Here is a 144,179-nt window from a genome sequence, read left to right as displayed (position 1 = left end):
TAAGGTAACTAGGTTTACAGAAAGTCCTTAGAATCTTAAACCATGTTTGCACTATTGATTTTCCTTGGATCTGTCAATCCAACAAAAACATAAGACGTGTTAACTTTTGTGTAGAACTTTCCGCCTTCATCTGGAGACGTGACCTCCAAACACAGGGCTCTGAATATGCTCCAGCCTGCTGCAGCTAGTATGTTAGTTAGCTCTCACTGATTCAAAGAATGACACTGCCTGTTGCAAATGTAGAATGATGCTCTAAATTTTAGGAATTTACTCTTTTTTATGAGGAAGGGCTCTTTTTTTAAAAACTGCCTGGTTTGCTTTCTGTTGCTATGATTAAACATCAGCCAAAAAGCAATTTGAGAAAAGGATTTAGAGATTCCAATCTATCATTGAGGGAAGCCAGGGCAGGATCTATAAGTGAGAGCTGCTTATTTATTGGGCTTTCTGATACAACCCAGGACCACTTGACTGAGGGCTGGACCCTCCCACGTTAGTCAATCAAGAAAATTACCCACTGACCACTCTAATGAAGGCAATTCAAGTGAGGCACCACACTCCCTGGTGACTCTTAAAGTGTCAAAGTTGACAAAAAATAACTAGCATGTTCAGTCGGAAGGAAAATGTTATGTGCTGATCTGCTTGTCTAAACTAGTGTTTTCTGCTACATAGGGTGTATCCTATACAGAATATAAAGTCAGTTTCAAAAAAATGTACTTTAAAATTTGGACTTCTGTTCTCTGTGGTACTCTCGGAAGAAGTGTCCATACTTAGTGATTTTGCTTTTTGTTTTTAATATTTATTTATACAATATTCTGTCTGTAGGCCAGATGAGCCACCATGTGGTTGCAGGAATTGAACTCAGGACCTTTGGAAGAGCAGGCAGTGCTCTTAACCACTGAGCCATCTCTCCGGCTCCCATACTTAGTGATTCTGAGTACTAGAGTCAGGGTCTTCCAGGAACACACGTCTCTGGAAAGGTAACTTGGTAAATACGAAAGTGATACGTAGGGATAGAAGATCTTCATGGGCTTTTTATACTATGAGGAAGATTTTATTGTTTCATTGAAGACATTATTTGGTAGATGAGCTCGAATTAACAGCGGTCCCAAACTCACATTAACTAATGTAAATGCAAAAGTCGGCAGCAGATGGCGAGTGTGGGCATCGGAACTCTTCTGTTGGGGATTTGTTGTGTGGAGGGACCGGAAAAGGAGTGGGATTCTTGTCGCGATGTGGAGCGGTCGAAGGCTGAGCTCTTGTGGGGTTCGTTTTTTGGAAACGCTTGGCTCTGGGTGTCCCAGCGCAGTAGCCGAACCTCCTCGTGTGACTTCACGGTCGGGTGAGTGTCGCCGCGGTTTTTCCGCAACCTTCCATTGCCGCTGGCGGTCTGCGCAGGCGCGGCAGAGAGCGGCGGGCAGTCGCGGGCTCCGTGCTGGTTCAGCTTCCAAACAGTACCTTGCGGCCACCGTTTCACCCTGGTTGTCCTTCAGGACTAGGTGTTGCCCTCCCCGATGGTTCCTCCAGTTCAGAAGTCGAGAAAAAGCTGAGAACTAAGAATCTGGGCGGCGGGGAGCGTTTCCCGTGGGCCGCCGCCATGGAGCCTCAACCTTTGACCTCTGAGCTTCTGTCCCCGGGAACCCCCAGTCGTCTTGCTGGAGCCTGAGGTGGTGCTTGCTCTTCTTACCAGATCGAGAAAGACACACCTGCTGATCACGTAGCACTGTGTCACTTCTTTGTTGCTCAGTATCTTACCACCTCCGCCAAAGATTTCAAGGCATTTGTGCTCTGTTTTTCTCTAACAGCCCTGGCTCCGAAGACCAGGTTGGCCGGAGCTCATAGAGATCCACCTGCCTCTGCCTCCCTGGTGCTGGGATTAAAAGTGCCTGCCAACACCACCCGGCAGCCTCGTTTATGCTCTTTGTTAATAACAATTCACCTGTTGGAAATGGGATTGAAAAAAAAAAAACTTAGCTTTTGAACTCCCAAGTAGTAAAGAGAAAATTAGGTTAATCCTTTACATGAACATGACTACTGTATGGTAGAGTGGTATGGATGGGAACTTTCCATGAACATGACTACTGTATGGTAGAGTGGTACGGATGGGAATTTTAATATGACAGTAAAGGCAACAAAACCTACTTAAATCTACTTGTACTCACCTGAAAAAAATATTAGGATAGTTTTAAGAGAGCAAGATATAAACCAGTATTAGTCATAAACTTGGAAATATAGGAGGGAATACATATTCAACGTTAGCAAATTTAGGAATAGGTGATTTTGTATCATTTTATCATCTTTTATATGCTTTTATTTTCTTAGCCTTTATTTTTAAGGATTTTTATTTTATGCATATGGGAACTTTGCTAATATGTGCGTCTGTGCATCATGTGGGTATCTGGAGCCCTCAGAGGCCAGAAGAGGGCGTTGAATCCCCTGAGTCTGTTGTTCCTGATGGTTATGAGCTGTCCTATTGCTGATGGGTAAGGAAGCCAAGTCCCCCAGAAGAACAATCTGAACCATCTCTCCAGTCATATATATATATAATGCCTTTTATAATCAGAAATTTAAAAAGGAACCAAGAAAACCTACAAATTTTGTAGGAAGAGCATCTAATCTGTATTTGGGATTAGGGAAAGTCTTGAATGAGGTAGAGAGCAAATGAGGTTAGAGGGTATTAAGGGGGGGGGGGCTTCGTCCCAGCCCTCTAACACCCTTATATCCAAGAAGTCTGGGATGATTGGAAGCCCCAGGCCTGGCCCCTGTGTGTGAAAGTGTCCGTGAAGGACAGAAGAGGACAGCAGAGTCTCCACAACAGGTGTTACAGGTGCTTGTGAGCTAGGGAAGCTAGAAGCTGACTCTGGCATCCACGTGGTTGTTTATAACTGTAACTCCAGTCCCAGGAAAGTCAGTGTCCTCTTCTGACCTCCATGGGCACTGCAAACATCAGGTGCACACAATATTCATGTAAGCAAACACATAAAATTAAAACAAATTTTAACCAATCTGAGGTCAGCCTGGGCCCCAGAGCATCACCCCACAGATCAGCTGAGATACAGCTCAGAGATCCCCAGCTCAGAACCACGGCAGCACAAATAGCAAAACAACAATAAAACAATTTGAAGACCATAAATATGACAAGACAAAATTGGTATATATATATAAATGATCATCATATTAGATAAGATACTTTACCTCACCCATGATGAATTAAAACTACATTAATAAACCATTTTCACCAATTAACATTGCATGGGAGGTCAGTGAGAAACCAGGCATTAGACACTCACGCGCATATATTGTCTATAGGATTATAAATGGATAGATTGATTCAATATCTATGAATGGCAATTGCAAACTTGTAAACATGCTCACATTTTGACTTTTTTTGGTATTTCACATAAAGGAACATATAGAAAATTATTTAGTTCAATTTCATGGTTTGGTATTAGAAAAAAAGAAATAACCTAAATGCTCATTCATGTGGAGCTGCTTGAATAAATGATAATATGCCCATGCAGTGGATTACTGTCCAGCTCTTAATTTAAGCAAAAAATTTACAATATTATGAAACAGTCTCCAAAAAAACCCTGGTAGATAAAAAAGCAAGGTACAAGAGAATGTGCATGTTTTGTAAAATGACAGGAATTGATACATTAAAGTAATTGCATATGTATAAAAAGGTTTCTGGAAGCTTGCATGCAAATCTAGTGACACTGGCTGCCTACAAGGAGAGAAATTGGATGGTGACCGCAGAGTTGGAGAACTATCCCGTTACTGGACTTTGTGGCTGAAAAAGAAAACTATTGTAAGTCATTTAAAACCCACAAATTGCAAAAAAAAAGAAAAAGAAAACTATAGATATCTGTTGATAATATCTAGACTGCTTCCATTTCCTGCCTTATCATGAACAGTTCACTTATAAATGTGGATGTGAAAGTATTTTTTTTTTTTCTTTCTGTTTTTTGAAACAGGGTTTCTTTATGTAACAGCCCTGGCTGTCCTAGAACTTGCTGGGCTCAGTCACAGAGATCCATCTGCCTCTGCCTTCCTAGTGCTGCGATTAAAGGCGTGCGCCGCCACCATCCAGCTGGGATTAAAGGCGTGCGCCGCCACCATCCAGCTGGGATTAAAGGCGTGCGCCGCCACCATCCAGCTGGGATTAAAGGCGTGCGCCGCCACCATCCAGCTGGGATTAAAGGCGTGCGCCGCCACCATCCAGCTGGGATTAAAGGCGTGTGCCACCACCATCCAGCTTTTAGCACATTTTTTTCCTTTTGGTTACTTTGGTTAAAGATTTGTTGATCTCATTTATTTTACAAAGAACCAACTTTTTTCAGCGCTCAAGTTTAAACCTGGGCCTTGTTCTTTCCAGGCAAGAAATCTCCCACTGAACTACACCCTCAGCCCCATGAAAAGCCAGCTCTGGGCTTGATTCTGTGTTTTGTTCCCATAGTCTTCATTTCGCCGATTTCTGCTTCAACTTATTTATTTCTCCCTACTGCTTTTTTATCTTAATTGTTCGTGTTTTTCTAGGATTTGAGGATATATCACTAGGTTATTTGAAATCTTTCTGATATTCTCTATCTCTCTCAACACTGGCACCTATAGCTATAAACTTTCCTCTTAGAACTGCCTTAGTTGTGTCTCAGAGATCTGGAAAGTTGTGCCTTCCTTTTCATTTGAGTCTAGGAACTTTTAAATTTCCCCTCTGATTTCAATGACCCCTTGGTTATTTATGTTCCTATTAATTGGTGTGGTTTCTGTTGTTTTCTTGTATTGATTTTAAGTTTTGTTGTTCTGTGATCTGATAAGATATAAGACATTAAATCTATTCTTTTGTACTTGGTAAGGCTTGGTTTATGCCATAGGATGTGTTTTTTTTTTCAGAGAAGGTTCCATGAATTTGTATTTGGTTTCAGTTGGATGGAATGTTTTGTAGATATGTTAATTCCATTTAATGAATGTACAGTTTAACTCAGATTTCTTTGTTCTGCGTGCGTGCGTGCGTGTGTGTGCATGTGTGCATCCATGCATGAATTGGGGGTGCAGAGCAAGCATCATATTGATGTCAGCTGTCTTCCTCCATCACTCTCCACATTGTATGCTGAGACAGGGTCCCGTCTCCCCGCCCCACTGCCACCCCCGCTCCTTGAATTTGAGCTTGCTTATTCCATGGATCCTCTGTCTCCACCTTATTGGTGGTCCCCATATCCACGCAGGATTAATGTGAGTATTGAGGAACTGAACTCTGGTCCTCATTCTTGTGCGGCAAACCCTTTACTCACTGAGCCATCTCTCCCCTCTGTTGATTATCAGTTGGATGACCTATCTAGACATGAAAGCAGGATATTGAAATTACTTCGGACTTTTCTATCAGGACCTCTCTGACCTTTTGTCTGCACATTAGTATTTATTTTATGGAATTAGGAGCTCCAATGTTCGGTGCATATATTTTGTTGATGAATTGTTCCTTTTATTAATGTGTGCTGGCCTTCTTTTTCTCTTCTGGCTGATTTTTGTTTTATCTACTTTATCAGACAATAGAGTAACTACTGCAGCTAGTGATAAATTTCTGTTTGCTTGATAGGTAGATTTCCCTCCTTTAACTCTCAGTATGAGTATCTTTACTAGAGAGTCGTGTTTCTTGTAGAAACAGCCAGTTGCATCTAGTTTTTTAATCCAGTCAGCCAGCTTGTGCCTCTTTATTGGTGAGTTGAAGCCATTTACACTGAAGGTTATTGTTGAGAGAAGTTTAATAACTCCTGTAATTTTCTGGTTGCTTGCATATTTTTTCTCATTTTTCTTTTTTATTGTTTTTATTGCACTATACATTTTCCTCCGCTCCCCTCTCTTCCTCCCCTCTCCCCTTCTACTCTCTCCTGTGATCCCTACACTCCCAATTTACTCAGGAGATCTTGTCTTTTTCTACTTCTCATGTAGATTAGTTCCATGTATGTCTCTCTTAGGGTCCTCTGGGGTTGTGGATTGCAGGCTGGTTTTTCTTTTCTTTATGTCTGAAAGCCACTTATGAGTGAATGCATATTATATTTGTCTTTCTGGGTCTGGGTTACCTCACTCAATATTTTTTTTTCTGGATTCATCTATTTGCCTGAAAATTATCTAGTCTTCAACCCCATCAGAGACCCGAGAACAATATTATTTGAGTAAGCAGGAAGTGCAATCAAGCAACTTCGAAAATGTGCCGGAAATGACAGAGACTACTTGGGTAATCACCCAAAGTCTTATTTGTAACATTTGGGCAACCAACTTTGGCAGGCCTAGAGTGTCTGACAGACCATTTTCAGAGGCAGAAAAACTTGAAAAACCGTGTTTTGGTAAGGTTTGGAGGTCTTTTTGCTTGTATCCTGCTTGTACAGTTTGGATACCATGCATTTTGTCAGGGGTTGAGGCAGGGGCAGTTTTTTGTCCAAAGGCCAGTTTTGCCAAGAAAAAAAACAAGCTCCAAGTAGAGTGTCTTCGGTGCTCAGCATTCACTTGGGAATAGATTAGTGCTGCCAGCAGCCATCGTGTCTCACATCAACAGAATCCTAATTTATTTAAATACCAGATTCTACAGTTCTTTGAAGTGTTTCAAGATTAGCTATCTGTGCAGAATACAGTCTCTATGTATCTAAAGAACCTGATTAGTCTAACTATAAGTATGACAAACATGAATAACAATTGACCTATAATTCTTAATACCTATATAGCTTAAAGATTAAGGCTTCATATTAAAAAAAATTAAACAATCTTTAAACAAATGTGTAGCAAATGAGCAAAATGACTTCAAAATGTAAACAATATATAAGTATATTGATCAGAGGTGGAAATGTATAGTGCAGTATGATAATTATATCCTAAAATTGCATCAATATACAAAATATCATAAGCAGAGGTAGAAACATACAATAGATGTTAAATATTAAATATGGCTTGGCTAAGTATTAATATAAGTTTAGAGCATACAATATGACAAAATAACTCTGCCTAGGTGCACAACTATTGTAAACAGAAATAAGAGCCTATTCAATATAATAATATAATTTGAATTTACATTAATATACAAAAATCTATACCAATGTAAATTGTCTATAAATAATAACTCACAGGTAATCTCACTATTACTCACTATTATTAGTGTAAGTAAGCTTACACTAATCTACCTATTATCCCATCCCATCCATTCCCCACCTCTTTATTTTTTTCAAGAGAGATCTCTGTACTCGAAGCAGTTGCCCACTGAAAACCTGAATAGGTATCAATGGTGTGGTGTAAATATTTTAATTTTCTAAATTCTACAAAGTGGAACACATCCATCTGCTAGATTTCATTCCTTTGAGTACCCTTTGGGTTACTTCTTGCAGGTAGTGGGGTTTGGTTATATAAAGAGCAAGTAGGGATTCTCTTTATAATCTTTTTAGCTTGTTGCCATGTACTAGGAAACTCTTTCTTTAAACCTTTGACATGATGTTTTTTACGAAATTCTCAGACGTTCAGCACATTTCCAATCAATAATTGATCACTTTCTGCATTACCTTGTGCTAGAGGACCTGTCAGACTTGAAAGGGATCAGATGTTCGATATGTTATGTATATGGGACAGAGCCTATTCCTTATTATATTTATTGAACGTGAATAAATAATGAAGTCAATTCTGTATCATCTGGTATAAATGCAGTGGTTTCAATATGCAAAACAATTTTGTATATTGTAAATATTGATAAGTTCTTTAAAATCCCTTAGTACCATGAAAATAGCATATAATTCTGACTTTTTGGGTAGAATCTTAAGGACTTTGTTTCACTTTTCTTAAATCTTCTGATTTGTAACCTGCCTTTCCTAATTTATTTGCATCAGTATAGAATGTAGGGCTCCAGTTACTGGTGTGTCATGTACAATGTGAGGAAGGGTCCAATTAGCTCTTTATAAGGTGAACTCTATTGCTTTTGGCATAGTTGTTATTAATCTCTCTTTAAAAATTAATTCAAGCTCTTTGCCATTGTTTATTGTCTTCCCATAATTTTTTAATTTCATCATTAGTAAAAGATACTATAATTTTTTGCTGGGTCTATTCCTGCTAATTGACAAAATCTCAATTTTCCTTTTATACTTAATTCAGAGACTTTTTCCACGTAAGATTTTATTTTTTTTTTTTACTCGGTTTATGTGGTAAAAAGATCCATCCTAAGACAGTATCTTCCCTCTGCATTAAAATTCCTGTAGGGGAATATTTGGAGGGTATTATGACCATAATTTAGTTAAGATTCAGATCTGCATGATCCCCAAGTGCCTCCTGTAATTCTCTTCAGTCAAGGTCAATTCCTTCGCAGCTTCAGCTGTTAAATTCCTTGGGATTATGTAAGTCTTTGTCACCATTTAAGGTTTTGTTTAAATGAATTATTTGATCAGGTGTTATCCCAGAAGTGTGCCATAGATTTGAAATGTATCCTAGCAATCTTCAGAAGTTATTAAGAGTCTGCAATTGGTCTGTGCGCCAATTTTTTGGTATACAAAAGAGTTCCACAGTAGCTTGGAATGGAGTATAACAAAGGTTTATTTATTTGGGGATAAACTCACAGAAAGGGCAGCGATCCGCAGTCCTCTGTGTGCACTGGGAACTGGAACCAAATCCAGCAGCCAAGAGGGCTTTGCATGGTTTTCCATCTGGATTTATAGTACATAAGACCATGTCCAAAGTGGGCCGGTATCTTAAAGGCTATTTGGCTGAAGGAATTACCACAGCACATTAGAATGAAATAGTTGTTTTTACTGTATCCAGGGTAAATTTTTAAATAAAGCTGTTTTCTTGACTTTTTAGAGAAGTCATTGTGGAAAACAGTGATTGTTCTCTGTTATGTACAGAGCTTTGTTCTGAAGGAGCTTTATAACCTTTGCATGATTCTGGTCACAAGATGGTCCTGCCTAACCTGGAGTGACTTGCATTATTGGGTACTGCAAACCGTGCATAATAAATAAGGACTAAAGTTGCATGTGTGTGATGTTTTCCTTCACAAAAAATATAGATTAGATCATGACTTTGGTATGAGGAAATTCTTTTACCCAAAAAAGCAACTTTTGTGTAACAATAAATAGTTGGAGGTTCAGTCCTCGAAACTGTTCCTCCCTGCTGCCGCAGAGCCTGAATTACATCCTAGAGTGACCCACTTTCCTTGATTGTCCCTCGAACACAGAACGCCTTACACACATGTAAAACTGATTACAGTCCACTAATCTGTCACCAGTAGACACAGCACTAAAAGTGGAAAACTTCTGTAGAATGTGCTATGGATTATAAGTGTCAAAGCTGTAGATGAATAGGACTTATGAAGGAGATGGGGAAAGTGATATAAAATAGAAAAAGAACATGGTTAAATGGACTAAAGGAGAAAGGGAGTGTTGAATGTAAGGGATGTGAAAAGATCAAGAGAATAGGAAAATAAAGAAGAAACATTTTGAATGGTTAAAACATTCAAAATCAAAATTAGATAAATGTCAAGGGATAAAATAAAAATAAAAACATGCTGTTAAAAAAACAAAGCCTGGGCTGGAGAGATGGCTCAGTGGTTAAGAGCACTGACTGCTATTCCAGAGGTCCTGAGTTCAATTCCCAGCAACCACATGGTGGTTTACGGTCATCTATAATGAGACCTGGCGCCCCCTTCTGGCTTGTGGGCACACATGGAAGGAATGCTGTATACATAATAAATAAATAAATATTTTTTTTTTTAAAAAAAAAAAACAAAGCCTGGTGGGAAGATGGCTCAGTCAATAAAGCATTTGGTCCTCAGGTAGGAGAACCAGAGTATAGATCCTAGAACCCAAGGAAAAGCCGCTTGCAGCAACTTCTCTGTAACTCCTGCAGTGGTGGGGTGGACTGGCAGAGACAGTCAAATTGGCAGAGATGCGTGGCTTCCTGGAGCTCACTGGTTGGCAGCCTATCTGAATGAATGAGTTCAGTGAGAGAGTGTGTCCTAAAATATAAGAGTGGTGGAGAAAGACATCTGATGTCAACTTTTAGCCTCATGCACGAGCATGTTTACAAACAAACAATTTCATAGACACATACTGCATATACACACCACACACAGGTGCATAAGCACATTTTTTTAAAAAAAAGTAACAATTTCTTCTGAATTAGAACTTTCTTTGCAGGAAGAAAGGAGAGTAAAAGAATCTCACAAGTTGGGAAAGCTGAAAAGAACATGATTTGCAAAAGTCCCTCCCCAAGGCTATAGAAGCTATAAACAGTTGCTGAGAGGAGAGACTGGCCTACTCAACTGCTTGTGAGCCCTGCAGAGAGCCCAGGGGTTCCAGCTTCATGAGTTCTTACTCATGATGGGGTGGGATTTTTGGCAATATAGCTGCCTTCCAGTGGCTCTGGCTCCCGTATCAGCCCCTCACCCATAACCCTGTAACTAGTACTAATGAACGCATGATTTGCCAGTTGGACTTTGGTTTGTGGTTGTCTCTCTATTGTTGCTTTTGCATCAGCACAAAGCCTGCACTTTGCTGCTGTTTTATCCAGGACTGTGGCTCCACAGTCTTTGGCCTGCTTCCCTAGCTGTTTAGATCTGGGCTGGTGGGAATTCTGTTCCTGCAGGCACCGGCTCTATCACTAACACCAAATACAGCTTTTAATTAAATCTGTATTGTTCTATTTATCAATAAGACTCAGGAGTCAGAGGCTGGGGTGAAAACCCACTAGCTCAGAAAGACGGAGTAGCAACTAGTTGACCTTCTCTCTTTGCTAGTGTCTCAGAAAGAGCTGTCCTTCTGCTCTGCTAAACCAAAATAGAAAAAAACAAAAAAAAACATGCCACTCAAAGCCCCTTCCTACTACTTCCTGTCTGTCTCTATCATCTTCCAGACATCTTTGGACTCTTTATGGTTACTTTCTGTCAAATAGTTGCTAATTCAGCCTCCCGACCCAAGGTTGATTTTGTTTAATTAACACAAATGCATACTCGGGGTTCACACTTTGGTTGACTATCCCACAGCACCCTATCTTAGGTCTATAGATGTTTATTCCCATCTCACATAACACACTTGACACCCAAGAAGGGACCAATAGAACAGAAGATGAGTTGTATAGGATTGGTTGCATGGTCCCCCATGCTGAGACATGCAACTGAGTCTGATCCATGAGGGTGAAATACCCATGGGAGAAATTCCAAGGCTTCCTGTTCCCATGAGATAATGTGCCTCCTTGCTGTAGCAGTGGTCAGGCCTCATGAGATAGGAGACAGAATGTGTGACCACTGAGCTGCCTGGGAGTGAAGCATCTTTGAGGGGAATTCCATCTTCCTGTTCTTGGTAGGGTGGCATGTCTTCTTCGTAAATGGGTTCCGCCTCCTGAGTTATGGGAATGCTCCCTAAGTAGCTAGTGGGCCAAAGAGTGTTTACCAGTTCCTCAAAGTGGAATGTATGAGTTGGTGTCTTAAGCAGGCTATGGCTTCAGTGATGTAGCCTTTGTTTTGGGCAACATGACATACATATGAGGGCTTAGCTCTCTTTCAGAAAGAACTTGTGAGAGTATGGGAGGAATTATGATTTTTTTTTTATAAAAAACAAGCAAGCAAACCCTAAAATGTTTCATTTCTAGCCTCTGTACTAGTCACTAATCTGGAAAAGAAAGTTTAAAAAAAAAGAGAGAAGTGAAGTGTTATTGGTGTGTTGTTTCTCATAATTGGCAAGACTCAAGTGAGAGAGAGTGCAGGCTGGATGTGTGCTAAAGAGGCCTTCCTGGGATTCCAAAAGTTGGAACCCCAGAGAAAGATCAAAGTAAAGGTGATAGACGATAGCCCTCATGTCCAATCTTTAATAAGAGAAAGAAAATCCATGACTAATCATGTGAATAGGAGCCTTAGGAATGGCGCAATCCAGGGGGCATGCAAGGGAGTATTCTGTCTCTCAACTGTGGCATAGAAAAAACTTTGTTTGTTTTCGAGATAGGCTCTCACTGTGAAACTTTGGATATCCTGGAACTCACTATGTAGACCAGGCTGGCCTTGAACTCACAGAGATCCATCTACCTCTGCCTTCCCAGTGCTGGGATTAAAGACAGTGCCAACACACCCACATGTGGAAAGGACTTTTAAACAAGCAATGAAAGCCTGTCAGTCTTTGTCTTACAGCTGCATGAACATGAATGGGATTAGTCTGAGTGCTGTAGAGGCAGAAAAACTAATAGAACCATCCATCCTTTCTTTAGACAAAGACTATATAACCTGAGGCAATATGAGAAGAGTCAGTTCCTGGTGGACAGGCTTATTACAAGCTGGTGGAAACACTTGGTTATTCCCTGCTTAGATCCATAGTGAAGGTCAAGAAACAGAAGACATTATGGGAAGGACATGCATTACTGAGGAAGTGGGAATGAGAAAGGGGGTATTGATGTCCACAGGAAAAGTTAAGAAAGTCGATTCAGTAGGAGCTTTAGTGGCTTTGCTGAATCCTATGGTAGCATAGGCTTTGGCAGCCCTGAGTGATCTAGCCTGGCTTCTAAATCATGTTCATAAAATGCTAAAGCACTCAGGAGGAGGTGAAAGAGCAAGAGAGAGCAAACGATGGGTCCTGTCCCAGTTAGCTGAAAACAGGTACTGCAGTCCTGTGTCCAGCCGGAGTTCCTCTGCCGGAAAACTGATGAAGCCAAATGCTGTACTTGTGAGTTTTTGGAAAGCTTTCAGACTTGATTGACAGTTCACTAAAGGCTCACAAAAACAGATGAAAGAAAGCATGTCCCCACTGTACCCCTTGCTAAGCGGAAGGCCATGTCCTTGAGTCACCTGGATGAGGGCCAGGTTTAAGGAGCTGGAGTCTTTTGTGGACTTACAGCTTTATTGGTCTGTTATTCATGTGCAAAAAAAAAAAATTGGGCCTTTAGTTCCCTGTCCGGGCTGAGTAGACATTTGTTTGTGTCTCCACAAGAAAAGTCTCACATATCAGTAGATGAAGTCAAAATACTACCAAGTATAGAGAAGAGAAAACAGAAACAAAGGGTAAGAAAAATGAGTGCCTCTAATGGGGGGAGCATAAATAAGTGAGATGGATTGAAGGGAAATGACAGATACATACAGAGACTAAAAAGAGGGCTGGCGAGATGACTCAGTGATTAAAAGCACTTACTGCGCTTTCAGAGGATCTGGGTTTGGGTCCCAACACCCACATGGTAGCTCACAGCCATTTGTAACTCCAGGAGGACCAATGCCTTTTCATAACCTCTGTGGGTAACAGACAAATGTGCACATACGTTCGTACAGGCATAACACTCATACACGTAAGATAAATGAATAGGTAGAGAGATTAGTTAGAATTTTCTTTGGGCCACCAACTAGCTCCCAATAAAGACATGGAGATTTATTATAATTATGAATGCTCAACCTTAGCTTAGTCTTGTCCCATTACTTTTTTTTTTAATTTAATTTAACCTGTTTCTGTTCATCTACATTTTCCTCGGGACTTTTTACCTTTCTTTCATCCTGTATATCCTACCTTCCTGCTTCTTCCATGTCTGTCTGTCTGGCCCCTGGCATCTCCCAGTCATCTCCCTGGCATCTCTTTTTCTCTCTCCCGTCAGCCTAAATTCCTGTTTCTTCTTATTCTCAATGCCCAGAAATTCTGCCTATAGCTCTTCCCTTACTATTGGCTGTTCAGCTTTTTATTAGACCAATCAGGTGTCTTAGTCAGGCAAGGTAAAAGAACAACACATTTTCACATAATTAAACAAATTCAACACATCTTTGCATAGTTAAAAAATTCCACAGTAATAGATAGTTTAAATAAATTAATTAATTAAATAGAAAAAGAAGATGATGGAGGGCTAGTAAGATGGCTCTTGATACCAGGCCTAACACTCTGAGATAGGTTCCTGGAACCCACATGGTGGAAAGAGAACCAACTCCCTGAAGTGGATACACATACATACATACATACACACACACACACACAGAGAGAGACAGAAGGGAGAGAGAGAGAGGAGAGAGAGAGAGAGAGAGAGAGAGAGAGAGAGAGAGAGAGAGAGAGAGAGTCTTTAAAATTTGGAGGCTCCTAGTTCAGTGCATAGAGAGGGAGAGCCAGCTGAGCTTGTGGGCTCTTGTCTTTGGGAATACTATTGCTGAATGGTGTTTAAGTGCCCAGTGTCTTTCAGAGTAATCTTCACTGTTGGTGTTTTCCTTTTTGTGTGTGTGTACTAGAAGCCTCTGCTTGCCACAGTTAGCTTTGCACTATGTGGGCAGGGCAGATGTTGTACCTTCCAGAAGCTCCCCAGATGATACAATATAGGGCTGCTGTCTTAGCTTCTGGGTGTCTCCCCAGTGAGCTGGGAAGTGACCACAGTACTGGGATGAGCAAAAGCAGAGAACCTGTTGCCCTAGCTGCAAGGCCTCCTGAGTAGTAAGCACCCCGCTGGAGGGATGCCACTGTGGGTATGGTGTACCCCTCAGGAACTTCAGAGGTCATGGACTTCAGCAGTGAAGGACAGAGAGGCATCGTCAACACTGTATCTACCCACTGACTTCAGTATCAGAATTATCAAGCACCAGGGAAACAGTGGATGAGATCTGCTTCCGTCCACCGAGAGAGGAACTGGCTTGCCTTATGCACTTCCCATCCTGAACTACCCTCTTGCTCGCTCCCTTGACCTTTTGGCTCATCAGGCCCTCCTGCTTCTTATAGCTGCCTCTGGGCCATCCTTCATCCAGGAGCTGTGGCAGGCTAAACTGGGGTTCCTCAGGCTGTGGCTATTCTGTGATATGGCTCCTGGGGTGGCTCCATTTGTACCTATAGTTTTTCTCAGGCTGATGCGTGGCTGCTGTCCTCTGAGCAATGCAGGGTGACAAAATGGGATTTTTCTTTGATGCTGTTGAATGTGCCTCAGAGGAATCACGATGTCACCAAAGCCTGTGACTTGATTTGAGACTCTTGACCTGAGGGTGGGACTTCCTGGCTCTTATGATTTACTTTTTGGAAGCAGCTGGGGCATAGTGAAGGCTGTGTTCAGCTTCCTCCTCTGTGGCAGGTTTTTTTATTTCTGTTCTGTTTTCTTTTCACTTCCATCATGAATTTCCAAAGCATTTCCTCTATTTCTCTTTGGAATAAAGACTATTTTCTCCCTTATTCTGACTTCCTCCATCAGTTCTCATAGAAGTAGCCTCTAGTCTGCTACCTCGTCCAAAACTCCCATTGATCTGTTTTCCGTAACTATAATTTTGTCATTTCAAAAGTGTTACTTACATAAATGGGAGTTGGAGAGATGACTCAGTAGTTAACAGTGCAGACCGCTCTTCCAGAGGACCCCTGGTCAGTTCACAACACCCATATAACTATTTATAACACCCACGTGGTTGACCATAACTGTCCGTAACCCTAGTTCCAAGGGACCTTGTACTCATTTTTGGCCTCCGCAGGCTCCAGGCACTAAAGTATTACACAAACATTATACATATATACATACATATACATCAAAGCACCCATACACATTTGAAAAGATTTTTTAAAATCTCGCTTTCAGGAGGCAATGGCAGGTGGATCTTTATGAGTTTGAGGTCACCCTGGTCTACATAGTAAGTTGTAGGCCAGCCAGGGCACATAGTGAGACCCTGTCACAAAAACAAACAAAAATTTAAGTATTACATAAATGAATTATACGTTATGTATCTTTTTATATTGAGAGTCTTTCTTACTTGGTCTGAATTCCCTTAACTTCATCTAAGTCTGCATGTATCAGTGTATGCCTTTTATTTCTGGATATAAGTTTGTAGTTATAATTTCTGAGTACAGTTTATACTTATATTTCTAAGTATAGTCATTCCACGGTTTCAAGCTGGCTATTTCAGTACTTTTTTGTTGTTCTCAGTTTGAAGCTTTTATACATTTCACTGCTCTGAAATTAGCGTTTACATAGTACAGCTGCTGACTTGCACGTTAAACATACGTTTTACTTTATCGAAAGCTGCTAAATTGCTTTCCAGAGTGGCTGTACCATTTTCTATGCGCACTCTCAATATATAAAAGATATAGTTGCTTCTTTCCTGCTCTACATTGGATGATATCAGCGTTTTTAAATTTTAGATATTTTGGTAGGTGCGTGGTTCCCACCGTAGCTTTCATTTGTTTTATTCCTCATTTTCATTAATATTGAACATCTGTTTTATTCTTTCACAATTACACACACACACACACACACACACTGAGACACACACTGATCATAGTCATTCCCTATTCTTCTCCCTACTCTAACATCCATTCCTGAAGAATCTCTTCCTCCTCACAAGCCCTGTCTACTGTTAGATCTTTCTCTGTATGAGACTCACTGAATTCAGTCAGGGTTGCTTGCATAAGCATCAGTGGGTTTCTCTTTTATTTTTTACATTTTATTTTGTGGGTGTGGCAGGGGGTGGGGGTGTACACCTGTCCAGGTCAGAGGACAGCTTGTGGGGATCCATTCTCTCTTTTCACTGTGTGGATCCCAAGGATTGAATTCAGGTCATCAAGCTTGATAGCAAACATCTTTCTCTGCTGAGCCATCTTGCTTTGCTTAAGTTAGATTTTGCTATTTTAGCTAGGTGGTCGTGGTGCAGACCTTTAATTCCAGCACTTGGGAGGCAGAGGCAGGTGGATCTCTGTGAATTTGAGGCCAGCGTGGTCTACAAAGTGAGTTCCAGAACAGCCAGGACTGTTACATAGAGAAACCCTGTCTCAAAAAACAAACAAGCAAACAAAAATTTGCTATTTTTTCCCTACTGCTTGTTTCAGTTTGTTGAATTCAAATCTTTTATTCAAAGAGCTTTTGTTTAAATGAAAGATTCCTGTGGGGGCTGGAGAGATGGCTCAGCAGTTGAGAGCATGGTTGATCTTTCAGAGGACTTGGGTTCAGTTCCCAATACCTACACTGTAACCCACCATCTCTGAACTCCAGTTCCAGGGTACCTGACACTCTCTTCTGGCTTCTGTATGCACCACACACACAGAATACAGTTGCATACAGGCAAAACACTCATAAGGTAAAAATAAATAAATAAATAATAAAAAATAGATTTAAGATTCCTTGGGATTTTCTACAAAGTTAAATTTCTTTCTTTCCATCATGCATGCATTTTGCTTCCTTTTCTTGTCTTATTGCCATAGCCAAGATCTTGTTCCTGATGTGGGCAGCGTCTCACTCTTTTGTCATTTAAGTCATATGTGAACTATAGGATTTTTGTAGATGCTTTGTAAAATAATTTCTCCTCCATTCTTACTCCTTGAGTTTTCATCCTAGATGGGCGGGGATTTTGTAAAGTGTTTCATCTGCCTCATCCAGTATGGGCCTGCTAGAGTATTTTTCTATATATTGCTAGATTTTATTAATATTGATTTTATTATTTTTTATGTCTACTCTTTAGGTGGATTAATCTGTAATCTTCTTTAATTTTTTAGAGTAATTCTAGCTTTGTAAAATGAGTTGGGAAGTATCCTGCATTGATTCTCTCTTTTTCTCTCTCTCTCTCAAATAGATAAATAACTAATTAAAAAAAAAACAACCAAAAACCATAAACTTCAACAAGACAAAAAATAAAAGTAGCAAAATAATCAGGCTAGGGCCATTATGTAGCATAGACTGACCTCCAGCTTGTGGTCTTCCTCTCCAGTGCTGGAATAGGGAGTGTATTCTGTTGATGCTCACTGTCCACCACTGTGGTGTTTAAGTGAAGAGGCTGGGTAGCGTTGCTTGTTGTTTCTTCTTCCAGGAACTTTAAGTGTAAGGTTCCTTTGGGAGTAGAAGGGATGGCTCAGTGGTTCAGAGCTCTTGCCGCCCTTGCACAGGAGATTCTCTAGTGGAACTGGCTGAGCCTGGATGTTTTTTAAGAAGGTTTTAAAGTATGAATTTAGTTTCTTTAGAGGTTGAATAATGATGATTTGGTCTATCTTTTTAAACACTCTATGAATGATTGAGAGCATGTAGATTCTATTGCAGTTTGGGTGGCGTGTTCACAAATTCAGTTATCCGTATTGCTCAGCAATGTTCAGTTTGGTTTCCTTGCTGACTTTCTTCTGCTGGTTGTTCCACCCACTGAGGAATGTTGGCACTCCACTAGAGCTGTGGGTTTGTTCTTTCTTGTTTCAGTTCTGTCAGTTTTGCTTTATTTGTTTTAAAATTCCATGTTTCATACAAACACCACATTTAGAATTGCTTTATCATCTTGGTGAATTGTCCTTTGTCATGATTTATGTAATTTTTGTCTCTAGGATCCTTTGTCAAAATATTAATTGAACAACAGAATAATCCATTAAGCATGTCTCTATGTAAGTTTGAACATATAATCTATGTGTTTTTATTTTAGGCTATACACACACACACACACACACACACACACACACACCTACCCTGACTTTTGTCCCTCTCTAAAAAGCATTTCTAAAGAACTATTTCAGGTATCTAGCATGGAACTGGCAGAATCTGAACTAGCTTTGACAGCCTAGAAATTAATATTTTAGTATAAAGATGAAATAGTTTATATTTGAATGTATTTTGTGTTTTTTTAAAATGCAACCTAGCGTAGATGTAAAAATTAATGGCAGGGACTGGAGAGATGGCTCGTTGGATAAGAGCATTTGTTGATCTTGGAGAGGACTGGAATATGGTTTTCAGTACTAATGTCATGTGATTTATAATTGCCTGTAACTCCAGCTCCAGGGGTGCAGCATCTTTTTCTAGCCTCCACAGACACCTGCATGTCCATAGAACACAAACACATACAAATACACACACACACACACACACACACACACACAAATAAATGTTAAAAAAACAGTGACAGGGCTTACATATTTACTACTTAATTTTGATAATTTTAATTTTTAGATGGAAGACAATAAGACCTTTATTTTTTGTTTTTTTAATTAAACCCCAAATTAATAAACTCATTTGTTTATTAGTTACAATATACCATAAGAATGTCATATAAAAATTCTTCAACTGTGTTCATAGCAAGAAATTACATGCTTTTCTCTGGATATTTAACTTTGTTCTCAGGTAACTCAGGGAATCAGCTCACCAGGAATCTACAGATTAAGCCATGGAAATTCAATGAACACAGGACCATGTGGTTTAGATCCTACAGCATGACTTTTTCCTGTCTGACCAGAATGAAAGCTTACAGGTGAGTTTATTTTTGTTATTCTGGTAGGGATTTACATAATTGTGCATAATAGTAGTTTAGTTTTGATTGTGTGTAATAAACTTGACCAGTATGTAAAAGCTCATCTGGTTTAGTTTAAAGTGACCTTTATTTAAATATTTTTAAATCATATGTTGTAATAATTTTTAGGCTTAGAAAACTTCAAGGTCACTGAAAAGCTGTAAGAAAATATAGTATATAGCCATGTATGCTATTTATTCAAATTCAGGGACAATTTTCATTTTTAATAGATTAGACACATCTCTTTCCAGTTCTCCAGCCCACTTCCACCCTGAAGAGTACCTTTTTCCTTCTTAGAAACCCCCATTTCTATCATAAAAAAAGAAAAGAGAAGAGAGAAGGCTGCATTAAGGACATGGCAATGTTTTACTTCTCTGTAGTCCCCTTGTGATGGAACAAAAACATAAACACACTAAGGCAGAGAAGTCTGTAATGCTACGTAGTAAGAGTAAGTCAGCAAAATGTGTGTTTAGATTTTACAAATTCATTTCTAGTCTTGTGAAAAACTACCTCCCTGGAATAGTTAAAACTGAGTCTACTTCCTGAGTGCATAGCCTTGCATCTTGTGAGCATGGTTGAGACTGGGTGTAGGTGAAACTCTTCTCTGTCAACGGAGCAGCTACTTACTGTGTGTTACCTTTGGTGTGCTAGTCCTGGTTACTGAAGGTTTGACTTAGTCTCGCTCAAGGAAACTCAGATTCCTAAGAAAACGTTAGAGGAAAGTGATAACTTGAATTAATTTTTTTAAGTTACATTTATTTGTGTGTGTGTGTGTGTGTGTGTTTAGGGAGGTGTCATGCATGCCTTCACACCCTTGCAGAGGTCAGTGAACAACTTTGAGGAATCATTTCTCTTCTTCAACCATGTAAGTTTCAAGGATCAAACGCAGCTTGTCAGGCTTATTGGCAAGCGCTTTAACACAGTGCGCCATCTCACTGACACGTGGTACTTGACTTTAAATAATATAAAAAGAATAATACCTACAGAATGTACTCTCTAAATGGAGCCAGGAAAAATAATAAAACAATGAAAAATCGAGTGAAATTATTTTTTCTGCTTTAACAGCCTAATTATCTTTGGCCTTGTAGAACTTTGGAGTATTTCTCTACACTGTACTGATGTGCAGTTCAGTGTTGTGTCTGATTTTTGTTTTGCTTCCCCTTCTCTTGTGATTAAAAGAGTGAGGACAAATTATCCATTTTTTCTGATCTCTTCTCTTCAAATATCTATTTGACAATTATCTCGCAAGAAACTGCTGTGTTCTAGGAGCTGTTCTAGTCCCTAGGAATAAAATGATTTGCCACTGTCCTTGCCTTTCCTTCACAGTAGGTAGTCTGGTGAGTAACAGACGTGATCAGAAGATATACAACCCATGAAGAAATACCGTGACATAGGAGTTAAAATGGGGGGATGTGACCCACGTTTGAATACCAAGGACGATTTTGTAGTAACATTCTATTTAACTTAAGATTTGAGGTGCGAGACGGAAGTGCTTAGTAGAGAAAAGGAAGGGCTGTGGGAAAATGATCTATCCAGAAGAAACAATATCCACAAGGTCTGTGAGGTAAGAGCAAGCATGGCCCATTCAAAGGCTGCATGGCTGATGGGAAAAGATGAGGAGGAGATGAGCTTAGAGAGGACGGAAGCTGGGGACTCCATCACTCTGAGCTTTCTTTCACCCCAGGGGTTTTACTCTTTTCTCTAACGACAAAGGAAACCTTGAGAGCATTTTATGTGAGAAAAAAATTAATTAGATTTTTATTTCAGAATAATCTCTCTGTAGTTCATCTGGGAAAACTAGAAGGTGATGTATGGAGTCTGCAGACGGTGGAAGAGTAAGACAGTGTCGGGAGATGGTGGAGATTAGACTTCCATACCTCTGTGGAAGTGGAGGGAGCAGGCGGAAGGTAGAATCACTGTGTTCAAGTCGGGGCTCGACCACTCACTTGATCTCTCTGAACTTTTCTTTTCCCAACCATAAAATAAGGATAACAGTACAGTTGTCCAAAATAACATGTGTCTTAGATAGTACCTGATGTTTAGTGGATACTTGATAAGTGATAGCTATTATTGTTGTTATTATTTTTTCGTATTAGATGTGACCTAGAAGAACAGACTTTGTACTCAAAAGCTTGTGAATTTATATGAGCATATGATTGAGCCATCTATCTATATTTAGAACCTAATAAATTAGGATATCTTTATATACAGTATATTCTGTTTATCACATATTTTAGAACAACAGTATTGCCTGGTTCTTTGTTTTCGTCCCTTAGGTCCCCTTGGCAAAGCTTATACAGTACTTCACAAACAACAGTTGACAGCAAGGAGGTGAAAACCTTCCTGGCCCTGGCTCACAAGTGGTGGGATGAACAAGGAATATTTGCACCTCTTCATTCTATGAATGACCTGAGGGTGCCATTCATAAGGTAATATTCCAGAAACTCCTTTTAAGTCTTTAAAAGTGCATAATTCACTATTTTGCATTCATTTCATCTTTGCTTTACTTGCTTTCAAAATTCTGCATCTTAGGTTTGCTTTGGAAATTAGGTCTGTTTCTCATCAGGATCCACCATTTACCACCATTAACTTTGGGGGTGGGGAGATGACTCTGCAGTTCAGAATTCACCACGCTGCTCACAGAAGACCAGGGTTTGGTTCCTGTCATGCACATCAGACAGCTTACACCATTCCAGTTCCAGGAGACCTGACAGCCTCACTGGCTTCTGAGGGCTCACTGGGCTCATGCACATACCCAGACACATTCACACAATTTAAAAAAAAAATTAAACTATCTTTTAAACCATTAACTTACAGAAACAGTACTAAAACCCAGGTTGCTTTGACAACTTAATTATAAACACTTTTGGCCCTATTAGGTGATTAGAATTCAGTCCTAATGAAAGGGAACCAAAGTGCTACACCATCAGGTCATTTTATAGCTGCTAATCTGCAGTGGCCTTGATGATCTTTAGGCACTTCTGATAAAGGGATCCTTACAGAGACAGATAGGTTCAACAAGGACGTTTGAGAGCTCACACTTATGGGGCTCCAGTACCAGACTTTGAAAGCTCCTTGGAGCTCCTTGGATGAACCAAATGTGGACCATGTGTTTTCAATGGGAGATAAAGAAAGGCAAGAACTCAGTGGGCTTTGCCACAGAGTCCTCCCAAAACCAACTAGGAGACGGAGTCCTGTGTGTAAAAGCAAAGAGCCTTTATTCTTTTCTTTTCTTTTCTTTTCTTTTTTTTTTTTCTGGTTTTTTGAGACAGGGTTTCTCTGTGGTTTTGGAGCCTGTCCTGGAGCTAGCTCTTGTAGACCAGGCTGGCCTCGAACTCACAGAGATCCGCCTGCCTCTGCCTTCCGAGTGCTGGGATTAAAGGCCTGTGCCACCACCGCCTGGCTGAGCCTTTATTCTTATATAAGTTTACAAACTCGACTCTCCATGTGTCCAACTTACTGGAATGATCGGAGAGCCCCGAGCTCAGTTAGGGTTGGGTTTTATAGTAGCAAAGGTGGAGGTGAAGGATTCCTAAGGTTCAGGATCCCCAGTGGGCTGACATTTGTCTAGGGGTGTCCTGGCGAAAACCCATGGGTGTGTGCTGGCAAGTGATTCTATCTACAGTGGTTGAAACGTTATGAATTTCCTTTAGATGGTCTGTTCCTGGGTGGTGCCTGAGCCGTCTGTGGTCTTGGAACCAGGTATTGCCTTAGGGTAAACTACTGAGACTCAGGCCTCTATTGAGCTTGTCGTGGCTGGGTCTTCCAGATGCAGTTTGTGTTTCAGCAAGTCTAGGCCATTCCAGCATTACTAAGTTTGAGAACTGTAGTCCGACTACTGTGGCATCATTATTTATACACATCACATAACAAGGGTCATCTAGTGTGGTGCAAGCTGTGGTTGTGTGTTTGTATTTTGTTTTCATCATAACTAGAAGCCATCAGAAGGAAATGGTACGGTCTAATTATAGCAGTCATTATGTGGCTGTTTGAAGAATGGATTGGATTTCCTTGGCAATGGCTCATTCTGTACAACATCCTGAAGTGATCTACTTAGCTACTGTCTGGATTATTTTAAGAGTTTAGTTACTTTTACTAGCAATATAACATACCCTAATATGTTCATTAAATTTATTTTCATTTTAGTATAAGTATAGTTAAATTATATATCAAATTTAAAACTTAATTTATAATATTATACTACATATTGTGTATCATATTATGTAGGTGCATATACATATATGTTGTACATATGGTAAAGTATTACAGGTCTGGAAAGGTGGCTCAGCAGTTAAGAGCACTGACTGCTCTTCTAGAGGTCCTGCGTTCAATTCCCAGCAACCACATGGTGACTCACAATCATCTCTGGTGGGATTTGATGCCCTCACCTGGGATAAAGGTGTGCATGCAAATATAACACTCATATATATATATAATAAATCTTTTTAAAATTATTACAATGATTATACTAGAGTACATTTACTATACATGAAAAAGCCCTATTAATTTAGGAGTCTAAAAGAGATATAATAAAGACAGGAATGTAGACCACTTAAATAAATGTGGGACTCCATCTGCTTTTCTAAATTTTATTCATTTTTGTTGTATATACATTGGTATTTTGGCTTCAGGTATGTCCGTATGAGGGTATTGGATCCCCTGGAACAGGAGTTATAGACAGTTGTGAGCTGCCATATAGATTAATGCTGGATTATTTCAGAACTTTATTGAAAATGTACAAATTAAGTAGGTTATTTAATTCTGAAAATAAAAGATACGTTCATAAAAATTTCAATGAATCATTTCAAATTGGGATTCCAGACAGGGCATGGTGGCAACACTCCTGTGATCCTAGAACTCAGGAGATTGAGGAAGGAAGATCATGGACTCAAGGCATGTAGTGAGCCCCTGTCTCCAGTAAGACAGCTAAATAAGCAAATTAAATTAAATGGAGGTTAATATTTCCTTGAAGATTGTATGTTTTAAGACTTTTGTTGATAAAACTAACCATCTGTCTTTATATATTTGAATTTTGCTTTCATAGAGACAATCTTATGAAAACAAGTGCTAGTCACCATCCAGGGAAACCTTTGTCTGGGATGAAGATTCTTGACGTTGGCTGTGGCGGAGGCTTATTAACTGAAGTAAGTGCCTTGCTGTGTTTTTACACTCTTCATGGTCATGAGAATGGCTTAGGGGGCCTAAGAGTGCCAGTAAAAGTGACTAAATTCTTAAAATCATCCCAGCAGTAACGAAGTAGACCATGTTGCTGTGTTTACAGAAACAACCCATTTCTAAAGATGTCCAATTCATCAAACAGCTTGGGATATTTATGCATGCATTTAATATGTTTTGATCAAGATTTTGTTGTTTTTAACTGGGTAAAAATTTGAGAGTGGCCTTCTGCTTCATTTATCCCTTTACCAAATATATTGTTTATTTTAAGTGAATAGTACTAATTTTAATATTATTATGAGTTATAATTTTATTACAAGTTCTGTTTTTAAAATTGAAAAAAAGAATTTTCAGAAAACTCAAGTTTTTTGGGTTTTGTTTTTAATAAATGGGCGTGGGTCATTCAGAGCTTTGTTTAATCTTTTTTAGCCCAAGAAATTAGGCAGTTTCTTCGAGATTAAATGCAGGTTTAATCTCTCCTTTTACACATCTCTAATAAGGCCGGCAAGAGTTTTACTACTTGTGGGAATCAGTCCTTTGAAATGTTGTAGGTATGGGATGTGCGGTTGTTGTCCCAGGAGGAATGTGGTACAACTGTGTTTTTTTTTTTTTTAATTTTTTTTTTAATTTTCGAGACAGGGTTTCTCCGTAGCTTTTTGGTTCCTGCCCTGGAACTAGCTCTTGTAGACCAGGCTGGCCTTGAACTCCCAGAGATCCGCCTGCCTCTGCCTCCTAAGTGATGGGATTAAAGGCGTGCGCCACCACCGCCCAGCACAACTGTGTTTTATAGTCTTCATCAGCACAGGGGCCTTTCACATCATAATTTAATCTTTGATGAATATTTTCCATGATAGTTTTAGTATTTTATGTGCTGCCCTTTGAAACATGGAATAGCAGTTTTGAATTACTAAAGAATTAAATTAATTTAAAAATGTATGTATGTCTGTTGTATTGACAACATTTCTCTTCCATCTTTCTCCTCCCTCTACCTCTCACCCATGTCACCCATGTCAAATCTATGGCCTCTTTAAAAATATTATTATTGCTATATATAGGTATTAGAATAAATATATGAGTACAACCTGCTGGTCCTGTTGGTTCTGTTTAGTGTTGGTGGCATTTGTATGTTTTTAGAGCTGACTACTTGGTATTTGATAACTGTTTTGGTTAAATTTTTGTTGCTAACATGTGTTCTGTTTTCTTCTTGAGCATAACAATTTTTATGCCTCTAGCCTCTAGGGCGACTGGGGGCTTCAGTTACTGGAATCGACCCTGTGGCTGAAAACATTAAGATAGCGCAGCACCATAAGTCCTTTGATCCAGTCCTGGATGAGAGGATAGAGTACAAAGTGTGCTCCCTGGAGGAGACCGTGAATGAGACTGTAGAAGTCTTTGATGCTGTTGTGGCTTCTGAAGTTGTAGAGCATGTGATCGACCTCGAACTGTTCATACAGTGCTGTTACCAAGTATTAAAGGTAAGACAGAATTTGCTTCACTCCCCCCCCCCCTTTTTTTTCTTTTTTCTTTTTTCTACAACATTTCTCTGTGTAGTCCTAGCTGCCCTGGAACTTAGTCAATAGACCAAACTGGCCTTAAACTCAGAGATTTGCCTGCCTCTGCCTCCTGGATTCTGGGATTAAAGGCATGCACCACCACTGCCTGAGTCAATTTTCTTGTATATATTGAGACTTAGTTTGTGTCCTGGTATGTGGGCAGTTTAGGAGGCAGTTCCATGAGGTGCTGAGGAGAGGGTATATTCTTTTGTGTTCAGGTGAAATGTTCTGTAGCTGTCTGTTAGGTCCATTTGGTTTATAATGTCAGTTAACTCCAGCATTCCTCTGTTTAGATTTTGTCTGGATGATCTGCCTATTGGTGAGTGTGGTGTTGAAGTCCCCCACTATCAATGCATGAGCACTAATATGTGATTTAAGCTGTAGTAGTGTTTCTTTTATGAATTTGGGTGCCATTGTGTTTGGTGCATAGATGTTAAGAATTGCCAAGATCTTTTGGTAGGTTTTCCCTTTGATTAGTATGTAGTATACTTTCTTATCTCTTCTGGTTAGTTTTGGTTCAAAGTTTATTTTGTCACATATTTTAAAAATGGCTACAATAGCTTGCTTTAGGTCCATTTACTTGAAATATCTTTTTCTATCCTTTTACTCTGAAGTGATGTCTAATCTTGATGTTAAGGTGTGTTTCTTAGATGCAGGCAAAGGATGAATTTTGTTTTCACATCTATTCTGTTTATCTGTGTCTTTTTATTGTTGAATTGAGACAGCTTATATTGAGAGATATCAATGAGCAGTCTTTGTTGATTCCTGTTGTGGTGGTGGTGATGGTGGCAATGGTGGTGGTGGTGCTAGTGTGTGTGTGTTATCCTTTTTTTGATTTGCTGGTCTGAGGTTGTTTATTCCTTGTATTTTCTTGGGTGTGACTAACCTCTTTAAGTTCAAGTTGTCCATCTACCACCTTCTATAGGGCTGGATTTGTATATAGTTATTGCTAAATTTGATTTTATTGTGGAATGTCTTATTTTCTCCATCTATCATGATTGAAAGTTTTGCTGGGTATAATAGTCTAGGCTAACATTTGTGCTCTCTTGGAGTCTGTAGCACATCTGTCTGGGCCTCTATGGCTTTTAGAGTCTCCATTGAGAAAGCAGGTATTATTCTAATAGTCTGCCTTTATATGTTACTTGGTCTTTTCCCCTTGCATCTTTTAATATTCTTCCCTTGTTTATACATTTAATGTTTTGATTATTATGTACTGAGGGAACTTTCTTTTCTGGTTGAGTCTATTTTGTGTTCTGTATGCTTGTTGTACTTTGATAGGCATCTCCTGCTATGATTTTGTTGAAAATATTTTCTGTGCCTTTGGCCTGTGTTTCTCCACTTTCTTCTATTTCTGTTATTCTTGGATTTGGTCTTTACATAGTGTCCCCAACTTCCTGGATGCTTTTTGTGCCAGGAGATTTTTATATTTAATGTTGTCTTTGGTTGAGGTATCCATTTCTTCTATTATGTCTTTAATGTGTGAGATTCTCCTTTCCATCTCTTATTTTGTTTGTGAGGCTTGCCTCTAAGGTTCCTGTTTGATTTGCTAAATTTATCATTTCTAGATTTCCTTCAGTTTGTGTTTTCTTTAATGATTCTATTTCCACTTTTATGTTTTGGACTGTTTTATCCATTTCCTTCCACTGTTTATGTTTTTATAGATTTCATTAAGGAATGTATTAATTTCCTCTTTATAGTCCTCTGTCATATTCATACAGGCTGTTTTAAGGTCTTTTTCTTGTGCTTCAGTTACGTTACAATGCTCATTACCTTTTGTGTTAGGCTTCCTGGGCTCTAGTAGAGAGATATTGTCCTGGGTGTTTTCACCCTAGCATCTAGGCATATGGGATTGGGAAGATTGTAATTCTAGATACTGATACCTAGTCTTGTCTTTGTTGGGTGGATGTTTTGTTCCTTGGTTTCTGTTTCATCTCTGGATCTTAGACAAGTGTAGTGACTGTGTATTGCCTGGTAGGAAATTCTTCTGGGATCCTAGGTGTGGCCACTGGGGATTCCAGGTGAAATGTGTTTCTAGGTCTTAGAAGCTGATAAATAGAAATGGGGATGGGCTAGGAGTGTGGCGGCAGGGGGAAGATGGGGTCCACCAGCTGGAGGAAAGCAGGGTGTTCCACTAGGATCTGCTTAGTCCTCTGGGAGTGGGGTAGAGAGTGAAGAGAGACCACAGCAGGAGTGCTACAGAGCTGGGTATGAGACTGGGGGATAGACTTAGAGGAGAAGGGAGAGGTGAAGATCTGCAGGTAGCTGCCTGCTTTGCCGGCTGAAGTTCCCAGGAAATGCCTACTGGATTTGAGGGCTGGGACAAGCAGTGAGCTGGGGAGTGAGATTGGGAGGGGGAAATCTGTGTGGTCCATCGGGAATGGGGGTAGGAAGGGAAGGGATATCAAAGCAAGTTTTGTGCTGCAGAGCTGGGGATGAGACTGGGGATTGGATTTGGAAGGACTGAAGGAGAGGTGAAGATGCAGTGGCTGCAGCAGAAAGCATTATAGTAAAATAATTGTAGATTTGCAGAAGAATTGCAAATACAGAGTAGTTTTGCCTTCACCTGTTTTTCCCACATATTAACACAGTTGTTCTCAGCTTTCCTAATGCTGCGGCCATTTAATACATTTCCTCATGTTGTGGTGACCTCCAACCATGAAATTATTTTTGTTGCTACTTCATAATTGTAATTTTGCTACTGTTATGAATTATAATGTAAATAGTTTTGGGGATAGAGGTTTGCCAAAGGGGTTGTGACCCACTGTGTTAACAGCTCACAAATGGGTAGAAACCGGGTACTTAGGGCCCCATGTTGAAAGATACACTTCCTCTCAGATGTCCACATATCACTGTATGCCCTGAAAGCACGTGCTGACCTCAGTTCTGTGCCTCAGGCTCCTCACTTGCCCCTCCAATGTCCTTTTCCTACACATAACCCCTAGTACATATCTACAGACTTAGACACGGATAGAGGCATTGCCTTATTGATGCATAGAGAGCGTGCTAGGCTTATCAGTTTCTCCACTGATGTTCTTTTTCCCATTGTGTATCCAACCTAGGCTTCTGCATTGCATTAGGTACTGTGTCTCCTTAATCACCTTCCATCTTTGATGGTTTTGTACCTTTTCATTACTTTTTAATTTATTTATTGTGTGTGTGTGTGTGTGCGTGCGTGCACATGCGTCCTGGCTCTCCTGGAGCTCACTCTGTTTACCAGACTGGCCTCAAACTCACAGATCCACCTGCCTCTGCCCCCCAAGTGCTGGGATTAAAGGGAAGTGTTTCACTCTTAAATGGAATTTTATTACATTAATTTCTTGTTTTCCAAGTAAAATCCTTAATTATTAGTTGTTGTATTTGTATCAGTATATATGTCTAAATTGCAGATGTAAACTTAAATCTAATTTGGTTTTTAGTGGAGACCCTATGTTTAAAGAAAAAGAAACATTGCTTACTACTATCACCGTGAAGTGTGATACTACAGAACAGAGATGAGAGACTCATGAATGATTCTTAGTAAGATTTAAAATACTAGAGTTTCCAGAGAGGAACTACAATGTGTAGTGATGTGCACACCCCCTAATATTTTGTCCTCTGTCTTAGTTTGAATCTAGGGTGGTATTAAAAATTACCTCTTCTCCCTACTCTATACATGCCATATCTGTCTGTCTGTCTATCTATCTATCTATCTATCTATCTATCTATCTATCTATCTATCTATCTATCTCCTGTTATCTATCATCTTTTAATCTATCATCTGTCTATATATCATCTATTTATCATCTATCTATCAATCTATCATCTAAATCTGTCAAATATCCATCATCTACCATCTGTGTAGCATCTATCTGTCATCTACCTACCTATCTATCTGTATCTGTCTATCTGTCTGTCTGTCTGTCTGTCTGTCTGTCTTGTCTGTCTGTCTGTCTGTCTATCTATCTATCTATCTATCTATCTATCTATCTATCATCTATCTGTTAAAATTGATAGAGAAAGAGAGACCCATAAGGTGATTTTGGAGTGGCATTTTATCCTCGTTAAGCTAACGAGACTATAAGAAGTACGTCTTTCTTGCTGTTTTGAAAATAAGTATATGAAATGAAAAGATTGTCTTTAACTAGGCAGACTAAATACTCCCATAAATGATTTGCTTTTATCTAAGTGTTTATCTTGATCCTTTCGTAATTGTTTCACAAATCAAAACAAAAAATGCTTGAACTTTAACCATTAATGTTTGTGTCAGAGAGTGTTTGTTGGCAGTGCTCCTGAGCACACGATGTATGGGGGATGCTGCTCCAAGCACCTTAGGTACAGCACCTGAGAGAAACATGGAAGACCTCTGTATGTTAAGGGGACCCCAAGGAATCAAGGCCCTCTAGACACAACAAGGCTGACACACATTTGAACTCAGCAGTACTATGACAACATGCACAGGGCCTGGGCCTGCATAGGTCTGCACCAGGTGCACAGGGCCTAGGCCTGCATAGGTTTGCACCAGGTGCACAGGGCCTGGGCCTTCATAGGGTTGCACCAAGTGCACAGGGCTTGGACTGCATAGGTCCGCACCAGATGCACAGGGCCTGGGCCCGCATAGGTCCACACCAGGTGCACAGGGCCTGGGCCCGCATAGGTCCGCACCAGGTGCACAGGGCCTGGGCCTGCATAGGTCCGCACCAGGTGCACAGGGCTTGGCCTACATAGGTTTGCACCAGGTGCACAGGGCCTGGGCCTGCATAGGTCCGCACCAGGTGCACAGGGCCTGGGCCTGCATAGGTCCGCACCAGGTGCACAGGGCTTGGCCTACATAGGTTTGCACCAGGTGCACAGGGCCTGGGCCTGCATAGGTCCGCACCAGGTGCACAGGGCCTGGGCCTGCATAGGTCCGCACCAGGTGCACAGGGCCTGGGCCTGCATAGGTCTGCACCAGGTGCACAGGGCCTGGGCCTGCATAGGTCTGCACCAGGTGCACAGGGCCTGGGCCTGCATAAGTCTGCATGAGATGGGCTCCTAAATCTGAAAGACGTAGACAACAGACCCATTCTTTTTGTTCAAATAATTTACTTATTTTTATTTTATGTGCATTGCTGTTTTCCCTACGTGTATATTTGTGTGAGGGTGTAGGATTACCTGGAACTGTAGTTACTGACAGTTGTGAGCTTCCATGTGGGTAATGGGAATTGAATCTGGGTCCTCTGGAAGAGCAACCAGTGCTCTTAACTATGAGGTCATCACTCCACCACCCCTGCCACATTCTTAACCTAGAAGCTATCTCCAATTGATAACCAATTAGTTTTCTCCAAGGGGGTCTCACTGGGGAAACAAATCCTGGTAGACCCCATGCCCAACAGTAGCTGGTGACAAAATTAACTCAGTGACATCTTTTTTTTTTTTTGGTTTTTCGAGACAGGGTTTCTCTGTGGTTTTGGAGCCTGTCCTGGAACTAACTCTTGTAGACCAGGCTGGTCTCGAACTCACAGAGATCCGCCTGCCTCTGCCTCCCAAGTGCTGGGATTAAAGGCGTGCGCCACCACGCCCGGCTCTCAGTGACATCTTTGAAGGTTCTTTTTCCCTTAATAGTAAGTCTTATAAGTCCTTTATATATTATGGCTTCCAGTTTTGATTTTTTTTTTTTTTTTTGGTGGGATTCCTGTGCGTTGCAAACGTATGTCTGCATCTGTATGTGTTTCTTGTGCTTTTTCCTTTGGCCTTTTTTCTTGTTTGGTTGTTTCGTCATATTCTGATTATTTGTTTTTGGTTTATTTTATTTATTATTCCTTAGGTCGTGTTTGTTTTCTAGTGAGACACAGAAAGGGTGTGGATCCGGATGGGAGTGGAGATGGGAGGCCATGGGAAGAGTAGGAGGAGGGAGAACAGTAATAGGGTATATTGTATGGGGGAAAATCTATTTTCAATAAAAAGAGAAAAGAATGTAAATGTATACAGGTATCGACCTTGATAAAGTGTTTAATACATACCCGAGAGTATATAGAAATATGCTATAGCATTAAAAGGATTTTGAGTTGAAAGCCGTGCTTGATGTATACAGACTTAGTGACTGCCTGTGATAACAGATCTTCCCAAGAGAGAAGAAAAAGTGCTATTTTGGTAAATTATGTTTCATATCTTGTTTGCACCGAAATCATTTGGAAAGAAGGAGAGTGGGGAAGTAAGCCTTTCCCTAACAGTTGCTCCTAACTTTTTACACTTCCTCCATCGGTTCACTTGCATATACGTTTCCTCCCGTTAGCCTGGTGGCTCATTATTCATCACTACAATCAACAAAACACAGCTGTCCTACGCCTTGGGCATTGTTTTCTCAGAACAAATCATGGGCCTTGTTCCAAAAGGCACACACACGTGGGAGAAGTTTGTTTCACCTGAAAAGCTGGAGAGTATTCTAGAACCAAGTAAGTGTTACGACTGTTGTCCAGTCCTATCTGAACCTTTAATGCATGTATAATTCTTAATCTCACGATCTAGCGCTTATTTAAGCAGGTTACATTTTTCCCGATGTTAGTTGTATCTCTTCTCCTATGTCTCAAACTTTGAAATGGTGGTTATGGAGGAGATACCGCTTCTGCCTGGCTCTTAGTCCTGGCTGCTTGAATCTTCATTTTTTAAGGATGGGCGTCAGTGTGTCTTACTTACACATGCTCTGTTGCTCCTGGTGAGCCCTGCCTATCTCGATTTGTCATATGATTTCTCTGGACTCTTCTATACTCAGATGTATCCCCACCTTCCATGTCATTTCTTCTGTATGTCTGGTTCCTACAGAAGTGGCCACGGTAGACGGCAGAGTTGCAGTCGGCTTTGGAGCTCGTATTCATTCACCCTGCAGTAAAGTGTGATCTAAATATGGCTGTACGTCATTTTCACATTTCTCCACTCTTTCCTGGCCCACAGTCTCCTTCTTGTACTCCACACAGTGCCTCACTGTGCTGTGGCCCAGTCAAAGCTTTGTTGAGCGCTGTGAAGTAATGCTTCTTAGCTCCCCTTCTTGGCAGAAGTGTATCCACCAACCGTTTCATTTAAAATACTGTCTGTTCAGGGCAATGTGGTGGCTTCTAGAGATGTCTGTAAAAAAGATATTTTAAAGAATATTTTTGGAGCTGGGAATAGCAGTGCATGCTTGTGATTGTCGCATATGAAAGGCTATAACAGGAAAGCTGGGTACTCAAGGCTAGCCTGGGCTACACAGAAGTAAAAGAGAAAACAAACCAAAGAAGATACCTTATGGAGACACTCTCTATTGACAGGTATTCTCAAGTGGCAGCTAGCATTTGTTGAGAACTTAGAGGATTCTAAGCACAGAGCTGTCTTAGACATATCTCCCCTAATTCCATTGCTGCAGGACACATCATCTATCTGCGGCATTGGAATGGGTCACCATTGCAGCAGGTGTCAGAGCTGGCACTTGACCCCAGTCCTCTGCTTGGGAGGACATATTCTCACCTGCAGTCAAGTACGATCAAAGCGGTTTTGTTCATTAAATTAAGAATTACTGTAGACTCTTGTGGTTTGAATGGTACCTGTTTATTGAGTTCAAGTTTTCTGATTTTTTTCAGATGGTCTCTCAGTTCACACTGTGGCAGGAATGCTCTACAATCCCTTCTCAGGCTACTGGCACTGGAGTGACAATACCAGCCTTAACTATGCAGCACATGCTGTGAAATCCAGTGCACAGGAACACCCTGGGCCTGCTGCGTCTGCTTTATAGGGGGATGCAGAAACGCTCCATGCTAATGCCTCAAGTAGCCCGCGTGTACATGAAGAGCTGCAGAAATGAGATAGCTCTGACGACAGTAGTAATGTGCTTAAAACTTTGTTGTTTACAGATTCAGAAAGCTTATTTTTTTCAACAAGAGCCTGAAGAACAAAAGGTCAATAAAAATATCTAAATCATTGGAGAAAAGCTTTTGTGTTACCTAAGAGACACTTGGAGAAATTTTCTCAGGAGGTTTTGTCAGGTGTGCTAAAGGAGCTTTTATTATAGAAATGTGTGTGCTCACTTCATTTCATTCTACATACTAGGCATTTCTCACATGTGTATACAAAAATATGCTGTTATTTATTTTAACCTAAGGAATCTCTGTTGTTTGTGGTATTTCTGTATTTTTGGCTAAAAGAAACACCTGACTAAATAAAAGCTACTGTAATTTATATCACTTATACTTGTGATACACAAAATATATTTTGAGCCAGTGGTGGTGGTGCACATCGTTAATTCCAGCATTTAGGAGTCAGAGACAGGTGGATCTCTGTGAGTTGGAGACCAGCCTAGTTTACACAGTGAGTTATAGGCCAGCTAGGTCTATATAATGAGATCCTGCCTCAGTCAATCAATGTTTTTCTTTGTTATTTGTTCTTTTAGAATTCTGAACAAAGCCAGGCGATGGTGGCGCACACCTTTAATCCCAGCACTCGGGAGGCAGAGGCAGGTGGATCTCTGTGAGTTCGAGACCAGCCTGGTCTACAAGAGCTAGTTCCAGGACAGGCTCCAAAGTCACAGAGAAACCCTGTCTCAAAAAACAAAACAAAACAAAACAAAAAAAAGAATTCTGAACAATATATTTTGTATTTTGATCATATTCAATCTCCTACCCCAATTCCTTCTCTACCCATCCACCTGTATGCGCATATGCATGCACATGCGTGTGTGTGTCTGTCAAGTTCAATTTGTTTCTGTAAATTTACTACTTTTTCCCTTGGCATGATTAAGTACCTTATAAAAGAATAGCTTGAGAATATTTAAATACTCTATTTTCCACAATCACATTACCATCCTGTAAGAGCTCTCCAGAGTAAGAGAACCTATATATAAAGGGATTTATTGGAATGGCTTATGGGCTTCAGTCCAGCTAATCCAACAACGGCTGGCTAGGAATGGAAAGCCCAAGAATCCAGAAGTTGCTCACTCCATGAGGCTGGATGTCTCAGCTGATCTTCTGTAGAAGATCAAAGAAGTAGGCTCTAATGCCAGAAGGAACGGATGTGCTAGCAAGGTGAGGGCACAGAGCAAATGCTTTCTTCTTCAATATATTTAGACGTCCAGCAGAAGGTGTGTCCCAGATTAAAGGCATTCCTGCCTCAAGGTCCAGATCAAAGATGTGTGTCTTTATACCTCAAATGTCTGGACTAGAAGTGTATTCGCTCACTTCAAACCAAGCAAAAACTCTCTCACAAGTGTGCCTCCAATTCTGGATTCTAGTTCATTCCAGATGTAGACAAATTGACAATGAAGAATAGCCATCACCCATCCGGCTTGGGCTGACCAGAAACTTACTTTGCAGATCTGGATTGCCACAAACTCACAGAGATCTACCTGCTTTTGAAACCCCAAAGTAAAATAAACTTTCCTTCTTAAATTAAAATAAACTACCTTTCTAGTGCTGGGATTAAAGGCATGTGTCATGACACCTGGACTTTTGTTTTTGAGACAGAGTTTTGTATAGCCATGGCTGGCCTTGACCTGACGGTATAGCCAACAATGACTTTGAACTTTTAATTCTCCTGCCACTACCTCCCTGCAGATATTCCTCACTCTACCCAGTTCACTACTTGTGGTTGAATAGGAATGCCCCCCCCCATAGACTCACATGTTTGAATGCTTGGACCATAGGGAGTGGTGCTATTAAGAAGAAGTGTGCCTTTATTGAAGTGTGTGTGGCTTTCTTACAGGAGATATGTCACTGAGGGGTAGGCTTTGAGGTCTCAGAAGCTCAAGCCGGTCCACTTCCTGCTGCCTATGGATCGAGATGTAGAACTCTCAGTTACCTCTCCAGCACAATGTCTGCCTGCATGCTGTCATGCTTCCCACCATGACAATAATGGCCTGAACTGGACTGAACCTCTGTCAGTAAGCAAGCCCTAGTTAAATGTTTTCCTTTATAATAGTTGCCATGGTCATGGTGACTCTTCACAGCAATAGGAACCCTAACTAAGACACTACTATGTCTAGTTTATATGATGCTGAAGATGAAACCTTGTGCACTTTACTAACTGAACTACATACCTAGCCATGACTAGTCCCATGATGGAACTGCTCCTTCTGTTCTCCCTTGCCTCTGTCTGATACACTATACTTATTATGCCAGTGTTTTTAATATGGGACTGGAGAGATGACTCATCAGTTAAGAGCACTTGTTGCTCTTCCAGAGGACCCGAGTTCAGTTCCTAGCACCCACACTGGGTGGCTCACCACCATCTATAACTGCAGCTCCAGGTGATTCGTGCTTTCTTTTGACCTCCACATCAACACACACACACACACACAGAGAGAGAGAGAGAGAGAGAGAGAGAGAGAGAGAGAGAGAGAGAGAGAGAGAGAGAGAGAATTAAAAATAAAGTCTTAAAAAGAAAATTTGTTATATTTTAGCGTGGGAGCCCACAGATTTGAATCTGTTCCATCTTGACTAACAGAGAACTCAAACCTATTATTTTTCCTCAAGGATAAATAAGATGTTCGGCCAAAGGTGTGCTACTGATGTCTTCCTACTCAAAGACCAGACAGCAGGATGTTTGACTTAGGGCGTGGTTACTAGGTGTTTTGAGATGTTAGGAGGTAATTATGCTTGTTTGTTCCTTGTATCATGGGAGGGAAGACTTTTTCTCTCTCCTTTTGGTTGAGGTATATAAGGACTATGAGGAGTAAACTCTAGGCTGCTACAGTGTCCACTGGAAGCCCTCCCAACTCTACTATCCTTCTCTTGTCTCTTTCTTACTGCTCACTCCCCTTTTCAGGCACATGTGAACAAGTCGACCAATACCTACATGTTAGTGTTGTCCTTAACTCTGTTAGAAGGCTCTTTGTTCGGATGACTTTCAGGGTAGGTAATGATCATAAGCTTGAGACCAGGTGAGGTAACAGAGAGTTAGAGGCCATTCTAGTTCACAGTCTGGACCAGAAGGTCATTCTTCAGTGACAGGGTCCTGAGGGGGACAATGAAGAGATGAGAAAATAAAGAAGATAGGAAAGTTTGGGATCAGGAGGTCTTGCACACACTGATGCTCACACAGGCAAGTTTATTAAGAAGCACAGCATCTTACATATAGTTTGGATGGGATGGGGTCAGCAGAACGTGGTTATACAGTAGGACAAGAAAACCTTCAAGGCCCCAGTCCCAGACTGGACCTTGCCAGCTCTGCCCCTGGGCAAGGACACAGAACTAATTTCTCTTTGCCCTTTCACTGCGGCCTTTGAGAAAGCCTCGGAAGAGCTCCCAACAAATCCACACAACAAAAGCCTGCCTCACAAAACAAATATTTGTGGGTAAAATGTGCATGTACGTCTTAGCTCAGGTTCATAGCTTTCTATTTTAGTGTGACATCTGGTACATTTAACTGGCACATGTAATGAACTGATTGTAGTGAGATTTTTCTTTAGGCTGTCATCTCACACACAGATAATGACACAGAGACTTCTTATTAATTATGAGAACCTGGCCTTAGCTTAGGCTTGCTTTCAACGAGCTCTTATAACTTAAACTAACCCATATTTTTTATTAATCCACATTCTGCCACATGGCTTTTTATCTCTGTCCCATTTTGTGTGTCTGCCTTGTTTTTTTCACCTCTATCCCATTTTGTGTGTCTGCCTTGTTCTGCATCTTGCTTGTGTCTCTGGTGTCTAGATTCATCTCGAGTTTCCCTTCTCTGCCTGGAAGTCCTGCCTATCTCTCCTGCCCACCTATTGGTCATGTAACTCTGTATTAAACCAATCACAAGGTGCCTTAGGCAGAGACACATCTTTACAATGTAAACAAATACGCTGCAACAACTGATGAGGTTAATTTTCTTACATAGGCTCATTTTCCCATTAAAGAAAATGTTTTTGTTCTTAGGGACTGAACCCTTGAAAAGTAAGAGACATGCAACTTAGGTGAAATGGTTTTAAAAATGGAAACAGTCCATGTTGCTAGAAAAGGATGATTGCAGCTATGCATGGGGATGCACACCCCTAATCCCACCACGTGGGTGAGAGAAGCAGGCATTCTGTGAGTCTGAGGCTGCCTGGTCTATATAGCAATAATCTATGTCAGTCAGGGCTACATAGTAAGATCCTGTCTCGATTAATCAATCAATCAATTAAACACACAAACCCCCAAGGGCAAAACTAAACATAACAAGAAGACATAATAAGAAAATGAGAATAGAAAAAGATGGATGGATGAAACACTTTTCAGAACTTTAAAATGATTCCTGTGTATGTGTACTTGCCTGGGTAGAAACAGTGAATGAACATGCAGGGAAATGTCAGCTGCTGGGGATTCTAGGTGCTTGTGTGAGATTTCGTTTGTGTTCTGACAAGTAAAGTTCGCCTGGAGATCAGAGGGCTGAGTGAGCCACTAGTTAATCATAGAAGCTGGGCAGGGGTGGCACATGCCTTTAATCCCAGCACTTGAGAGGTAGAGACAGGAAGTGGTAAGGTGGGGTGGAGATCTCAGCCCTTTCAGACCGAGGAAAGAAGGTTCTCTGATCTTCCAGGGTTTTACACCGATATCTGACTCGTGGTTTTTACTGCTAAGATTGATTAGTATCACGCTTCACTTGATGGGCGTAGACAGATGTCCACTGCATTGCTTCTTTAACTTCTCTGTAGATCTGAAGAGTTCCAAAATATAAAACAAGGAGAAGATGCATTGAAAATAGTTTTGATTAGCCTAACGGGGAAAATCCTGCATCAATCAATATGAAATTATGTTTTATACTGTTTTTTTTTTTTAATAAGAATTCTTATGTAGCTGTGCCAGGTCTTTATCAAGTGCCAGGTCTTGTGCCAATGCTATTTCCTCTAATCCTCACAGTGACCCCATGAGATCAGGGCTATTAGCAACTCTGTTCCATGGAGATAGCACATGACATATTCAGAATTACACAGTTAGTAGGGAGGCAATTCTGATCCTCTGTACTTCATGCCTTTATATGGTCACAACTGCATTTTTGCAGTATAAGCATGCAGCTGGATTATCTTGACACACTTGAATGGTCTGCACACAACATAGACCCTTCAAAAGCAAGAAAGCTGGTTTACAAAACAGTGTTTCTATGTGTAGCTTTGGCTGTTCTGGAACTGGATTTGTAGGTTGGCCTTGAATTCAGAGATTTACCTGCCTCTGCCTCCTGAGTGCTGGGATTAAAGGTGTGTACCACCACTGCCCATCTTTCTTTTTTTAAATTCCATTTTATTTTTAAAACTTTTTCTTTTAAACTTTATTTTATGTTTATCAGTGCTTTGCTTGCCTGTATGTATGTATGTATGTATGTATGTATGTATGTGCACCATGTGCATGGCTTGTGCCTGAAGAGGCCAGAAGAGGGTGTCAGATTCCTGGAAATGGAGTAACAGGTGGTTGTGAACCATCAAGTGGGCGCTGAGAGTTGAGTCTGAGTCATCCGGAAGAGCAGCCAGGGCTCCTAACCACTGAGCCATCTCCAGCCCTCGTTACCCTTTCTTTCTAAGTCATATATTGAGGTTTTACTATGGTAATCATGTTGAATAAAAGGGAAACTGACATTTAAATAGTATCCATCAAAACTATCTTAGTTGCATGGATAAAATGACTTAGAGGCTGAAAGTGCTAGTTACACAAACCTAATGGACTGAGTTGATCCTTGGAGACTGGGTAGAAGGACAGAAACTTCTCCTCAAAGTTGTTGTCTGGCCTCCACACCTGTACCCACCCACACACACACACAAACACACACACACACACACACAGAGAGAGAGAGAGAGAGAGAGAGAGAGAGAGAGAGAGAGAGAGAGAGAGAGAGAATTATAACAGAAATATGATTTTAAAATCTTAGTCAAGTAAAAAATAAACTTTTGGATATTATTTGAAATATCTCATTTTGTCTGCTAGATGCACTCAGGAGGGTTTCTTTGCTGCCATTGATCTAGAATACACCACAACACTGGAGAATCACCAACTAGAGATTTTGTGATGGCTTACTAACTGGGCATGAGTGTGTCTTTGTGGAGATATTTAAACTTCTTTTTAAAGAATTTTTAAAAACGTGTATGGACGTTTCATGTACATGTATGTCTGTGCACTATGTGCATCTGGTGACCACAAAGGTCAGAAAACCGCATCGTATTTGGAGTTGCAGACAGCCGTGAGCCGTCCCGTAGAGACTGGGAATTGAATCCAGGGCCCCTGGAAGAGCTACTGTTCTTAATCTCTGGTCCACCTCTCCCAGCCCCTATTTTAAAAACGTAGCCTGGTGAAAGTGTCACCATTTTATGAAACACTTGCATTATTATAGGCTACGGAGAAGTAGTCTAAAAATTTGAGAAGAAAAAAAAAGTCCAAGTGGAAACAAGTATGAAATGAGACTAAATGACAGTGTTTGAACAGCTAACACACAATGTTTTACTGAGAAAATGTACCAAGCCACATGGCTAACCATAGATAAGAATTATGGGTTAATTTAAGTTGTAAGATCTAGTTAGTAATAAGTCTGAGTAATAGGTCAAACAGTTTATAAGCCTCTGTGTGTTTATTTAGGACTGAATGGCTGCAGGATCAGACAGGACAGAAACTTCCATCTACATGGGCTCTCCCCCATGAATCACTAATTTAGAAAGTGCTCTACAGGCTTGCCTACAGCCGGATTTAATGGAAGCATTACCTTAATTGAGGCTCTGACCTCTCAGATGACTTTAGCATGTGTCAAATTGACATAAATGACCCAGTATACAAATCAAGAGAACCAAATCCTTACAATAAAACTCAGAAGAACATTATCAAATAAATTATTTATTACTGAATAATACATAAACATTTTAATAAAATAACCTAACACATTTAATTATTTAAAATGCACAAAAGAATCATTTCACATCTACTTGTTACAGTAGCAAGATCTTAAATACTTTAAGTATAAAAATTGTATTTTAAAATGAGAAGAGTAGCATTATGAGAAATTTCCTAACACAAACTGCCCATCTTGCTGATTTGATTATGCCTGAGAAATCTGCCAGATCTTTAACTGCTCAGGCAGGGAAGTAGAGACAAGATAACGCACCTCTTTTCTGTCCCCTTTTCTCCTACCCTTTTCTTTAAGTTTCTCTACTGTCCCAAGGCTTCCTCCCTAGCTCAGTTCTTCAGGGGTCAGTTATGCATCACCTCTGCCATAATTATTCTTTTTTTAAATTTATTTTATTCTTTTTTAATTAAAATTTCCGCCTCCTCCCCGTTTCCCATTTCCCTCCCCCTCCTCCCACACATTGCCCCCTCCCCCACACCTCTCCCCCTCTCCCCACTCCTCTTCTCCTCCCCCCACTCCATTCCCCCTCCCTCTCGATACTGAAGAGCAGTCCAGATTCCCTGCCCTGCGGGAAGACCAAGGTCCTCCCACTTCTATCTAGGTCCAGGAAGGTGAGCATCCAAACAGGCTAGGCTCCCACAAAGCCAGTTCATGTATTAGGATCGAAACCTAGTGCCATTGTCCTTGGCTTCTCATCAGCCTTCATTGTCTGCCATGTTCAGAGAGTCCGGTTTCAACCCATGCTTATTCAGTCCCAGTCCCGCTGGCCTTGGTGGGCTCCCAATAGATCAGTTCCACTGTCACAGTGGGTGGGTGCACCCCTCGTGGTCCTGACTTCCTTGCTCATGTTCTCCCTCCTTCTGCTCCTCATTTGGACCTTAAGAGCTCAGTCCATTGCTCCAAATTGGGTCTCTGTCTCTATCTCGATCCATCGCCAGATGAAGGTTCTAAGGTGATATGCAAGATATTCATCAGTATAGGATAGGGTCATTTCAGGTTCCCTCTCCTCAGTTGCCCAAGGTACCAGCTGGGGACATCTCCCTGGACACCTGCGAGCCCCTCTAGCGTCAAGTCCATAATTATTCTTCTAGAGTCTTGGTATAGTTTTTAAATTTCTGATTCGATTCTAGCCCAATCCCTTTATCTGTATGTAATGGTAAACTCCTAAAAAAACAGTGTGTCCTGGTGGAGTTCATGAGAAACCATACGCCCAGGAATGCTTTTAGTCCTCAGAGTTCTGAATTCCTTCCGAGCTAGTGGTATGGAAAACTGCCATTCAGACCGTCTGGCATCACCTGGAAACCTGTTAGAGAGGCAGAACCCCTGCGCTCCTCAAAATGCATTCTGAACTTACACTTTACCAAGCTTTCCCATAATTCATGTGCTCCGAAGTATTTGAGAAACACTGGTGTGACCTAATTGTCATTAATTTGATGACTGACTCACAGGTGATACATGAGCTGGTTTCTTTTTTGAAACAGGTAGTTCAGACTAGCCTTGAACAGGAAATTCTCCTGCCTCAGCCTGAGTGCGCGTGCGCACACACACACACACACACACACACACACACACACCTGGCTATATACATACACTTGAGAGTTTGGGAAACTTGTTTGGTTTTCTCTTGACCAGCTGTCATGGAAGAGGTGACAATGTAATTGTAGGTCACTGAGGTTTCATAGTCATTCAATTTAGACACAATTCAGATCGTAGCAGAAGTATTCCTGTGATACTGTAGACAGACAGGTCTTCAGCACCCAAGTGTGGCGTAAATGGCAATGCAAGTGAGAGACAGTTCACAGGGCCACTGTGTGAGACTTGAGACTTTTTTGGGTTTTGACACTGACTCTATTGCTATAAGCTTCTGGAATTGGGTCATTCATTGTTCTTCTGGGATCTTTGTTTCTTTGTAAGATGGGTGGAAACGTGTCTAAGAAAGTTTGTTTTGGCCTGGCAGTGGTGGCATGCATGCCTTTAAACCCAGCACTCAGGAGGCAGAGACAGGCAGATCTCTGTGAGTTCAAGGCCAGCCTGGTCTACAAGAGCTAGTTCCAGGACATCCAGGGGAACCCTGTTTTGAAAAACAAAACAAAACAAAACAAAAAAACAAAAAAGCAAAAAAAGAAAAAGAAGAAGAAAAAAAGAAAAAGAAAGTTTGTTTTGAAAAATTATGTAGCATAATACCACATAGGCAGGTGGTGTTGGATTAATTAGTTCCTTCCCCTTTCAACACCTTGATGTAAGCTAATTTTGAAAAACAAAAAGTTTGGAAAAGAAAAATACCTATCAGTTCTGAACCAAGTGTGATTTTAATACTATTATACGGGAAATTAAGACTCCCTCTTTGGGTTCTTAGTTTTGTTCACAGACGAACTTAAAAAGAGCCAGTAGGGCCGGGCGGTGGTGGCGCACGCCTTTAATCCCAGCACTTGGGAGGCAGAGGTAGGCGGATCTCTGTGAGTTCGAGACCAGCCTGGTCTACAAGAGCTAGTTCCAGGACAGGCTCCAAAGCCACAGAGAAACTCTATCTCGAAAAACCAAAAAAAAAAAAAAAAAAAAAAAGAGCCAGTAGGAAGTCCAGGGAAATTTTATCCGTGCTAGCATCAGACTTCCTGAGGAGCTGGTCTCTTGGCCAAGCGATTGACAGGCCCAGACGAATTAACTCTTAAGGGAGGAGACAATGGTATGAAGTTTTCTATTCTTCAGAGAAGATCAGAATGCCATGTTTCCACTCAGGAATACCCAGAGGTGTATTCCATTCTTTTGACCACTAGGAAACAGCAAAGCTGACAGAATCAATTGTGATAATGGATGGGATAGAATAAAGGTGCTCGTTACGACCCCGGGATCTTCAAACCATTCCAGTGACTGGTGGAACCTAGAAGGGGGGCAATAGCTCATGCTTAGCTTCTACACCTGCCTTCAGATGAGATGGGACCACACGGCAACTGCCAGTCCAGTCTGGGATCTGAGTGTCCCCTGGGCTTTAAGAAGCCCAGCCATTCTTTAAAGACTCAGTCTCCCCAGCTCTTTGATTAACTCAATTCTGTTTAGCTACTTATTTGTTTATTTATTTACTTTTTTTCTAGTCAGGGCTTCTCTGTGTAGCTTTGGCTGTGTTGGAACTCACTTACTCTGTTTACCAGGATGGCCTTGAACTGAGACAGATCTTCCTGCCTCTGCCTCAGGAGTGCTGAGATCAAAGGTGTGTGTCACCTCTCTGGCCTGTTTAGCTGTTTAATTTCCTTCTGTTGGGCTCACCACCTGGTTGAATCCCTGCCCTGAGCCCTGTGTTGCCTTCTTGCTGTAGCTGGACTGTGCTCCTCTGTGCAGATACTTTTTCTAAGTGAGATTTAGGTGAACCTTGAATGAAACGCTGGCTAAAGTCTTCCATAGCTTGCATAGCTGTTGCCTTAATGGTTGTATCTGCTTTCCTTGTTCTCTCAAAGTTTACTGATTCTTAGTTGTGTTGGCTTTTTGGAGTTGACTGTCTCCTTTCAACATATTTGGCTATAGTAATAATAATCTTTGTCTTCTATGGCATGCTAAAATTTAACCTGCATCAGATTAGGATGCTCTTTTGGTTTCTCTTGTGAAATTTATTTTTTTCCGGTTTATTTGAGACAGGGTTTCTCTGTGTAGTTTCTGTGCCTGTCCTGGAACTAGATCTTGTAGACCAGGCTGGCCTCGAACTCACAGAGATCTAGCTGCCTCCGCCTCCGAGTGTTGGGATTAAGGGCATGTGCCTCCACTGTCTGGCCCTCTCTTGTGAGATTTTACTTGTCTTCTTAAAGACACCCAATGTAGAGTACCATGAACATTTAAACCATATTTGAGTCAAAGATCGGGAAATACTCAACAACTTTCAGATGACTTTCTATATGCCACAAGGAACAGCCGAGGAGCTGTGTGATTGGCTTTGCGAATGGGGAAAAGAACCCCTGAAATTCATGTCAGCCTGGCTAGGGACTCCTTCCATGTCTGTGGGGGCAATGATTATTTCTAGCACGGCTGGACTACCTGCTTCTTCTAAAAGGGCGAAGTCCAGGATATGGGAGGTCCTTCATCACCACCCCATTCTCTACCGTCTTGGGGGACAAATGTGTTCTTAATTTCACACCTGCATTTTAATTGTGAAGAATCTTACTTTTTTTTTTTAATGTTTTAATTTTATTTCTTCTAAACTGAAACTGCCCATGCTTTGGTTAGAATTCGTGCACAAATCACAAACTTCTATAAGACACGGTTTTGTTCTCTGCGCTTAAGGACTTAAAGGGCAGGGAGGAACATAGTTTGTTGGTAGAGCACTTGCTCTACATACAAACATGTATGTATGTATGTATGTATGTATGTATGTATGTATGTATGTATGTATAAGGCCCTAAATTCAGTTCCTAATAATCTCCTTAGTGTTATCCAGGGTAGGGGAAACCACTGAATACACAGTTGCTTATTTTATAATTGTTCTGCACCAAAGGGAAAGGAGACCGACAAAGCATGCATCAGTGATATCCTTGCTAACAGTTTCTGAGGGGCAAAGACAAACAGTGAGAGGGAAGATTTCTCACCTAGAGTCCTTTCTGCTGTTATTTGTCAAGGCAGACATCTCTTCAACGTCGGCACCCTGCCCAGACTTAGGTGTCTGTGCCCTCCTGAGCAGAGGTTTCCTGATGGCCAGACTCTCCTGATCTTAACCTGCCCCCGCCTGACGCTTCCGGCCGGCGGCTCAGGGCAGGTGAGTACCGCGCCCGCCCCGCACGGCGCCTGCGGGAACGGGCGCCACTGAGGGCGGCGGCTGCGGGCTCGGCCTAGCCGCAGTCACAGCTTCCCAGGCCACCCGCCTCCCCGAGCCCCGGCGGCCAGCCCTGCAGTTGTCCCCGAGCAAACGGAGGCAGAGCATCGCCGAGATGCGGGGCGGGGGGCAGGGCGCGGGGTAGGTGACTTTATCCCGCCTCTGTTGCCCGGCCCAGGGGAGCAATGACATCACGTGGCCCTTTCCACGCGCCGACACAAAGAGCGGCTGCGAGAGGCCTCGGCCAGGGAGGCCGGCGGCCGCCGCTGCCTCTCAGGGCTCCGGGGCCCCGCCAGCCCGGCCCTCGGCCCTCTGTCCGCGCCCTTCTGCCGCCGCCGCTGTCGCCCGCGCCCCCCGCGCACCGCTGAGCCCGCCCGGGCGCCGGCCCTTTCCCATGCGGGCTGCGAGGGCCCTGGGAGGGGCGCCCGGAGCCAGCCGCGCAGCATGCACTGGGGGGTTGGCTTTGCCTCGTCCAGGCCGTGCGTGGTGGACCTGAGCTGGAACCAGAGCGTCTCTTTCTTCGGCTGGTGGGCCGGGTCCGAGGAGCCCTTCTCCTTTTATGGGGACATCATCGCTTTCCCTTTGCAGGATTACGGTGGGATCATGGCAGGGCTGGGCTCGGATCCCTGGTGGAAGAAAACCCTTTATTTGACCGGGGGAGCTTTGCTGGCCGCGGCTGCGTATCTGCTCCACGAACTCCTGGTCATTAGGTGAGCCGCAGAGAGGGACCCCCACACGCGGGCGCCCACAGGGGCATCTGGCCCAGAGAGGGCTGGCGCGAAGGGGGGTCCGGGGCCAGCCCCTCGGTCCTGCCGCCCAAAGATCCAAGCGTCCTTTCTCATCTTCTTCCCTCTAAGGGTTTCATGGTCACCTGGCCACTTGTGAGGGGTCATTTAGAGTTGATGGGAGAATTAAATTGGGAGGGGAAAGCATTTGTCTTCTAGCATTTGGATGCTAAAAGCAAAGTGCTGTGAGTCACTCCTCGCTATGGATCAAAACAGCCTGTTAAAGCCCCATAGAAAGATTCTAACTGCAATCAATGCCTTTGCAGCAGTAGAATGAAGCTCTGCAGAAATACGAAGGTACACTTTTATAAACGCCTAATTGGTTTATGGGTAACAATGCTGGAATATTAAGTATTAACCTCATCTCTACATAAAAGCTTAGTTCTCCCTTACTCCTCTCTAAATGTCAACATCGTTAAGAGGCTGCAGTTGCAGAAGCTTGGAACCTCCAGTCGCTGTTAAAGATGCTTGGCTAAGTAGCCCTTGTTTAGTTTTGATGCAGCCTTAACCAGCTTACCTTCTTATCTGGTATGGAACTGTAAGTGCCTTCAGGTTTAAATGCCATTGTTGTGTGCACGGGTAGGAGGTCCGAGGGCAGCATTAGCACATGGGGTACTTGCCATAACAGGGAGTATCCCTCGGCTGTAAACAGTTTCATGGCTGCCTGCCGCAGAATGTGTACAGGGCTGACTTGAAACTTAACAATAAACGGAGGCCCCCTGGTGTTGGTCGTGCCATAGGTCTTTAGCGGAGTAGGTGATACCACAGGATACCCAGAAAGTCTTTGGTTAACTGTTACGTCCATTTATGGTTAAAATTTCCCTGCATTTGGGTCCCCAGTCACTGGAGATTATTGGAGGCCGAACAGTTTTCAGTAGTTCAGCCTTTCTCTTCTGCCCAGTATTTTCTGGAGGGGCAAAGATGTGGTGACTAGAATATAGTGAGTAAAGACACACCGTGCTAGGTTATAAAGTGGCTGGTGACCTCCAGTGGGCTAACGGGTGCTCCAGGAGGATGCTGTGATAGCCCGACAGTGTTCACACTGTTTGTTGGTTCTGAGAGGGTAAGAAATCAGCTAGGTCTGAGAAATTGTGTTGGCTTTCCTATTATTTAGCCACAGTGGAAGACTGAGTGGGAGGTTTAAGCTCGCTACATCTCATTTGTTGCATTGTCTCGAATCTACTTGAACCAAATACAAAAGTTTTAAAGTGAAATGTCTCCAAGATTACTCCCCATGTGTGCCGCCTTAGAACTCTATTTCAAGTCAGATTCTGTCCATATAGAGAACTCGCACACACCTCTGCAGCACTTTAAACTGTAGCTAGTTCTTTCCCGGTTCTATTTCAATCCAAAGCCTGTGGGGACTGACCCTGCACCATGCAGCTTCCCGACATTTTCCCAGTTGTGGAGAGCGAAGGCTCCATATAATTGAATCTAAAATGTGGCCTAGATGACCTTGCAGAAATAATGGGGCCTTGGGAGCTCACTTTGGAAAAGACCACGCCCTGGAAGCTTAGGATCCTGGACACTTTTCAGTCCTCTGCCCAGGTTAGGTGCTTGCCCGTTATGGTGACCACAAATCTCAGATCTGGATACTTCCTTGGATCAAGATGTTTTAAGACCCCAGTTCATTTACTTTTGTTTCTTGAGAAATGTATTGATAAACCTTATTATAATACAAGCTGAAAGAAGGCTGCCAAAGTTTTCGGAACTTGGTAGGACTCTGTGCGTGTGATTGCAAGTGTCTTTAAGAACTACCACTCAAGAGGAGAATGAGGTTAAGGAACCTGCCCAAGAAACAGGAGTGAGGCTAAGGTTCCAGTATGGAGCCTAGCTGCTTGTGAGAAAGGGCTCAGTTTGAGGTGTTTTGTTGGGGGAGAGAAGAGAAGAACAGGGGTATTTCCTAGGAAGACAGGCCTGTGGTCAAGATGCAGCTTTCTGCTAGCTTCCAAGAGCAGAGAGGTGAGGGACAGATAGGAGCACTGAAGACAGGCTTCAGAGGGTACAGGACAGGAAAACTGCCACTCGCTGTAATCTAAGCTTCAACTGTCTGTACAGTGTAGGCAGAAAAACAAATCAACATCTGAAATGTGTGGGAGGCAAACATAATGTGAAATGTTCCCACTGTCATTGGCAGCTCTCAAGCCTTCCCTACCGTGCCTGGACTTTCTGCTGCCCAGGTTAACCTTAGTCTGTGACTTTGTCTCATGAGAAAATGAAATTGTCAGGCCACTTAAGAAGCCTAATTAATGAGTATAACCAACGTATTTATTTCTAGGGGGAAGCGTGGGTACTTGTCTGGGATATTATTTTGGGTATCTGTATTTTCTCTACTGTTATATATTTAAATGATTATTGTCTTAACCCTTTGTTTTCCTCAAGTGGAGATGGCCTGGCATCTATAATACATTCACTCAGGCATCTGGATATTTGCTTGTAAGCGGAATGACTAAATAATGTCTTCATTCCCCGGAGTTCATCTGCGCTTTGGTACTCCAGCTGAAGGGTCCCTATCTGATCTCCACAAGTGACTCATGCCTGTCACAGAGGCACGATCATCTGTGGTGTCGTTAGAGCAGGGCAGGCCCTAGTTAGTCTCTTATTAGGTGGGCCAGCTGGCCTCTGCAGGTGTTCTCTTTTCAGATCTCACTCTAAGGTCATTTTATGAAACAAACTGCACAGGAAGCAACTCAACTATCTGACCCTAAACTAGGGTATGGGTCCTGACAAATAGGAGGCCCATGGAGCCGCTGGATTATCTGGGTTCAAATTTGCTTCTGTATTTAGCCAACCAGACACTGTTGATGCTAATAACTTCTTAATTAGTATCATCTATAGAGTAGAAATAATAATAGTGGTCTTCCTTTTCCAGTTGACTTAATATGTAAACACATGTGAACTATGTAGGACAGTTTGTCATATGGGCATTCTATAAAGATTAGCCATCACTAGCAAGCTGAGCCACACTGGCTGGGTTAATAGAACTAACCAAGGAATTGCCAGTTTTCTTTTCTTTGGAATTTTGGGATCTGGAGTTATTTCAAACTTGATACATAATACTTTTTTTTTCATTTGTACTAGGGATTGGATGCCAAGTATCCCAGCACAGAATTATGTCCTCATCACCTCACTTCACTTTTGCCATTTTCTCTTTTCTTTCTTTCTTTCTTTCTTTCTTTCTTTCTTTCTTTCTTTCTTTCTTTCTTTCTTTCTTTCTCTCTCTCTCTCTCTCTCTCTCTCTCTCTCTCTCTCTCTCCCTCCCTCCCTCCCTTCCTCCCTCCCTCCCTTCCTTCCTTCCTTTCTTTCCTTTTTTTGTTTTTGCTTTTGAGACATGGTCTAGCTTAGTTGCCTAGGCTAGCCTTGAACTTGTAGTTTTCTTGCCTTCTGAATAGCTGGGGTCTACCACCAGGCATGGCCTGACAGTAGCTTGATCTGAAATTGGTGTTCCTTGGGCAAGTTACCTTCTGACTTTCAAGTTTCCTGTCTACTACAAAATGTTAGTCTGGTGTCCCAAATTTAAACTTTAAGAGTCCCCACTTTAGAGTGCTATTATCAGAGATAAGTGGGCTAATATGGATCGTGTCTATAAAGTCGTTAGCACGCTGGCATCTGATCAGCATCTATTTTGACTATGAGATGCCTAAGTGAACCTTTAGAATTCAATTCTTCTGGCCAGTAGGGCAGAGGATTTCATATTTATTGCCTTTTAGTTCTTAAACTTTTGACCTGCTAATTTACACAAAACACTACTTTGTATTGTGAATTATTTTATTGGGTAAAGTCAGTTGTGAATTGTAGAGTTTGTGTTGTCTACCAATAGTCCAAATAAGTCCTGGATTTTAATATATGCCCTCCCACACATTTCCTATCAAGGAAAACCTTTGTTTTATAGTAAATATTTTAATTTTTTAGCTTATAATTTCAGAACGAGTCATTCTGAGTTCTTTAAATTGATTAGGCCCCTGGCTGGTGAACCTCAAGAGAACTTGTTTTAGGAAGTGGTGATGCTGAAGCTGGCGAGCACCGTGCAGTGAAGGTGACAAGCCATGCCTGCTTGGCCAGAAGTCGGTGCGGAATTAAGCCGGACCGTGGAGAGGAAAGTAGAGACTTAGGGAGGGTCAAGCCTTGACAATGGAGTTCATCTGACTGGGAAAAGCTAGGCAGACAAAAAGATGGAATTGTAATAGGTTTTCATGGAGTTTATTGAGTCAGATTTGGTGAACTGGGAAGAGTTTGTATGTGAACAAAACAATATCTTGTTGTGTAAAAATAAATTCCTCCACACTTTCACTTGATCTTAGCCAAAAGGCCGAGAAGCGATGCCTCCTCCACACTTTCAATGCTTAATAGCTTACTAAATGTTTACAGATACTGTTTTATTTAATTCTGGTGATTATCAATATAGAAAAAGAAATAGAATGTTTGGTATCAGACTCCCCGTAGGTATGCATCATGCCGCAGCACACCCATCCGGTTATCACCTCATTGTACTGGGAAGGGTCTGTTCCGATGTGTTGTATAAGGCAGGCACATAGGCTCTGTCCAGTTCTGCAATGTACTAACAACGTGACTATCTCTGCACCCTGCATTCTCTGTAGCTCAGGCAGGCCATAACTGTGTGATCCTTCTTTTTTAGCCTCCTGAGAGCTAGCATTAAGGGCCTGACGTACTATGCTCACCTTCTAGAACTTGCATCCATAAAATATATGCAATATGTCTACTTCATAAGGTTGTTTTGAAAATTAAATGAGATAATACCCTTGAAATCAGAATGCTGCAGAATCAGATGGAACACATAGTAAACCCAAAACGCCTCCTCTTGGAGGAAACCTGAAGGTAATCCTCTTGCCCATAGGCTGCATGTAATGGAAGCAAGTTGATTTGTAATTACTTTCCAGAGACGCTGTCCATTATGCTTCTGTTCTCTAAACAGGGGATGAGGTAAGACCTGCACACACACTTCCGTTTGTTCATGGAGGACTCCAACTCTACAGGGTCCCCTTGAGGCCCTAAGGCAACAACACAAAGCTAACATGTAGGTTGTTCTTTATTTCTGTTTTGGTTTTGACAGGAAACAGCAAGAGCTTGACTCCAAGGATGCTATTATTTTACATCAGTTCGCAAGACCTAATAATGGTGTCCCTAGCTTATCTCCTTTCTGTCTGAAAATGGAAACCTACTTAAGAATGGCTGACCTACCCTATCAGGTACTTGTTTGCAAATATGTTTTATTCTTATGGATCTCAATATCACATAGAGGGGGTGTAGTTAATGTCACACAAATGGGTGTCAGAGTAGAAGGGTCTGAAGGTAACAGTGCCCAGTGTTTGGTAAGAGAGAGATGCTTGATTCCAGGGTCTTTGATTTCTTTTTACACCAGTTTTAATGAAGGAATCATGGTATCTCTTTTAATCTGTCCTTAGGATAGAGGTTTGGGTAGGCTTACTGGGCAACAAATGAGAAATGTGAGTGTACCACTTCCTGGTGGGACTTTTCTTTTAGATTTTCATTTATCATTTTGTCCTTCATGAGTGTGGGTTTGGAGGGCACAGCAGGCATTGGGTGGATATTTGAAAAAAGACAGTTTGGCAAGGATTTAAGTGTATTAGATGTGTACTAGACAAGGTTTCTACCACTTAGCTATAGTTCTGGGCTTCGAATATATTTTTGAATTTTTCCATGTTTTGCTCAAGTGGCTTTCAAGGAAGTATCTGTTCATTTCAGCGCTAAAAGAGGCAAAGGTTGTTGGAGAGTTGCTCAGTAGTGACTCCTGTAAGGGATCTTGGTTCGGTTCCCAGCACCTACATGTGGTTCATGTATCATATGTAACTCCAGTTACAGGGCATCCCATGTCCCCTTCTGACCTCATGCATCAAGTCAATCATGTGGCAAAAGACTGACACATAAGCTAAAAAAATTTAAGAAAAAAGAAAGAAAAAGAAAGACACAGTTGTATATACATGCCTACACATACATACACACTCATAAGAAGTAAGTGATTTGCAAGTATTTTCACACCATGAGAAAAAGAAAATAAGCCAAACTCTTAATTATACCTAATTACTGAAGTTTAGAATATGGGTTATTTTATATATTTTATATAACCCATATTCTAAACTTCAGTTATATATATATATATATATATATATATATATATGATTTACAAATCTTCCCCAATATAGGGATAAACATTATTCCATTAAAAAAGAATAAACAGCCGGGCGGTGGTGGCGCACGCCTTTAATCCCAGCACTTGGGAGGCAGAGGCAGGCGGATCTCTGTGAGTTCGAGACCAGCCTGGTCTACAAGAGCTAGTTCCAGGACAGGCTCCAAAACCACAGAGAAACCCTGTCTCGAAAAACCAAAAAAAAAAAAAAAAAAAAAAAAGAATAAACAAAAGTTTGTATTTGAAGGTATCCATTTTCCCCTCAGTAATGCAGAAGCTAGCTAATACTTTTGATGTGATTTTGCTGTTGTTGTTGTTTCTCTGTATAGCTTTTTTTTTTTTTTTTTTTTTTTTTTTTTTTTTTTTTTTTTTGGTTTTTCGAGACAGGGTTTCCCTGTGGTTTTGGAGCCTGTCCTGGAACTAGCTCTTGTAGACCAGGCTGGTCTCGAACTCACAGAGATCCGCCTGCCTCTGCCTCCCAAGTGCTGGGATTAAAGGCGTGCGCCACCATCGCCCGGCTTCTCTGTATAGCTTTATGTTTTCCCTTATGTTTTCCTTTTTTAACAAGTTCTATCTGTAGGTAAATTTGTTGAAGCTTTGTTTCTATAATGGGTTTTGATATTATGGTCAGAGAAAATAATCTCTGTGATACCAAGTCCTTCAGTTTACTGAGACTTTATTCAAGTGTGTGGTTATTTTCTCTTACATAATGGAGAATAATTTATAAAATCTTATCAGCATGGAGCTATTTATGTGTTTCCTTGCTTGGAGATATTGAATGTGTTATTTAGAGCTGCATTTTTTTGCTTTGCCTCTTAGTCTCTGAAAGGATAAAACATTTAAGTCTTCGTTGATTGGTGTCTATTTTGCTCTTCTATCAGCATTTTAATACTGCTTATATATTTGAGGCTATATTATTAGGTATGTATATTACAAAGGATCACATTTAAAAAGGTTTTAGTTTTCAAAGTACCGTGCCCCTCTGGTTCTTTTTAAACACTTCCAATATTAGTTCTTATGTATCTTTAGTCTTTTCAATAATTCTTAAAGCTAACATAGAAAGCAAAGGATTTCATTATCTCATTTTCTTTCTTTTATTAAACATAATTATATCTTTTGAATCTTTAAGATAACAAGACTAGCCGGGCGGTGGTGGCGCACGCCTTTAATCCCAGCACTTGGGAGGCAGAGGTAGGCGGATCTCTGTGAGTTCGAGACCATCCTGGTCTACAAGAGCTAGTTCCAGGACAGGCTCCAAAGCCACAGAGAAACCCTGTCTCGAAAAACCAAAAAAAAAAAAAAAAAACAAAAAAAAAAAAAAAAGATAACAAGACTAATACACATGGGCGTAAATGACATTTCTTAGGACAATAATCGAATTTTCAAACATAAAAACATTTCCTGAAAAAAGTAACTTTCTTGCATTTTTATAAATCTATTTTATTTCTAGCTTATTGGGTAAATGCCATAGTCTCATATCTGCTTTTATATTCAATATTTTATTTTGGCTAATGTCAGAAATTGATGAAGAAAATCTGACTCCACGAAGATGCATAGTTTAGAACTAGAGAGGCTGGCTTGGGTTTGCTGTTGTTTTTCTTAGTAGTTTGTTGGGCCAAATTAAACAAAGTATACATATTCTTACACGTGTGTCATTATTATACTTTGTTTAATTTGACCCTGCCCTCCACTGCTCCTCTACTCTCTCTTTTTTTTTTTTTTTGGTTTTTCGAGACAGGGTTTCTCTGTGGCTTTGGAGCCTGTCCTGGAACTAGCTCTTGTAGACCAGGCTGGTCTCGAACTCACAGAGATCCGCCTACCTCTGCCTCCCAAGTGCTGGGATTAAAGGCGTGCGCCACCACCGCCCGGCTTCCTCTACTCTCTTGATGGTCCAATTCTTCTCCCCAAATAGTCTCCTCCTCCAGTATTCAAGCCACATGAATTCCATTACCCTCTATTTCGTCAGCATTCTGTTTCAGATCTCTTCCCCTGTCATGGTCCTCTCTCTTAGTTTCGTGGCACACACAAATGCATGTATATGTATCAATTTAAATCTAGATTTTTTTCATATGTAAGAAAATGTGAACTTGGTCTTTCTGAGTCTGGTGTGATTCACTTACCACAGTGATTTCCAGTTCAATCCATTTTCCAGTAACTGACACAATTTCATTTTTCTTTATGGCTAAGTGAAACCCCACTGTGTACATATTTTCCTTATCCATTCACATATTGTCAGACACCTTCATTCTGCATATTGGCTGCACCAATTTATATCCACTCCAGCGGTGCTTAAGTCTTGCTCTTTCTCTGTATTTTTTTTCCAACATTTGTTATCATTTGTTTTCTTGGAAAGAGCCACTCTGCCTGGAGTGAGATGGATTATGTGCTTTTTTTAAATTCTGAGGAAACTAATGATCAATATTCTTAAAATATCCCCTTTAATAACTTTTCCTGCCTGTTTCCTGTTGTCTGGATCTCTGCTTTTATTTCCTGTCTCTGCGTCGTCCTGCAATTCTCTGCTTCTATGCGGAACTTTCCTCTTGTCGAGCTTCCAATGCAATGCAGTGTTCTGTTTTCGTAACCATTAATTTTTCTAAGTTTTATTGTTTTAGTTTTTAATTAGGTGTGCCTGTGTGGTTGGGGTGTGCATGTGTGCATACAGGTGCTTGGGGGAGGACTCGGGTGATCCTTTGAAGTTGTACTTACAGGTGTAGTTGTGATCTGCCCGATGTAGGTGGTGGGAATCACACTTGGGTTCTCCTAACTGTTGATCCATCTCTCCAGCCCATCATTGCGTGTGTTTTTTTCTGTTGTGTTCTTTCTTTTTCAGATGGTTTCTGTGTTGCCTTGGTTGGTTTTTCCTCTTGTCTTTTTCTTCCTAGTACAGGTGTGTATCGCCATTCTTGGTCGACAGTTGACTAAAGTTGACTTTTTTCTTAAAAAGTGTGTTTCTTTAATCAGTTTTCCTAATATCTCCCTTTATGTGTGGGAGTATATTTATTCTGCTACCTAAAATACTGGTCTGTTCCAGTATTTCTGCTTCATGCCGCCTATATTCAGCGTGTTTCTTTTCTCTTGTGGTGGTTATACTTCTTGGAGGTCTAGTGCTTTGTTTTTAGATCTCCTATGAGGGATATTGGCTTTCCTGTCCAGGAATTTGTACTGGGCAGGGGCTAAAGCCCTCATCATGGTTCTTAGGCTTCACTGCCGATGTTCTACTTATTTTCTCATCCTGTCTTTCCATCTCTTGACTTGATTATCTCTCATCTATGGACAACTTCATGACTAGCATAATGAGCACCCCCAGTCCTTCGCCAAAGATCCACTTATGGTTAGTATTTGGCTTCCTTTGCTTTACTCTTCTTTTAGAAACATGTTTGGGTGCATCATTTGGAAGTACTGTGCAGAAATTATGACACTTCGCTTTAAATGCTTTAACATGCATATTTCCCAAATAGATACAGTTTTTCTACAGAACTACAATATACAGTAGATACATAGGCTTTTCCCAATGTGTTGCAGTTTTCAGAAGGTAGTCAGATTGTTTTGAATGTCGCCAGTGGAAGGTGTCTGGGGTAGTTCTGGAGTGCAGTGATTTTTCACTTCCTTCTAGAGTGGATAGCAGTTAAGCTGTAGATTTAGTGGCCAGTTTAGCAAGTCAGAAATCCCTCTTAGGCTTTGAAATTCTTCATGTCAAAATGGCGGTGATGACAGTGGCAGTATCATACTTAGGTATAATCAGATCTAAGAAACCTATAATTGTCTCTAAAATGCTGTCTCCTGCTTTTTGGCTGTAAAGCAAAAATTGATTATGGAAAACATAACTTGAGTTAATCATTTCCAGAATTGATCTCTAATTTTTATTTCTGTAGTGTTTTTGTTCATTTTGTTTTTTGAAAAGGATCTCACTATGTAGCCCTGACTGTACTGGAATTCACTATGTATACCAGGCTGGCCTCAAACTCACAGAGATCTTCCTGTTTCTGCCTCCCCTTTGGTGGTATTAAAGGCATGCACCACTATGCCCAGATGTTTCTGTAGGAGAATGCAAGTCACACAAACGTGTACCAAGAGTCCAGGGGAGAGCATGGTCTAGGGGAAGATACGGGAACAGTTCTACTTTAGGGGAGGAGCATGTACACTGTTTAGTGGAAGCCAAAGAAAGGACAGATAATGGTTTCATCCAGGGTAAGTAATTCATTATGGTGAAATTTGAACAAAATTGTTTAGGAGGCCAGAATATTGCAGAGGATGGGGGGAGGGGTTCATATAAAAGTGGCGACTATGCAGAGTGATCTGGTTGGGTGTGGAAGTGGAGGCTGGCAGGTGGCAGTTGCTGTGTGGTGTGAGTGTACGGTTGCCACTGGAATTTGTTTCTTGTGAGAGGAGGTTGCCGGGGGCAACCAAGGGCCTATGTATGTGAGACAAAGAGATCTGTGATGAATTACAGCCTCAGCTTTTAAATTTTGTTCTGTTTTCATGTGTGCATGTGTACTGTGCCTGTGAATGTGTATGCATTGTTGGGGTGTGTGTGTGGTGTCAGTGCGAGGGTTTGTTTTTGGAGGCCCAAGGTTGATAATGGGAATCCTCCTTGATTGCTCTTCCACCTTATTCACCAAGGCGGGACCTTTCAATCAAACCCCGAGCTTGCTGACTTGCCTAGTCTCCCTCACCAGCTTTGGGATGCTGTCTCCATCTCCAAGGTTGGAATTATAGGTGAGCTGCCATGCCCACCCAGCATTTACATGAGTCTGGGAATCTGAACTCTGATCTTCTTGAGTGCATAGTAAGACTGGTCTTGAACTCAACTATGTTGCCCAAGCAGACCCTAGTCTTAAAGTGATCCTCCTGCTTCAGTCTTCTTAGTGCAGGGATACAAGCATATGCTACCATGCTTAATTACCACTTGATGATTTTGAGGAAGAATATTTGCCCTCATTTGCAGTGTAAAGAGTTCCTTCTGGTGGCTTTGTTAAGGCTAGATTACCTTTGAAGGGATGAGTCTAGAATGGATATGTTAGGAGGATACCAGTCAAGCAAGAGAAACTGGAAGCAGAGGCTGTGTGGTATGGGGATTTTACACCTCTAGAATACAAATTGCATGAATGTCAGGTGCCCTAGTAACTTTCAGAGATGTGTGTAATGAGTCTTTTTCTGTCCCACCAGCCAACTCCCAAATAACCACACAGAGACTTATATTAATTATGAAAGCTCAGTCTTTAGCTTAGGCTTGACTCAACTAGCTCTTATAACTTAAATTAACCAATTTATATTAATCTACATTTTGCCATGTGGCATTATCTCTCTTCTATATTGTACCTCCTGTTTCCTCCAAGTCTGGATGGTGACTCTGCCTTTCTTCTTCCCAGAGTCCTCTCTGTCCCTGGAAGTCCTGCCTAACCTCTTCCTGCCTAGCTATTGGCCATTCTGCTCTTAATCAAACCAAACAGAAGGCATCTTGGCAAAGACACATCTTCACAGTGTAAACAATATTCCACAACAGATGTGTGATGTTTCTTTTAGTTAGCATTAAGGATAATGTCTAGGTAGTGGCCATGTATGCTTGTACAAGTTGTTTACTATATAGCAGTATAGGGCCAAAGGTTCTTAGCATAGAGTATATTACATATATACATGGTGCATAGGCGATCTGTTTAGTTACATTTCTTTTTCAGGGTAAGCCTAATTTCATTTGTTAATAAGAAATGAGATGAAGCATCAAGACTCTATGAACAGAGATCAGTCTATCCAAGATAGTGCTAAGTGGCATTTAGCTAGTTTACACTGCTTTTGCGTCTTCTGAAAAGGTAAGATCATGGGGCTGGAGAGATGGCTCAGTGGTTAAGAGCACTGACTGCTCTCTTCCAGAGGTCCTGAGTTCAATTCCCAGCAACCACATGGTGGCTCACAACCATCTGTAAGGAGATCTGGTGCCCTCTTCTGGCATGCGGGTGAACATGGAGGCAGAATGTTGTATACATAATAAATAAATCTTTAAAAAAGAAGGTAAGATCACCTACCAGTTCAACAAGTCCAGGACCCTGAAACTCAGTCCAAGCTTGTGAGCACAAGCCTGCCCTGTCACCATGACCCTGTGATCTCACTGAGATCTCAGAAGCAGGGCATACTCTAGAGTGTATCATTCACATTTTGTAGGAACGGCAGCTCCTAGACAGAGACTTGCTTTAGAGAGTTGCCATCTTCTGTTGTTATTCACTGAGGCAACATGTGTCACTGGGAAAGGCACATACACATTTTGGTGTGATTTAGGCAAAAGCAAGTTGAATGATTTAAAAATACATATGTCCCTAATCTGGCTTATGGGTATTTGGCCTGTATTTATGTCTATGGACCATGTATGTATGTGTGTTTGGTGTTTGTGAAGGTCAGAAAAGGGCATTAGATCCTCTGGGATTGGGGTTACAGATGGATGTGAAATGTCATATGAGTTCTGGGACTTGAACCCAGGTCCTCTTAAAGAGCAGTCAGTATTTTAACTACTAAGTCATGTTTCCAATCGCAACATGATTGACTTTAATACAATAATTTTTATTAGTTCTTTGAGAATTTCATACATTCATTTAATACACTTAGATCATATTCACCCTCAGATCTTTCCTCTAACTTTTCCCAGATCTGCCTTTTCACCCCCTTCAATCTATTTTTTTTTTTTAAATACCACACTGAATCCAATTCGTTGGGTCCCATTTACTCATGGGTGCAGAGTCATCCATTGCAACATGGCCAACTTCCCAGCGACCACATGCTTAAAGAAAACTGCTGTTCCTCACCTTCAGCCATCCCCTGTGGCTCCTCCCATCAGCCTCTACTCCCACTGTGCCTCAGTTGACTGATGTGTCTTCTTCAGGTCCTGTGCACACTGTGGTCCTATCCTATCTTGTCCAGAAGACACTGTCTGTTCTGGGCTTCTCTAACATTTGGGTCTTAATCCCCATGGCCCCCCATAACCAAACCTTAGTATTTTCATTTTGTTTTGTGTTCTGAAATTTTTGAAGTTTTGGGATACTAGGGAGAGTTGGCTAGTGCTTTTCTGGAATTTTCTGATATAATACACCTTTGCAAAAAGGTGTCTTCTTGTCTAGGGTTTGGTCTGAATGCTGCCTTAGGTTTAGCTTGTTTTCTCTAGCAGATAAGGTGGATAGCTGCCAGTCTTTGCAGCAGGGGCTGTCGTATCAGGCCTGCGAAGGAAGAAACCTTTATACATATTTAAATACTTGAGGGAGAGTAAATAAATATTTTGTTGTACATTGTAGTCAGAAACTGCTCTTTTTTGTGCCTGTCCACTAAGACCCGATTAATCACTCAGAAACTATATTAATTACAACACTGTTTAGCCTACTAACTCAAACTTCTTATTAAGTAACTCTTATACCTTAAAATAACCCATTTCTATTAATCTGTGTATCACCACAAAGCTGTGGCCTACCAGAAAGGTTCTGGGTGTTATTCTTCATCGGCAGGCACATGGTGTCTCCTTGACTCTGTGTCCTCTGTCCATGTCCTGCCTGGCTTTACTCTGCTAAGCCATTGGCCACAAAAGCTTTATTCATTACCCAATAAAAGCAACACATATTCAGGACATCCCATATCAATACATGAAGCTCAGATTTCAATGTCCTGAGTTTTGTTGGAAGCAGCAGTCAGATTCGCCCCCTTGTGGTGACCCATGCCTGCTCTTCTGCGTCTGCTGTGGTGTTGCGTTCTTAGTAGACTTTACGGTCTTAAGAATATACTATTTGGCTTTTTATGGGAAGGTTTTGCTGACCTCTAGAGACACATTTAAAGATATTCAGGACTGATAGATCCCAAATTTTATCTAATACTATCTTCTCTTAAAAGGAAAACCCCACAAATTTATATAGCTAAAATTGACACGCAGAAAGTTGCACGTGTTTCAAGTGTGAGTGTTGATAACTCTTTTTCTTTTTTAACCAGGGAAGTACTTATGGAAGCATTGCCACGATCAGGAGTGAGGGGACCAGTCAGGTGGTGGTGCAAATCTCTCATCCTAGCGCTTAGGGCTGGAAGCAGAAGGACCCGGAGTTCGGGGCTAGTCTTAACTACACGGTGAATTCAAGGCTAGCCTGGGCTACATGAGACTGTCTCAAAACAAAACACAGTGAAAGGATCCATTTTCTTCTCAAATTTTCATCTTCCTCTTGGAAGTTCGCTTCCTCCCATCCTTCATTGTCCTCAACAACCATGGAAAGATCTTCTGTCACTGGAGATTAGTTTATACTTTAAAGAGTTTCAGAAGAATAATTTACAATGTACTTCTTTTGTATGTGTGCTGACCTGGAACTCACAGAAATCTGTCTACTTCTGCCTCTCTAGTGCTGGGATTAAAGGTCTGCACCCCCATGCCCAGCATGTGTGTGCCTGTTTGTGTGAGGCCTGTAGAAGCCATAGATTGGTGTTGGTGTTTTTCTCCATTGCTGTCTATCTTAAGTTTTGAGACGCCGTCTCCTGCTGACTTGGAGTTGTCTTAGTTACTCTTCTACTGCTGTGAAGAGACACCATGACCATGGCAACTCTTTTTTTTCTTTTATTTAATTAACTTTTTTTCCCATTTATTTTACATCGTAACCACAGTTCCCCCTCTCTCTTCTCCCGTTCCCTCTCCCCTGCCATCTGCTCATCATCCACTCCTCTTCCCTCTCCTCTCAGAAAGTAGCAGGCCTCCTGAGGGCTGGAACAAAGCGTGGCACAAAGTTGAGGCAGGACCAAGCTCCCCCTCTATATGAGGTTGGACAAGGTAATCAGAATGGGAAACAGGTTACCAAAGCCAGCAAAGCCTCAGCTAAGCTCCTGATCTCACTTCTAGGAGCCTTACAAAGAGACCAAGCTACACAACTCTCACACACATGAAGAGGGCCTAGGTTGGTCCCATGCAGGCTCCCTAACTGTTGGTTCAGAGTCCATGAACTCCCATGAGCTCAGGTGAGCTGTCTCTGTGCTGCTGAATCTGCGGTATGACCTTGCCCTGCCTGTCTCATACAATCCCTCCTCCCTGTCTTTAGAACTCCCAAGAGCTGGGCTTGGCTGTGGATCTCTGCATCTGCTTCCATCAGTTAAGGGATAAAGGCCCTCCGATGACAGTTAGGGTACTCACCCATCTGATTAGAGTAGATGGCCAGTTCAGGCACCCTCTCCACTAGGAGTCTTAGCTGGGGTCATCCTTGTGGATCCCTGGGGTTTCCCTGGTATCAGATTTCTCCCTAACACCTAAATGGACTCCCCATCAAGAAGTCTCTTTCCTGACTCTCCCCTTCAACCTGTCTGCAACCTGCCTCCTGCATCCTACCCGCTCCCTCAAGTTCCCCTCCCCTCCACTCCCCCAACCCTGGCCTCTCATTTTCTCAGGAGAGTGCTTCTTTTTCCCCTTCCCAGGGAAATCCTTGCATACCTTTTTGGGCCCTCCTAGTTATCTAGCCTCTCTGGGGCTGTGGATTGTAGGTTGGTTATCCTATACTTTATTCCTAATATCCAGTTATGAGTGAACACACACCATGTTTGTCTTTCTGGGTCTGGGCTACCTCACTCAGAATGCCTTTTTCTAGTTCCATCAATTTGCCTGCAAATTTCAGGAGGTCATTTTTTTTTTCAGCAGAGTAATACTCCATTGTGTAAATGTACCACATTTTCCTTATCCATTCGTCGGATGAGGGACATCCAGGTTGTTTCCAGGTTCTGATTATTGCGAATAATGCTGCTGTGAACATAGTTGAGCAAGTGTCCCTGGACCACAGCAGCCCTTATAAAAGAAAACATTTAACATTTAATTGGGCTTGAATATAGTATTAGAGGGTTAGTCCATGATCATCATGGCAGGAAGGAGGCAGACGTGGTTTTGGAGCAGTAACTGTGAACATTATATGCTGATCCCCAGACAGCATGTGGGAGAGGGGGGAGGCAGAGACACAGAGACAGAGAGAGACAGAGACAGGGACCAGCAGTCTGTTGAAATCTCAAAGCCATCCCCCAACATCACACCTGCTCCAGCAAAGCCTCTCCTAATCTTCAAGAGTTCCCCTAACTGGGGACCAAGCGTTCAAACACCTGAGCTCCATTCAAACCAGCACAGAGCTTATGATTTTGACTAGGCCGGCTGGATAGCAAACCCCAGGATTCTGCTTGTCTCTGCCTGCCTGGGGCTGAGATCACTTGCCAGTTCCGCTTGTGGCCTTCCATGTGGATTTTGTGGCTTGAACACGGGTCCTTGTGCTTGCAAAGCAAGCACTTTACTGACTGAGCTGTCTTCCCAGCCCCGTGTGGTCCTTTTAAGTCTGGCTAATTCTACTCACAAAATTACTTCCCAGTTATCTATATTATTTGTGTATAAGTAGTTCATTTTCTTTCTTTTTCCAAGAGTAATAATCCATTGTATGTTTGTAGACTTGTTTATTAATTTACCTCTGAATAACATGTTTCCTGTTTTTGATCATTAAAAACGTTTGTGCATTTTTAAAATATTTATTTTATTTTGATTTATGTCTATGTGCATAGAGTTACAGGTGGATTGTGAGCCACCTGTTATAGTCAGTGAGAACCAAATTCCAGGTCCTCTGGAAGAACACTACATTTTCTTAACTACAGAAACATCTCTCCACCCAAACTTTTGTTCAGATGTCTTTGCATGGCTATATGCTTTCTGACTTTTGGGTAAATACTTAGGGGTGAACTGGCTCAATTAGAAGAAAGTTGTAGGGGGCTAGAGAGATGGGTTTTTAGTTGAGTTAAGTTAACACTTCTCTTCCAGAGGATCCTGGTTCAGTTTCCAGCACCCACATGAAGGCTCACAACTGTCTGTAACTCCACTTCCAGGGATCTAATGATATCTTTTGCTTCTACTGGAGCCAGGCATGCATGGGGTGCAGACATACATGCAGGCAAACACTTATACACATAAAACAATAAGTACATTTTTTTTTTTTTAAGAAAAAGGTGAAGAGAGGTGTGTGTTTAACTTAAGACATCATCAGAGGTTTTTAAGTGGTTGGCCATTTAACATCCCTGCCATGCAGTTGAGTACCTGTTTTCTCAGAGGGGCTAACATCTGCCAATATGTAACAGGGTTTGCATTACCTATTTGTCCAAAGTATGAGGAAGAGTTTGTGGCAATCAGATTGATTTAGGTCGTGTAGTCTGCAAAACAGTGGATACAGTTCTAACAATCAACTTTGAGGTTTAAATGACTTTATTTATTGAGAAATGTGATTGAAGACATGAAATTCTCGAGGATCCCCTCATTCATGTGGTTCAGGTCTTTGTTTTTTATACATTAGAGAACACACGTTACTGTAATTTTAACAATTAATTGTGTGACTTGATCTGGCTACCTCCTTTCTGGATCAAGATATTCTGAGACACTGTAAGCTTCTAATACCCTTATAGATCAGAATGGAGGTTGTCTGGACAGATTCTGGGTACCACCCCTAGGACTAGAAATGAAAGGTTTGGGCTGAAAACCAGGAACCCGATGAATTTCCTTTAGGAGACACTGCAGTGCTTCAGAGTTCCCTAACTCCCCTAGTCTAGATAGAATTTGAGTTCATGGTAGAACCTATGGGAATAAATTAATATTTTGATGTTCAGCAAAAGTCTCTCCTTCTCCCCTTCTAGAGTAATGATCTTAAAGAGTTAATATGCTGAGCTCGTTTGAGTAGATAGTACGGGCACAAACATTCAAGGGTTGGGATGTTTGTCTCTGCTAACCAGGGAAATTCATAAACACATTGCTTTTCTCCTTTTTAAAAAATGTTATCCAGAACTATTTTGGTGGAAAGCTCTCTGCTCAAGGGAAAATGCCTTGGATTGAATATAACAATGAAAAAGTGTCTGGCACAGAATTCATAATCGACTTTCTGGAAGAGAAACTTGGCGTGAACTTAAACAAAAACCTTGGCCCTCATGAAAGAGCCGTCTCAAGAGCCGTCACCAAGATGGTGGAAGAGCACTTCTATTGGTGAGTCCCTGCTGTGTGTCCCTGCACGTCCCCAGCTAGCCCAAAACCTCTCGGGTTTTCCGACACTCACCTTCTTACTTACCTTTCTCAAAGTTTTTTTTTTTTTTTTTTTTTTTTTTTATCAGAAACAACTTTGACTTAGAGTCAGAGTTCTCTCTGTTGTCTGTAAGTACACCAGGACTCCACAGGTATTCTCTAGCGCCCATCTTCCACAGTTACAACCACTCAGCTCTGCCAAAAAGCCTGGAAGTTTATAAGCAGACTGCATTTCAGTAAATCTATCATGTACATTGAAACTTGGGTTTCATTTATGATAACACAATCTTCCTTTGATATTTTCCCAACCACATCCTCATGCAAAACCTTCACAGCCTGCTGGATTTTAGGTGAGGTGGATATTTTAATTTGTGGGGCTCATTAGTACAACCTTCTGAATGATAGTGCATCAGACGCCTTTAATCCTAGCACTCAGGAGGCAGAGGCAGGTGGATCTCTGTGAGTTTGAGACCAGCTTGGTCTATAGAGTGAGTCCCAGAACAGCCAGGGCTACACAGAGAAACTCTGTCTAAAAAGAAAAAAAAAAGAAGAGAGGAAAGAAAAGAAAAGAAAAGAAAGGAAGGAAGGAAAAAAGGAAGAAAGAAAGAAAGAAAGAAAGAAAGAAAGAAAGAAAGAAAGAAAGAAAGAATAAAAGAAAGAGCAAAACAGACACCAGAGGAAGGCTTAGTAGAGACTGGACTCCTCAGTGAAATCAATTACACGTTTGTGAGCTAATGTCACCTTTCTGTAGATAGCCTTCTTCCCTGATTGCTGCATTTCGTAGTTCATACTCCCCAAGTTTGAAGCATCACATAAATTTGAAGCATCATACAGTTGCGTTGACCATTTGCTCTGTTTTGCTTTGGTGGCCCCGAGCTACTTCAGCACCATGTGAATCATTCCCATTTGGCTAGTCTTGCTTCACAAACCTATTTATCTTGTGGTCTGTTCCCCCTTACATCTAGTTTCTGGGCACTTCACCCCTTCTCTATACTCCTAGAGATGACAGGAGATCTCTTCCAAATATTTGCAGACTTTTACTGTGTCCTCAATACTTAATTAAACATCATGAATCCTACTTTATTAGCATTGCTGTTTTTTGGCCAGATGTTGGCCTAGGAGCTTTTACTAACCACTTCCTCCCATCGTGGCCATCTCCTGCTGGGCCTGGCTGTGCGATTCTTCCTCGCCGGTATACTATTTTATCCATCTGTTCTCTTTATAAGCAGAAAACTGGAAGTTCCTATCTCCGAGATTTTAAACGAACCTCTAATTTTCTCTTCCTATGTTTGCTTTTCTTAAAACTCTGTTTATCCCAGGCTGACCGGCATTCCACACTCTCTCCTCACCCCACTGTAAAGATGGAGGACGGCTGACCGGGAGGTGCCTTGTGGGAGAGTGTAGACACAGCAGTGTGGAAGAGAGCAGATTGAGTGTTTGCAGGAGCCTGGGTCCTTTCATGTGATGCTGGTGGAGATGCCAGGTCTGCTTTGTCACAGTGGGCATTAAGATGCGTGACTGCCCGGCTTGCTCGGCTTCTGGGAAAGACATTTGGAAACTATCCCATGCCATTTGTTTGCCAGGTTTCAGATCTGGCTCTGCAGTGGCAGAGGGAAACGAGGAGCCTGATCTTTTGACAGTGTTCTATTATTTTTATTACTACTTTATTCTCTGGTAGGAGCTCACAGAGGACATGTTTCTGTTCTTCTCTTCACTAGCCCTCTGCTAATATGGGAGGTAGGGTGAGCTGTGGATGTGAGCCAGAGGGGGGCAGGAGGAAGATCATTAACTTCCAAGAGCTTACTATGCTTGGGTGGCACACAGCCTCCTTAAAGGCCATCATTGCTTCTCAAACTCACTTTCTATTAGAGAAATTTGGGGGCATTTTGAGATACAATATATATTCATGTCTAGTAGCAAAAGGAAAACAAATCTTTGTCCTGTTTCATTTCCTCCCCCCATTCCTTCCTGTAGAGACTCCCCCACACCCACTGGGGAGCTTTGTATTCCCTCTCTCACAAGAATGTCTAAACCACGAATCCCTGGACTGGCCCTTCTCCTGTCCTGCTCTTCCCATCTCAGAGAGCAGAGTGGAAGCTGGGCCCTGTACAGGAGCTGCCCTCAGTGTATGGGATTTTCTGTGAGATCCTCTTACATGTTAACAAGCATTGAGCTCCTGTATTATGACTGTTCTTACAGCGGTGGGAAGGCAGAGTCAGTAAACCCTTGGTTCTTGGCTCAGCTATTTGATCATCTGAGGTTTGTTTTTTAAGGTATATTTTATATTGGCCTGAAACTTTAAAAATGTTTGGATACAATTTTCTGCAAGGCAGAGGTGGCAGAAAGCTGGCATTGTTAGGTAACGTGACATAATTTCGAAGCTCTGTTTTTGGTCTGTTCAGATAAGCACAGTCAGCTCTAAAGTTGTTTCTCTTGCACTTGAAATCTATATAATTATATCCCACTTGCATTATAAAAGCTATTATTGAAGACGGAGAAGGCTTTTTTTCTTTCTTTCTTATCTCTTTGTTTTATACTGAGTGCTTAAGTTAGATCCAATGCTTGGAAACTGGTATAAGAGGTTTTCTGAGACAGAGAATCAAATTACCAGAATGAAATTGATTTTTGTAATACCCTTGCTTCTTCGGTGATACATACTGCCCCCCTTGTGGCCATTAGAGAAGACCTTAAGAGGCTTCTAACCCTATATAATAAGTACAACCCTCAACATTTTCAGTGATACAATCTGCTTCTAGGTTCCCCATAATTTGTGAATTTTAAGTTTCAGTGTCTTTTGGCACTGGTATTGAAGCCAGGGCCATGTGCATGGTAGACAAGTACTCCAGTGCTGAAGGCCATCTCCAGCCTGAGCTGGCTTTTGGTGTGATTTTAGTATCCGAGGGAGATGGGGAACCTGCATAAGATGGTTTACAGGAAGCCTTAACACGATGGCGGATCACGATGGCACAGATTCATTCTACGTTTCTCTTTTCTTACCCAATTTTAACTATAGGGAGTGCTCCTGTTTGGATGGTTTGTGAGATTTGAGGGCAGTGGAAGAAATATATCATTAAGTTTCTATCCCTGTATAATAGAATATAAATAAAAGGCAGCAAGGGTATAGCCCCATGGGGAGAGAGGTTTGTTTGTTTGTTTATTTATTTATTTATTTATTTATTTATGAGATAGGGTCTCACTGTATTATCTTGGCTAGCTGGGAACTCATAGAGATCCACCCACCCCTGCCTTCTGAGTGCTGGCATTAGTCCACCATGCCTGGCAGTGAAAGGCGTTCTTATGGCTTGGAAGACCATGCTCTCAGACTCAGTAGTTTGTAACTTTCTGTATAATAGTATTCATTTATGCCTTGGGCCTGACTTCATGGCAGGTTATGGTGGGTGGGGATATAGCTCAGAGGTTGAGCACCTGCTTAGCAGGCACAATGTATTGGGTTTGATTCTGTACTAAAAATCAAATCAAAACCAAACCAAACCAATCAGGGATCAACGGTTTTGCCCCGTTCTTTTCCTCCTTTTCTCCACCCTGACACTTTGGTCTCCTTGAGACAGTCGTGTTACATAGTCTCGTGAGTGCAAAGTCACAATCCCTCTGCCTCAGCCTCCCTGGTGCTGGGCATGGGCATGGGTGATGATGCTTGGCCTTTTGCCTGTTTTCTTGGTTTCCTTTAGAAACGTTTGAGCAAGTTTTAAATCTTTGACCCCATTCTTGTCGGCAAGATTAGAGTCATTAGTTGTGCTAAGGAGAATAGGATCTTAACTTTCTGAAATAGATTTTCCCATGATAAATTTCTCTAATTGCTTACGTTACTCTGCTTTCCCAATTGACCCTGCCTGCTGACTCCGGTTAATAATTCAGGACTCCTTGTGCACTGGGCTTCTTCCCGGTGAAGATAAAGGTGTAGACACCGGTGCCGGCCACTTCATCTTCCTCCATGGATCCTTCTCTCTGTTTTTCCTAAGTACATGTCCTCCCTCAGAAACATCACATAGCCAGCATTGGTTCAGTTAAAGTTGGTTTTCGTTCAATCAACAATTCATGCTTCAGCAAATGAAGTGAATGACCACTACTGTACAGATACCATGCTCCTACCCACAAGTGGCTCTCAGGCTGGCAGGAGCCTTTATGGAGAAAGCTGTCCTTAAGCCTCCAGAATTGTCACTGTTGGGGGAGGGGGAGCTTGAGGAGCGGAGGGAGGGCAGTAAGCACCCGCTGGTGAGAAGAAAGCAAGGCTCCCAGAGGAAGTGGCAGCAGGATGATGACAAGGACAACTGGAGTGGCAGGTGAAGGAGCCGATGGTAAGGGCGGTTAGGATGTTCGGGTAGAGGCGGCAGTGTGTGTAAACACTTGGAGCCGAGAAACCGGGGTTTGGGGAGTGTCTCAGTCCATCCAGGCTCCTTTCACTGAAGAGCAGTCTGGGAAGTTCAGAAGTTTATAACTCAAGAGTCACAGAGACCAGTTAGCCTGAGGCTAACGTTTTGGCAGACTCGGTGTTTAGTGAGGGCCTGCTTTCTGGTCCACACATAACCATCTTCTTATTGTAAGATCGCTTGACAGAAAGGATATAAAAACTCTATAGGTTTTATAAAGGCAGTAATCTCACTCTTGAGGACACTGTCCTCATGACTTAAAGTACCCCCAAGGCCCTGTCTCCTGATACCACCAGACTTGTTTCAATGTAAGAAATTTGGGGACATGAACGTTCAGTCTGTAGCAGGGAGGGGAGGTCCATGTACTTCTGTACAGCTGATCTGAAGGGTTTATGGGAGGCCATATTGAGAGATGGAGATTGGGAAGGGCCAGACCTTGGTGAGGGTCCAGGGGTTTCTGACATTGCAAAATGATGAAATCTACCAACGTGTTGGCCTGTGAGCATACATTAGGCACACCTGGGTGGGAGCCATGGAGAAAATCTCCTGGAATTCCTGATGAGTGACTCCTGGGATTCTTCAAGGGTGAGGTGAAGCAAGCAAGCAAAAAAAAAAAAAAAAAAAAAAGTCCAATTTTGGAAATGTGGATTGCATTTCCTGAGGGTCTCCTGTGTGGGACTCCTGGGTCTCAGGACAGAAGTCTGGGTTAGGTATAGATTTGGGCATCCCTTTGAGTTGCTGGTATGAGTTAGATCACCTCATGACTGTAAGTAGGTAGGAGAACAGAAGAAGAGTAAATAAATAGATAAGTCTTTGGACTGTGGGAAAAATGGGAGGGAAAACAGCTGCATGAGCTAAAGGTAAGTTCCCAGAGAGGCTAATCGTGCCAGATGCAGTAGGTTTGTGAGAGCTATGTTCAGAGAAGAGGTGCTGGAGGGCATACAGCAAGTTGCTGGCTGCTGGATTGGATGAGAGCTGTTTGGGTGGAGGGATGGGGTGGAATCACTCACCATTTCTGGAATCCTGGCTCAGAGGCATGTCCTTAACTGTAATGCCATGGAAACACAAAATATGATGTCCTCTGCTTGCCAAAGCTAAGAGTATGTGATTCACACATTATTTCTTCTTTTGGCACTTTTGACACTTGGTTGGAGTTGATCCCTAACAAGCCTGTGGGGTCCTTCTTTGACCCTGGTCTGGAATGGGGGCAGTAGAGAAGCAGAGAAATCAAATACAGAGCAGGTGCGGGGGAGATAGTCATTTACCACAGTGCTTGCGGGGGCCTTGCAGGAGTGAAGACCCGAGTTTGATTAATATAACCCATGTTTTAAAAATGATGAGTTTGGAGACCAGAGAGATGGTTTAGTGGTTAAGAATGCTTGCGGTTCTTCCAGTGGAGTTGAGTTTTGTTCCTAGCGTCCACAGAAGGCAGCTAGCAGCCACCTGTAACTCCAGCTACAGGCTATCTTCTGGTTTCTTAGGGCGCATGCACACATAGAGTGTACTGCCTGCACTGCTCCCCCACAGGAAACCAGGTGTGGTGGTGTACACTCATAATCTCAGTGCTGGGAAGGCCTGGGACTTATTGGCCAGCTAGCCTAGCTATACCTGGTAAGTTCTAGGTTGGTAGAGACCCCGCCTGAATAAAAAAATTGTGGGGCAGAACCTGAGGAACCTCCAGCCTCCACACTCACGTGCACATATGCGCTCAAGTGCCCTCATAATATGTTCACTTGTATACATAGTGAACATGCACATGGGTAGGCGTGCGCACATGCGTGCACACACGCATGCATGCAGAGCAGAAATGGGAAGAGAAAAAGACCAATTTGCAAGGTTACTTTTAGGGCAGAGCTCTGAATGAGCACAGTGTTTCTTCTTCTGTACCATGTTTTCAAGCTGCAATTGCAGGGTAAGAACCTTTGACTTCCTGTCATCCCTGCTGTGTGGCCCGACAGCTGCCTTTACTGCCACCCGCTATTCTGTACCCATTGTCATATCTTGCTTCCTGCACATGCCCACATGCACACTTCCTTCGCTGGAGAGAAAAGAGAAGTCATCACGTGGCAGGAAGCTTAACCTCTGTAGCCCTGTATCCTTTATAAGACCCACATCTGCCTCCCCTACTCTTCTTGGAAAATGAGATTTCCCTCCTCTCCATACCCTCTTCCAGCCTCAATTTCTTATCTTTGAGCTATGGTCTTCCTGACATTGTCCTTATTCTAGAAATTTCCTTGGATAATCTCATTTTCCCTCACAGTTTTAAAACTTGCTAACATGTCCCTGCCTACCAGTTCTCCATGGAAGTCTGAACTTGTCTCCTGAGTTCGTTCTACTTTCTGGATGTCTTCAGTTGGCCGCTTTTTGGGACCCTCAATTGCAAGTGGGGAACCTATCTCTCTTTCTCCAAATTCATTCTGCCCTGTGTAATCCAGCCCTGATTAGTGAAATCCACTCAAATGATTAGTCTGGGAGAAAAACCACCCACTTTCCCCCCATATCCGTCAGTTACTGGACTCTTCTGCCTCAGCATCTCTGTCCTGGCCTAGTCAGCGCATCATTTCTTGCCTGCCTCCCACAGCCTGTCTTCTAGCCAGCCTTCCTCCCAGCACTGCCACAGGTCTGGTGATGTTTCTTGTCGAGTTGAAGTTTCCCGTGCTTAACCTTTCCTTTTGGAATTAAGCGATTAAGCCTGAGCCCTGTGGTAATCGCTCCATAGCACCCGTCTGCCATAGGCCTTGTAGATTTCTTCACACGCATCCTGGAGCCCACACTGCTGGACTTCTTGTGGGTCCAGAAGGTCAGTCTCTTCAGGTTGGCACCTCTTTGGCTTATGCCTGTCCATCCTGCAGCTCTGCCCAGGATCTAACTTGTGTGACTGGCTGGCACAAAACTTCCTTTCTTTTTACGTGAACCTTCCAGTTTAGAGTCCTCTGTCCCTTATGTTTGTGCTCCAGGCGTTTCCTCTGTTCTGTTATTACCTCTCTGTATTCAGTTTAGAATTAATTTTTATCCTAAGGCCGTTGGGTTTCCAGACAATCAAAGATTGTGTAACCCTGTTGTGAATTTCGATGATTCTGTGCTTATTATTCTAATGGAATGTGAAATCCACCGCTAGATTATTGCAGGTATAAAAAAGAGATAAATATTCACATTTGCATAGAATTCAGTGGAATAGATATTTTACATCAGAAGGCCTGTCGCTTGTACTGTCTATGAATAGTCAAATATTGCTGTGAAATATTTTTTCCTGTTTTCAGCAAAATTCAGTTCTTCACTTTGCAATGCTTTATTTTGAGAGATTTATGAAACACACACACACACACAGAGCTTTCTACAAGAATTATAGGTATTCCTTTTAGAAGATAATAGGAAAGAGTTAAATAAGGAGAGGGCATTAAAATGAGGACTTTTTAGTAAAAATTCAAGGATGATTAAAAAATTTTAGGTAAAACCTATTTCTTGTATATTTTCATTTTTAATGGCGTGGACCTCAACAGAACATAACTACATAAAAATGCTAAAAATTTCAGGGCTTTTTTTTTTTTTTTTTTTGGTGGTGCTAGGGTTGGATGCCAGGGCCGACACATACCTCTGAGATGCAGCCCAGCTCCCATTTTCTTCCTAATGTATAAAATAACATTTCTTTGTAGCTACAACTTATTATTATCTTTTGTGTTTTTTTCTAATAATATTTATTTTTACATTTATGATTTTAAGAGGCCATTACTAAATATTAGCCCACATCAGGGGTAGAGATAATGATCAATACATTTTTTAATTAAAAAATATCTCGTGTATATTCTCACAGCTATGTTCTTCTCAGAGGGTGTAGTGGGGAGCTGTGGGCTGTGTTCCTGCTGCCCCAGCTCCTGGTAGCCTGGCTAGCTTATGCCCCAAAATAACAACACACAAACTGTATTCTTTTAAACACTGCTTGGCCCATTACATCTAGCCTCTTCTCTGCTAACTCTCGCACCTGGACTAGCCCATTTCTAATTTATGTGTGTAGCACCCCAAGGTGCGCTTACCGGGAAGATTCTAGCCTACGTCCATCCTGGGTCGGAGCTTCCTCACGTCTGCCCCAGAGAGCAGAGCTATCGAGTCTGAGCTTACTTCCTCTTCCTCCCAGCATTCTGTTCTGTTTACTCCACCCACCTATGTTCTAACCTATGAGGGCCAAGCAGTTTCTTTATTTTTTAACCAATGACCTTCCTCCATCAAGATGGAACCTTTTGCTTTATATCTGACAACATGGTTAGTTATAAAAAGGCACTTTTGAGATTGTACAGGTTTCTAAAACCAAGTAAGGAAAAGTACAGGCCTTGCAACCAATAGGCTGCTTGACTGTCTGTGTGTGTCCTGTGGGACAGGGGATGGGTGAGTTTGCCACAAGTGCCACCCAGTGGGAAAAGCGACTCCACAGTTCCTTGGGTGAGTACTAAACATTTTTGGAAACAGCCTGAGGTAGAGCGTTGATTTTTTCTGGAGAGCAAATAATTTACATGTTCACAGCATATAATTTATGACATATCAACAAAGACAGGTGTACCTTCACATTAAACTTTATCCAAAAGGCAAAAAGGTGTCTTAAGAACTAACCGAACCCCTTTCATCATGAAATGTAAAATACATGCAGTATAGAAAATAGAAACACACGACTTAGCACAGAGCCCTTGCCTGTGGAGCCCTCCTTAAGCTCCAGGAGGGAGCGATGCCCTCTTCTCCCTTGCTGCTGCTACTGCGGTGCACCCCATAGCACTTGCCAGCTCAGTTGAGAAGCTACAGCTTCTGTGAAATGGCATAAGAGGAAGAGCAGAGGAGGCTGGGGGCAGGTGACTGGGGAGATTCGGCCCAACAGGAACGCAGGACACTGTCATTCTCTCAAGGCTTGTAAGTCTAGACATCCACCAGAGCTGCTGTGGTAATGCCTGCCCCCCACAGGTTAAACGCTGCGATTGTTTGGTTCCTCCAGAAAGTGCTAACTTCTGAACAATGCTTTTGAAAGTGACTGCAGAGCTACACATCTCTGGTGCACAGTAGTAACTTATTTCCACACAATTCCAGGACCTTAGCTTATTGCCAGTGGGTGGACAATCTCAATGAGACCCGGAAGATGCTGTCTCTTAGTGGTGGTGGTCCCTTCAGTAACCTGCTCAGGTGGGTCGTGTGCCACATAACAAAAGGAATTGTGAAACGGGAGATGCACGGCCACGGCATTGGCCGCTTCTCGGAGGAAGAGATTTACATGCTGATGGAGAAGGACATGCGGTCTTTAGCGGGGCTTTTGGGTAATGTACCACACCTTCTATATTCCTGTGCTTACTGTTGCATGACGAGTAGAGTGCTGCTGCTTTACGAGCTTAACTTGGTTGGGGTTTTTGCTCCTACATGTAGGTTGCATTTGCACCACTTAACCAAGACCCCTAATTTCCTGGCACCATCTCTGTTATGTGGTATTAGCATAGTTACTGAGGTTCCATGTGAGAATATGTGGAGCCTGCTTCAGCATCAGGACCTGGCTGCAGAGGATGCTGTCATTTCCCAGTGTACTGGGAGGAGAGGGCGATTCTGAGCAGGGAACCTCTTCTATTTATTATACGGGTCAGGCTGGTTGCGAGCGCATACACCAGTAAAGTTAGACAGACGAGGTGACGGTCGGGCTTCTGACCTTGTGTGTGTGTGTGTGTGTTTGTGTTAACAGTTGTCATCTTCTTAGACCTGTGATGTTGGTGTGAAGCCTTAGCTTTCTTCTTCCTAGCGTGTTTTATACCAGATGTTGCATTTGTTGCACACCATGGGTTAAAGTGTGTCTGGGGAGCTCCTTCGAGAGGCACGGGGCCTTCAATTCCCATGGACCAGTGAGGATGGACATATTCCACTCACCAGCTGGCTACAAAGAGCCCTTGGCTGGTGTAGTTCTGCACTGGACCAGCTTGATTTTTTGCTCTGACAGTTCACAAAGAGATGGTTCAAATCAAGGGTCTAGATGTGAACCAATGTCCTCTAGTATGGGGTAGTTATAGGTGCTGAATCCTCAATGGGACTTCTAGTTTTATTTTTCAGAAGTTGGTTTTGTTCCCAAGCCCTCCCATGAAGGCAGTGATTTCCAGATCTGTCACCATCCTCATCTTAGAGCGTGTTAGATTCCTTGCCTCCATGAGGAAGTGGGGTATGGAACTTGTTTTGTTGAACCTACCTGGTGCCTTGGAAGTGGAGGCTCTGTGGGCATCACCTCTCTGGCAGAATCATCTGTGTTGACCACTCTTTATTGTTCCACATGCCAGATATTTGCTGGACCCAGAATCCTCCTCTGAACTCCATTTGGTGCCTTGCTCTGAGAATTGAGCTCTTAGCCTCAGATGACCAGCCCTGAGTTGGGTCCTTCTTCCCTAACAGTGGCAGTAGCTGTTTCTGACTCACTCCTCCTCCTCTCTAGTGAATGCTTCTGGAAGCCTCAGCAAATAAGGAGTTGAGTTCCAGAGTTATTGTGGCAATGATTATGACAATAAAAGCCTTTTAACAATTGCACAGCATTAATTTCTCCACCAGAGCATTGGTAAATATCACTTCACTAGAGTGTTTCTCGTTGAGAGAAGCTTAGGGGGCAGGGTGAAGGCACTAATGTAAACAGACACTTTCTCCAAGCACTCAATGACTAGACCAATGCTTTGTTCCCAATCGGGATGACAGGAAGCCAGTGCATCACTGGTGGGTAGCCTGGAGACTTTGTAAGCGTGGTATTTTGCCCTCAGTCAGCTCATTTGTTACAGTTTCAGACATCAGTGGCTGACTGTGATCTGAATGGGAAGTCCCATTTAATATTTGTAAATTTGAAGTTGGTTGCTGTTCTGCCTACTATGATACATTATTTTTCTTTTCTTCCATCTTTTCCATTATTAAGTATTCTGAACCATGTGACTATATGTCTGGTATCACTTGGGCTGGGAAAACTTACCAGACAGACTCTATTTTGCTTACTGCTTGTCTTATACTTTGGTTCTGTTAGTTCCGAGTCTACAGACACTTCAAAAAACAAACAGAAAATAAGACAGTCTGAGGAGAAGATTTGTACAGTTATGTCTATTATTAACAAAGAGCTCCCCAGCTGTGGACATTAGGTATGAAATCAAAGTAAGAAAAGACCATGGAATCCAGGACAGAATCAAATAAGACCACCCATTTGATAGATGAGGAAATCTGAAGCCTACAGAGATTGAATGACTTTCCAGAAGTCACACAATCAGGTGGATGCGAGCCAGGGTTCAAATCTGGAATGTCAAGCTTAAGACATTATTTTCGAACTGCTGAATCTTTGCATGGCTTGGGTTTGAGAACCCGACCGAGGTGATGAGGGAATAAAGCAAAGTCAGACACATACAGGAGAGCTCTGACTGGCTGGTGTGGACTCTCTGATAGAGAAGCTGCAGCATCCCAAAGCTCACTGTGTTTATTATATACAGTTGAATAAGGAGTCAGTGTTATGGCAAACAGTGGAGTCAGGGACACAGGTTTAGGTAATCATGGTAGGAGCAGTCTCTGTGGCGAAGCAGCCTTAGGCTGTAAATCTGGGCTGAGGAGACAAAGCTACGGTAAACATTTTCTACACATGCTGTCAACCTCCACACATGAACTGGGAGGGAGGGCCTTGCCATTGTCGTGGGTCTGAGGCCCTGAGGTCCTTGACATGGCTGTGCACACACTGACAACACATGTTCATTTAGGACTCCACTGACTCCCTACTACCCAACTACACCCCCAAATCTCCTCATTAATTGTGCTTTAAGGTGAGTTTTTATCATCTCAGGATGGCAGATATAGAACATTTCCAGAGGTATTCAGAGCCTGGACTATGGAATTAAGAAATGGTCTCTAAAGTAATGTATGAGAATGTTTTAATTGCCTTCTCCTAGAAGTGGACTATGGAATGATTTCCGGTTGTCTGGGAAGGTAGCTCTGTTGCAGAGTGCTTGTCCAGTGGAAGACCCTGGGCTGCACCGCTAGGACTGCAAACAAAACTAAACAATCATGGATATGTCTGTAAATTGAGGTTGTACCCTTTCTCAAGAGGCATGCTTTTAAGAGCCTGCTCTGGTCGGTAGGAGCCAGATGATAAATGGGACTTACAAATGGAGGTGATGAAAAACTGACTTCCAGAAAGCATCAGTTGCTTAATAAAAAATTGATTGTGCATTTTCTAGTGTGAAGTATTTGAGTATGAAAATAGCTCAGGGTCTCTTTGGTTTTCAGTCCTTGTTGACATCAGGTTGGCACGTTTGTAAGAACTACATGCGTTGGTTATTTTAATAACTATCTGTGATCTTGATTATTTAATGAAGGGTAAATGATGCAAAGGCGGGAGTTCTGCCAGAGGCGGCCTTCCTTTCTAAGCTGCCACCTTCCCAAGCATGTGTCATTACAAGGTGGTGCAGTTTTACAAAATGGTTATGTGGTGATGCTGGCTAAAAGGAGTCATTTAATTCTGTTTTTCAAGTAAACGTATTTGGCTCGTCACTTAGTTCTTGGTTAAATTATATAGAAAATTAAACTATTCTCCAAGAACAGCAGAGAAAAGCATTTCTAATGAGAAATAGAAAATCTCTAGCCCTCTTGGGTAACCACCTTACCTTTTGTTTCTCAGACCTTCAGAGTCACAAAACAAGATTGCATTTTGTTGCTTTTGAAAAAAGACAGATTTCATAGTGTTGATCACAGCTAAGTGTTACAAAATATGGAGGTAGTGACCGTGTGTGTGTGTGTGTGTGTGTGTGTGTGTGTGTGTGGTATATGCATGACAGGGGTAAAGGGGTGGGTTGAAATGGGCTTTGGTTTCTTCTCTAGAATTTTTACTGACTTCTAAGGCACATGATGGAGTGATAATACGCTCCTGTCTGTGGGAATTGAAAATGGAGGCCATCCGTCTGAGCACTGTGTGTCTCTGATCATGATGAAGCAGTATAGACTATTCAATTATATCTTTGGTTTGGGACATCTCTAGGTCCTGTGTGGTGATACTACCATGATCTCATTTGACAGTAGATGAGTAATTGATAAATGGAGAATTTCTTTTGGTGTGTGTGTGTGTGTGTGTGTGTGCGTGATGGGGAGAATAATGAAATCCAGTTTTAGGTATGGGGACCAACACTGCATAGGCAGTGGCTAATAGTGACTGTCTGCACACAGCAGACAGCCAATAATAAGCTCAGGATTTCTGGATCTAAGAATTAATTCTGAGTAGAGTATAAAATTCACAAATCCCCACCCCCTCTTTTTTTCTAGTTAGGGTCTCAGGAAGCATAGTCTGCTCTCAAACTCACTATGTAGCAGAGTCTGGCCTTGAACTCCCGATCCTCTTGCCTCAGCGTCCTGAGTATTGGGATTACTGGCATGTGTCATTATGAATATCTTAAATTATGGATACTTTTTAAAGGATGGGGACAAAAAGAGTAACAGGCTCTAATGCCCCTACAAGACCCATTTCCATGGGCTAAAAACATACATAGTAGGAGGATGTATTTGTAAAAATGAGAATTCAGAGCAGTGTCTTTTATCAAAGAGGCATGCATTGACTAGCATGCTGCGATCTTTGTGAAGGGCTTAAGAGTCAGGGATGAACAAGTTTGGCACACCTCTGAGTTAGCAGGACTGCCATGAGAAATAAATACTGTTGGGGATCACTTGTAAAACCACACACTTGTGAGGGATGCCTCTGGGAAGAACAGGACGCAAAGAGGGCAGTTTCCAGGGTAGTGGTTGCGGGTAGGATACGGTCATTCCTGGAGTGGGTCATTCCATTGGGGTGGGGTGACATTTAAGCTGAGTGCTGAAACATAAGCCAGAGCTGGGCAAACGTGTGTGTGCAGAAGGAGGCAGGTCTATGATGGTGGACTGAATAGCGTGGGATAAGAAAGGAACACCTCGTAGAAAGATCTAGAAATCAGACACAGCTGGGAGTGTTCAAAGACTAAACAGGTGGCCAGAGTACTTAGAAATTTACAAGAGCAAAGGGTTGTTGGTAGGCAGAGAGAGGTAGGCAGGGACTGAGAGCATACAGGAGTTACGTCACAGAAATACTTTTGTGCTTCTTGTCTGAGAGCAAAGGAGACAGAGAGACTTAAAGTAGAGAGGCAGGGACTGGTGGGAGGCTCGGCAGATAAAGGCAGCTGTTCCCAAGCCCGATGAGCTGAGTATGATTGATCCACAGTGCCCTTGTGATGGAAGGAGTAAACCAGCTCTTAAAATAGTCTCTGACTATGTGTGTTGACATGTGTGCTCACACATATTCACACGCAGAGAGAGAATTTAAAAAATACCATAAAAATTAAGTAGGAATGTTGCATACTCTATATATGTTAGGGTGGCGGCGGAGTGTGTGCCTCTCTCTCTCTCTCTCTCTCTCTCTCTCTCTCTCTCTCTCTCTCTCTCTAAAAGAGAATTGTTATTGTTATTGTCCGAGGAAAGATAAGAGGGTGTTGGGACTATAAAGAAGGTGGTAGAGCTGGGCAGACAGTCATGAATTATGGCTGAGTTTAGAGACAGAACTGGGAAAGTTAGTCATTTGTGGAGGGAAGTGGGGGTGATACAGTGTGATAAGGAGCAACTAAGTTATGGACATGAACTTAAAGGGAAAAGTAGCTGTTCACAGAGCCAGTGTTCAAGGAGGGGGATATAGGCAGATTTTTCCGTCCTGTCAGCCAGCTCCCAAACAACCACGGGGACTTCTTATTAATTATGAAAGATCAGCCAATAGCTTAGGCTTATTTCTAACTAGCTCTTATAACTTAAATGAACCCATCTCTACTAATTTAGTTTCTGTCTTGTGGCTTTGTTACCTTTACTCTGCCCATGTTGCTTTCCTGCTTCCTCAATGTCTGGCTGGCGACTCTGCCTTCTTGCCAGTGTCCTCTCTGCTTCAAATATACTGCCCAGCTATTGGTCATTCAGCTTTTAATTAAACCAATCAGAGTGATGTATCTTCACAGTGTACAAAAAGATGATTCCATAGCAGACGGCCTCGTGATTTTAGGTGTGGATATACTGTGTCTTAGACAGACACTTGAGTGGAGATGAAGTCTGTGCTAAAGGGAACTTGTTGTTCGTGGATAAAAGGCAAAGAGTTTATCAAGCTGCATTAGAGCAGTTGTGTAGCTATTAAAATAAAGGCGATTCTGATTTCATGTGATACAGATGGGCAGGTTGGTAGACGCCGTGGTGAGTGTTGTTCGGTCACACATGCCTACAGAAAGGATCATTTCTTCATGTGTTGAGCTGCGGTGTGTACATCCGTGTGAGGAGGTGGGAATTCAGTGTGGTCTGGCGTGTGTGAGATAGCGTTAGGAAGTAGAGGCTGTTTCTCAGTGGGCCATAGTGACAGCATCTTTCAACTTGACCTGAACTCTAAAAGGGGTGGAAGGGTACCAGGAAGCTGCTTTATGTCTTTAAATAATGAACAGGCTAACATTGCAGTTACCTGTTTTGCATACTGTTTTTGTATCAGTTAGTCACAGCTGTCAATTAGGTGCTGTGTTAAGTCTATGGAAAAACAGAGCAGCAAGCCAGGTCTTTACTCTCCAGATGCTTAGACTCCAGCTGCAAGGTCTAAACTGCCCAAAGTGTCACAATGGATGCAAATGTCTCTTGGATCTCAGAAGCCTCTTGTCATCATTTAGAAATAGGACGGGTCAGAAGATGGAGATAGGGAATAGTTCCTGTTTACTAGGGGAGGGGCAAGTAGATCCCGGTAATGAAATATAATGCTCAGGTGAGTTACTAAAGAGACATCTGGCTTTACAAAGGCGCCCCTGATTCATTCTGCATGAGCTACACAGAAAGTAACCATATCTGCTTAGCTTGGCCACTAGGGGGTTTCTAGATTTCTTCAGACTACTGGGTGCTGTGGTGTTTTCTGGTGGGCAAGAACTTCCTCCACCACAGAAAACGTTTGCAGATTCACGGCAGGCAGAGCAACTGTATCTTCATAATGTTAGTTACCTGGTAGAGTGGCACCGTCCAGACACAGCTCTCTGGGGACCATGCCTGTCATATTGAGCACTTTCCTCAATGACTTGTTCACCTCTTTGGAAAAATTGGTTTCCCAGTGGCTTTGGATGGAAAAGTTAAGAATCAAAGTTTCAACCGTAACAAGATGAAACTTAGCGGGAATAAATGTTCAATTTTGTAGTTAGATCCAGAAATTTCATTGCATGTATTGAGAGTGAGGAGACCCATATAGAACACTGGGAGACCCTGGTTGATTCCAATCTCAGTATCTTCCCAGTATCAAAGGAACACTAGCCACTTAGTGGGAGTGGACTGAGAGATGAGCTGGCTCAGTGAGAAAAGCACCTGCTTGAGAGCACCTTGTCAGCTGAGGAAGGACCTTGCTATAGGTGGTGAGATGTCTCTACCCGTCAGTTGAGGAAGGGAAGGACCTTGCTGTAGGTGGTGAGATGTCTCTACCCCTGTCAGTTGAGGAAGGGAAGGACCTTGCTGTAGGTGGTGAGATGTCTCTACCCGTCAGTTGAGGAAGGACCTTGCTATAAGTGGTGAGATGTCTCTACCCCTGTCACCTGAGGAAGGACCTTGCTGTAGATGGTGAGATGTCTCTACATGGTCCTCCTAGCTCTCACAGCTCCGTGGTTTCATGTTCATTCTCTAACGGAACAGGAGAGTCGTTTCCCATGGAAGCCAGAGGACAGCTCTGGGAGTTCGTTCTCACCTTGCACCTGGCTGAGGCAGGTCGCTCTTGTTTCTGCCACTCCTTTGCAGCCACCTTCCGGCTGGCTGGACCCCAGGCCTCCAGCTGATTCCCCAGGGGGCACTGCAGGTTGTCAGGTCCCTGGGACCAGCACTTTTGATTTCCGAGCCATCTCCCTGACCCCAGAAATCTTCTTCTTTTAGTTTTTCTCCTCAAAGGATTTTGATTTGGACAACTGAAAATTTTCAACTTTTTAATAAAAGTTTGACCAACATGTACTAATTATGCAAACTTAGGAGGTATGATGGGATTTTTTTTCAAAATGGAATCTTACTAAGTTGCCTCCGATGTTCTTGAGCTCATGTTGCCCCTGCCCTGGCTTCCTCAGTAGCTGAGATTATAGCAAGCACCGCTGTACTCAGTGAACACTGATCCATGTGTCTATATTTTACAAAGTGTATTTTATACTTGTTTTCCCCATTCTATTTTAAAAAATACTTCATTTTTGTTTTATGCATATGTATGTATCCCTGCATGAGCTTAAATGCCCCGTGTGTCTTCAGGTGCCTGCAGAGGCCAGAAGAGGGTGTCTGCGTAATGTGGGTACTGGGAACCAAACCCTGTTTTTTTTTTTAATTTTTTAAATTTTTTTATTTTTTTATTAATTAATTAATTTATTTAATTATTAAAGATTTCTGCCTCTTCCCCGCCACCACCTCCCATTCCCCCCCTCCCCCAATCAAGTCTTCCTCCCTCCTCAGCCCAAAGAGCAAGCAGGTTTCCCTGCCCTGTGGGAGGTCCAAGGACCACCCACCTCCATCTAGGTCTATTAAGGTGAGCATCCAAACTACCTAGGCTCCCACAAAGCCATTACGTGCAATAGGATCAAGGACCCATTGCCATTGTTCTTCAGTTCTCAGTAGTCCTCATTGTCCGTTATGTTCAGCGAGACCGCAAACCCTGGTTTTTGCAAGAGCAGAAAGCACACTTAACTGCTCAACTGTCTCTTCAGCCCCCTATTCTGCATGTCAAACAGCAGGTAGCCCGTAGAGAGAAATGCCTGAGCTACCTTCACATTTAGGCCTTGGCTGGGCACCGCTTAGAACACATTGTTCACATTTAGGCCTTGGCTGGGCACCGCTTAGAACACATTGTTCACATTTAGGCCTTGGCTGGGCACCGCTTAGAACACATTGTTCCCAGCGAACACAGTGGAGAAAACCTCACAGCTGGGCAGTGAGAAAGGCTGAAAGCAATAGTTTGTATCCATAGCAGCTTCCACACACCCGGTGCACGCTGTGAACTCAGGCCAGCTAAGAAGACTAAAGATGTAGAAATAACTGTGCCTGTCAATCTAGCCAAAGAGAGAAGATCCACATAGAAAAGAAGAAAATAAGATACTAAAAGGAATGTTCTGGAACCTCAAAGTCATGCTCCATTAAACAGATTTTGGGTGCTCTCCACGCTGTGGCCCATAGCCTGTTTTTTCGTATCACCTGGGAGATGTGTGTAGCCCAGCAGACAGGCAGCTGCACAGCCCCATGGCCCCTGGGTCAGGCAGTATTCCTGTGGTATTTGGGAAGAGATAACTTGAAAGTTTTGCTTTCTATCATCTGTGGAAACTCTACATCCCCAGTGATCAATCTGTATATTTTGTTTGTTTGGTGATTTATGGATTTATGGCTAAGCTGGCCAAAATCGGATTGAAGTTAGGAGGGAAGGGTATACTGGGTAGCGGACAGTTGCAGGGGCACATGAGGGTCTATACTTTGGTGCTCACTATAGAGAGAATACTAGCCGGGCGGTGGTGGCGCACACCTTTAATCCCAGCACTTGGGAGGCAGAGGCAGGCGGATCTCAGTGAGTTTGAGGCCAGCCTGGTCTACAAGAACTACTAGTTTCTAGGACAGGCTCTAAAGCTACAGAGAAACCAAAGAGAGAGAGAGAGAGAGAGAGAGAGAGAGAGAGAGAGAGGGAGAGAGAGAGAGAACTGTAGTCTACTGTAGTCTATTATGAGGGAGGGGATCAAATCAGAACAAAGGCTTACTTCAGTGCTGTTGAGAAAGTGACCTTGATTGAATCTATTCACCTGTTTTTTCCTTGCTTCCATATTAAAAAACTCTTAATATTAACTGTAGGTTTAAAATTAACAAATATTTGTAATAATTCTTTGCCTTTAAAAAATTTAATAACCTACTGACTCTAAATTGTGCCATATATGTACTTCCCAGCATGGGGCCATCCACTGGAGTATGGTTGACCCACCAGGAGCCACAGCCTTAAAGAAAACTGGCTCTCCTCCTCCAGAAGACAGACTGTCCATAGCCCCTCAGTGACAGATGGAGGCTCCTGAATTCCTTTCCCGTCCGTGCTGGAATGTTGACTGGCTTGCTCTTGTGTAGGAGCCCACGGCTGATGCAAACCCATGAGTGTGGTGTCTTTCCCTGTCCAGAAGGCCCTCTGCTCCAGCCCTTTCTGCTGTCTGTCTCGCCCTTACAGGTCTTTCCATCCTCTCTTCCACAACGGTCTCTGAGCCTTGGGGAGGGTGGGATATGGATTTCTCATTCGTGGCTGAGCACTACATGGTTATTTCTTGGTACTTTGACCTGTTGTGTGTTTCTGGGTAGCACCATCCACTGCACAGAGTACCTTCTCTGATGAGGTCTGAGGGCGGCACTAGTGTCTGGGATGCAACAGACTATAAAGGAAGTTTGATACTATGCTCATTTAGAAAAATAATAATAGTAGGCTCACCTCTGGGAATTTTAAAAATTTTATTTATTTATTTTATTTGGGGTGTGTGTGCATGTGTGCCCGTGCATTAGTGCAATGACATACATATGCGGAGATCAGAGGACAAATTGTGATTTTAGCTCTCTCCTTCTACCATGTGTTTTTCAGAGATGGAACTCAGGTCAGCTGAACCATCATACTGGTCCCTAACTGAAGATTTTTTTTTTTTTTTTTGGTGTGAGTAAATTTTAGACAGTATTTTTTAGTACTTTGCAGATATTCTAGCCTTAAAACATCCTGGCTACAGATGTGTTCCCATGCAATTCTAAAGAGCAATCCCACTGCAAACCACTGTTCTCCACCGGCCTCCTGGTTTGGAGAACATTCAGAACTGGCTTTATGAAGCATTGCTTTGAGGTTTCAAAACATACCCTTTAGTATTTCCGCTTTTACCTGTCTCCTTTAGTCAGATGGATATGGGCAATTATGTCTCAAGCTTCACTACATCTTGTTTCAGCAGAGGCAGTGGGTGAGGGGCTACGAAATGTGCGTGGGCCATCCAGCTAGTGACAGTATCTTTTGCTTTAGTGCCCCTCTGTGTTTGCACTGGTGGGTTGTTAAAGTTACATGTAAGAAAAACACTGGGGGCCAGGCGGTGGTGGTGCATGCCTTTAATCCCAGCATTTGAGAGGCAAAGGCAGGCAGATTTCTGTGTGTTCAAGGCAGACTGGTTCCATAGTTACTGAGAAACATTGTCTCGAAAAATCCAAAAAAAAAAAAAAAAAAAAAAAAAAAAGCATTGGTTAGACCTGTAAGTCCTATTTTTTTTCCCTCGTTAATTGAACTCTGGTGAGAGCTTAACTCTTCAGAGGTCCCTACTGGAAATCTGTGCTTAATGACTGAAGGGCAAGGGATTTACTCAGAAAGGTTCTTACATATTGACCAATAACTCTAAATTGTGTGCTCCTCTCTGTTGGCTGCTGTATCATACACTTAGTATTAACTCCTCCTTATTCCAGACTTCCAAAAGGAGGAGGTACAGACAGCCTGAGGGTTAGTGATCCTGAGACAGTCATGGATCGCGGGATCAGGCCCCAGGTGTGCTTAACGGGTACACACAAACACAGCTGGAGCCTCGATTTGTGGTTTATTTTCCACTCTCCTCCCCCAGCTCCTCCTCTTTTCCTCCTCCCTACCCTTTTGTTATTTTCAGGCAGGGTCTTTGTAGCCCAGGCTGACCTTGAACCTCCTCTGTTTCTAGGCTGACCTTGAACCTCCTCTGTTTCCAGGATGTCCTCGAACCCACAGCCATCATTCTGCCTTAACCTCTTGAGTACTGGGATAACAAGCTTCTTCCACCATTCCCCGCTTTTCCATTTTTCTTGTTTGTATTTCAGTTAGTAAAAATATGTTGGTGTGAAAAGTAAGTTGATACATGGTATTACACCAAAATTTGTTTCGGAAGAATAAAATTAAATAGAAAAATACTGAATTCCTAGAAATCTTTGCATTGTATTAGTAATACAGATGACATGTTATAATTATGATAGACTTCTTTGTTTTATTCTGGAATAGTCTAGCTTCTTCTACCTTAGATAATAGGTTTAACTTGTTGTTTACATTTCAGGGTTCAATTCCTAAATGAATCCACTTGTAGCTCCTTATAGACAATCAGCTTTAAAAATCTTTATTGGGCCAGGCATGGTAATGCATGCCTTTAATCCTACTGCTGGGGAGTCAGAGCCAGGTAGATCTGTGAATTTGAGGCAAATCTGGTCTACATAGGAAACTCTAGTCCAACCAGGGCTATACACTGCCCTGAAAAAAAAAAAAAAAAAGCAAAAAAAACCAATAACAGCCAAGAACCAAAAAATCTTTATTGATGTTTATATTTTAGGTTTGAATGTAGAATGAGATGCTCAGTGCCTGTCTTGGTTGCTTTTCTGTGATAAAACACCACACTCAAGGTAACTTGGTTTAATTAGGCATGCAGTTTGTATGAGCATTAGAGTCCATAGTGGTGGAACAAAGGCATGGAGTAGGAACGGCTGAGAGCTCACATAGTAAAAACAGAAGTGAGCGGCAGAGAGAGACACTAGAAGTGGTGCTAGTCTATTGAAACCTCTGAGCCTGCCGCAGGGACACACCTCCTCCAGCAAGGCCATGTCTCCTCATCCTTCCCAAACATTTCTACCAGTTGAGCCTATGGGAATAATTGTCGTCCAGGCTGCCACAGTACGCTCCTCCAAGTTGCATTCCCCGGGTGTATTCTTTTGGGTTGACTGGCTTGGCTAAAATTTGAGGAGGAATTGAGTTTAGGTAGGTGATGACCGTTATATCCTAATACATTTGTAAGCATTTTTGGTTCTTGTTCAACCCAGTTTTATCTTTACTTATTTAAACAGATTGGTACTAAAAAGGCCAGAAACTAATATTAAGACCCAGAAAGAAGTTATATAGCTTCCATTATTTGGTAGTTTTCTGGAGGCTTCGTCCAACACATCAGCTCTGCAGCTCACAGGCCTCCTGAGGAGACGCTGGTGATCGCCAGCTGTGTATAACAGCCACTAAACCCCACAGATACTCTCCTCAATGCCGGAACTGTGCCCCATGCCATTCGGGCGTCCTAATTGTTCACATGACTTGCTCCATGAGCAAGCCAAGAAGAAGGATACCTAGCTTTATCTTACTTATGATATTCTCTGGCCCTTCCTTCCCATCTCTTCTTTACAGGTTTATTACATATGGATAGATTCAGATTTTACCCCCTCCCCCACTTGTTTCTCTCTGCATACACCCACACATATACATTCCAAAGTGTTCTCTGTCTTGAATCTCAGGTGTTTTCTAGCTCTTCACTTAGATGTCTACAGCCTCCTCTAATGGAGTAGATCTTCAGTCAGGACATATCACCTTCCCACCAGACTAGCACCCCCTGTGACCTCCCTTGGTGAACGGGAGCCTCATCCAATCATTTGCTCAAGATGACCAGAAATTGCTTTCTCTCCATTTTCTGCCTCTGGCTTCAAGCCATTTACTGTCTGTCTACTCCCGCCTTCACTCTGACCTCAACCCAGTTCTTTCTTGCTGTATCCCAACAGCATCTGTCACCTCCATGTTTTAAGACCACACCCAGCTTAACCTTCAAGCACATGTCTTAGCTGTTTTGCAGCTGTCAATTATCTTCCTTTAAGCATTTGCATCTCTAGGTCCTTCTTCATATTTCTGTATCAATGTTACCTCCCCAGAGCGGGGATCCCTGACCATTTCTCTAAGGCAGTTGACAGTGTCCTCCTCTTATCACCTTACCTTCCGTCTCCAAATGCCACGTGTCACTGTTTTTTATTTGGTGGCTATTTATAGACATTCCTTGTGATGAAAACCCCACAAGAGTTTGTTTATTCTATTCATGTCTGTATCTCAAGCCCCCAGAGCTGTGCCTCATATAGAATCAAGATAGCATTGACAAGAGCTGCCATTCATGCAACACTCACAATGCACATAGACCAGCAGAAATACAGGGTATTATACGTACTTTCATAGTTCAGTGCAACTATGACGTTCCTTCAGAGGAACACAGTTCAAAATAATTTATATATTATGAATATTATGTTAATATGAATGTATTATATATGCTGCAATATGTACAAAAACACTGACTACAAGTTAGATATGTGTCCTGGTACTGATGTAATGACAATGTCTTATGTAGGTTTGGGGAGATTAGAGGTTGTAGGAGTAGAGATTGTCTTCATTACTCCTCACCAGACGGTAGGTATTATTCTGATTATTGTTACCAGTGGTATAATTATGTCTGGTGTGTAGAAGGAAGACCCTGGCTGTAGAGATGCTCAGTAGCTGGTTGCTCACTGGGAAGGCTAATAGATTTCACTCTCAGAGTGCTCACCAAATTCTCTAGTCTCCTACCTGCTTTCTGCTTTCAAGCTGCTGTAGAAGCGCCAGGTGGCTTGACTAGATTTGCTCTAGCTTCATGGCTCCTCGCCCAAGCTTTAGTTTTATCTTTTATTCTAGGTCTGTTCATCTACATTTTAGTTTCAAAAACACAAGCCAGAACCAAAGTCCTTCACTGTTCTTTGCTAAAATTTAAGGTCTTTTTTATGACTCTAACCTTACTCTCACTATATATATGTATATATATTATATATACACATATATCTATATATATCTATAATATATATTATAACATCTTTCCCACTTGTCCCCATATACGTCTGCCACACTGTAGAACCCTTGCTTGCTGAAGTTCACTGCTATCTCCCCTTCTTTGTTACTTATTTCTCCTTAGACATTTTTTCTTTCTTTCTTTCCAACCTCATGAAACTACTTGCATTGTTTTTTTCCCTCCTCTGAGCAGGGGAATGAGGATGTTTCCCTCCTGGCATAGGCCCCTCTAGAAGGCACCAATGATCCTGGGATGCAACCTCTGTGAATCCTCCCTAGGGGATCATAGGCCAGACTTACTTTGCTTCTAAAAACTGAATTATGAATTATTATTAGGTGACATCCTAAGCTTTAATTACAGAAGATGGTGGTCTGTCCTAGGCCCCCTGTCCTGCCCACTATTTCTTTCTTCATCACTTGCTCTGCTAAGCCAGCTTTGCTGTACAAAGGAACGTGCACCAAGGAAGAGTTGTCCTTACCCAAGAACTAGTAAAAAACTGAGACGTAGAAGCACCTACATGAACAATATTTTTTAGTATATCTTCCCCAAGTTAGCTCTGACATATCAGTCAGCTTTCTGATGTTATAATAAATAACAAAGGCAGGGAGACTCGTTGCTTTTACCCCTTTGATAGTGGTGTTGGATGGCAATGATATATTAACATGTCACAAGAAAATTGCTCATTTCATGATGGGAGGAAGGAGGAGGGCCAGGGAAAGAGAGGGAGGGCAGAGGGAGGGAGGGAAGGGGAGAGAGATGGAGGGAGGGAGGGGGAGAGAGAGGAAGGGAGGGAGGAAGAGAAAGAGAGAGAGAGCAAAGTTCAGGGCATGCCTCTCCTGATTAAAGATCTCCCACTAAAGTCCTGCCTCCTAAGAGTTTGCTGTCTACCAAGAGAACCCCTCTAGGGATGGGCCTTTTAACACGTGGACCTTTGGAGAACATGTAAGATTAAAACTCCCACACCTGGCTAGCATCTTATTTGTAGATTCTGAGAGACCCTGATCCAGTGTTACCTAGATAAGGTTTCCTAGGTTCTGGACCCATAGATTCTAGCTCATTGAGTAAGGACACTTGTCACCAAGCCTGGCAACCTGCGTTCTGTTACCAGGATCAACATGGTGGAAGGAGAGAACCAACTTCTCAGCTCGTCCATCGGTATCTACAAATACTTCATAACACAAATTCTCTCTCTCTCTCTCTCTCTCTCTCTCTCTCTCTCTCTCTCACACACACACACACACACACACACATAATAAATATAATTAAAAATATGTCTGGGCATGGTGGCACATACCTTTAATCACAGCACTCAGGAGGCAGAGGAAGGTAGATATTTGCAGTTTTTCCCATTTCTTTCTTTCTCTTTCTAAAATTTAATAGTTTATTTATTTCGCATCCTGACTGCAGCCTCCCCTCCCTCCTCTCCTCCCACTTACTCCCTTCTCTCTGCCCCCCTCAACCCACCCCTCCTCAGTATTTGCTTAAAAAGGAGCAGACCTCCCATGGACATCAGCAAAACTTGGCATATCAAACTGCCCTTAAGGCCAAGCAGCTGCCCCTGTATTCAGACTGGGCAAGGCAAGCCAGCATGAAGAATAGGTTCCCTAGAGCCAGCCATAGCACTAGGGACAGTCTTTGCTCCCATTGCCAGGAGTCCCTCAAATAGACCATACTACACAATTGTCACATATATGCAGAAGACCTAGGTTTGTCCCATGCAGGTTCCCTGGTTCTTGGTTCAGACTCCATGAGTTCCCATGGATTGGGGGTTGGTGGGTACAGAAACTGGAGGGATTGAGCTGGGGGTGGGCAGATTTGGAGAGTGTTGAGAGAGATATGACTGGAAAGGGGGCTTCATGGAGTCAGCCTGCTGTAAGGGATATTTGTAGGTTTAAAACCAGGATACATAGAGAGACTTTTGTCTCAAAAAACAGTAACAACAGCAAAAGTTTATTGTTGTAATCTGCTAAATTTGGGGGAAGGGTGATTTGTTAGCAGCTTGCAGTATAGTATAGCTGTATGCAATATAGCTCCAGTATAGCCTTAGCCCCATTAATTATAGTAGGCTCCTTTATTTAGCTGCTAAGCTGGTAGAGGAAAGGCAGTTTGTCATGGGTCCTAAGAATGTTTACTCAATCCGTTGATAGCAGGCACCGGATCTCAGGTATATTCAAGTTGTTTAGATAAAAGACTTGACATCTTTTAGAAGTAACAGCTTTCTGTTCAGTCTCTGAAAGACTCTCTTTATTGCCACCATTCTGAGCCCAGCAGGGGTATTCTTATATCGACTGTGAAGAAGCAGACTAATTCCAAGGTTCCAGAGCATGGCATGTGGAGGGTTCTGTCTGTGCATTCTGTGGTCTTTGGGAAGGGAGTGTGCACTGGTAGAAGAGCTGTGGCCACTCTTAACTTTCTAGTGGTCCAGGCACAAGCAAGAAGAGCATCGGGCAGGCAATAATAAAGTCTCCTACAGAGTGGAGGTTAGAGGTTCAGTATTGTACCTGCCAAGAAGCCTCATACAGAATTTTGGCATGGTGCCCAGAGAACTAAGAAAGCATAGGACTCCTGTGTTTAAAGACAGGAACCTGGGAAGATAGTTCAACTGCTTAAGTGCTTCCCCTGCAAGCATGAGGATTTGAGATGACCCCCAGAAGCCATGTAAAAAGCTGGGTTCAGAGGCACATGTTAATATTCCAGCACTGGGGAACTTAAGATGGGGGATCCCTCGAGTTCAGTTATCAGCCAAACTATTCTAATCAGTGAGCCCCGATTCCCTATGAGGGACCCTGTCTCAGAAACCCCAAAGTGGAGAATGTTTCCTAAGGAGCAATGCCTGAGATTGGCCTTTGTTCTCAATGCATGTGCACAGATGTACATGTATATGCATCTGCACCTGCACATGTGATTCCCAGACCCCCACCAACCCCATGTACTTCCTCCTCGGGGATCCATGCTCAGGGGTTAGATTGTGTATAGTTTACCACTCTAGTCAGGTCCAGTGTGGTGATTGTTAAAGACATTCACTGGTTTGCTGCTTGCACAGATGTTGGAAGTTATTGAAGATCTCGGGTTCTGTTTAAGGTGACACATGGGGTTCATAATTGAAGAAACATCCAGGAGTCTGCTTGTTCAGCTGGGCTATTCTGGCCCTGATGATCAAATACAAAACCATTCACCAGAGTCTGCTACTATTGTGTTTTCTTAATAGAAAGGCATGCTCCTTGTAGAAGGTTTGAAAACAAAATTTCAGCATGACATTGAGATCTTGTAATAGGTTATCACATTAAGCCAAATTTGGAGGTTGCCAAATAGTCATGTAAGGAGAATAAGTCTGAATAAAGAGATAGAAAAGCAGGTTCATTTGATGCTCAAAATAAGGCAGCCAAGGCAGAAATGAGGGAGCCTGTCTTGATGAGTTCAGTTGCATGTTTTATATTTTTATATTCTTTAGCTTCAAAAGTGTTTGTGGGAATTCAAACTTGGGAGGAACATTTGACTCATATGGCGTAATTTTCTCTTACATTTATTTGTGTGTCTGTGTGTGTGTGTGAGAGAGAGAGGGAGAGAGAGAGAGAGAGAGAGAGAGAGAGAGAGAGAGAGAGAGAGAGAGAGAGAGAGAGAGAAAGGAGAGAGAGAGAGAACGAACATACATATATGGGATAACTTGTAGGGGTTGGTTCTCTTTTTTCACCATGTAGGTTGCAGGGATTTAACTCAGGTTGCCAGATTTGGCAGCAGATTGTTTTTACCCAGAAAGCCATCTTTTCAGTCCCTTCATTCGGCTTTTATTGCTTTCCAATCTCACCATTGCTGCCAGATGGATCCTCAGACCCAGAAGCAACAATACTGAAGCAATGTGGGAATAGAGCAACAAGTCTGATTAGTAGTGAGTTAGAAACACGGGTCCCTTTGTTCCAGATGCTAGCTGTAGACTGTAAGGCCTATGAGCTGCTGTTCAGTGGTGTTGAACTGCAAGAACTGAGCCTAGGAGACAGGAAGTGAGCCTTGGAGGCTTTTGCCCCTCCTGAGGAATGCTTTCATCGTCTGCAGTTCCCACGAGTCTGTTCTTTCTGCATGAGTGCAATCCTACACCTAAGTTTTCTAGGTTTACAGAATATGCTTATGGGGGCTTTGAGTGTGTGGAGTCCAGAAGGTGCTCAGACACATCAAATAAGGTGAGATGAACAAAGCCCATTTCTTACAGTGTGTGTGGGGCTCATGCACTGCCCGCTCATCCCCAGTGAACTTCAAGAGGTAGGAGATCAGCAAAGGAAAGGTTGGGGGGAAGAGGAAGGGCGATTGATGTTGGTGGTGAGTGGGGATGATGTGTAAATTCCATACAAATTAAAAAAAGTTCTTTGTGAGGATCACACAGGAAATTAAAGCACAACCTAGGTACTTACTCTAATGTGGTGACAAGACATAAACAGTGCTTTCTAGTCTGGCTCCTCACCCCCTTTCTCTTCCCCCAGATTTTGAGCAAGCTAGTGCAACTAGTTTGTCAAAGTTGATGACTTTAGCTCTGAGATTTACCCACGAGTGCGTCAGAACCTCATCTGAGAGGAAGGCTCCTTATTGTGGAAAGAACTCTGTGTTGAGAATGGCGTTTGCTGGGAGCACCAACGAGGGCTGCTGTATATGTTATTTCCAAGAGTGGTTTGACCAGGAGTGAAGGGAGAGCAGAGAGCAGGTTATATTTTCCTACAGTGTTCTCTTCCGGGAGACTCAGAAGAAGCAGTTGAAGGCTGAGTTTTCTGGATGGATGGCTCCAAGATTACTGAGATTCTCTGTGCTTTTTTGAGGGCAGCACTCCAAATCTGTGATTCTTAACTTTCCGTTAATTCCCAGTTAATTCAAGGCAAGATAGGGACACTATGATACATGAATGGCATCTGTTTTCAGTTCACTGGGGTTGTCTGGAAATCAGTAGTGTTGAGTACAGGGAACTCTGGAGACAAAACATATAAACTGCTCTTCATCATAGGTTGATAAAAGTGAATACTTGAAAATCTCTCTCTCTTGAAATTGTGTTTTCCGGTACAGTCATCCATTTCTGCTCTGTGTAGTCTGGAGAGTCTGTAAAGTTGCAGAGATGTGATGAGAGTGACTGAAACTGGGAAAGAATTAGTAAGGGGGAGGGAAACGCTCTTCCTGGTGCTCTGAGGAAACCTTGTGGTGTGCCATCCCATAGTGATGCGGGAAACAGGTGATCAGTCTCCTTAGGAGTATGTTAGTGAGCTAGGAATGGATGCCGGGATACCATGCATGGGGCGGTACATTCTTTGTGTGGTCCCAGAGGAAATAATGGGGGAGTTATGAGGAGACATTTAGTTTCATAGTTAAGAACTAGCTAAGAATAGTCTGCTGGAGGGCTGGAGAGATGGCTCATGGGGGATGGAGAGATGGCTCAGTGGTTAAGAGCACTGACTATTCTTCCAGAGGACCCAGGTTCAATTCCCAGCACCCACGTGGCAGCTCACAACTGTCTGAAGATCCAGTTGCAGGGAATCTGACACCTTCACACCAATGCATATAAAATGAAGTTAAATAGACCATAAAAAATATTAAAAAAAAAAAGAATAGTCTGCTGTGCCTGCCACAAAGGTAGAAGTTTCGGTGGAGTTTGGGTGTAGAAAAGGGATTTTCTTGTACTGGGACAGAGATTGAACTGGTTCATTCGGAAAGCAGTTACATGGGCTGATTATTGATGATAAATATAAAACAATTCCTTCTATAGGGTGGCACCTCCTAATTTTAAAGTGCTTTTATATTATGTTTTTAAATCTCTATCATAGCTCTCCTTTCTAAGGAAAAAAGAGCTAAAACTAATTAAGTGTAGAATCACTATAATTGATGGTTTTTATTATGATGGTTACCAAATAGACAAAAAAGTAAAAGAGGTTTCATAAATCTCAAATGACTTAAAAAGTCTTTGAACAGATAGGGCATACATGTAAGTAAGACTACAAGATGGCCCATATAATTTACTTCATGCGTAACTGGATGAGAGATTTTTCAAAATGAAGTTCTTAGAACGGCAGTTATCGGCATTAACTTGGAGCCTTGTTACGAATGGTAGGTACATATAAGTACTGCATGCTAACTGATTGTGAGAAAAAGTCATTCTGAATGAGGTAGCCCAGACTGAGAAAGACAAACATGACATGTACTCATTCATGAGTGGATATTGGCTGTTAAATAAAGGAAACCATGCTACAATCCACAGACCTGCGAGTCTGGGTAACAAGGAGGATTCAAGGGGGGTGCCCTGCATTTTCCTGGGAAGGGGACATAGAAGAGATTTCGTGAAGGAGAACACGAGTGATCACTTTGTGAGGGAAGGAGGTAGAGTACCTAAAGAGACTATTGGAAAGGGGGACGTTCAGGGTCAGGCAAAAACCTGACACAAGAGAATCTCCCAGGAAGCCACAAGGATGACCCCAGCTAAGACTCCTAGCAATAGCGGATACTGGTCATCTCTTGTGACCAGACAAGACTTCAACTGGAGGGAGTAAGAAACCAGCCCAGTCACATAATCTTTGACATACCCTTTGTTGTGCCTATGAGATGTGCTGGGGTTAGGGTGGCCTAGAGTTGAGGGAGTGGTCAACCAATGACCAGTCTAGTTTAAAACCCACGCCAGGAGAGCAAGCCCACAGGCCGGATGACCCAGAGACCTAGGATAGAACCAATGGGGGAAATGTCAACGTAATGATGCCCAATGATATTTTCCTATGCACATAGATTGGTGCCTAGCCCAGTTGTTGTCAGAGAGGCTTAATCCGGCAACTGATGGAGACAGATGCAGACCCACGGTCAAACATGGAGTGGAGTTCGGGGGATCCTGCAGAAGAGGGGAGAAAGGATTGTAGGACACCAGAAGAAAACTCGGGGAACCAACTAGCCTGGGCTCGTGGGCTCACAGAGGGAACCAACTAGCCTGGGCTCGTGGGCTCACAGAGGGAACCAACTAGCCTGGGCTCGTGGGGTCACAGAGGGAACCAACTAGCCTCGGCTCATGGGGGTCACAGAGGGAACCAACTAGCCTGGGCTCATGGGGTCACAGAGACTGAACCGCTTGAATCAGGCAGCCTGCAAGGGACTGACTTAGCAATATGCATATGTTACAGTTGTGTAACTTGGTCCTTTTTTGGGACTTCTAACAGTGGGAAAAAGGACTGTTTCAGATTCTTTTACAGGCTTTTGGGACCCTACTCCTCATACTGGGTTACCTTGTCCAACCTTAATGCATGGGGAGATGCTTAGTCTTACTGCAACCTGATATGCCCTGCCTTGTTGATACCCATGGAAGACCTGCCCTTTCCTAAACAAAAACAGGAGGAGGAGATTGGGTGCTGGGAAGAGGGGGTGTTGGGTGGGTGGGGGACTGGGAGGAGAGAAGGGAGAAGAATGTAAGATAATAAACAAACAAGCAAACAGAAAACAAATAGTAGGTACAGGCCACACTCCACACTTAGAATGAGAAAACCCGGAATCAGTGGGTTTTGTTACTGTTGATGCTGGAGGGGATCAGACCGTCCAGGGCCTCCTGCCTGCTGAGCATCAGTTCTGAGCTGTGCCCCACTGAGCTGTATTCCTACCTTGTGATGAGTGTTCTCAAGTTTAATATCACTGCTCCACTCTAGTATGTCTTAATGCTTCTCATTTTTTTCTCAGTGTCTGTCTCAGATTTTAGTATATATAAAAGTCATTCAAAAATTATTATTAAAATGTGACACGGCAGGAGATTCATTAGTGATTTAATGCCTCTTAAACCTGGGAGTTGCTCATTTGCAAATGTCTTCACATGTGTTCTCTTCTTCCCCACACAAGCATCTGTTGCATTTATTTGTGGGCTTTTGTGATTGTTCTAGACATGTGTCCCGGGATGGCCTTTAGCTTCCCAGGCAGCCAAAGCTGGCCTTTGTAATCCGGATCCTTCTCCCTCCCCTTTCAAAACGGTGGAGTTACAAGTTCACATCTCCATACCCATCTTGATTTGTGTTTCCATCAGTTCTGCTGGATGATTCTCTGATAGCTCTAGAGTTGTTCTCTGTGATTTGGGAGAAGAGTGGACTCTGAGATATAGTGGACCATAAGCTCAAGTTTGAAGTACAAATAGCAAATATTGTCAGGCCCTGAATTTTCTTGTTACTCCTGGATTGGTATTTATAAGTCTATTTACCTATAAGTTGGGTAAAATCTGATGAATTTTTCCCTTCCTTTGTGTGTGTTTAAAGTCAGTTGATAGAGTGCTTATCTAACATGTCTGAGTTCCTGGGTTTGATACCCAGCACACACTTATATCTCAGCATCCAGGTGGTAAAGGCAGGAGGATCAGAAATTAAAGATTATCCTTGGCTATATATAAAGTTCCAAGGCCAGCCTGGGCTACATGAGATCCTGTCTCAAAACAAAAATAAATAAAGTATTGGGTTATAACCCACAGAACAAGTCAGATATCCATGAGTGTATACTTTAATACATAAATAATTGAATGAATTAGTAAATGAGATGGCAGGATAGTAAAATTCTAATTAATTTGTACAGAAAGAATTAGAGAAATAGAAAATCAGAAGCAAGTACTGTAGCATTGTTTTAGATAATATCTACTAATGAATAAAAACATTAGTGGGTCAGAATTGAAAGAAAACCGAGATATTTGTTTCAATGAATCTTTCCAAGATTATTAATTGCAAATTGAAATACAGTACTTTTATGAAGAAGCCTGTCATAACTCACTTTTCCCTCATGGTCAGAGTTACCATTGCCAGTGATAAGACATAATCCTGTAACCCTTTATACACACCCTCAGAAGGGAGTTAGTTAGAACTCTCCAGAGAAACACAGCTATTAGGAGGTAAGTACATTTATCATAAGGAGCTGCTTCACAGTTACGGAAGGTGACAAGTCCCCAAATCAGCAGAAAGACTTAGTAAGTTGGAGGACTGAGGAGCCCATAGTGTGCTCTAGCGTGATGCCAGATGCCAAGAGCCTGGCAGACTGTTGCTGAAGCATAGATCTGGAGACATAGTTAGGACCCTCGAAGAGCCAAAGTTTCAGACTGAGTCTGAAGGCAAGCAGCAGCAAGTCTGAAGACAGTCGGGAAGGAGCTCTCCTCCTGGGAGGAGGATCAGCCTCTCTGTTCTGTTTGTTCAGCTGCCAGGGAGAGGTCTACCCACTCAAGGGAGGGCAGGTCCTCCAGCTCAATTGCTAATTTAATTCAGAGTACCTTCACAGACACACCCAGAATTTTGTTTGTGCAAACAGCGCACTCCATGGCCTAGTCATAAAATGACATAATTTTGTTTGCCAATAAGAAGAATACATGAGTAGCTCTGTGGTATTCATGCCAAACACTGTGGGAACCTCATCTCATCATAAGGGAGCCTTAGGTAAATTTAAGTTGATAGGTATTTGATAAAATAACCGACCAGTTTTTTTGGAAGCAGAAGCTGCGACTTGAGATCAGCCTGCGTCAGCTTCCTGTGTGTACACCGCATCCAGTTCTGACCAGTGTCATTTAAGGGTACCAAGGGTGTAAGAGAAAAAGACAGATTGAGGGAGGTCAGTCAGTCGAAGTACACTCAAGTAGGGCAGCTGGATGCAATGTGGAATCCTGAATTGGAACCTGGAACAAAAAGGGATGTTAATTCAAAAACCAATAAAATTAGAAATAATTCCACAGTGGTCTTAATTATATTGCACTCATGATTAATTTCATGATTCTTGATTTTCATAAATATAAAATGATTATGTAGGGTATTAATATTAGTAGAAACCAGTTGAAAGACATACAGAAACTTATTTTTGCAGCCTTTCCATGGCTCAACTTATTTTAAAATACACTTTTAGATTCTTTTTAAAAAGGATTTATTTCATTTTTTAATTAGATGTATGGGTGTGTATATCTGTGTGTGTGCATGTGAATACAGGTGCCCACAGAGGCTGTAGGTGCTGGGTTCCCTGAAGCTGGAGTTACAGGTGATTGTGAGCTGCCTGATGGCAGGCGCTGCGAACGGAACTTGAGTCCTCTGTAAGAACAATATGTTCTCTTAGCCACCAAGGCATCTCTCTAGCTCCTCAAAACAGAAGCTTAATGGGTACTCTGAGGACTTTTTAATGTTAGAAGATATTTTTATACCATTTAAATTTACAGCTGCCCCATGTTTGTGAGCATATGCATGCAGTTTTCTGTCTACCTCTCAATGTTTTCCACGAGTGCTAGATTCAATTTATATTTATTTTATGAATACCTTTTTAAAATCCCTCAGATTTCTGACTTGCTTTTCTTTTTCTACTCTATGCTTTTCCTCTCTTGGCTCTGCTGGCCTTGTTGTTTCTGGGGCCTTTGTCCCTGAGATGGATGCATGCGTATTATTAGGAAGACAAAGAACACTGGGCCAGAACCCATGAGGCTGTGGTGCCATGCAGCTTTGTCTGGTTCTGTTGTTAATTTGGCTTCTTTCCACTTGTAATTTTCTAAGACGAAATAGTTTTGGCTAACTACCATGCACACAAGCTGATGGACAAGTTAAAATGATTATATAGATATTATATGTATTATCATGCTTTACATTTAGATTTTTCTAAATGTTTTATCTATATGCAGTTTTCCATTTTGTCTTCAAAGTCTTTGATTTTTATCAGACTTCATATTACACACCCTAGCATTTCCCTCAGAGTGCTTGTGTGTGTAGGTGCTTGTGTGAGTGTGTGCATGAAGAGCCAGAGGACAATTGCAGGTGCCGTTCCTCAGGTACTGTTCATCATTGTTGTTCTTTCTTAATGCAGACCTCTTAGTGGCTACAGCTAGCTGAGTGAGCTAGCTTTCCCACAAATCTGAAGGTCCCCTCTCTCTGCATCCCCAGTTCTGGGAATACAAACATGCATCACCTTGTTCAGCCTTTAAAAAAAAAAATCCCAAAGTGTGTTTTGCAGACTGAATTCAGTTGTGCTTGTTGCAAGACAAGCACTTGGCTGATGAGCCATCTCTCGAGCTCCTCTAGAATACTTCTTTCCTTTTTGGGGGGATGGGGGACAGGAGTCAGAAATCCTCCTCCTCCTCTTCTTCTTCCTCTTTCTCCTCCTCCTTCTCCTTTTCCTCCTTTTTCCCTCTTCTTCCTTTTTTTAAGTCTTACTTGCTCTGTAGGTTTTTTTTTTTATTGAAAAAAATTTCCGCCTCCTCCCAGCCTCCCATTTCCCTCCCCCTCCTCCCACCTCTCTCCCCCTCCCCCCACTCCTTTCCCCCTCCCTCTCCAGTCCAAAGAGCAGTCAGGGTTCCCTGCACTGTGGAAAGTCCAAGGTCCTCCCCCCTCCATCTAGGTCTAGGAAGGTGAGCATCCAAACTAGCTAGGCTCCCACAAAGCCAGAACATGAAGTAGGATCAAAACCCAGTGCCATTGTCCTTGGCTTCTCATCAGCCCTCATTGTCCGCCGTGTTCAGAGAGTCCGGTTTTATCACATGCTTTTTCAGTTCCAGTCCAGCTGGTCTTGGTGAGCTCCCAATAGATCAGTCCCTCTGTCTCAGTGGGTGGATGCATCCCTCACGGTCCTGACTTCCTTGCTCATGTTCTCCCTCCTTCTGCTCCTCATTGGGACCTTGGGAGCTCAGTCCGGTGCTCCAATGTGGGTCTCTGTCTCTATCTCCATCCATCGCCAGATGAAGGTTCTATGGTGATATGTAAGATATTCATCAGTATGGCTATAGGGTAGGTTCATTTCAGGTTCCCTATCCTCAGCTGCCCAAGGAACTAACTGGGGACATCCCCCTGGGCACCTGGGAGCCCCTCTAGGTTCAAGTCTCTTGCCAACCCTAAGATGGCTCCCTTAATTAGGATATATGCTTCCCTGCTCCCATATCCATCCTTCCTTTATCCCTACCATCCCAATTCCCCAAGTTCCCCCATCCTCCCCTTCTCACTTTTCTCTCCCCATCTCCCCTTACCCCTATCCCACCCCACCCCCAAGATCCCAATTTTTTGCCCGGCAATCTTGTCTACTTCCCATATCCAGGAGGATAACTATATGCTTTTCCTTGGGTTCACCCTCTTATTTAGCTTCTTTAGGATCACAAATTATAGACTCAGTGGCCCCTATCCATGGCTAGAAACCAATTATGAGTCAGTACATTCCATGATCTTCTTTTTGGGTCTGGGTTACCTCACTCAGGATAGTGTTTTCTATTTCCATCCATTTGCATGCAAAATTCAAGAAGTCATTGTTTTTTACCGCTGAGTAGTACTCTAATATGTATATATTCCACACTTTCTTCATCCATTCTTCCATTGAAGGACATCTAGGTTGTTTCCAGGTTCTGGCTATTACAAACAGTACTGCTATGAACATAGTTGAACAAATGCTTTTGTAATATGATAGGGAGTGAATTTAAGTTATTATCGTTGCAAAGCACGATAATAAAGTGGTTCTAGCACTTTATTGACAATGTATGTCCCCAGATCCTAGGAACATCTCCCTATTGCAGACAGGAGAACTCTGAGAGGTTCTGTAAGGATGTAACCTGGGTTCATACAGCACTACTATTGCCTCCTTTTGACAACAGCCCAAGGGACAACTTGGGACAGTTTTCCTTCTCCATTAGATTAATTAAAATTTTTATATATGTGAATGATAATTACCCCATTTCCTCCCTCCCCCAGCTTCTCCCTAGTCCTCATACTCCACTCCCTCTCAAATTCTTGGCCTCTTTTACTTTCATTATCATTGTTACAACTACAAATGAGTAAGCACATAAAACCTGCTGAGTCTATTGAGCGTGGGTTATATTTGTGTGTTTCTAGGGCTGGCCACTGTATTGAGTAACCAACTAGGGGGCTCTGCCCTGGGGAAGACTAATTCTCCTCTGCTCAGCAATTGTTCATTGCCTATAGCTCTTCATCTAGGGGTGGGGCTCTGTGACTCATGTCTAAAGGCAGATGTCCTGGTCCTCTGGCTCTTAAAATACTTTTGTCCCCTTTTCTATTATGCTCCCTGAGCTTTAGGTATAGGAGTTATATTGTAGATGTATCATATCAACTGGGACTGGGCATCCCATGATCAACTGTTCTCTACATTTTGACTGGTTGTGACTTTCTGTTGGTCTCAGTCTGCTGCAAGAACTTCCTGTTTACGCTATACAGTACCCACCAACAGCCCAAAAACATAACGTGGGCAGTTCTTTTTAGCCAAGTATGATAGACCTGAACTTAGTTAACATCAGTGTTGAATAAGCAGAGACGCAAGGAGCATTATGTGATCCTAGGTCCTGATGCGGGTTGAACCTGTGACCTTGTATCTTCTCTGTAGTTGAGGTTTCCCAGGGAAGCTGGCACTCTGCAAAACAGTTGTCCTGTTCTTGGGAGTATCATGGACAACCTTGCTCCAAACTCCTTAGCCTAGGTTTTTCACTCATTTCTAAGCAAATGTATTGATTTAGGCTTATATTTATCGAGGTCTTGGGTGTGTGGTGTAAATTACTTTTGAGATGGTTCTAGCAAACTTCTCGGGTTTTGGTAAGCATCACATCTTTTTATTACTAGAGTTGAGACAAGGAGGTTCTCTGGAATTTAATTATTGATGAATTATTCCCTTTTCTGGGAGTATCCTTATTTCTTTGTGTATGTGAGCATGCTTCCCTGCTTTGCCACCTTGGGAGTTACATTTTTTCTTTTTGTCAAGGGCATGCTTGTGTTTTGACCTTATAAAAGTTTTTGGTGCACAGTTAAACAGCTGCATAAGGAGACTGTGCTCAATGCCCTTGTGATCACATTAGACCATGTGGGCTAGTCCAGTGACCTTTCTGTTCCATTTGCTGCAGGTGATAAGAAGTACATCATGGGGCCCAAGCTTTCCACTCTTGATGCCACTGTCTTTGGGCACTTGGCACAGGCAATGTGGACTTTGCCGGGGACAAGGCCAGAGCGGCTAATCAAAGGCAAGTACCAACCCCCTTTGTGTTATAGGAGCTGCTGGAGCGGGTGGGTAGGGAGCAGCATGGGGAGATGGGTGCAGTGAGAATCAGTGACGCCCACAGTTCTGTGTCCCTAACATGTAGTGAATTTAGTATCCACCCCTTTCACTGCTTTTGTTCTCTTGGTAGAAACTTTGCCAAGAAAGTAGCAATAAAGGACCAGGATGATTTAGAACTGGTCCAAACCCAGGAGCCTAAGTGGCTTGGGTAGGGAAGTTTTCTGCCATAGCTTTGCAACAACCAGGACACCGTTGGCCTTATCTTGTGTATGAGTGTGATGAGTGGGTTGTAGTTCTTTGGTCCTTGCTGCTGGCAGAACCACACGAGCTACTACTGGAGCTGCTTGACAGGGTGAGAAATTCTCCTTAGTTTAGATGACTAGGAAGACAGACCCAATAGTCAGCAGTTCTGAAATTACACTTGTGGAGGGTCAGTGAGATGGCACAGCAGGTAAAGGGGCCTGCCCCCAAGCCTGCTAGCCAGTGTTTGATCTCCAGAACCCACACAGTAGGAGAGAATCAATTCCTCTGACCTTGCTCGTGACACTCTGAATAGATAAGCATAATAAAAATAAAGCCATGCACAGCAGCTATACATACAACTGTCAGATATTACACATTTAATTGGAGAAAATATAGAAAAGATAGAAAATGTAAAAAATGAGAAATGTAAACAAGGCATGGGGGTTCACATCAGTAATCCTGGCACACAGGGGACTGAGGCTAAAGGATGGTGGGCACGAGACCAGCCTTGTTTACGTAGAGTTCCAGGCCTGAGCTAACAAACAAGCAGACAGACAGACACACATATTTGTGATTTCACCCATCACAGAGAACACTGATATATTGTGCTATGAGTTTTCATTTTTTTTTTTTTTTTTTTTGGATTTTCGAGACAGGGTTTCTCCATAGCTTTTTGGTTCCTGTCCTGGAACTAGCTCTTCTAGACCAGGCTGGCCTCGAACTCACAGAGATCTGCCTGCCTCTGCCTCCCGAGTGCTGGGATTAAAGGCATGCGCCATCACCGCCCGGCTCATTTTTTTTTTTTTTTTTTTTTTTATCAAGCACAAGTGTGCATGCACTTTAAAGAGCTGGAACTATCGTGTTGACCTAGTTATAAACTGAAGTTTTAAATAGGCAGTACATTTTATTCTTCCTTTGTCATTAAATATTCTTCAAGAATGTATTTTTAGTAGTTATATAATATCCTATTCTTTTGCTGTATTGTAACTTATGTGGTTAGTATTTTTTTTGTATTTATGGCTTGCTTAAGATATTTTTGCTAGTATTCTTTTTATAAGTTTCCAGCACATGGGACAGGGCTGTACTGAGTACATGCCTGCCTGCAGAACACGTTTGTGTGCGTGTGTGTGTTTGGTATTGGCCCCATGTTTGACAAATGCTTGCTGGTTAATGCCCCAGGGTAGGCAGCTATGTCCTCACCTCACTCCACTTTTGGCATTTTCTCCTTCCTTTCTTCCTTCCTTCCTTCCTTCCTCCCTCCCTCCCTCCCTCCCTCCCTCCCTCCCTCCCTCCTTCCTTCCTTCCTTCCTTCCTTCCTGTCTTCATTGATTGATTGTATTTTCAAATTAGACAGTAATACATAATGGTTACAAATTGAATCATAAGAGAACAGGTTAAAATGTATGGATTTCCCCTTTATCAATGTCCATTTTCATTCCCACGAAATAATCAACATAGAAGAGTTAATGTAAGACCTTTCTCTTCAGGTACAAATTTATACATATATATGGCTTTGGTATGTTTGTTTTTACTATTTGTTTAAAGGAGAGCAGTGCGGTATGCCTTACTCCATCTACAACGTTTAACTTACTAGAATCTTTAATAGCTGTACAACTTCCTATAGCAGGAGTAATTTATTCAACCAGTCTCCAGTCTCTGTTGATGGACATCCATATTTCCTTTTCTCTCCTCCTCCCTCATCCCTCCTTTCCTTCCTTTCTTCCTGAGCTGATATGAAATGCCACACTTGACACCCATGTGTATGTAAGTTTATATACTGATGAATATTTTTAGTAGAATGGGGAACTCAAAGTGGAATCCAAAGCCAATATATATGTACACTTAAAGTTTCAATAAATACCATCAAATTGTGTTCCAAAGTAGACTATAACAGCCCTTTATCATCTGTGTAGTGTGATGCTTAGCCTCTATAGCCTTATCAGTATTGGATGTTACCACGCTAATTTTCAATAGTTTATACTCTACAGAAGATGACTTTCTTTCTTTCTTTCTTTCTTTCTTTCTTTCTTTCTTTCTTTCTTTCTTTCTTTCTTTCTTTCCTTTTATTTATTTATTTATTTTTTTGGTTTTTCGAGACAGGGTTTCTCTGTGGCTTTGGAGCCTGTCCTGGAACTAGCTCTGTAGACCAAGCTGGTCTCGAACTCACAAAGATCTGCCTGCCTCTGCCTCCCGAGTGCTGGGATTAAAGGCGTGCGCCACCATCGCCCGGCAGAAGATGACATTCTTGTATGATTGTTGAGCTCCAGATGTTCACTCTTTGTTCTGTTCTCTTTTCACGGGTAGGGTATGATATGTGGGCTCTCAGCCCTTGTGCATCAAGGCTAACCCTCTCAACTATGCAATAGAATTATGAATTTGTCTTGCATAGCTCATGGCTGTTAGGAAGTAGTTCCTTACCTCTCGTAATTCCAGGAAGAAACACAGGGCAGTAGTTCATGACCAGTAGTGTAAAGTTACATGCCAGGTCAATCTACTCCTCAACAGAGACTGTAGGATCGTGGTTGGAGGTGATGAGTGTGCAGGTTAGTATGAGTTCAGCAAACGAGGAACGCCTATGCAGTGGTGTCTTGGTCACAGTGAGGAGCATATAAATGTCAGTTGGTTATTTGTAAATGGACATTTCCTGTCCCGATCATCAGGTTCCAGATAACTGACTCAGAGGCTGAATATGAATTATAAATGCTTGGTCAATAGCTCAGGTTTGTTACTAATTAGCTCTTACATTTTAAGTTAACCCATATTCCTTATGTACACTCTGCCACTTTGCACTTTCTTTATTGGCATGACATGTTCCTCTCCTGCTTCCTCTGCGCCTGGCTCTTCTCAGAATTCTAGTCTGGCTCTCGTCCTCAATCTCTCCCTGCCCAGCTACTGGCCAATCAGCTTTTTATTAACAATGAGCATAATCCACAGCAATTATTAATTTTCATGACCTCACACAAAAGTGACATTAGTGTCCTCCCCAAGGGAACGGCTCCTCTGGTAGAAAGGTAAAGAAGCAAGGGCATAGGAAGAAAAGCAGTCCCAGTGGTAGAGGCTCAAATGCTGTGTGTCTCGTAGATGTTATGGCTAGAGTTTAATTTTCTTTTCTTCTTTCTCCTGCTTTTCCTGTTCTACCCTTTTATCTTCCCACTCCTCCTTTTGCTTCCCTTCCTCCTCTTCTCCCATTTTTTTTGTTAATGCTGGGAGAATGAAACCCAAGGCTTTTTGTGGCTAAGCCAGTGCTCTGTAACTGAGCCATGTCCTTAGCTTTCATTTTAATACACTTAAAAAAATTTTACTTTTATATTTAGAGACAAGGTCTCATTAAGTTGTCCATGGTGGCCTTGAACTCACTCTTGTAGTCCAGGTGTCACTATTTTATTGCTGTGAAGAGACACTGTGACCCACAGCAACTCTTATAAAGGAAAACATTTAATTAAGGGCTGGCTTACCATTTCAGAGGTGTGGTCCATTATCATCATGGCTCACAGTGTGGCATGAGGCATAGTGCTGGAGAAGTAACTGAGAGCTTCATCCTGATCTACAAGCAGAAAGAGACCCTGGGCCTGGCATGGGCTTTTGAAACCTCCAATAGCATCCTTCCTCCAACAAGATCACACCTGATTCAACAAGGCTACACATGTCCTAATATTTCCAGTCCTTTCAGATAAGGCCATTCCCTGGTGAACAAACATTCAAATGTATGGACCTGTGGGGGGAGCATTCTCATTCAAACTACCACACCAGACGAACCTTCACCTTCTGATCTGCCTGCCTCAGGCTCTCAAGTCTTCCTCTCTCTTGCTGCTGTCTCCACATTCTTTTACAGTTCCTGGTTACCTGTGGTTCTCATTGGTACTGGGAAGATGTCCCATGCCTATCCCCGAAGGAGAAAACAGGGAAAGAGTTTATATGCATCTCCTCAAGGGAGTGTTAATGCCCATTCTCAGTTTCTGTCTCCTGAGCCTGTGGATAACTACCTCCGTGGAAGACGAATAGCATGGGCTCTTAAACCATGTGGCCTTCACTATTGTGATTTAAGAATAAAATCGGTGCCGGGCGGTGGTGGCGCACGCTTTTAATCCCAGCACTTGGGAGGCAGAGGCAGGTGGATCTCTGTGAGTTCGAGACCAGCCTGGTCTACAAGAGCTAGTTCCAGGACAGGCTCCAAAACCACAGAGAAACCCTGTCTCGAAAAACCAAAAAAAAAAAAAAAAAAAAAAAAAAAAAAAAAAAAAAGAATAAAATCGGTGACCTCTAACCAGTAGAAGGCCTTAGATTTTCAGGCCCATAAAGCAGGGACCCTTGTGTCATTATGCTTATGAGGGTGTGTAAATTTAAGGAAAACACCTATCAGGGCCTGGATGTTTTAATGACAGGGGAAAATGTTTACAGTAATGTTAAATGGGGTAACAGATAAGGACAGTAGATAAGTAGAAAAGACAAGTTAAGTTAAAGCGTTAATAGTGATTACCCTGGATTGATGATAAATGCTTTTCCTTTGTGTTTATATCCTTTCCATGCACAGACTTGTCGTCTTACAGATCATTTTCTCTAATAGAGCAGTTAGACTCTAACCAACAGCCATCAGTGTGGAAAGAAGTGAAGCGTCTTTGGCAAGGGACTGAAAGAAAGAAAACTCATGTGTGCTGCCTTCACATACTAATAGGTCGTGAGAGAAGCACAGGTGCTGTACTGTGAAGCTCAGGCCCTTGTGTGTGCTGTAGACAAGGGATCCGTGGACAGACTGTGTAGCAAATGCAAGTCTCTATAAGCACGGGAAAAGCACATGGACATAAAAAATGTTACTGAGGATGGGGCTACTAGACATTCTTTGATTTTTGATTATTAGTATTTTCTAGTTTTTTCACTAAACATGGATTACACATGTAAGAAGGGAAATGTTTATAAAGCTAAAAAAGCATCTTACAGGTTAGTCAAATTACCGTTTATAAGCAACACTGCCATCTGGTGGATCAAAGGCAAAACTCATACAATTCCTTCATTTTTCTGCTGGAATTGGGAAACGGTGGTAAGATACTATTTATAATTGTGTGTACAGCTGTTTAACTTGAAATATTTAAAGGAGTGAAAACAGATTTTATTAGACGTGTTCGTAGGCACAGTCATCTGTAAGGAAAATTCTTTTTTATTTCTTCTATTTATTTTACATCCCACCTGCAGCCCCCTATTTCCCACCAGTCCCTTTCCCTTATTCCCCTGCCCAACCCCCAATCCCCTCCTCTTCCATCTCCATCCAGGAAAGGGCAGGTCTCCTATGAGTATTAATAAAATATGGCCTATCAAATGCAGTCAGACTAAGTACCTCCCCATATATTAAGATTGGGCAAGGCAACCCAGTATGAGAAGTAGGGTCCCAAAAGTCAGTAAAAGAGTTGGAGACAGCCGCTGTCCCTACTGTTAGGAGTCCCATAAGAGGACCAAGATACACAACTGTAACATATTTGCAGAGCGCCTAGATCAGTCTCATACAGACCCTGTGGCTGTCAATTCAGTCTCTGTGAGCCCCTATGAGCCCAGGTTAGTTGATTGTGTGAGCCTTCCCATGGTGTCCTTGACCCCTCTGGCTACCACACCTCTTTTCCCTCCTCCTCTGCAGGCTTCCTGAACTCCACCGAATGTTTGGCTGTGGGTCTCTGCACCTGCCTCCGTCAGTGGCTGGTTGAAGCCTCTCTGATGACAATTGAGCCAGGCACCAGTCTGGTCACAGGAGATAGCAAATTTAGGCTACCTATCTACTATTACTAGGAGCCTGAGCTGGGTCTTCCCCACAGACTCCTGGGAAATTCCCTTGTGCTGGGCTTCCACACAACTCTGAAATGCACCCCCCCAAGAGTCTCCCTCAACACTCTCCCCTTTTCTGCCCCCACTAACTTGATCACTCACATTCCCATCCCCACTCGCCCTTAGTTCATTCACAAAATCTCTTCTATTTTCTCTTACCAGGGAAATCTGGGTGTCCCACAATGAACTTTCCTCATTACCTAGTCTCTCTGGGTCTGTGGATTGTATCATAGTTATTTTTTATTTTGCTGCTAGCATCCATTTATGAGTGAGTACGTACCGTGTTTGACTTTATTGGTCTGGGTTACCTTACTCAGGATGATTATTTCTAGTTCCATCCATTTGCCTTCAAATTTCCTGGTGTATTTGTTTGTAACAGCTGAGTAATACTTCATTGTGTAAATGTACCACGTTTTCTTTATCCGTTCCTCAGCGGAGGGCTATCTAGGTTGTTTTTAGGTTCTGGCTATTACAAATAAAGCTGCTATGAACATAACTAAGGAAGTGTTCTTGTGGTGTGATTGAGCATCCTTTGTGTACATGTACCTGAGCCCTCTCCCTCATCCCCTCCAGATGCCCCACCTGAGCCTTCTCCCTCATCCCCTTCAGATGCCCCACCTGAGCCCTCTCCCTCATCCCCTCCAGATGCCCCGCCTCCCAACATCTCCTTGGGAGTTCGGATTGTAGCGCATGGATTCCGGGGGCAGCACAGGCCTTCTGACCACACCACTGTTAGGTCACAGCCGTTTAGTGCTAACTCTTGCTTATCTACCACACTGCAGGGGAGCTGATCAATCTCGCCATGTACTGTGAGAGGATCAGGCGGAAATTCTGGCCTGAGTGGCACCATGATGACGACAATACCATCTACGAGTCCGAGGAGAGCAGCGAGGGCAGCAAGACTCACACACCCATGCTGGATTTTAGCTTCTACTCAAGGACAGAGACCTTCGAAGACGAAGGGGCTGAGAACAGTTTTTCCAGGACGCCAGACACGGATTTCACGGGACACTCTCTCTTTGATTCTGACGTGGACATGGATGACTGCACAGACCATGAACAGTGCAAGTGATGTCCCGCCACGGACCCCTCTTCCTTAGGAGCCACCACTCCCTGGGGTCGGTCTGGTTTCCCAGGTAGAAATCCACCTGAGCTGGGAGGAGATCTTCAGGCTCGGCTCAGTTTTAACATGCTAACCGGACTATAAGCCGCCTTCTTTCTTTTTTTTTGTACAAACAAAACACAGAACCATTCAGATGGCTCCGTTTAAAACAGACCAAACAAATATCAGCATGGTACCTGAAATCCATTTTCGTTTTCATTAGAAAACCAATATTGTGTGGGAGGGTAGATACATGAGTGTGGGTTGTCACCCGAGTGTTGACATTGATCCTTTCCAACTGAGGACTCGATCGTCAGGTGGATTCTTGAGCATCAGCCATCTACCTGGGTTTTAAGTAATAAGAGGTATCATCAGAAAACATGCAGGCGGTGATGTCCTTCAGCTGCGGCTGTACTTTGTGTGCGTACTTGTATGTTGAGACAGAAGTCAAATGAAGTCCGCCGATATTCAGTGGACAGATAACTGTTATGCGTGCGGCACTGAGTGGGGGTGCTATGCAGCAGGGGTTTCGCTCTGAACCCTGCCAGTGACTAGCTGGGTGATTTGGGGCAGGTCCTTTAACTCTTGTGTGCCTCATTTATCCCACCTGTAAAGTGGGCATGACAATACTCTCCACCTACCTACCTCACAGGGGTGTTGTGGGGATTTGTGCGGCCGCATTAGTATGGCGCTTTAAACCTCCCGGAAGTGGTGCGACACGAGCCAATTTTATTCTTCACTGGGCTTCATACATGTTACGATCTGCGGGCAAAGTGACTTCCATAGCTGGGCAAAAAGCACAGTCACTCGCAAAGGCTGTGCAGACGAAACACACACAAAGCCAATGAGGGCCGAGTCATTCCTCTTTGTGGCTTGGCCGGAAGAACTTTGGAAGTAGCTTCGCAAATCATCGTCAGCTACAATGTGGTCCTCCACTCTGGGCCTTTACGGAACAGCGTTTCTTTCATTGCCGAGTGCATTGGCATGTGGCTTCGCTGTCTCCCAAGTGCTAACGTACCTGTGTTTATTGATTTGGAGAAGATAAAGCTTAGGACCATGGCGGGTTAACAGAGGTGAAGGAAAGTATTTGTTGTAGGCAGAAGCTTGTTGACTGTCATGGCTTTTTGAAGACAAAGATACATTGGAAAGAGAAGCCTGAGGGTGTTCCTTGTGTCTGAGTCCCCTGCAGTTTCCTGAATGCACCTTGTCAGGTGTCCCCCTGTCTCTGTGTCAGAGTAGGACAGTGCTGACACCAACCTAGGGCTTCATGGTCTCTCATCCCTTCCCATCACCCCCCTCTCTCTTCCTCTCCCCAGAGCCCCCGAACGGGTGGAATGTGTCTGTATTTGTATTTGTCTCTGAAAACAACATTGGATAGCATAGTTTATTTTCCAGGCAGTTGTGGGGCAAGGGTTCTGTGTGGTGGCTGTGGATTTGGGCTGTAAGACTTAACTGCAAGTCAATGACTTTGCTTCTGACCAACTGCATAAAGGTTACTCCTTACTGGGTTGATGAGGCCCCTCAAAGATGGAAGTTTCTGAGAAATCAATGCATTTTGCTTGAAATGCAACCTATTTTTGATATAGCTTTCCCACAAAAATCTTTAAAGAGTGTTGTTCATTTTCAGAGAGGCCAAGAGGGAGCGTTTTTTGAAGATGCTTGCCACTTAAGTCGCTGCAGGGCGTATGGAAATAGGGGATAATGTTGAACTCTTAGGTTAGAAAGTCTTACCTGTAGAAAACTTAGCTGTAGATTATTTTCTATTGAAGCCACTCCTGTGTGGAGGAACCTGCTTGATGAGTAGTCAGAATAGGCTTGAGAAGCTGTGCTTGCTTAAACATACTTGTGTGTTGGTGTCATGCGTGTGTCTCGTTTGCCTCCTGGTGTTCTGAGCACCTGGCGGCAGTTCTATGTGACTAGGGAAACTACCGAATGAAGCGTGGACAGGACGGCTGTGGACCTCACTGGGTACAAGTTTTCTTGTCCGCTCCCCTCTCTCAACTGGAAAGAAATTCTTGACGCTTTGCTTATAACTGATTTATTCTTCCTGTGTGATGCTTTTCCCTGTAAGAATGTTTTCAGTATGAGTATGTGGACTAATGTCTGCTTTCTTGTGCATTATTTGGAAGGAATCTCCACAGACAGGCAGTGTTTGTTGTTAAGTTGTATTTATTCCACCCAGGCACCCCTAGAGGGGGGTAATGGAGTGTGCATTTTCAACTACAGTCCTAGGCACTTGGACAGCTTACAGCTGGGTACCTTGTAGATACAAATTTAAATAGAATCTGAGACTATACCTCTGTTTCCCTCCTCCATATGGATTATTGAAACAAAATGACCAAGACAAGAATCATGGCTGTGGGGGTCCTTAATGGGAGGGCTTTACTTCTTTATGTGCTGCCCAGATTTGAAGGCCTGTGCAGGTTGGTGACTAGGTGCTGCTTGTAATGACAACAATAAGAAACTAGAGGATGTTTTACTCCTTTCCTCGAGTCTTTCGTTTTCTCCTTCTGGAAAGTAATGTAAGGGAGCACCGTCTTTTTATGTAAACTGATGCTTTTGATTGAGCAGAAAATCCGAGGACCAAGGGTTACTTTTAAGTTTTTATTATAGAAACAAAGCTTCTTATATGTCTGTCTCCCATTCCACACCCAGGACGAGTGAGCAGTAGTTATGAGCTCTGGATCCATCAGGGAAGTTAAAAGGACAAGGTACACTTTTGCAGACATATACTATGTGGCCAGATTCTACCATTTTGTTGTCCTATAATCACTTGTGATCAGTGACACGCCGAGGCCGTGGCCACCACATCTTTGATCACAGACTTAGAACCTTTGGACTTGAATCATTATTGCAATCTAGGCTTCAGGTGAGTTTTGCCCGAGTGCACAGAGGTATTTGATTTGCTTTTGGGAAATGAGTAGGAGTCAAAGAAAGGAAGGACTAGAGTTCTTTGCAAGTAGAGAACTGAAAAAAGTCTATGACATAGCTGTAGAGGGGCCCTTGCAAGAGAGCTGCAGAGGTCATTGCTGTCTCACTCACACACCGTGTAGTTGGAGAAGGAGTAAGATCCACAACTGTCGTCTTTGACCTTGCCCAAGAGGGATCTTGCCACCGCACCACCTTGCTTTGGCTTCCTTACATACCCATGTTCTGAACAATTGCTTCCTGTTTCAGTACCAACACACCCGGGCCTCACTCTGAGTGCTGGATCCCTACTACGTCCGTTTCTCCTCCTGCATCCCGCCAGGCTGGTTCAGGCCAGTTCGAGACCCTTCCTCAGTATCTATCCTATGTGCTAAGCTCTGTGAATCACAAGAAGATGGCTTTTCAAATTCAACACTCCCCTTTCCGTCTTTTGTTACCTTTAAAATAACTTGTGTTCCCTTAGTCACTCGCTCACTGAGTATGTACTGAGCATCCTCCCTGTGTCTGGCCCTGGGATGCACATTGGATGTAGACTAACTGAAAAGGCAGACTGACACTGACTTCAGAGCATCCTCTTTTGCTTAGATTTGAGTGATAACCTTCACACGCCCAGACTCTCCCCTGATCCGTCTCACACAGTACCAGTGGAGGAGTCTTTAGAACAAACTTTTGGTCTGTAGGGGATCTTAATTGCCTTAGGCTGAGGCTTCTTCCTTAGGGCTTGATATTCTCAGTTCCTTCTCTTGTCTCCCATGGCTCTTCCACACACCCTCTAGTGCAGCAGATCCATTTATCATTATCTCTACATGCCTCCCGTATCCCACTTTTGGGTTTCTGGTCATGCCAGCCCCTCCGCTGAAATGCCCTACCCTCTGGCCCTAATCATCATCTCTTAAGGCCCAACTTCATCAGTTCCGCATGAAGAGCCCCCGACTTATTATCATCCCCCTTTCCTCTAAAAACAAAAACACTTATCATTTCCTTCCCTGAAGGCTAGATGGGAAAAGCATGCTCAGAAAGTGGGCCACGTGCTATAAAGTAATGGGTTTTCATTGTGTGTATCAGTGCCTCCATTGATAATCTAATGAGAGTCCTAGGCTCTATTCCCAGAAAAGTGCACATATGCAAATCTCCACAATTTTACATATAAATTCAAAGATTTGGAAAGTAGAATTGCTCTTTGATTCCTCAGGGGGTCCATAGACCACAGATGAGGAGGTCTTGTTCTAAAGTGTCTCTAAACATCACTCTTGGTGTTGTTCTTGTCTTTCACACTTCCAGGGAGGAGAGAATTGGTATGAGACGTGCAAGCGCAAGGTTATTGTTATTCACCCTGAATATGTGCTGAGTGACAGAGAGGGAAGAAAGACCAGCTGCCTCACATTGTCTGGGAAAATATCTTTATTCAGACAGAGCTGGAATTTTTATGTTATGCGTGTGTACATTGTCTTTTGGGGTGTACGCACCTTTGAGGGTATACAAGCCAGCTAGGGGAATTGGATCCTGCTCAGCTGGAGATAGGGGTGTTTGCAAGTAGTGGGTGCTGGGGTTAGAATTCTGGTCCTCACAGGCTGGAGAAATGGTTCGTCTGCTAAAGGCTAGGCTCACAAGCAGGAATAATAGGATTCTGGGCCTCATAATTGAGCAGCAATCACTGGGAACTACTGAACCATTCCTCTAGCTCCCAGATTTACAATTTTGAAAGCGATAGAGTTTGTCATTGTTGTCATTGTTAATTATTTTTAGCCACTTCTGAAGTTGATGTAGCAAAGTGAGTTCAGGACCAAGTCAGCATCATTTCTGCCCTGAAACCCACCTCTTCTGAGTGGGTGAGCAGTGGACTTGGGGCTGAAAGAAGTGGTTGTTTTTTTTTTTTTTTTTGTGGAATGAGACCTATGCAACAAAATTTCCTGTGTTCATTTATTATGGGTCGATTGCTGATTCCATTTTCCATAAGATGGCGATGCATTATCCTGGTAGGGAACAGCTCAGTTTATTCTTCCATTTAAAAACAAAAAATAAAAACAAACTAACAAATCCAGAACAAAGTTATCTTTAGTGCTCCCGACTGACCTGGGTTCCTTTCTGGGTGTGCAATCTTGTTTGAGTAGACGTAGGACTAGTATGCTGAATATACTAGGAAAGTATATTCAGTGACAATTTCCCACTTTGAAAGCTGAGCTCTGCCAGACCATCGTTAGCAGGTCCGGAGAGCAATGGTGAACAACTGTGACATGCTTTGCCTATATTCTGTGCTTCTGGTGACCTGAATGAACCTGCAGAGTTCACAAGGATCCCCTTGGTGGGTAGGTAAGACTGGCGTGCCCCTTGCCTGTAGCATTCTTACTAATGCTATGGGTAGGTAGCAAACACACATGGGATGCTTCGTTTATTTCAATTCTTCACTCTTTCTTTTTTCCAACTCTTCACCTGGAGCTTTTGGTCTTTGAAGAATACCTGAAGCCCTGAAGCAGTGATTGCTGGCACCAGTCAGTACCTTCCCTTTCAGAGTACAGTTACGGTAGTGAAAAGCGGCTTCAGGGAAAGGGACTCAGTGATTTTAGAGCTCGGACATTCTGTATTTTGCAGAAGCAGAGAACTTCTCCAGACCCAGAGTTTCTAAAAGTCACCATGACAACCACAAACTCTGGTTTCAGGAGGATCATTGCTCCAGGATATCCGGCTTGTGGGCATAAGAAGGGGCCTTTGCAAAAGTGAAACAAGCACCTTATGAATCTGGTCCCACGCCAAGTACTGCTTCAGTGCTTTGGAGTTCGGTGCACAGTGAGTTCCAGCATTGCTTCCCAGCATTTAAGAACACTAGCACCCCTCATTACAACTTTCACTACTCTAAGACAACCTACTGACTGCTGAGTACTATATACATCCATTTATCACGGCCGGTTTATGGTTTAAATAGTAGTATTGTTAAATGAGAGCAATTTGTCTCCCACCCTCTGTCAGCAAGCATTTATTTTTATTTATTTGCTTTTATTCTGTGACTCTAGAATACTTCATTTGTCAATAATATTTTAATGTTTTTCTTTATTTAGCACTTGAGCTACTCTCTGATCTTTAGAAAAATGGATTTAGCTTATAAATTGCCTTGTTTATTAGTGCTGGCTAAACCCGTAACAAAAAAAGACAGAATGGTTGTTTCAGGGCTATAAGAGAGGGAGGCTCTTCAGTCAGAGGTGTTTCCCCTTTAACAGCTGTTTAGAATGGAAGTGGTCTTCCACACTTCTTTCCATCTTACACCCTCTGGGAGATTATTTGATTATTAGCCAAGTCCAGTGGCTGTATTTTAATTTTTCATTATATTTGATTTTTTTGTCGTATTATGACAGAAGACAACCTTTCAATGTTTGGCAGGTCTCTGTGTCAACAGGAGTGCCATGTTTCTGTGGCTCCTGTCAAAGTGATTTTGCCTCAGTAACAAGCCTCCTGAGATCAGATCACGCCAACTGTAAACAGAGTTTTTGCTCACTTACCTGCACTGTATTAAATGACAACTCAAGTTTTAATTTGGGTGATGGTTTCTTCATGATGGTGGTTGGGTAGGTGAGGTACCACGTCCCTTTCCTGGGATTCCTAGCCTTTCACTGAGACAGGAGAGAAAGAAATGTCAGTAAATACCAGGACTCAGATGTAGTGTGGCTGGGTTGACGATGTGTTGGTCATGGAAAGTTTTTCAGGTGATGGAATGTTATGAAAAGAAAAAAAAGCAAAGGCTTCCAAATTAAAACAAAACAAAACAAAACAAAACACTGTCTCCACAGTGATGGATTGCCTATGGATGTACAAGTGGCCAATGTGGGAAGCACCGAAGTAAGGTTTGTTTAGCTTAATTTCTGACCATAGACATGATCTCTGAATACATAGTGCTGTTCACCCTGCTCTCAGTGCTCAGTACTGTTCCACTGAGGACAGTCATTGTTCATCCTGACCTCAGTGTCATGTCCCAGCGCCGTCCTACTGAGGACAATCACTGCTCATCCTGACCTCAGTGCTCATGTCCCAGTATTACCTCACTGAGGACAGTAACTATTCATCCTGACCTCAGTGCTCAGTACTGTTCCACCGAGGCTGGATTGGCAATTTGCACTGCAATTGACAGGTCCTGGCCCAGTGTGTTTACTCCTTTGATTTCGCAACTTTGTTCTAGTATCAAAAGTCATGGCACGTATAGAAAGTGTATGAAGCAATTATATTTTGTTTGAGACTTTTTAAAATGTTTGGAGACACTATAAGTCATTCATATTTAGGCATCTGTTCAAACAATTTACTTAATTTATCCATAGAACTTTCTGTACTTGTCTCTCTGTATCTACTTATGATCAATGCAGATGTATATGTGCAGACACTGTTGTAGATGTGTATATGGCTCTGCTGATTTATAATGTTCATTTCAAAGCCTCTTAGGCCTAGACATTAGAAAGTGTATTATTCAGTAGAGTTTAAGGAATGAGGGCGGTTACTTAGCACCCAGAAGGCTGTAACTGATTATAGAATGTGTCTGTAACCCGTGTGGCAAGTGGATAGATATGGATGCATGATTTGGGTCAAGTTATTTACTGATTTTTATGTAAAGTAGGTGGCAAGAAAAATCAAGAGTTAGATGTAGCTTGTTTTCCTTTGAGGCAGGATCTCATGTGGCTAGATCTCACTTTCGCAAGAACTCGTTTTCATTCTGGTTTTGGGAACACTTGGTCTACAATGCCTTGACAATTCCCCAAATTCTTTCACCATACTTAGGTGAAAACAAGAAAATCAAGGGAGATGAACCCCAATTATTCAATAAAAATGCATTGCCGGAGAATTTGGGCACCTTTCTGAAATGCAAGCTTTACTAACACCAGGTAATCACCCTCCCGTCTCACTTGTGTATCCGAATGCATCAAAGATGTCCGCGTTTACTCTAAGAAAACTAAAAGAGCGAGGGCCTACTGGCGTGATTTGGGGCTGATGGAGGACATTTACCTGTGCCATCTGGTTCACAAACACGGTGACTAGCATCTCACTGATGGAGGGCCCCACTGTGGAGGCATTGTGCAATGTTATTTCTGGAGCCACGAGTTACTTTAGTACAGTTGCTGTTAGTAGTTTATAAAGCCATACTTCCACTTGTACACTTGATTGTAAGATAGACTTAAATTGTGCACTATGTTGATTACTCCATGTAAATGTGGAAATTCTGTATATTTGGTCTTATGCTGTATGTATTTGATGTGTAAATGATAACTAATGAATATGAAATAGCTTGCTGTGGATGTCTTCATTCCGATTCGTTTCTCTTGAAAAATTAAATGTTTAATATTTGTACCTATGGGGAAATATGGAAGTTTGCATCAAATATGCTGTTAAGTGGTGGCCTCTTCTTAACATTTTAAGGCTATTGTAGGGCTATTGTACAATTGGAACAAGGTAATGACTTGGTTAGACATATAACTTCCTGCTTGGATTTTGAATGATGTGTTTTCAAGAGAAGCAGCACTGGTCTCTGGATTATGCAGCCCTCCCTTTTCTGCTTTTATGTCATGCTCCATGTGGCCTCTAAGAACACTAGAAGGAGTGATAACTCTGGCCAGGAAGGAATCAGAGGGACAGCTAGTGGCACTTCTTAAAACTTTAGCTAGAGCCTGTAAAGAACCCACTTCTTGTATGATATTGCCTCTCTTAGTTTCTATACTTCTTCAATAAAGTAACTATACTTTCCATTTACAGACCAAGGGGGTGGGATTTGCATATGGCTAACGTGTAGATAATATCTTGGCATCAGAGATGCACAGGTAAAGTTTTGGAAAGACAAATCTTGTTTCTACATGTCCCACAGTAAGTGTGTGGCATTGAACCTCTGAAGGTAACTGGACCTATAGGCATATCAGGTTCTGTGGAGATATGTAGAAGGTTTCAAATGTAATCATCAAGTTGGATCCCTTAATAATCAAATAATAGTTTTTACCATTTAGGGCAAATTACAATCCGGTAATATCCAAAATCTACCCCACAATCAGAATACTAAGTAGAAAACGAGTGGATTCTCTCTCTGATCCTACATTCTAAATAGAATGGGAATTTCTGTCCTCTGAGAACTCATGGGCTGGGATGTAGCTCAGTGACAGAGTGCTTCCCCAGCACCCCCAGAGTCTCCACCACCCCATATACACAAATCTTGCTTAAGAACTCCATTTTCTTCCTCCCCCTACTCATTTTTTCAAGGCAAGGTTTCTCTGTGTAGCCCTGGCTGTCCTCAAACTTGCTCTGTAGACTAGGCTATCCTTGAACGGAGAGATCTGTCTGCTTTTGCCACCTTAGTGTTGAGACTTAAGACATGTAGCACCACCACACCATCTCTAAGAACTCCATTCTTAACCATTCACCCATGCCTACTTTGGGTTGCCTGGGGCTTCCTATGTAGACCAGGCTGGCCTGGAACTCACAGAACTTTTTCTCTGCCTCTTGAATTCTGGCATTAACGGCATGCATCACCATGCCAAGCCTTCATGGACCCTCATCAGATATATTTGACTATAAATATACTCTACCCAAATGCAAGTTGGTACCAGACTCTTCTAGAACTTGTATGGGGAGGAGGAGGAGTATACTCTAAACTTGGCACCTGCCTACTTAGGAAGGCATGGCTGTACTTGCCTTTAGGAGTCACTAGGGGAGGGCTGTTTGCCTTCCCTGCTTGTGCTGATACAGAGTGAAGATGAACACTTTGTCCTGAATGTTCCCCGACTTTCATCTTTTGTCTTCCTTTCCTGCAAGAGGAGAGCGGAAGAACTGGTCTCTGTACTCCAGGACCTGCCTGCTCAGCTCCCGTTGAACGTCTCCCAGATATGCTGCTACTTTTTGGTTGTAGACTTTTCTTTTAGAGACTTCCTATGGACAAAAGGGAATTCTGGAAAATAGAGAGGAAAGAGAGTCAGTCCCTTCTTTAAGGAGTTAGGGTAAGGCTGCTCTGTGGGCATGAGGAAGGTGCCTGGTTGGTTGATGCTGAAACCCATGGGAGCTATCTGTAGGGGAGATACCCTTGGGCCTGAGACTGAGGCTTTCCTTCCTGAGGGGAGGGCTTGCCTTGGCTTGGGCAAGTGTTCTATAGTTCATACTCTTCAATGTAACCTGAATTCCAAGCAACTCCAAGACCCTTGGTAGCCTTGAAAAGGACGAGGGTCAGAGAAAGGTAAAAAGAAGCAGGAATCTCAGCCCCCTGGCCTATGAGGTTCACAAGTAATAGGCAATCATGCTTGGCTTCCTTCTCAGTCCTCCTAGGCCTCTCTAAATCTTTACTTGAGAATTCAGGGAAGGTGGCAGAAAGTTTGTACATTTACTTGTGACATAAAATAATTCACATTTGCTGGTGGCTTAAGCCTTGATGGGGTATGTGAGGAAGTAGGACCAGGCTACTTGGAAACTATCTTCATGACTACAAAGAGGGCATTTGAACAAAAGACTGACATGGGCACTGCATTTAACTGAGTTTAATGAGGGTAGCCCGTGTGAAGAAATGCTCAGAGAAGAGGCCACTGCTGACAGCGGCACCGAATTTCCATGCTTGAGATGAAGGTGATGCTGAGGTTCCTGGCCTGATGTTGCTGATGTCAGGTGGCGGAAAAAGGAAGGAAGAACAGGGAGAGTTTGGTGCTAGGCACACTAAACCCATCCTGTAGGAGGTTGAATTCGGAAACTTTTTCTTTCTTTCTTTCTTTTTTTTTTTGGTATTTTTTATTAATTAAATTTTTAAAATTTATTTTACATCCCAAGAGTTCTCAAACTTTCCGAGGTGGGAAAGTGAATTCACCCTGACGAGATGCTGAAGCAAAGGGACAGGCTAGAGAACAATTAATTATATTAAATTAATTAACTAAATATAAATATCATACATGTAAAGAGCAATATCAACCATGCCTGGGCTCTTCTACATAAAATGAGGAATCTTCCATGTTGATCTCTGATATCTTCCAGCCCAAATCTCCTCCCATCCTTCCCTGAAGCCGACTCCTTCTCTGTAAACACTGACTTTACCTCCTGCTTTGATGATTTTACAGCACTGGGAAGAGGAGTTAATTGACCAAATCAAGTAATTATAGCTAACATGAAAAAACTGCTATGCACTAAGCACAGCGTTCTTAGGAGCCTGCGCATATAACTCATTTAATCATCCCTACAATGCTAGGAGATACATTTTGTCCTGTCACCACCATAGTTGTTATTGTAAATATTCATTTTTTTAACGGCGAGTTAATAGTGGTTAATTTTATTAACCATCGCTTTAACTTTATGATGGCTAATTTTATGTGTGAGCTTGAGTGGGTCATGAGGTGCCTTGATTAAGCGCTGCTTCTGAGCGTGTTTTTGAAGGTGTTTCTGGATAAGATTAGCATTATAGGAATTTATATGTTGTAGGAATTTTAACACTGTAAAAGGTGAATTCCACAACAACATGGTAAGCTGAGAACATACATACTTTATTTCCATTCCTAAATATATTTCTGACTCAAAGCCTCAGGAATAAGGATCCTGAACAACAAGGTGTGCAGAGGGAGGACTGGAGACGAGAAGGTACAGGAGACCGGAAGCTTGGGTCCAGGAGGTCGTGCAAGAGCTGATGGCTCATGCCAAGCAAATTTATTAAGAATTCTGAGCATGGCGGTCAATGAAGACTGATGAGAAGCCAAGGACAATGGCAGTAGGTTTCGATCCTAATACATGAACTGGCTTTGTGGGAGCTTAGCCTGTTTGGACGCTCACCTTTCTGGACGTAGATAGAAGGACCTTGGTCTTCCCGCAGGGCAGGGAATTTGGACTGCTCTTCAGTATCGAGAGGGAGGGGGAATGGAGTGGGGGGAGGAGAAGAGGAGTGGGGATAGGGGGAGGCAAGTGGGGGGAGGGCAATATTTGGGAGGAGGGGAGGGAAATGGGAAATGGGGAGCAGGTGGAAATTTTAATTAAAAAAGAATAAAAATAAATAAATAAGTAAAAAAAAAAGAATTCTTTAAAGAAGTATTATACAGCATCTTATATTCAGTTCGCGGTGAAAAGATGGGACAGAGTCAGGAGAAAGTTATCATACAACGGGCAAAACCAGTGGGAAGCTAATTAAGCAAGGCTGCACAAAGGGGGCCACAGGGTATCTCACCGCAGACCGAGCACTCAGCAGCCTCGGTTCTGATAATGCCAGGGCTCTTCACAGGGAAAGGCCAGCTTCCCAGGAGTGGAAACCTTAAATTCGATGAGGCCCCAACCCCACACTGGACCTTGCCGACTCTGCCCCTACACGAGGACACAGAACTAGCATTTCCCCCGGCCTTTCATCAGGACTGTTGAGAAAGCCTTGGGTTGGTCTGACTCTCAACGTATTCCAGAGAAAAGGGCTCAGCCCTATCTGCAAGGGTGGACTAGGGTAGCGCCATTCATTCCACAGAGGGCCCAGAGAAGAACACGTGTAGAGGCAGGAAAAAGTAATCTTCACCTCTTGTCTGCCTTCCTACTTCAGTTGGAACTTCTCCTGTCGTCTGTCCTCAGACTGGGATTTACATATTAGCGCCCAAGGTTTTCAAGTTTTTGGACTCAAGATTAGATCCTCCCACCTTCCATTGAGGGTGGAATCAATAAAGATAAGCACTGACCCTCCCTTCAGTGGAAGGTAAGGCGTGAACACACAAACGTGACAGAGGCGCCCGTAACAAGATAGTCTGGGCCCCACAGTGGAGCGAGTCCTTTAAGCCTGCGAACACGGGATCCTTGTAGATGGAAGTCCTTCCGGGCTTTTTAATCTCCATTATTCACCAGCCTTTGTAGCACTAACAGTTAACTTTCTCTTCCAAGTCAGAACAATTCTGGAAGTGTCCTCTCTCTAGGAGAGGGGGAAATTTAGCTTTCTTTGTTGGAAAAAAATATTTTTAAAACCAGATAGTTGAAAAAGGACAGGCTATAGAATGAATGACCCGAATCCCAGCCCACCCTCTTTTTTGTGGTATTTGGACAAGATAAAAATTTTTATCTAATCATGTTCTGCTCCTTTAAAATGTACATAGAGGGAAAGGTTTGACTAAAATATGCACAAAGCACAGGAGACAAAGACAATTTCTGCTAAAACCGAGAGAAGTGAAAAGCAATCAGAACTGGCCACCAGAGGGCTAGCCCCTTGGAGAGCAGTCACACCAAACGTCCTTCGGCCCCTCTGCATTTGCTGATTTTAACAAGTTAATATGCATCTCAGGAATGTCCACATTCTTATTTCTAATCATTTCACATAATAATCGTCTTTTATCTATTAATGCACTATCAGATAAGAGATTGCTTAGATTGTCTATATCCATAAAATGCATTGCACAAACTACTTGCTTACCAGAGCTGGCAATGGTAGGAGTAGATTCAACTGGGGAAGCAGTGCCAAAATACAGGCAATGTTCTTGTATGAGCTGGTACTTAAAGCTGCATCTTATCCCCTTCTATGTATAGGAAAAGTTCCCTGGGTCCCTAGTGAGCAACCAGTAATGACAACTTCTTGATCCATAGGTTAAGACAAAGGGTGTTTCCTTTTCTTCCAGAGGCAGGTTTCTGATTAACCAGAAGTTCTCAGTAGGTGGCACTAGAAGTATGGCATCAGGGAAGAGAAGTGCCTAGTAATTGTTATATGTGAAATATTATACATGAGCTAGAAGCTTGGATTTTGTCTATAGAAATCCAATCAGGATTGTCTTTAAAATCTTTGGATATTCAAGCTAGCTCATTTCTGCACTCTGTAAGAGATTTCTGAAGGCTGTGTGGCAAAAAGCCTGTCCAGTGAGAAATGAATTCTTCTAAGGAAGATTCCCACTGCTAAAGTTTGAAGACTTCCTGCCCTTTCCTTCATCAGGCGTCTTGAGCTTCTTGTCTTGGGATGGGCCCCAGAGGTTTCAGGACCACTGTGGTGGATGTCTCTCTGAGTCCACTTGAGTAGACTGTGAAAGTCATCTGGGAGCTCCCGAGGGATGTCAGGAAACTCACTCTGTGGATGTGATACCACATATCACCATGGATGAGTAATGACTCTGCTCCTGAAACCATCGCAATTGTTAACCACAAGAAGAATATGCATTGGGAAGGTGTTGCCCAGGCTCTTCCAAGACCTCATTAGTTGGGAAGGAAAGGAACATCATTCATCTACTTTGGGTTTGCTAATTGATGTCCCATTACCCAAGTCACCAGTTTTATACATCACACCAGCAGAGAGAGGACAATCAATTAGCTTCAGTTTTAATCTCTTTGGGTCATCACTTTGCATCTTATGACACATAAAAATGTTGCTGGATTTGATGCCCAGAGTCATGGATGTCCTTAAGCACCAGGGCAATCTGTAGAAGGACGCTTTTGAGTTGGACTCTTGAATGTGGTTACCAGATGTAGCATTAGCAATATCAAATACAGCAACTCACAGGCTCCCATCCTTATTTACTTTGATCAATCACACGATCCTCTTCTGCAAAGGAAGAGCAATCACATGATCCTCTTCTGCAAAGGAAGAGCAGTAATGTACCATATATATAATATATATAGTAATGTACCATATATATATATATATATATATATAGTAATGTACCATATATATATTGCATTAACTTGGTGCAAATCTAAACTTTGATAATCCTGGAAGGGTTTCTGTAGAGCGCTTTATTGCATAAATGCATCTCTCCAGCCTCTTAATGCACTTGTAGACTATACCAAATTCCTCAACTCCAGTTTCTTCTACTTCCACAAGCTCTTTCTTATAGCAGGAAGCCATATTAGATTTTTTTGTAGAACAGTTGCCTTAGCAGGCAGTCACATTCTGTTTTGCTTTCCCCTTCTGCAAATTCCTTCAAGCTAGTTCTAGGCTTCCTCTTGGCCTTTGATTGAAGGAATAATGTTCTATAGGACTCTGGAGTGAAGGCATTGATATTGACTAGAGGCAAAGAGGTCTTATTGATGAGGCAAGCAGGCAGGAGTCTCGGATGCTTAGAGCTTTGGACAGAGACCTTCTTGTTGAAGAAATCTCTGGCTGGCTCAACACTGTTAGGAGTAGAGTGGTTGTCACTGGATCTGCAGCTTGCTCTTGTTATGTTGGACTGGTGTCTCGAGGCATTTGGGAGAGTCTGAAACTGGAGCCTGAAAAACTGGATCTGGACATTTCTTGTCTTTCCTTGTCTTCATTGTCCTTCTTAGAGGCATTAAGTTCATCTCTGAGGGGAGTATCCTCATATCGTGTACATTTTTGCCTCAAGGTCTCCTTGCCGTCTTCTGCCCGTCATTCCGTCTCTTCACAAAAGAATGTTTAATTTTATATTCAGTCCCTGGTTAGCCCTGTTGCTGTCTCAGGAAAGGGCCTTACAGTGTGGACAGGAAGGTCTCTGAGTAAGTAACACTAAATCCATAAAGGTAAGGAGGGAAAACCAAAATAAACCCCAGCATCTTCCACAACTTTAGCCCACCCTTCCTCCTACCAATCAACAGCTGTTGACCTGAATCCTAAATAATAAATATGAAATTCTGCGGTATCATCAGCCAGGGTGATTCATGCTATCAAAGATTCTCCATAATCCACATCTTACACTAAATACTGTTTGCAACGAAGGGATGAAGAATGTAATAATGCATCTTAAAATAGACACACAGTGTCTTCAATAGGAGAGAATCAGATTTTATTCAATAGCATTCTAGAGCCTTGGAGGTCAGTGGTATGGGCTGATTGGTGTCTACCTTATATTTTAACTTCATCTAAGTGTTTCCTCCAAGAGGCTTCCTTAAGAGGAGCATTACCACGTCATTGTGCATTAGCTTTCTTTCCCCCAGGTAGAGTTCTGGGAAACTATTTAGAGCCCCAAGAATGCAATCCCCTAAGAATCCCATCCTGAAACATTTGTAGTTGTGTCCTGAATAAACATTTGCTTTCATTTCAGATGTCAATAGGTACTTATTTTCTAGGTAGGGCTTCCTCGCTGGCTCTGGGGTGTCTGATTTCTGTGCTGGTTAATATGAAGGACGTCAAGCCTGCAGCAGCTGGAGGTCCAAACAGGACCACACAATCCACTTCTCTCCGCAGCATGACACACATAGTAAGTGCTCAATGAAGATTTGCTATAGAAGTGGACAGATTCTCAGATAAGAGACAAATCAAATTGCAGAGAAATATCCAAAGTTTGAAGTTTGACACACCATACTGTGCAAAGGGAGTTCGCAAATTACTCATAAAACAAACCACAGGTGGCTGAAATACAGGATAGTAATTTTTGTAGGCTCAGGTGGTTTATGCAGTCTTCAGCATCTCTTGATGGAATTATAGCCCCACAATTCAGATAGCTCCCGCTTCCTTGAAACACATGTAGCATGGATATGAATTACAAATCCTGGCCTTGGTTGGCACTGTGTGTCTTTACTACTGAACTTCTCCGCTGCCCAATAAAGTCTCTTGTTGACACCCTCAGTGTTAGGAATCTTGATTTCAGATTAATGAAAACACGGGCACACTCAGAGATTTCTTCATATTACCTTGCTTTCTACATTTAACTCGATAAAGTTATACACATTAAAGTGTTATAGATTGTTCTGAAATTCATTACTAGGGTGGTGATATTGCTCAGTGGATAAAAGCACTTGCTGTACAATTCACTCAGAACCCATCATGGAAGAAAAGAGTTGACCACCAAAGGCTGTTCTTTGACCTTCACGTGTGTGCTATGGGATCAGTGGTATATGTAAACACACACACATGCATATACATAATGAACACATACACGCACACCCCCATATACTTACCCACACACTACTAACAGTAAGTACTGTAAAACAATTTTAAAATTAAGTTCACTCCTGTTATCTGTTGGCTCTTGCATTCTATATAAAGTAGATTGAGGCTAGTGATGTTCTGTTTCCTTAAGTGCCTGCACACATGGATGCCCTTAATCTCTGCACACAGAGACGGTGGGAGAAATTCTTAGGTAGGAGATGATGGACCCTCTCATTTTTTTCTTCTCCTTCTTTCTTCTATAAGATGAATTCCAACTTTATAGAAATGTGGTGTTGTTTTGGGTCCTCTTTCCTATGCTATCTGATGTGTGCAACCAGTATTTCACAGGTGCAACTGTACAGCAGCTCAGTGGGGCATGTGTCCCCCATGATATTGGATGGTGTACCAGGAAAGCATTACGTGTGTGTTGTATTTACTCTTAGACAATAAAGAGCGGAGAGGAAAATCTCTAGTTCCTCAAAGTAGTTACTGTCCTATTATCAAAACATCAAATGGTTAGCATGAACCGCACTCACCTGCCATCCTTGGGTCCCCATCTAACGATGAGCATGACACTTTAACTTTCTTTGCTCTATCAGCTTCATCTCCGTCCTTCCTTGTGCTACACTGTGCACACGCTGACTATGCCCAAGTCTCAATCACAGCGCTTGATTTTTCTCAAGTTAAAATGGAAGATTGCTTTGAAGGAGCATCTCATTTGCCTAACACCACTTGGTTGTAGATGTCCACAGATGTGTAAGGATGACTTTCCAGGGCACTTTTACAGCCCCCTTGAAGACTTCCCTGTGCTGGAGACCTATCACCTTTAATAAAACAAGCAGCTCTCCCTCGAACTGGCTTCGCTGTGAGGCTGTTGCTTCTTGTTTCAGATTCTACCTCTCTTCCCGATCCTTTCTGGGAAAGTCTCTTTAAGGTGGTGCCATCCAGAGCTGTGGAATGGTGAAACGTTTACTTAAAAATTTGAGAGAATCATGTCATTAAAGAAAAATATTTTCTTTCCCCCAAATAAGGATGGTTCCATCTTAACTTTTGAAGCGAACACAGTTCACTTGCTCCCTTAGCACTTAGCCTAGGTCTACACAGTTTCTATCCATCCCCAGGGATAGATGCACCATATCTCACTGTACACATTATACACTTCCAGAAAAAAAGTAACCGAGTTCCTGAATGAAAACAAACTATTCCCTTGCTAGGTGTGTGTGTGTGTGTGTGTGTGTGTGTGTGGCAGAGGAGTGGGAGGGAGAAGGGATGTCAATAGCTATCCTGTTGAAGGTGGGGACAGTGAGAATGTAAGGGAAAGGACACTGACAATGATCTTCAGGGAGGCGGCAGTGTGATATGGTCTTACTGTGCTGCCCAGCCTGGCTCAAAACCTCCAGCTCAATTGTTCCTCCTTTCTTAGGCTTAGCCACCACTACTCCCCACTGCTTGAGTGATTTTGAAAGAAAAACCCGTAGGACCCTGCGGTTAGTGACTTATCTAAGTTATTGTTGTGCTTATTTTTGTTGTTGTGCCGTTCAAACTTTTGAAATGATGGGTTCCACAAACATCCAGACTCCTGGGCAAAGAGCTGCTTCCTCCTATTTGTTCTAAATTGCCCTTTATACTGATGATCCTATTTAAAGCAGAAGGTCTATATGCCCTTTAAAGGTTAGGGCACTGTTTAGCCAGACACCCAAATATTTATACACAGAGAGCTACACGAGTGTTGTCTGATTAATGCTTGTCTTCTTGGGGAAGCTGCGAGTAATGTCAACACGCACTACGTTATTCCGGCTAGAAATTCATCCGTTTAGTTTAGCTCGCGTGTAACAACACCTGGAAGCCAGGCGCCGCTTGCTGAGTGCCGCTGCGGTGCCGCTGTAGCTCGTTCAGAACAAGGGATGCGGCCGAATCTTCCGCATACCGAATGGGGGCGCTCAGCATAAGTGGGAAGTTTAGGTGCTGCTGGAAATCTTTAATAGGTGATGGGTATAAAGGGCCAAATGCCACAAGTCTCAGGGAAACCCTTGTTTGGACAAGAAGAACCTTTAATAATAAAATTGAATTGGAAGTTAAAACTGTGGTCCTAATCACGTGACTTGCAATAGTGCCATTGAGATTTCCTGAAGCGCTCTGGATGGCACTTTAAAGTAGGCCAGGAAGGGCTGAAGAGAGGCCGAGCATCTTCACCACCATGCCCATGTGCATCCTCCGCTTTGCTTCTGCCTGTTGTTGTCTTTTAAATTCCCTGTTGTTACATGACTTCTGTCTGTGCATTTCCTTTCTTTTGGAACTTTTCCTTCCCCTGGCTGTTGTTTAGCCTGTGCAGACCCCTTTCCTTCCATGCTCCCCCTTCCTGCTCTCTGCCTATGGCCCTTCCCTGCCGGATGTCCCTTTTCATCGGAAGATAGCAAGTTTTGCAATGTGAAGCAACTTGGAGGCCTACACTAGTCTTTTCTTTCTAGAGGTGAGGCTGTAAAAACCAACACAAAATCTGCTGTGTTATTTCATGAGTCACCTGAAAAGAGGGACTCTCAATTGAGGGATCGGCCTGGGCCATGCATTTTCTCATATATATATACATATATAATATATATTATATACACAAACATATATAATTAAAACTATATTCTAATTATATATACATTTAAAAAGGCCTGTTTGCTTTTTTTAATTTAATTTTTTGAGATCATAATACAATTTCCCCTTTCCTTTCTTCCTTCCAAACCCTCCCATGTGTGCTACCCCCCAATCTCTTTCAAATTCATAGCCTCTTTTTCCTCTAACATTTTAGCACATGTATGTGTGCATATGCATAAATAGATGCATACATACATACAAAGTCCTAAGTATACAAATATAATATGACTGGTCTATATAATGCTGCTCATATATATGTTTTCAGGGCTGACCATTTGATATTAGACACCAAACTGGGGAAGACTATTTCTCATAGTCTCTGACTGAATTCCTTCATTTCCTGTCCTTACTTGTGTGGGATTGAGACCTCATGAGATTTCTCCCTTCTTTGTTAGCATGTCATTTTCTTAATGATTGATGTGAGAGAGCCTGACCCACAGGTGGTGGGAGGTCCATCCTTGGGCAGGTGGTCCCAGCCTGGCTGAACAGGTTGGTCAAGCCATGGAGAAGAAGCTGATAAGCAGGATTCTTCTGTTCTCTTGTGGTCTCTTCTTCTGGTATCTGTCTTGCCTTCCTTCTAGGATTGACTGTAAAGTCTAAGTTGAAGTACAGCTTTTCATGTCCAGGCTGCTTTGGGTCATGGTGTTTATCAGAGCAACAGAACCAAGCTAGAGCACTTGCTCAAGTCGAAGCCTAGGAAACCACCGCTCTGCATCTTCGTGTGGAAAGAGACTGGGTGGCATCTCCATTGTTCAACGTCCCCTCCATGCAGAAGAGATTTCCAAATACTCCAGCACAGAGAACAGTACCAGGAGAGCAGCCCACTCGGGCTTATGTGCACTGATGTGCGCTGCCGTTCTAACCACCTGCTCCGTCTGCTGGAGCTACAATCAGGACTTTCCTGTGAGTCTTTTTTCTTTTCTTTTAAAAAAGTTATTGAAGAGGCCTTACTACGTAACTGTGAAATTAACTGTGTAGACCAAGCTGGTCTGGACACTGCTGAAGATCCTCATGCCTCTGCCCTCCTTGTGTCGAGCTCTCAGACACGGCCCCTCACCTGCCTTGTTTTTCTTTGTTTCTTTTAATATGTGACGAGACTGTCAGGTTCTCTTATACCTTTCCTGCCTTCATTACTCACACCTGGGTTCCTCATGCCACATGGTTTACATGTCTCTCATCACCTTAGGGCCCTCATCTGGGTGACAGCAGATTAGGGAAAACCACTTCAAGTGATAGTAGCCCACACAGACTGAAAATCTCTAGTATCTATTCTGATCTGGGTTTGACCCCATGTTCCTTCTCATCATGTGTGTACATGGTGTTGGTTTCCACCCATCTGGGTTTGAGTCATTTCTCATCATGCATATTCATGGTGTTGGTTTACACCAAACAGGCCCACCTGAGACCTCCAAGTCTCTTCCAGATCATTTGAGCTTCTCTTATCACAGCGTCCATATAGGTCTTACAATTGCTTATATAAAATCTAATCATTTTGATGCATACCTGTCATCCTATCCCTTGGTGAGCTCAGATCACACCATGAAGAGTTTGAATTTGTGTGCGCGAAGCTATGAGTCTGGGTCTCAAGAAGATAAAAGCACTTTTTAAACATTCCTGCTTTTGTATCGTTTCCCCAGCACTCTGGGTGCTTTCTAGGTCACTAGTTGCACCCTTGTCCCTGTACGTCATGTGCATACAGGATGGCTTCCTAATGGTGAGCAGCTGATGTTCATCAGTGAGTAAAAATATTCGTGTGATTATTAACCATCCACAGTCCCGTAGTGGTGTCTGTGCCAGGGTCATGTGCTCCAGAGTGGAATGGGGCACACCCCGTCTGGATTAGTTACAATTCATTGGCTTACGAGCACTAGACTCCTTTGGAAGAATTCGGTTGTAGCTCATAGAGGTATAGGAAGAATGTTGTTTTCCAGGGACACAGGACTACCAAGATCTTCCACTTACTTTTCAAAAAAAAAAAAAAAAAAAAAACAAACCAGTTTATCATTTTGCGTAAGACCATGAACCTAGTTTGGGCCAAGATTTGACTCCAGGTTTCCCGCTGTCTTGTAAATTTTCTTTCTTCTGGATCTCCTCCCTCAGCACTAGAGATCCAGAAGCACCATTTCACCTGTGGCAGCATCATGAAATCATAGGTCATCTTTATTTTTTTTTTTTTTTACAAAGTAATACTGACAACCAATAAAACATTTTCAATAAAATATATTTTATTGAAGAACTGTTGACAAGTTTTATTAGTTTATTTCATGTTGCTGTAACACAATAACCAATGAGAGGTAACTTATAAGGAAACTGATTTCTCTCTTTATCCTGGTGGCTGGTGGGTTCAGGTGGAAAAGGAAAAGATTGGTGCTGAAACCCTAGTGAAGACCTCCTGGCTATCTAGCAAGATGGCAGAAAAGCAGAAAGAGGAGCAGCCATACACCAAAGGGCCAACCAAGTATGCTGGGTGGATTCACATTTAAACAAGTAGCATTCCAATGCATTCTCTCACTAATCTAGCACAGGGTGATTCATGACCTGGTTACCTTTAACTGGGACCCGCTGCTTGAAGGTTCTACCTCAACACCATCTTACTCGGGAACTAAGCTTCTAGCACATGAAAAAAATCACAGAAAAAATATTGAATAGTTTATATAAAACAAATGGCTATGGATTGTTCATAAGAGACCATATACTACCCATAAAAAGATGACCTTTGGCTTATCATGCTTAAATATTTTAAATTTTTGGATGGTATGCAAGTGATATGTATTCAATTGAAGCCATATCTTGAATTTTGATATTTTCTGGAGCATTAATATGTAGACAGTACCCTCTCAACACGTGTTCTCCGATATAGCAGCCATGCCTGCCTATCAAGTTCTTAACATGTAACTACTGCAAGGGAGACGTTTTGAAATATAAATGAAAAAAGATAAACATGGCTCGTGGCTTCCATACTGGACAGTGAAGCTCTAGAATATGGGGGGCCAAAGTCGTGTCCTGGTAGGGCCAGACACTGTCAGGTATGACTTCCAAGAATTCTCTATCTGAAGAATTATTAATAAGAAGCTATTCCTATGCAATGCCAGTGTAGTTAACCAAGTAAGAAAAAAAAAAACGTGAATCAGCCAGTTTTCACATTTAGTCGATTTAGAATCAATGGTCGTGGGATGAAGCAGGTTCCCAAAGCAAGCTTTTCTGTTGTGAATAATACTAGCAGGATCGAAGCGGATGCTCTTGATGAGCCACTGTGCCAGCCGTGGTGACATACCACCAATATAAAGACAACAGTAAACAAGATACTGTTTGTGAAGGGTCTTCTCTTTCCCCAGACTACTCATGTGTGCAGTTGCTTTTTTTTGTAAGATTTCTGAAATTTCATTTACATTTTAAGAATGTAATAATTTAAAAATATCCGTTCTGGTTTATTTGCCTGTCCCTAGTTAAGTTGCAAATGATGTAGGAGCCGACCGGGGAATCTTAAATCTTTCATTAGCACAGGCTGCTCTCTAGAGGGGCGGTGACTTGCACTTTGGATTTATTCCAAGTCCAGGAGGATATTTTTCGACATTCCTAAAGACAAAACCAATTCTCTCAGTCGTTCATGGGCCAAGAGTCTTGTCTGTCCTCTTGAGAACAGGACTTGGGCTGCGGTGGAAAGAGCTTTGCACAGCATCTGTCCCCGGCTTAGCCTTGCCTCCCTGCTATTCCTCGGGGCCCAGGTTGGTTTCACAGTTGATCTGATCCAGGATTTCATAATGGCTCCAAGTCCCCGAGCAGAAGTACCTTAGAGAAGGTATAGCTCCCCACGGTACAGCTTGCAATCCCTTTCTCCTATCTTCCACCAGAAGAGCGGGTTAGTCCTGGAGCCTAAATCCAGGTTTGTGCCCTAGGAGAGTAAGAGAAGCGGTGACAAACCAGACTTTGTGTTTTCTTTTCCCTCTCGTTTCCCGAGGCTACGGGTACAGCACAGATTTCCTTGGGGGTACTTTTAATTTAGATGGAGCTAGGCACGAGTGAGGAGTGGTATGCCTGTGAGCCCGAGGGGGCACTGTTTTCTAGGTTCTTTGCGGCAGCCGGCAGCATGTTTGGGTCTACTGCTTATCCCTCGTCAGGACAGGACCCCGAACCACCCACAAGAGGGCAGCAAATGATTTCCAATCTGGTTTTGACACCTTTAAAAACATCATTTTGCTTTGCTTCCAGAGAGCTTCTGTTTAGTCAAGAAATAAAAATTTGCAGCCGATGGGAGGAATGGGACCTGGCTTTCATTTCTCCGCACATTCTTGTTAGCACAGCTTATCACTGGAGCGTGGCAAGTGTGGGCTGCTGGTCTCCCGGCCTGGGGAAGGGTGGAGATCGCGCCTCTTTGTATGCTCAGCTTTCGAGGTCAGGGTTTATTCCCAGGGAAAGGAAGGCTTTGTACATTGCATTTGGTAGAAACCAAATACATTTATTGTTTTAGTGCCCCTTATTCCTAAAGAGCCTTCACACTTCACACAAATTATTAGATGCTAATCAATTGACAATTTTCCTACCTAGGAGGCTGGAGAAGGTATCTCGGAGGGACCTTTTCCTTGTTGATCGTAGGACTGGACGCTGTCCTGTGAGTGTATATCACCACTCCTGTGTTTCCATCATGGAAGGCACAGACAGGCCCAGGCTGAATTATGAGTTTGGCCCTTCCTTGACATCCTTTCATTTCCCCTCTCTATGTCCTTCTGTCTCGCGGGAGAGTCCTTCTATAGTCTCCACATTCAAATCAATGAATATTTATTAGGTACTTCTACAGGAAAAAAATCACTGGGTACATGCCTTCCGGGACATAAAATAATACCCACAAAAAATGTACGTATTAGATATGTGTGCTTAGTTCATTGGCTGACATTTCATTATCTCCAAACAACCCTATAAAGTAGGTATTATTTCTAATATACAAATGGAGAGATTGAGGCTGTGGGAGGTTAAACAATTTGTCACTTAGCTTGTCAACAGGAGGAGCAGGAACTTGAATGCAGACCTCACTGACTATCCCTAACCACACTGCTATATTCCTAGAGAGGCATTTAGTACCAAATATCAGTCGTTCTATGATGTGGGTGCAGATAGGAGGTATCTAGGGAGTTTTTAAATTCAAGGGTCAGTGTCCTGCCAACAAGGTAGGTAGTGTGTGTGTGTATGTGTTTGAATTTCCAGGCATTCGCATTTTGTAAAGGTTTCCAGGTGATTTTGAATGGGAGTTAAAAGTCCTGCTTTGATGGATGGGAAAGGGTGCAGAATATGAAGTCCAGGGATGAAAAGAAAGAGAGGAGTATGTCTGTGTGTGTTGGGACCGCTTGTCCGTGTTGTTCGGCCTTCTTTAGTGAGTAGGTGACTATTCCTGTAAGGTGAGCACCTTCATGCAATGGTCCCCTCATCTGATAACAGTTACAGCTAGCTCATTTTTAAGCGTGTCTTCATGTACCACAGTTCCTAGTTTACTCACTCAGAGTAACTTTTCTTAGTGCTATGATTACCATTAAATGCTAGCCATATGAGTGGGTTCACTGTCCATCTCACTACAACTTAGTGAGAACTTAACCTTGTCATCAAGCCTAAGGTATGGTATGTCCTAACATACAATATGTGTTACATATGCTAAGAGGTAAAGGAAAAACATGACCACCTAACTATAAATCATCCTAAATTGTGATTTTACAGAGATATAAAATATGAAGAAACACATATCTTAAAGCTAGCGAGATAGAGTGCATTTCACTGGGTGCACGACAGAAATTGTGGCGTTTTTATTCTGCAGCACATGCCCCATATACCGAATGAACATTGTCGTGAAAGCAGATTAAGAGAGAGATTTGATCTCAAGGACTTGTGGATATGCAATTGCTTTTCTACTGTTTTAGTAAAGATGCCAAGTGTCGATGTATTGGCAACAAATTTTTCTAGAGGAACAGGAAAACATCACTGACAAGGTGAACAACAATTTTATTGCCCTGGTTACTGATCATCCAAGTCAGGAAGACAAAGGGAAATTGGCCATTTTCTAATAATTCTATGATGGCTATAATTAGCTCATCATCATGTTTTGTTTTGGCTGGTTCTTGTCTTAGCTGTTGGCGCTCCTGGAGCAGGAACAGCGAGCCCACTGTTGGGACAAATAGCAAGATAGACACCGGCCTCAACACATCACAACTATTGGAGGACAGGTTCCGCATCCTAACTTCTTAACCATAGCATCAACTGTGAATGTGGTGTGAGTGGACCTATGAGAAAAACATGAAGGAGACAGGCAAACCTAGAGAACTGTATATAATATAAAAGATAAAAGAAAAAAAATAAGCTCTTCCTACATAGACCTTCACATGTGGTAGGAGATGAGGCCAGTTGCGACAGGGAAAACGTGTGAAGCGGAATTGTGACAAGCTCACCGAGAAAAGCTTGCAGGGTGTTAATCAACGGCGAGAGATTAGGAATAGGGAGGCTGTTGTCTGGAACTGATTTCTCAGACATTTATGTGCACACGGGGATTCTGACAAAATGAAGATTCCTATAAGATTCATAAAGGCCTGGAGATCTTTATTTTTAACAAAGTTCCCAGTATTAGAGAGCCCTGCTGTCCCAGGGGAATCTTGCAGAAAGGAGAGGCAGGTTTTGGGTCCCCCACCCCCCCGGGGCAGGGTTTCTCTGTAGCTTTTGGTTCCTGTCCTGGAACTAGCTCTTGTAGACCAGGCTGGCCTTGAACTCACAGGGATCCGCCTGCCTCTGCCTCCCGAGTGCTGGGATTAAAGGTGTGTGCCACCACCGCCCGGCTAGGAGGCAGGTTTTATGGAAGAAAAGAGTTTGTGATACTCAGAGGTGGTGCTGGTGAGTACTGTGAACGCAGTCCTGTCTCTTTAAACCTCACATTCAATTTTCTCCTAGTGTGTTAGGATTCCGTTTCACTAACAGCCTCCTTCTGAGGATCTCCAAGGGAAGTAAGGAACTTCCTAATTTTTGAAACTACTTTGAGATCGTGAACAGATGTTTCTGCCATCCAAAATATGTTTGAAGATTGACATGATGTTTGAGGAGCCCTAAATTGTCAAAGATGAGAAATTCTTGAACACACTAAAAGAATATCCCTTGCTTAGGACTGTTACTTATTCTCATTTTCCTTAAATGTCACGGCTTTCATTTTCCCAGCTAAATACAGTGAAAAGTCCGAGCTTCGTGTGGTCCTTCCACTTCTAGGATCTGCTCCGAGACCTCCCTGCCCAACACCGTCTGCCTGCGTGAACGAAAACGAGGACATTACTACTCCAAGGTATGGTTGAGGAGAAAGCTTTTATTGAAGAATGAGGGAAAGTGCAGCCAGCAACAACTGGAAAAATCTGGACTGAACACTGCCTTGAGAGAAGAGAGAGAGAAGAGCCAAGAGGACAAAGAGAACAGGATGAGCCAAGAAGTGAGAAGAACCAAGAGACAAAGATGAACCAAGAGAACCGAGAGAGTGCGTGGTCAAAATAGCAGGGTTATATAGGAAAGAGAAGCTGGGGGAAGGGAACAGAAGCCCCTAGGCTGGAGAAGTTTTTGGGTGTGTGTGGTGGTGGAGAAGTTTAGGAAGGAGCCATGTACATTGAATGAACCTGGCTGCATTTTGATACTACAGTTAATCAGTTGTCCTGGGTTTCTTTGAGACGGGACACTGGGTTCCAACAGATCTGTGTAGGAGGAGCAGATTTCTGGCCTTTACTATAGCTAAACAGAGTTCAGTGTCTTCACCCAAGTTGCTTGGCACCCTTCCTGGTGAGAGGTTAGACGCGAGGGAAGGGCCTACAGATCTATGGGTCCTCTCCACCTCCAGCCCCAGCCACTGTTCAGACAGCAGCTATCTCCTGCTGTCACATCTCCATCAGTGTCTGGGACATGACAGGATCCCTAAAGGAAATATTTCGAGCCCACTCGGTGGTCTTTGTTTATAGTAGTTATTCAGGCGTCTGCTTTCCAGGCTTTATGAACTGTGGCACAATGTCTGTGCTGTATAGAAAGAGTTGATTTGCAACACTCATTTGCCAGATAATTGTTTTCTTCAGTCTTATGTTGCTGGTGAACCACGCCATGGAAAAACTAATACAGTATCTCCTTCTTCTATTGTGGTCTAGCTTAGATAAGGAAACATGATTTCAGATCTTATCCAAAGCCCATGCAAACCACTTTGGTTCAGGAAATTGGTCTGTAAATCTTACGGAGTCCAGGATTTTCTTGGGCACTTACATAGTTTCAGGTGGGTCAAGAAATATTGATATAGTCCGCCCTTAAAATTACAACATGGCTTTCTGACGCCAGCTGGTAATTGCAAATGCTAGAAGTATTATGGAACGGAAAGGAGGGGTTCTTAGATACTGTGAGGTCAAGGAGAACTTCCGTACTGAGGATTGAACTTAAGGACTTATGCATGAGAGACAAGCACGCTACCACTCAGCTATGTCCCAGACTCTGTCTCACTATTTAACCTTGAATTTGTGATCCTCCTTCATTGGCCTTCTGAATGACTGGATACAGACCTCTGTCACTGGGCCAGGCTTAAAAAAGAACCACTGTGTCATTTGCATTGGAGTTTTAAGGTCAGCCCTCTCTGATGACAAAGCAAACATATGTTGTCCTCTGCCTGGCCTTCATCAGGAAAACTTTGTTTTCAAAAAGCATGTTGAAGCCGGGGCGGTGGTGGCGCACGCCTTTAATCCCAGCACTTGGGAGGCAGAGGCAGGTGGATCTCTGTGAGTTCGAAACCAGCCTGGTCTACAAGAGCTAGTTCCAGGACAGGCTCCAAAACCACAGAGAAACCCTGTCTCGAAAAAACCAAAAAAAAAAAAAAAAAAAAAAAGCATGTTGTGTGTAGGCAGCTGGCTGGCTTAGCTTGGTGAGCAGCTGCACCTGCCGTATTTGGTGGAGTTGAGTGGTTTGGGGTGCATATGGTACAGAAAAAGCAGTAGTAGCATACACACTGCTGATGCCTTGACTTGTTAGGGAATAAGGCAGTGCAAACTGCTTGCATTACTGTATGTTTGCCTCATTCTTGGCTCTGTGCAACCACCAGGTCATGTATTTCCTTCAGCCGACCTGGAAATAGGTCTCATTCTCACTGCCCAATGGAAAAACCAGGCTCAAATGAAAGAGTCTCTAACTCTCTCCCGTAATGGCATTGGAAGGATTTGCCAATAATCTGACTTCAGCAACACCCAAAGTTACCTAGATGACCACCACCTCCCTCCTCATTGATCCTATATTGCTCTTTGGTCTTGTTCCCCAATCCTTTTATTTTCTCTTCAGAGATTCAGAAAGGGTGATAAGGCTAGAAGGAGAATGAGTACAAAGAAAACCACAAAAAGTCTGTATAAATTCAGGTAAATGCAATAAAGTTGTTTTGTTATGATTTCCCAGGCTCCAACATATATAAACATTAATTTTTTTATGTGCGCTAGTGTTTTGACTGCATGGATTTAGTTCACCACATGCGTGCCGTGAGCAAGGAGACCAGAAGAGAGCATCATGTCTCTGGAGCTGGAGTTGCAGATGCTTGTGAGGTAACCTTTGGGAGCTGGGAATCAAACCCAGGTCCCTTGGAAGAGCAGCCAGAGCTCTTAAATACGGAGTCATCTTTCTAGCCCCTTATGAATATTAAGAAAAGAGAAAGATTAAAATTATGTGTCTGCCTGTGGGGCCACTGGCAGTGAGATCAGGATTTATCCCTGTTGCTTGTCCTGGATTTTTGGAGTCCATTCTCTTTGGAGGGATACCATGTCCAGCCTAGATATAGTGGGGACGGCCTTGGTCCTGCCTCAAAGCAATGTGCTAGAATTGGGTGACTTCCCATGGGAAGCTTTACCTTCTCTGAGGAGTGGATGAGGATGGAATGAGGGGGAAAGTAGAGGGAGTGGGGGGGAGTGTGAACTGGGATTACCATGTAAAATGAGAAAAGACATATTTTTAAATAATAAATTAAAAAATTATGTGTCTGCCTAGGTGTCTGTGTAGAGCTTTGTGAACATGAGTACAATTGCCCCCAGAGACCAGAAGAATGCCTTGGAGTCTCTGGCCCTAGAGTTACCGGTGGTTATGAGCCATCTGATGTGGATGCTAGGAACTAAAAATAGGTACCCTACAAAAGCATTATGTGATTGGAACCGTTGAGCCACCTTTCTATCCCCTAAAGATAAAGAAAATGTTTAAATGTGTGTGTGTGTGCGCGCGCGCGCGCGTGCAGGAATGCGCTAGTGTTTTTGAATGTCAGAAGCATAGGATTCCCTGGAGCTAGAGTTGTGGGCATTTTTGAGCTGCCTGGTATGGGTACCGAGAACTCAAGTAGGGTTCTTTCTTTGCCTGTTCAGGTGGCATGGAAAATATATGTGAAGGGAGGGTATCTGGGGCTGCAACAGATTGCAGTGGCGTGGATGACACAGGTCACAAGTAATACACTTGTCTCTAAAGACAGGTCTTTGTCTTCTGTCACGACATTCAGATGTGATATGTATTTTGTCTTTTGTTTTCCTCAATTATAAGGAGCCAGACTTTCGGGGAAGCACATCTCAAGTTCGTTAGTTCTGCTCTGCCTCCAGGGTGAAGATGCTGCTACAGCATGCCTTATAAAACTGGGGACGGAGGTAACACAGACCCTGGCTCTGGAGAAGCCAGGATTCCTCCCAAAATCTTCTCTAGGAACTTTGGTTTGCAAGGCGGCTCGTCTCCTTCCTTTGAAACTGGGCTTATTTGTTAAGCCGAGGCAGCAGCATTACATCTTGCTGCTGCTTGGAGCGAACATCAGTAGCAAATGATCCTCTTAAGCAAGTGCAAGTGGCTGCAGGCAATGCTGGGGGCTAAAAGTACAGAATGGACTAAAACCAAAACAACTGCTCAACCTCAATGCCACCAAGCATCAGAGGGACCCTTCAGAATACTGATGCGGGGAAGGCTTTTCTTACAGACAGCTGGTGAACTGGGAGAGGGGCTGCTTTCCAGATGAGCAAACAGCTCACATTTGGGGGCCACCAACTCATTACTTCAGCTCTCCTCATTGTCTGCCTACAGAGAGGCTCAGCGGCTGGGGACCTGGCTGAGGCTATTAGAGGTGTGGAGCTAAGCTAGAAAGGAAAGTACTCTATGTACACGCTGGTATTATTCTTGCACCCAAATGGTTCATTTCCCTTCCTAGTGGGAAGTCCTTATTCCTGGGTGATCTGCCTGTAATCCCAGCACTCAGTAGGCTGAGGTAAAAGGATTGATCCCAAATCTCAGGCCAGCCTAGGACATATAGCAAGACCCTGCCTCAGAAAAACAAACCAGAAACAAACAAACCACTATCAACATTTTACCCTACGTATTGCTAGAGAAAACTGTCTATGTTTGGGGCTTGGGAAGAGAAATCCTTGAATAATTTCCGTGCAACCCTTGATCAGTCTTAGCATTCCTGTCTGTTCCTTTAGGAATTCTCTTTCTGATAGAAGCCTAGGGTAGGATAAGGCCTCTCCGCACAGAGAGAAAGTTGTGGAAGACTGATGCTCAGCTGCACCTGTGTTCCTAGGTTACTAGGGACAGTATTAGTGGGACTTCACAGGCATCTATGCTCCTCAGTCGTAAAGTGTTTGTGGATTGCGTGAGTTTTAGATGACTTGATGGTTTTGCTCAGTTCTCTTTCAGGTGGCATCGTTAGGATCCCGTTTCCTCCCCAGGTTGTCTGGTTTCCAGCTCATGTTGTTTCCCCTCCTGCAGGACAGGTCTTCTGAACAAACCACCAGTTTCAGTTCCTGGTCTATCCCTACCTCCGGATAAGAGAGGGGTTCAAGGACTTTAAGGTTTTGAAGCAGATTGCCTTCCAGTTCCGGTAGCTGACATTAGTTGGTAGCCCTAGCACATCTCACACTGTGCCGTAGGTGAGAGTGGAATTTCACGAGTGCCCTCTCCGAGACTGTATGAGCGGTAACAATTGATGGGAGAGAGACTCTTTAGTTGGCTGAACTGGTCCAAACTGTGCGAGGATCCTTAGGGAGATAGCCTTTGCAGGTTGTCACCCGTGCTGGGGTAGAATGTTGGGTGATGTGCTGTCTTTGCACCACTCATGAGCCTGTCTATAACCCTAGAAAGCTTACTGATTCGCTAAGGTAGACTGAGGTTGAATAATTTCTTTGGTATGCTGTTGATGTCCTATCTGGGATGAATAGATGTTTGCTCATGTCTCCTTAGGAAATGTCACACAATGGGAGCTAAAGACCCATTTACTGTTAACACCTTATAGAAAAAAAAACATTTGTGTTAATTTTCTCTTTAGTTTTTGTATTACTTGTCTATGCTTAAATTTTTCTTTTCAGCAATCTTAAATTCAGCTTCATTCTTCCAGCATAGGAGCTGGGCTTTTACAAGTCTCTGCTCTGCTCTCTTTCTCCCTGGGAAACTTTCACTTGTTGATGGTTTAAGAAACTTTCTTCTGCTGCCTGTGGAGACTGAGTCTGTCCTATGTCTCAAATGTCTCCCCATCTACTGCCTTGATAGATAATATGATCTCTCATTTTGGATCAAACTCAGAATGTACATCCATGCATCCATCCATGCATCGGTTCATACTTCATCCACCCATTTGCCCATGCATCTGTCTATGCATCTGGTCATACATTCATCCATGCATCTGTCCATACATTCATCCACCCATTTGCCCATGCATCCATCCATGCATCTGATCATGCATTCATCCGTGCACCTGTCTATCCATGCATGCATCCATCCATGCGTGAGTTAATGAAAAAGTAGTCATGGCATTCTAGGCGTTATCTTCTGTGCTGCCCTTCAGAGATCACATCCACCCTGGCAAGCTGGATTTCCTTTCTGTGATTGTAATAAGACCACCCTTAAAGTCTGCTGAGAGGATCAAGACATAGCCCAGACACAGATTTTCATTCCTGATGTCAGTTCTTTCTAGTTTCCCTGTTGCATTGTACCTTTACTGGGATTTGTTTGCCCACATGTGACAGAACCCCAAATTCAGTTTTCATTTTTCTTCAATCACTTTGGTCATGACCATGAACTATTTAGTTCACATTTAAATTCAATGATTATTATAACTCCACAGAATTCCTTTAACTTTGTTTATTAAGACATAAGGATCAGGTTACTATAAACATGATGCCATTATTCCAGTATGTCCAAATTACTTCGAAGCTGTATATCTAGTTCTCATTATTCTCACTCTACTTTTGTCTTGATAAATTTTTAATACTGTATCCCAAGAGAAATTTTGTACCATTTTGTTAAAATATATTTTCAAGACTTGTATGAATGGAAAAAATGAAGTAAAAATTGTCTTACTAATTCACTTAAAGGAATAAGAAAGCTGGAGGGGAGATTGTTCGGTCGTCTCTCTATAGATGACTCAACAGGTGATTATGTTGGAGCTTTGCATAATCACACTGTTTAAAGTTTTTATTTCTTGTGAAGTTATGGGTATTCTCAAAACAATGAAACGAAGAAAAAGTGTTGCAACGTTTAAGAAACTTAATACAACTATTTGGTTTATGGGAGTAGGAAGCGACATGTGGTAATGTGAAATCTGGTGAAATAAATTTTTTCTTACTTAAAATGATAAAATGTATCATAAATTGGTACAAATGCAACAGAAGTACTAAACTGAGTGAAATGGTCCAAATGAGGAACCTTGAAGGGAGAGGAAATTAGTACATTTTGAGGAAGATTATTGGAATAAGGGTAGCATTCTAGATAAGGTTCTTGGGTTGCAGTGAAGATCTGAAGACATGCAGATCCCACAGGCACTTTTCATTAAGTGTCTGAGCACTGGGATGGTTCCTCTGGGCAGACTCTAGATGTGGTGGCTGAAAAGCAGCCCTATTACCACTAGCTCTCCTTGCTTAACCCTGTAGCAACTCACTTGACTTTCTAAATGAAATGTTTCTCTCAGTCAGTCTTTGATCTGCATGCCAGCTTCGCATTGGATTGCGTGCCCGTGTTCTTCTCCTCATTGTATCATCTTATCTTGTTTCTTCTAAACTCGGATCTTTTCACATTTGAATGATGGCATTTGAAAACGCTGTCTTGACGTTCTCCCTATGGTGTCTTGTGCTCCTACTCCCTCTAGGATAGGAGAATGTGGTGTTAAAGAACCCCAATCATTTATTTCAGGTGGCAAGATAAGGAGAATTCTTTCTTGTATGTACCATGTATTAGGGCACACCTGAGGAGACACCCTTAAGCATATAAACACAGACAGACACGCAGACAGATGTATGCATGTGTGCGTGCACACATGTATACACACTCATTTCTTTAAAATGTTCCACATGTATTTACTTAAAGTAGTTATATATGGTGTTTAGAAAACTCAAAATTCTCTGTGGGCTCTGATTGATTTAGTTTCTTTAGCTTTAAAAAGTAATTGTTTACCCAAGACCTGTCTGCGTCCACTGTTTTCAGTGTTCTCTATTATAGTACTGAAGTATGTATATGGTCACAATCATTGATCTTCATCAAATTTAAAATTACATTGAGTTCTACTTGTTAAGTACATCCTAACGGAACGGTGGTTTTCAAACTTGGCTGCTGAATCCCAGAAACATCTAGGGAGCTTGAATTTGGTGTCCTAATTCCATGCCCCCAACTGACTGCATGAAACTCTCAGCAGGTAGTACCCAACCATCATTTTTTAAACGTTCCTTGGATGATTCCAGACTAGAGAAGGCTGAAAACCCTGTGAAAACCCACAGCCTCACTGGAGATCTTGGTCTGTGGCCCTACAAGTTCCATTTCATTCTTTCTGAGTCAGATTTTGCATTTTCTCAATACCTGAAATGTTTCCATGTGCAAAGTTGTTGGAACATACATAAGAAATTAAAGGCTGGGCACTCTGCTAACCCTTTTACCCATTTCTTCATAAGTGACCAATTAAGTTATCATAGTACACCAAGCAAGCAAGGGATCAGTCTATGCTGTTTACAAAGTGCTATTCCAGTATGATTTTAAGAGGAAATTGGGGGCCTGTGCAGGTCAAGTACTTCCAAAAGGGTAGTCAGGATTTGAATTCTGGTGTCTGTTGTTCCAGAATTGAACCTTTCCCGCAATGCCACACAGTTTCTCAGAGTAGTTTTTGATATTTTTACATTAAACCAAGTAAACAATACTTCCTAAGTCTTCATCGTACTGATAAAATATTTAAATCCAGTTATCAGGGATGGAATTAAGGGTGGTTAGTTGGTGAAACAGATAGTTGGGGCAGTTGCCCAGTGAAGCGAAGAGTTGTTTTTCAGTTACAAATGCAGAAAG

General features: G+C 42.6%; 3 protein-coding genes and 1 pseudogene across 3 annotated transcripts in view; 3 read left to right on the top strand and 1 right to left on the bottom strand.

The window, feature by feature from the left end:
• The window catches only part of Pnisr (PNN interacting serine and arginine rich protein), a 48,840-nt gene extending 29,720 nt beyond the window's left edge, over positions 1-19,120 (top strand). Inside the window, exon 13 of the transcript XR_009058410.1 lies at positions 19,012-19,120. The gene's annotated coding sequence lies outside the window, so the exon portion shown is untranslated. The remainder of the gene's footprint in view (positions 1-19,011) is intronic.
• Positions 1,184-34,163, top strand: Coq3 (coenzyme Q3, methyltransferase). The gene is made up of 7 exons (XM_057790348.1): positions 1,184-1,339; positions 19,012-19,138; positions 21,454-21,606; positions 24,222-24,321; positions 25,585-25,827; positions 32,156-32,315; positions 33,474-34,163. Exons 1-7 carry the CDS (start codon positions 1,231-1,233, stop codon positions 33,623-33,625), a joined length of 1,044 nt encoding a protein of 347 aa, XP_057646331.1. The 5' UTR covers positions 1,184-1,230; the 3' UTR covers positions 33,626-34,163.
• Positions 34,164-45,347: 11,184 nt separating this feature from the next.
• Positions 45,348-117,822, top strand: Faxc (failed axon connections homolog, metaxin like GST domain containing). Its single transcript, XM_057790347.1, has 6 exons — positions 45,348-46,176; positions 51,323-51,458; positions 64,207-64,403; positions 73,895-74,118; positions 102,257-102,373; positions 109,242-117,822. The coding sequence occupies exons 1-6, from the start codon at positions 45,911-45,913 to the stop codon at positions 109,529-109,531; spliced, it is 1,230 nt and encodes a 409-aa protein (XP_057646330.1). The 5' UTR covers positions 45,348-45,910; the 3' UTR covers positions 109,532-117,822.
• Positions 117,823-124,091: 6,269 nt separating this feature from the next.
• On the bottom strand, positions 124,092-124,666 carry LOC130887779 (wee1-like protein kinase 2; annotated as a pseudogene).
• Positions 124,667-144,179: the final 19,513 nt, after the last annotated feature.

The sequence above is a fragment of the Chionomys nivalis genome, chromosome 16 (genome assembly GCF_950005125.1).
Source record: "Chionomys nivalis chromosome 16, mChiNiv1.1, whole genome shotgun sequence".
NCBI classification, from domain to species: Eukaryota; Metazoa; Chordata; class Mammalia; order Rodentia; family Cricetidae; genus Chionomys; species Chionomys nivalis.
This window is presented reverse-complemented; position numbering and strand designations above follow the sequence as displayed.

Excerpts from the sequence above, each read along its gene's own strand:
- Coq3 (XM_057790348.1), top strand. The coding sequence starts at position 1,231 with ATGTGGAGCGGTCGAAGGCTGAGCTCTTGTGGGGTTCGTTTTTTGGAA. Across the intron at positions 1,340-19,011 it reads TCGTGTGACTTCACGGTCGG|GTAACTCAGGGAATCAGCTC; the intron begins GTGAGTGTCGCC and ends CTTTGTTCTCAG. Across the intron at positions 32,316-33,473 it reads GGAGAGTATTCTAGAACCAA|ATGGTCTCTCAGTTCACACT; the intron begins GTAAGTGTTACG and ends GATTTTTTTCAG.
- Faxc (XM_057790347.1), top strand. The coding sequence starts at position 45,911 with ATGCACTGGGGGGTTGGCTTTGCCTCGTCCAGGCCGTGCGTGGTGGAC. Across the intron at positions 74,119-102,256 it reads GTCTTTAGCGGGGCTTTTGG|GTGATAAGAAGTACATCATG; the intron begins GTAATGTACCAC and ends CATTTGCTGCAG. Across the intron at positions 102,374-109,241 it reads GCCAGAGCGGCTAATCAAAG|GGGAGCTGATCAATCTCGCC; the intron begins GCAAGTACCAAC and ends ACCACACTGCAG.